The sequence below is a fragment of the Agelaius phoeniceus genome, chromosome 2 (assembly GCF_051311805.1).
Source record: "Agelaius phoeniceus isolate bAgePho1 chromosome 2, bAgePho1.hap1, whole genome shotgun sequence".
In the NCBI taxonomy this organism is placed as follows: Eukaryota; Metazoa; Chordata; class Aves; order Passeriformes; family Icteridae; genus Agelaius; species Agelaius phoeniceus.
This window is the reverse complement of record NC_135266.1, coordinates 68,262,746-68,406,924: the sequence shown is the minus strand read 5'-3', so window position 1 is coordinate 68,406,924 and position 144,179 is coordinate 68,262,746. Positions and strand designations below refer to the sequence as shown.

Below are 144,179 nucleotides of genomic sequence, written 5' to 3'. Positions count from 1 at the left end.
ATTCTAGAAAAGTACTCAAGACAGCTCACACAGCTTATAGCCCACACAAATTGTTAAACCCACAAAAAACCCCACAGAAACCCAAAATTTCCAGGACAGCATAGAGTGAGGCACCTGCCCCTTTCACTGGTAGGGCTGAGCCATTTTCAGTCACAAGTTGCAAGATTGCTTTGAAATTTATTGCTACATTTTATCTCATAAACACTGAAGTCACATAATTAGCAAAAAAAACAATAAAGGGTTTAATTTGTATGTCCTGGAAGGTCTTCCCAGTCAACCATAATATGTCAAGACCTCTGTCTAGAAATCTAGAAGAAACTTGGTTTATGTGGACAAGGAGGGAGATATGTTTTTTCAAGGTTTACTTATTTTTATTTTGTAATATCTGTAAACAGAGCGGCATTATTTTCCTCGTTCATTTAGTTCAAGTAATGGACATACAAACATCAGGTTGTAAAAACTCTGTCACCCCTAATAAATCACAGCCTGTGCTGGATAAGAATATAGTCCATCACCATCAGATTTAGCTGGATAGACACCCCTTGTCCACCGGACTCTGCTTCAACCTGCTGGAAGACCTAGGAGATGCCCAACCCTAACCAGTCTCTCACATTCTTTGCCTCTTTCCTTAGTTCCTTGATTTCTGATGCACACTGAACAGCACTTCCCACTGCTTTCGACAAAATGAAAGGGACTATGAATCACTCTCTTTTATATTCTACAAGCACAGAAGATTGTTTTAATTGTGACATCGGGGTTATACCTCTGTTGTTGCTTAAAGCTCCAAAATCTCAGAGCAGACTCCCATTTCTAAGCAGGGGAAATGAACTCCATTTACAAAATTAAGACCATTTTCCATATGCAGCTTTCATATAGAGAATAATTTTCTTACTGTAAAAACGACAAACAGAAAAAAAGCAGCATTAAAAAGGACTTGGAAATCCCTTGTTTACAGTATCGCTTGGTTGACACTTTAGTAAAAGTGACATTTAAATAATATTGGATAGTAAAATATAAGATAAAAATAAAGGGGACTTTTGGAACCTAGGAATTTTTTTTATAACATTAAGTTGCTTTGCAATGTTCATATCTTCATCTGCAGATATTATTCAAAGGAAATCACAGTTTAGCACCAGGAAAAATTTTAAATGGAGAAAGGAAAACCATAGTGCATGCTAGAAGAAGGATTGCTCCCCAGTGCAAATACAATTTTACCCAGACTTCTGTTTTACAGCAAAATGCAACCTTGCCAGGACTAGGAGAGCATTAGTGGGCCAAGAATTGTCAATTAGACCATTTGTTTGCTAGTCACAAACTCTGGCCTTCACAAAGAGGTTTTTCTTTTTATATTTATGGAAAGGACTGAAGTTTCTCAACACTCCGGCACTGTACAACGTTGTTTCAATTTTCTGGAAAAGAAAATTAGGAGAAGTGTCAAGTGCTATGATAGTGCTCCATCCTATACCTGAATATCTTCCCCATGTTCTACTGATAAAAAATTATGACAGACAACAGCCTTGTAGATCCAATTTAATTCTGGAAAGCTAGGATCCATTTTACTACTTTATCATAACTAACGTCTTTCAAATTATTACTTCATTGAGATCATTGTCTGTAAATAAATTTTACCCTGAAAATCATTCATCTACTTCCTGTGGTGACTTTGTGGATCTGAGATTGTAATTAGAAATTCAAAATTAGAATTGGCAATTGGTTCCAAGACTGAATGTTGATAAATTATTTTTGCACAGCTGTGAAGAAATTAAATCTACTCCAATACTTCAGCTGTATTGGCTTCATAGAGTTATCATAGGCAAAATGTAGTAAAAGCTTGCTTTTGCCATTAAAGGGAACAGATCTGCTTCTAAACACATTAAAGTGACAAATCTGATGAGTTAGTAAGTGACATTTTTGGATAGTTACTCTTCAGAATAGAGCCGTACTTCAAAGCATGTTGTGCTGCACCAGAACACATTCCACCAAAGGAGAAGATGGGGCCGCAATCACAGAGGAAAAGGAATGAGGGGGGCCAGCCAGTTTCAATGAGATGGTGGCCTTTGAGAGTGCAGAGCCCCTCAACTCAACAGCTTTTTTCTGCCCATTGTACTTTGTCCTAGCAGAAGAGCAAAACAAACCAGAGACTTGAACAAGGTGGGATTCAGCCCAGTCCAGTGTGGAACATGTGAGACTGGGGCACCCCAGCCTCTGCTAAAGCTGCAAGTTGAGCTGGAAGTCACTGCTTGCAAAGCATCTCTTTTTTGATGCCTCCTTTGGAAAAGGAAATGAAATCTTGAGAAACAGAAAAGAAGGACTTACAAACACTCTGAAATGGAGATACGATCACAAGAAATGCAATTGAAGAAAGAAAAAAAGAAAATTGAGAAATTTAGTGGCTCCAGAAAATGGACCGAGATTACATATGGTGCACTGCAAAGGGCCAAAACAGGCCAAAGCTAAGCTCACAGATGCTGCAAAAGCAGGGGAAAAAATCATGGAGGAAGACATAACTTTGAGGGGAAGATATGAGTGACATGGCATGGAATCTGGAAAAAAAAATCACCAAAGTAATAGCCATCAAAAGGCACGGGATGCCATGAAGTGCAGGGACATGGACCAAAGCTTGCCCAATTGATCCCCATTGAAATCACAAGATTTTGTTTCCTTCCAGGAAGGGAAGTGAAATCTTGCGAAACAGAAAAGAAAGACTTACAAACACTCTGGAAAGAAGATAGGATCAAATGAAATGCAACTGTAATCAGAAGATTTAATTTCCTCTCCCCAAAGGTAATGCGCTGGTTGTCTGGTAGGCAGACTTCTGGAACAGTTTTTCTATTTGGTTTGCCCAGCTCAGTCTTCATTGCACTCGATTTACTCAGTTCCATGCATAGTAAAATTCTTCCCTGTTGTCATGTGCGGTCATCAGCAGATCTTGCTAAGAAATCCTAGGCAGTGATATATTCTCCTTTTATCAGGGCAGAACCTATAATACCCAGAAGTATCAAGGAATATTGATTTACATGGGTTTGATGGATGGCATGTTTTCCTGAGTCAGCAAATTAGAATCTTAGTGCTGTGACTTTACAGCGAATGTGTCTAATTTAGTAAAAAATGCCCGTGTGTGAATGTTTGGGGTTGTACTACATCCCTCTCCCCACCCATCATCTTGCTTTATCTTGAGACTAATGTATTTTCAAGGAAATTTTGAAGAGAGATCCCCATTCCTATGCCACCCCTTGTGGTGGCATACAGTACTCTGGACCACTAATTTTCAAAGTATTACAGAGTCATTGACTAATTAGGGTTGGAATGAATCACTGGAGATCATCTAATCCAACTTCCTACTACAGCAGGTTCACCATGCAGAATGGCGTCTGGGCAGGGTTTGAATATCTCCAGAGAAGGATACTCCAACAACCCTTGTGAGAAATCTCTTCCAGTGCTCTGTCACCCTTGAGACTTCCTATGTCTTAATTTTTTTCCCCACAGGAGAATTTGCAAGTTGAATAGAATAAAGAATAAAATAGAGTTTAACATCTCAGAAGCAAACTATGCAGAAAATCACTAAGAGAAGAGATGAGCACAGTTTATATTTGGCAGTCATAAAGGTAAAAAAGGATGTTCAAGACAGAATTAACAGCAGATACCCATCGGGAAAAAATCCAGTTTGCTGTCTTCATGACACTAATCCTACTGCTCAGGACTGTAAATCTACATATGGCAAGCAATTTGTTTTTCTTAGACACTGCTTATTACATACCTGATATACCTACAAGAGAAAGAAGACTAATGTTTTGTGCTCTTGGGTGCTGTAGACAGATCAGAAATATATTTCATAAACTTCATCTGAAACAAATCACCTTCATAGCCTCTCTTGGGGCAAGATCAATTTGCACCAGCCAAGGATGTTGCAGGCTGCCTGCAATCTCTTCAGAACTGTTGCCTGGTGCTGGAGTGCCAGATTCTCATTCTCCCAAATGCCAAATTCTTATTTTGAAAAAAAAAACAATACTAACAAATTACAGAAGCTGTATGAGAACTAGCAGGCCTGATTTCCCATTATGCTGCTTCAGTCTGCTCTAACATGGAGGTGAATGAGACCATCAAAGCATGCTACAGTGCAGTGCAGGAGTGTTTATAAGCAGATTTACCAGGCAGGCTTGGTTTTATTTTTGAACAAACAGAAAAATCTAAGTAGGGAAAGCCAGTAGATTATGTGGATTTGAGTCATGCACGCTTCTTACTGCATATCATTAAACTTTATTCTTTAAAATGTATTCACACTCTAAAGACTCACAATCCATGTGATTGTGCTATCATGTAGGAAAAAAGCTAACTAAATACTACTTGAAAAAGGAGCATTAAGTAGCACAGTATCTTGTGGGCTAATTATACAGTGAGGTAAGAGCTGGAAGGGAAAATAAACAGGACTAATGAAACAACCAGATGATACTTTATAAGGACTTCAGCACACTTGTGTGAATGGAAAAATAATTTCTTGAAGAGTTCAGAAAAAAAGCACAATATAGTAACATAGGATCCACTCCAGAAAAATTACAGAAAGTACCTGAGATAGAGATTTCAATCTGAGAGAAAACTGAAAAATTATAGTGGTAAAATCAGGGGAACCATGACTTATTGATTTATTATCTGGCCTCCAATTAAATGTTTGCCATTGTACTAAACCAGTCACTGATGGTCTTGAAGAAATGTACACTCACATGGCAGCATATTTGTGGACACAGACATGGAATTTGCTTGTCTGTCCTAAGCCATGTTGTAGCTATTTACTCTAATTTTTGTCTTTTGTTTTTCTGTCATTCTATTTTCCTTCCATGATCTGAGCATAGAGACTGACCACCTCAGGGAACATTTCCTCTCATCCTTGAATGACTGTTTAAGTGTGATGATCAGTGACAAAGGGTCTGTTTGGAGGCCAGTAATGAACAATGTACCCCACTGGTCAATACTGGGCCCAGTTCTTCTTAAAACCTTCATTAATGACCTGGGTGATGAGGCAGAGTGTAGCCTCAGAAATTATGACAGCCTGATGACACAAAACTAGGAGCAGTGGCTGATATTCCAGATAGTCAGACTCACATCCAGAGGGATCTTGAACAGGCTGGAGAAATAGGTGGACAGAAATGACATGAAGTTCAACAAGGTGGAGTGCAAAGTTCTGCACCTGAGGAGAGAAAATCCCAAATGATATACACTGTGTGTCATTTGGCTGGAAAGCAGTTTTTTGGAAAAGGACCTGAATGGTTCTGGACTAGATGACCTCCAGAGGTGCTTTGCAAACTCAGCCATTCTGTGGTTCAATGGTTCTGGGATTCTGAATCTCCCAGTGATTTCCATGTTACTCCATAGAAGCACTGGTAGCCAGCTAAGGAGAAAGATGTGATCTAGCTGCTTAGGGGTATTTGAGATATGTCAGAGAATCCCTCCTGGTTTCCAGAGGCTGTAGAGAAGAAACTCTGCATACAGGTGTTAGATTTTATCTTCAAGTGTTAGTGATATATCTCAGGTTCACTACAACAATGGTCACCTAAATTTTTTTTATTAGAGGTGAATCAAGCCCTAAACTGAAGCAAGGTTAAATGAATGCCACTCTTCTTCAGAACCCTTGAACAGATAAGACTAGTAGAATGTTCAACAGGACAATTGCCATGGATATACACCTGCTGCCTTGCGACATGACTGAGCACATCCAAGATCCTTATGCATTTAGGAAGACACTGTACAAAGAATGGTGTTTAGTTCTAGATTCAATGCAATGTAGGTGTCTACTTGTAAGCCATGCATCTAAGCTCCCATCAGAGTGAATGGAAATCCAGCCACTACATTCAATAGTTTGGCATTATTGACTAGGAGCCTGCATTTGGGCAGCTGAGTAACTCTTGAGGCTCCACTGACTCATGAAGGTAGGAAATTATTTGTACAAATATTGCCTTGAGTTTGGGAACCACAGGCATGCTCAAAGTGGTGCATAACCAGTTAAGGAAGTATTGGAGGGTAATGAAACTCAAAGATGGAGAAAGGTCCTGACTCTCCTCAGTGTCTGACATGAAGCATTTGTTTCAAAAGGATACTTCAGTGAAACCTGCTACAGTCAGGAGTCCAAAGGTCTTTATCCTCAAGGAGTCACAGTGAGAACCAAGTCATAAGTCACTCCAGAAGAAACTACCTGTCAGCAGCAGAGGTAATGGCTGATAGAGAAAGCAGGTAACAGTAATTAACTCTGTCTCTCCACTCTGAGAAAGATGCTATACATAGTATATCTTCAAGCAAGGGTGATAAACTATTAAACTCTCATGAATATTCATGCTAATTTTTAGTTCTTCAGAAACATTTTGTGGGGATGAAGGACAGCGTGATGAGAACCTTCAGGCTTATGGGCTTGAAAATAAATGGGAAAATAAAATTAAAGTAATGAATTATAGCTACAGGTCTACTTAAAAAATGGCAATATGTAAGAATGCCTCCTTTGCTAAAATCACAGAGGCATAGAATGGGTTAGGTTGGAAGGGACCTTAAAGATCACATAGTCTCAAACCTCTGGTAAGGACAGGACACCTGCTACTTGACCAAGTTGTTCAAAGCCCTAACCACCATGGCCTTTAATACTTCTAGGGATGGGGCATCTCCAGCTTCTCTGGGCAACTTGTTCCAGTACCTCGTTACCCCCACCATACAGAATTTCTTCTGAATATCTAATCTAGAACCCCCTTCTGTACTTTGAGGAAATCAGGAGGATAAAAGAAAGAGCAGACATTCTAAAGCTTGCACTGTACTCCTGGAGACAACTTGCTCTTTTGCCTCATGAACATTCTGAGAACAAAGCAGCACATTATTGAAAAAGTGACAAACTCACTACCCACATCATAATCATGAAGTATAGTAATAGTCCCCAAAGTCTTCCCCCTAATGTTAAAATCAATAGATGTAAAGTAACAAGAAAATATGTGGCAGCATTTTGTCTGATCGTTGTAATGTATTGAGTGTGGGTGGTGGGGAGAGATAGTTTCTAACATGGAAATTATTTCACTGCAACCTACTTTAGATTGAGGGTTGCACTAGTCAAACCCATTGTTTTATGCTTTGCACTTATTTAGCCCATTCACAGTCACTTTCAAACACTCATTGGCAAAAACTTTGTGGATGTATCTCCTACTGATTCCTGGAGTGGCTACCTAGAACAGAGGCTAGTCAAATTTAAAATAATAAAATAGGTATTTATTAAAGGCCTTCAACAGGGCCTTTCACTGCACCTTGAGCAGTGCAAAAGCCTTGCAGAGTTTGGTCTATTTGCATATCAGAGGTTAATTGTCCTATTACAGCTTCAGGTGATGAAGCCACATTCCCACAGTTTACTTCCCCGAATTCACTTTTGTTTATACTTTTTGAGGCCTAAGGCTATGATGGTGACCTTGGTTGTCAGGCCTGGAAGGATTGTTTTTCTGACCAAAATGTGAAGAAAGCTTACTAACACTTTATATGGAGTTCAGAGTTATACACTAATGCAGTATGAGATCTGAAAAATATAAAAGCTAAAAACTTACGGCATCATTCCACATGCATTGTCCCATTGCAGGGTAGTAGCATATCAGAAACAAGAAAATTTTAGAATTTGGGACATTTTTAGCAAAGTTTTTTAAACCTTCATAGACTATGCTCATAGATAGTCACCAAGTTCTTTTTGCCTATACTCTCATTTGTTACCTAAGGATATTCTCCAAAGACTTTTTGCTTGTGATATTCTTGTATTGTCTGTTATACTTTACATGTTACTTATATTGTAGACTGTTTACTTTCAAGGTAAGATACAGTGATAGAAATTTATCATCCTGATCTCTTGTGTGTTCAATAATAGGTAGAATTTCCTGGAGTGGGTCTGCCTTTCCATCTATCTCTTATTTTCACTGTTATTGTTGTTTTTGTTGTTTTCTCCCCAAGGCTCCATGCTACAATGCAATAGGGCATTTATCCACTAGCAGAAAAAAAAATAGAAGAAAAAAGGGTTTCTAGCTTGTTTTCTCATCCATTTAATTATCCATTTTTCCATTTTATATGGCATCTTAATGACACAATTATGAGGTATGAAATACTAGTAGATAGATTTCTTTCACCCCAAGGGGAAAATGTCAGTGCCCTTATTAGAAGTTTATTCATGCATTCCTTCATATTCAGAATTATCCCACATAAACTTTTAGAATGTTTTTCTTAGCAAAACAATGTAAATAAATATTATTTCCTGAGGTCATTTATTAGCCAAGAGATAGAATGTCTAAGGACATACTGCTGGTAGTTAGGATAATGAAATATGAAATTCCATGTAGTTTTTAATTTTTCTACAATGCCTCTAGGTTAATTTGAATGCTCCAGGTTATGGACCTTGAATACTTGATCTTACACTATTTTATACCTTGGGAAGTATTTATGCAGTAGGCAGAATGGGCTGATATGTCATGTTGACTGCTTGTCATAATGACACCTCTCCAAACATCAAAGGTACATATTGAAGTTTTTTGGGCATGGGTTGTGAGATGAATAGCCTTCAGGACTCCTAGACTTTAAATTTGGCATTCATATTTAAATCTGTGCAAAATGAATGTCACACACATCACCAGGACAAAGTACACTATGAATTTTCACTTGAAGATATTTTTTGTACAATTAATCTGCTTTTTTTTTCCAATGACAATCAGAAACAATCAGTTAAGGAGGAAATAAAATCTCAAAATGTAGAAGACTTGAATTTTATTATATTACTTATTCCGTAAGCGCCAGAGCTTAAACCTTAATTACGCCCCACCTCCTTGCTCCTTTTTCTTATTATACATGACTTTTCCTGATTTGTTTATCTTCATTTTATTTAAGTGCCTGACTCATAACCTGAACACAAATTGAAGGATAAGACCTCATAAGTTTTTCCTTCTCTGTTACATATCAAAAGAGGAAAGAAGTAGAAGTAAAAAGAAAAGTCTTAAGAGGACTCAATGAATTTACCTCTACCCCAAGTTTGCATTCCTTTTTGCTTCCACATAACCTCACAAGACAGGCAGGTGGGCTCAGCCAGACAATAATTCAGTGTGGGATGCAGTCAACCTGATGTGACGCGAAGCACCTATATTAAGGTAATGGCCAACCATCCTCAGAGCCTCAGGGCTTGATATGGTTGTCCTCACGTGGATGTGGTTTCAAATGCCAGAGTCAGACAGGACATGTAAAGATTACAAGTAGATCTGACAGTGTGCTTACATGGTGGTGCATCCAGCCCCATGCTGGGCTGCACTGTGATCTCAGAAATGCTCATTAAGCCTTGGCCATGGTAAAGAGCGCCTGGGTTAAGCTCCTCTTGAGCTTAATTAGAAACACTGTCTTCTCCAAGAAATTTAAGCTGTCCAAGGAGCACAGGGGTTTTATTTTTTACAAACAGCCTTGGAAACTTGTTTCTTGACTGAACAACAACTTCAGTAGAACACTATTGGTTTGAACTTTCACAGGAAGTTACTCATCTGAGGTATGGCAAGGATGGAAAATTACAATTACTAAAGCCAACACTCTTGCAGCTCTATAAATAGGTCCTAAGTGAGGCCCTTTGAGCTTTTCTTGACCACAACAGGCTGTGACCAGGAATCCTACTCTGAGTGGGGCCTCAGAGCCAGGGACCTCTCAAGTTTGCCATATCTTGAAGAATTTCCAAATGACAATGATGGATCCTGGACTGAAACCCCCACTCCTCCAGGCTCAGCTCTTTGCCTGTTGAGAAGATGTGAAGGTATCCAGCTTCCCTGAATTCAAGGGGAATTTTTCACAGATATATACCTTGTACACACTCCTTAAGGTGTCTCTGTGTGTGCGAATGTGCTATAGCAAATGCACTATGAAATTTGCTGTCTTAGATTCTCAAGTACATTAGATTCCTAAGTCAGTTGGACCTATAAATGAGCTTGCATAAGCACTGTTGTGCTTATAGTAAATTCTATAAATTTTTTGTTAATTTTTTTAAGTTAAGTTGCTAATTAAGTGCTGCTAAGTTAAAGTGCAGTTGAAACCTTTAGGCCTAAACCTTTGACAAAGTCTGTGGCTAAATTTGGCAGGAGGGTCCATGCTGAACTTTTTATCCTTACCTGTCCTATCCTTATGCTTTTTCCATCCCTAGCCTCCACATAGATAATTTTAGGTTAAATTTAGTTCTAGCTTGATGGATTTTAGATCTTAGTCCAATTTCTCTGTGTGTGCTTTAAGCAACTAGTAAGTAGTAGAATGAACCTTGCCAACAAGCTTTGTTGTACTTTCATATTAAAAATGCTTTGGCCAATACCTTGGCTGGTCATTTAGTGAGCAAAGTAAACCACTTATTCATCATAGGAAAAATATGCCTTTGGGATAAGCAGCTGGAGACCAGATGAGTTCCCTGAAGCCATCTCAAATTGTTTCTCAGCTTTCAAATCTAGAAATAAGCCTTTCATGAAGTCTTTTTCTTCTCTGCTGCACAAGAGGTGGAATTTAGCTTCCTAATGCCTCTGCTTTAATAATTTTTTCTGCTCCAAAGCAACCTACATAACCTTTAGTTCCTGTGGAGGAACATGGATGTCCAATGGAGCCTTTGTCAAGCCTGAAAGTCCCAGGAAGATGTCTCATTTTCCACAAGGTATCTGAAGAGCCATTATAAACTCATGTTTAGGTATCCTAATGGTGCTTTAGGGCATCTAGTGAGACTGTACTCTTACCACAGGAAGTCTAAAACTAGGTGTTACAAGTCCCATGAACCCAGCTCTGTTGTCAAGAGGTAACCTCTCATCAATGTCATGTTCTTTTGAGATGCCTTTAAGCATCTGCACCAGCCTCTAGCAACTCTTCCAGGCGATCATCAGTCTCTCATTGGGTTCTGTGTTGTGATGGATGTCTTCAAGAAACCCTAAGGCATCTAAAATACTTCAGTGTAAGCAAGTGAATCAAATATCTTTCTCCAATATGACTGTGACAATGTGCCCACTATCTCAAATATATATGTCATGTGTATGTCGAACTAGAGACATAAGCCATGCTTAAAATGGCAGGATTTTCTTAGTTATGGCCATTAATAAAGGACTTGAATTATGGAGGGCAAAACTGAATGACAGCTGAAACATATATGCTTGTGAAACACTGGTGGCTTAACATCTTTTCTTGTTCTGAACTAGAACTGAAAAGACCTTATGAAATAGACTAAAATAAAAATAGTAAAATAGTGTAAAATAATACAGAATTTAAAAGATACTTTCATAAAAATGACCAGAAGGTTCTTTGAAACACTTTGAGTCTACTGAACTGTGTACCACTGGGGTTTTCTTGGGTGTTTTTCTTGGGGTTTCTGGTGTAGTTCAGAGTTCAGCTGCTTTCACTGTCATGGCTCCTCCTGGGATATGTAGCTGTAATGCTTTTTATCCCTGTCATGTTAACTTTTCAGACTACCTGACAGGTATTGTCGTTTATTTTTCATAGCATCTGCTGAACCTAGGATGCAAAGTTCTGCTTGAAAATGGTAACTTGCTCATGCATATTTTTTCTTCATTAAATATGTAAGTTAATATGTAGAGTAATACTTAAGAAAAAATCTCCAGTTCATAAAAATCCTGACAGGTATGCCATAAAGAAGTGAATGGGGAAGGAAAAGAACATTTTACATTTTAAAGTGACCCTCAGCAGCACACAATTAAATGTACATTTATTGACTGTAAATATAAGGGAAAAAAGAATGACTAGTTGAATACTCCACTAAAGAGTGTTCAACTAATTCTGTCATGGGTAATATTCATCTCTACATTGTCTTCATAGAGAGAAGTAAATAAACTCTTTGACTGCATCCTCACTTTTCTTAAATTCATGCAATGAAAAACATTTGCTTTTTATATCAGCATAATCAGTTGGCAATCACAGGATTTGGCAATCTTCTGGACCACTAGTTAGATGCCATGTCCAGCTCAGGTGAAACTCTATTTTCCATGGCCAGTATCAGTCACACAGATCTTGGAAGAAGTAGCTGAGTAAAAAGGAAAAAGAGGAATGTGACTCAAAGCACTGCATCTAAAAATTGACAATATCAAGCCTCTGTTTCCTTTCCTGAAAGCAGTTACAAATGCCTACTCCATTTTTCCCATTTCTCAGAATACTTCTTAGTTAGAGGAAGGATGTCATTCCTCTTGCCCAGCTAAGAACAGCTGGTTTAGGCTTTTCTAAGGTTAATGTGCTTCTGCGACATCTTAAAGAAGAGTAAAGACCATGTGTTCAAAAAACATGGAAAAACTTTAGGTAAGCGTAGCTCCACAAAAGTCAGAGTACAACAGCTGGCATGTCATCTTGAAGAATTCAAAATCAAATTTCCACTGTAACCCACCCTATTGACTTCTGTCTGACCAAGAAGGTAAAGTCCCACTGCAGATAATACATAGTTTTTCCAGGCAAAGATTTCTGCCCCTTCGAACTTCAAGTCAAGCTCTTTCACTAGTGAAAATCACAGTACAAGGTCTGCGTTACTATGACAAGTGAAGAAAAAAAATTGATAAAGATTTGTAATAACCTAAAAGAAATTTCATACATCACTGAAGACACAGAAAACTGAAAATAAAAGAGATTGGAGTTATATTTCTTTTTAATAATGTCAGTCAAAAATGTTCCAGTCAGTGGTCTGAACACCATGGATGAGGACAGATTTACCACTTCATTTCACTGAATAACAATTTCAAAGCCTAGCAAAATCTTGGTAAGAGGAGATGGTGAAGCCTAAACTTACTGTCAACAAATCACACTAGACAAATAATGCATTTTGATAAAATAGCTGCATGATCCTTGAACTGGAATATCTAAATAAGACAAAAGGTTTTAGAGGAAGGATAAAGGGAATTTGTAAAGAATCAGTGACACCAAATAGGCTCGTGTGCACTTTTGCTGTCACAAAAGAAAAGGGGCACAGCTGGGTGATACTTACAGCCTTGTAAGCTCTGTGTAATGGGCATAGTAGTAAACTCAGTTAGAATAGATGTGGGTAGACTTTCGACTTGAAAAAAGAAAAAGAATGTTATCAACTGTGACCTCACTAGATGCCCAAATGGTTGCTCAGAAATTAATCAGAGCACTGCTCAGATTGTAATATGGGCCTAACCTCTTTTTATTCAGGGCAAGGTTTTACAAGTAGCTTATGCAAAGGCATGAAGCTTATGTTACCACTGGAATGGGACCCTGTTTTCCATCACCCCTATACTTAATCATACCTGCCCCACACCACGCAGACATGAGTCCATCAGTTCTGTTCAGTTCCTTGATCATGTTCACCACCAGTCCTACCAAAATATGACCTTCTGTGTCATGGGTCTACCACTGGATCTCATGCACTGAACAGCTTTGTGATTGCTGATGGGAATAAAAGGGAGAATGTGGGAATGCAGAATCCTTACAGTGGTCTCAAACTGTGAAACTACACTTTATCTCAGAATTAATTTATCATCAACAATTGTATGCAGCAGCAACACAGAGATATTCCACATTTGTATTCCTAACATTATGCTGGATTTGATTGTTTTTCTTTCACTGAATACTCTTTCTGTTTACAGACTGAACAAAGAAAACTTGCAAAGAGGGAGATAACAAATATACAAATTGACAAAAGCATTTTATATTAGATTTCTGAACTTTAGAGATTTTATAAACATTTCCATAAAAAAGGGGAATGCCTAAGTATTTGTGAATTAGCAACACCATGGCAGAGCAGAATGAATGCAATTTTATTTCTTTGTGTTCATTTATTTCTCCATTCTTCTTATTTTTCACATTGTCTTTACTGTTTATATTACACAAACATGCTCTGTAGAAATGTGAATTGACTAACAAAAGTAGTTAGTGGCAATAGGAATGAAGTTTGACATCAGCTGCAGGCTACAAGAATAAATGAAAAAGAAGCATGGGAACACAAATAAAAAAAGAGAATTTAAGAAAGAATATGCTATGGACATTTTTGTATCCTTAATCAACATATTGTACAGACCTGATAAGGTAGAATGTCAAAAGCATGCTTAGTTCTGGATATCACTGGAAATGCTGCAACAAGAAATAGATACCTATGGAATTAAAAATACAGTATATAAAAAATAAATTACTTTATTATTGACATTTGGAGTTGTTCTCTCAAAACTGTTGCAGAGCTTGTACAGTATTTGTTGAGTGATTCTAACCTTAAATGGAATTCAGAGAGCCATTTGTACAGAAAAACGTATTGTGAGGTTCGGAATGCTATACCCTTCTTAAATGTAATTATAGTGTCAGATAGCACAATAAAGTCTTTCACTGTAGCAATGAGAACCAGAGCTTCTGTCTGTGAACAACAAAGGAATTTTAAAATTATCTTCCAATGGCACAAGATTGAATAATTTTTTATCAATATTTTAGTTATGTTTTTCATCTGCTTTGAATTCATAAAAATATAAATTTGAGAGTGTCTGAAGCCAGTAGAGCTACTCAATTGTGAGACTAGCTTGAGTTTTGTCACAACCCATTTTAACTTTCATTTCCTCAGTTCATTCATTTACCTTCAGTAATTTTCATTGGCTTGACAGGACTTAGGTCAACTGTGCTGGCTTTGATACAATAAAGTAATTGACTTTCAGATGTTCAAGGACATCTTGACCCACCAACACCTTCCACCTCTGGATGTGTATACACAGACATATGCATACAGGCAAGAGAGATGTAGCTGTGAAATGAAGCTGAGAGATCAATGAGGTTCACTTCAAAATTTCATAGACCTGATTATTCCCAACAGTCATGTAAGTACCTGGTGAGATTAAGTGTGAAAGTTCATCTCAAAGGTTAGCATCCTAAAAATAACCTTTGAAAGCTGAACAGTTGTAACAACAGAGAAAACTGTCCCTGGTGGTGCAAGAGCAGCAGGAGTGGTCTTTTTGAAAGCTAACGATAGCCCCACTGACCATGGCAGCCAGCTGCCTTGGGTCCTGGGCTTGGAGAGAGGGCAGCCCCAGAGGTGGCCACAGGCAGCAGCAGAACCACAGGTGCTAAAAAAATAAATTAAAATCTTCTTTGTTAATGTTCTTGCTTAAAAGTCAGTCTCTAAAAAGAGTTTGTTTAACATGAAAATAGTGAAAAACAGTCGTGGTACACCTGGACAAAGATAGCAGGCAGCAGGGTTTATTTTTTGAAATGAGAAGGAAATGCAGAGAACTGCATTAGACACTCTGTCAGAGAACTAGTCCTCAGGATAGCCCCAGGCACTGGCAGTAGAGCAAACAGCAATGGGTGAGGAATGTGGGGGTATGTGCTTTGAGGGAGCCATGCCTAGTAATGCTGACCCCCAGAGAGGCTAGTAAGACCAGGTGAAGAGAGGAGAAGAAGGAAAAAATGAAACCCAGAAATCCTTTCTATTGTTGTGAGAGAGCAAAGGAGTACAATGCTGCTGGAGGCACATCATGCATTATGCAAGTGACCACAGCTGCCCAGCTCCTCCAGAGCCCCGGAGTGGTTAGCACCAGTGCAACTAATGATGCCAAATGTATAATGAGTGGGTGAGGGACCAGGAGCAGGCTTAGTCACTGAGAGATCCAAACTACAACTGAGCTTTTCTACAGAAACAAAAGAGTAACCAGAGAAGGATCTCCATGCACACCAAAAGATACAAAGCTGCTTCTGGAACTCTCATCCAGGAGTTGCAGGGCACTGTTCCCTGCTGGATCTGAGCCCTGATGTGAGCTGAGCAGTGCTGGAGGATCCACAGAGGGCAAGGCATGGGAGTGGTGTAAGGGCAGTGGGGACTGGGTGCCCAGTGCATGGTGACATAAAGGAATGATATTTCTGAAGGGCAGTCATGGAGAATAGAGGAGGGCTCAGCCTGGTGCTGAAAATGTGTTTGAGGAGCTGCATTGATCTACATGGCCCTGTGCACTGCTCCAGTTCTTCATGTCTTCTCCTGCCCAGGCCCATGAATTCTCACCTGCAGTGAGCAGAAAGGCCTCAACATTAGCACGCTACTCCTCATCCTAATTCCCAAAACTTGATGGATTTTATTGTATTCCTGTGCTCCCCAAATCACTCTGGCAGGACAACAAGGCAGGACAACAAGTGTTTAATTCCACAAGCACTTGAAAGGCCTAACCTAACTGGTACTACAAAAAGTGATGCTTTTGACAGACAGAAGTCTGCTTTGATATCAGTAACAACAGAATCTTCCCAAGGTAAACAGTAATATGCTAGCAGACATTCACCTTATCTGCAACTGGTGATATAACTCAAGAATGATGCCTTCTATGTTATCTTCTTTTTCCATATAAATGCTGAAAATGCATTATGACAAACATGGTCTCTTTGCAAAAAAAAAAAAAGCTTTAGATTGAGAATTTTCTTTTCCACAGCTTTAAGGGCATGACAGTTTACCAACCAGTATGTAAGTGGGACAATTTGGGGAGAAAAGGTCACAGCAGCAACAGCAGCTCTGACATGGTCCAGTTTCTCCACTACTCATAGCTGCTCTGGAGTACTTCTCTGCTCCATTGTCCGTGTTAGCAGCCCCTCAAGCTTCCATGATGTAAAAAAAATCTGCAGATGACAGATTTTAAAACTAGCTATTTCAGACACAGAAGGAAAAAGAATTTTTTCAACTCTTCAAACTTAGATCTGATTTCTGTGGTGGTCGAAGTGGACTTGGTGCCTCAGAGCAAAGCAAACACATATGTTTGGGAAGGCTTTTAAACTACTTCACACCAAACCACCTTGTGTCACACAGAGAATATTTTTTCAGCCTTACAGACTTCTGATGTATGTAAAGTGCTGGCTTTCACGTGTGTCTTTGAGATGCAGTTGGTGGTGTGGTGCTACGTGTGACCTCAGACATCTGGACTAGCTGTCAGCCAGAACCATGAGAGTTTGCAGCACCATACTGAGGCACTTTCACATCAGATGGAGAGGAAAATATTCTCAGATATTGGCTCTCTCCCAAAACCAGTACTTCCCTTGGATCACACCTCATGCAAAGCTCTGTATGACTTGAAGAGAAAGATGGGTTATTGGCATATTTTGCACAGGCAGTCTGTTGGCTTTATTGTAAGTGACGACAGTTCCAGCCTGGAGGAGGCATGACTGCATGTTGCTTTGTGCATATATATACTACTTCCCCTGCTGTTTCAATTTGATTTTGTATTTTCTCATTGAAAAAGATAAGACAGATAAAAACTATCTGACTTCCATGGAAAAAAGCATATGCCAGTTGCAGGTATTCCTGAAAAATAAAAATATAAGTGTAAACATACAGTGAAAAAGAAATAGGGTTTTCATATATAGTAACAAATCAAATTACATTTGAAGGTAAAATCTATTTAATCCCTCTTCCATCCATAGTTGCTGCAAAAATAAGCCACAAATTGGTGCTAACACTGAACAACATCACTGAGACTGTTCTACAAAGCATCCTCATTAGAAATTTGCATCCAGATCCTGTAGGCTTTTGGAGGAATTGCTGCAGTATCAAGACATAGCTATCATTTGACTTTTCCTACAGTGGAGCTTGGCTGCAGCAGGGGAGGGCAGGGCCCACCTTGCTCCAGGGCCGGCCTGGTGGGAACCTGCAATGCTGCGACTGCCGAGGTCGCAAGCCACAAGTCACAAGTCTTTCCTGATCTTAAACACTGCTGGAAGTTTTAAATCAGTTTTATGCACTCTGGTGAAATTTGTAAGAGTTTTTACTCTTTAAGATGACTGAAAGGCAGAGTCCTGAGCAGTGTCCTAAGAGCAGTCCTGTAACTCAACAGATGTGAATTTCCATTGCCAGCAACACACCAGGAGCTGCACTCTGACTGCACAAGGCCCCCAGACTTGTCAGGGTTTGGCTGGCTTTGTCCTGGGCTGCCTGCAGCTTTGCTTTAACTTGCTTCAGCTGTTGCCAGCAGCTTCCTAATGAACACGTGGCTACTGTCTAATATGTTTTATTTTTGCTTAGCTTTTTAGAATCATCTGGTATCACCATAATTTTTACATGGATACTATTTAGGAAGCTGTTATTTTATGCAGAACAAAATATTTTTGACCCTAGAAAAATGATGTAAAGGAATGGTACAGTAGCAGGAGCCTTTGGCTAGAGGGACAGAGAGTGAAGGATTACAGGCATGGAAGTAACCTGCTGTAAACAAATCACCAGTGGTTAGTTGGAGAAATGCAGTCCTGAGGATTGGGTAAACTGGTTTTAGGGTTAACAAAGAAAACAAGGAAGAAGTATCCAGCCTAGATGAAATCTCATGTATATGAAATCACACATTTCCAATGGAAAAAAGGAGAAGTAGCACGTTTTGATATCAGATACCTAACAATAACTCCATGGGGTGAGCAAGAAGAAATCCCTAGTCCCGCCACCAGCATCATACTCTACTTGGCATAGGGCAGGGGTGCTGATGACCTGTGACACTGAAGCACTGAACATTTGTGTGCAGGGAGAAGGTAGAGGGAAAACACAGAAATGGGAAAAGGAGCAGCTGTTAGGAAGGGAATACAGCCTTTGTCCTACACCAAAGGAGATGGCTCTGAGGAACCATCTTGTGTCCCATAAGACTGAGAGTGACTTTACTCAGTGCAGAATAATTTACTACTGGAAGGCAAGGAAGACTAAATTAAGAAAAAGAGGAACATGGAGCATGAATGCAATAAAATACTTTTTACTTCCTGCTTAGGGACTATACAGTGATTTAGGCAGACAAATGCATCAGGGCCTTCAGAAGCAACCAACACAGCCAAGAGCCCCTAATCAACAGCATAACTGGCTCTAAAATAGCAATTTTAGAGACTGCAGTAGAAATCTAAGAGATTGCAGTAGAAAGGGATCTTTCCCACCTCAGGTGAATGCTCTGACTCCAGACAATTTGCTACTCTTGAAAAACTCTCTTTTGCTTTTCCTATTTTTTTTTGTGCACTTGTTTATGGCTTTTATTGGCTCAGTTTCATTCAGCATCACAAAAAAGAATCAGATTTCAAGACTTCAAAAAGTTTTGTTTTCCATCCTTGCTAAAATCCAGTGCCAAATTCAATTTTCTGACACAGGTTGACTAACTCACAGTGAGGAACAGAAGTAGAAATGTGATATGATATTGGGAGGAGTTAGTTATGATGGAAGAGTTATAATTTCTCTGTTCAGGGGATGTTTGAAGTGCATGTTAGAGGTACATTGAGACCACTATTAACAGCCTTTCTTCCCAACACAGTTTGCTCTGGAGTAGGGAACCCTCCCTGCAGAACCAGAAGCATAGTTTGCTGCCATTTGGGCTGATGACATGGCATAATTAGTTGGCAAATATGAAATAGCTTTTTCTCAGGTGGTGAGTTGCTCTGTCAGCCAGCTATGTATAGAAAGAGATGGTATCAAAGGTTCCTTGCTATTGACATAAACTCACTAGCCTAATTTTGCTGTTGTCAGAAGAGATAATGCCAATGACAATGTCAAATCTATTTTGACATATATTATAGTAGAGGCCTGATGATTAGTTTTTTTGCTGGCAGTATCACTTAGCAGACAGAAGAATACATGGGAAAATGACAACAACAGTCATCTCTGGCAAGAAAAGTAGCTTTAAAAATGTTCTTAAGGCAATGTACATTCAGAGGGATTATTCTATAAGGCAAACAATTTGCTTGCAAGCACGCTGCAATGATGGCTCTCACTGTGAAGAATAGCTTTGCTGTGTGCCCTTCTTTGGCAGTGTGAAAGGATGTATGAGGTCATGGATAATTACCACTAACCCCACTGGGTGTTCACTACCAGCAATTCCAGTGGCATCCGTGTGCACCCATGTGCACAGCCTGTAACGTAACACATAACAGAACAAAGAAAATCTCACTGGCTTTTTATAAGTCATTTACTTTGTGTGACAGATGTCCAAGGTTTAAATAAATGCACAGTGAAAACAGCTTGGATGACTTCATAAGAGGTTATGGGATGAGGCACTCTATTTCCTCTGATGCCAATGTAGATATTTAATATATTTCATAAAGAACTAAATGTTGGCATATTGTTGTCCAGTAGGGACATCAATTGCCAGTAACAAGTGCCTACAACCCAAGTATGCAGAGATAATGATGATTGACCAGACAGCTCCTGCTGTAATGAAGCTAAAAATAATTCATGTTGTCTTGGAGACAAATAGCAGAAATGTACTAAAAAAGGGTGAAAATAAGGGGAAAGTATCGAAGTACTGATAATCCATAGGGTGATACTAAAAGATCCACTAAGAATCCATGGGCTGGATTTCTCATGCACAGAAGCCATCACCTCAGTTTACCCGTGTTTTGGAATTCCAGATTCAGCACCCATGGGCACATCTGCATGGGGGAGCTCACAGCCCTAGCACAGTTTGTACAGGATAATACTGGCCTGAATGTTCAGAAAGCATGTTTGCACAGTCCCATGTCCAGCCTACAAAGCCATAATTTGCCTTTTCAGCAGGATGTGTTAGCTCAGGCACAGCACAGCACTCCATGACCAGCTCTGAGCACAGTCAAAGTTAGCTCAAATCTCTCTGCATGTACTCATTTAGACATATCCTCATAGTTCTCAAACACATTTTTGCTGTGTTTGCCAAATTCCCAGTGGCAACAGTTTTGACAGTCACAGTCAAAATGCAACTGTGTAATAATAAGTTTTCTTGTGGCATTTGCTCATAAAGTCCTGGGTAACTACACATAGATACCAAGAGACATTGTGAAGTGCTGCTTTAAGAATGGTGTGACTTTGGTAAAATCTTTCTGGGTGTTAATCAATAGAATCATATTCTGGGGGCCTACTACAGACACAAGAAGTATGTTTTCCAGTGTTCATTTTCTTTCTTGTGAAAGATTGGGAATTAATTTCCAAGACTCTCCAAACAGAGACCACATAAAGAAATTTAATGATTTTGTCTTAGAATAATTAAGAGGCCTGGTCAAGACAGGTTGATGTTTTCCCCACCATTAAATTCTCCGTTGCCAGAAAAAAAGGTAAAATCAATGGAAGATAAGCTGTAAGTGTAAGCCTAGTTTTTTGTATTTTTTATGTTTGTTTTCTGGTTTTTGTTAAATGAATGGAAAAAATTGTTGTCACAGTAAAAATAAGATGTTACATATGCACAGCTGTGGATAGCAGTGAATGCTTTACATGTCATAACTCTCATGCTAACTTGGACCTGAGAGTCTCCCCTTATAAATAAAACAAGCCATGATCTGTGCAATTAGCTGGAAACATTGTGTCAACCTGATCTTTCCTTCTGCTTCCTCAGTTGCTGCCCAATCCTTCATCAGGCAGTACTTGTTTATCTCATCTAGCTTTTGAAAACTGTCTTAGACTTATTTTGACTATTTCAATCTCATCAGTTAGCTCCACTCAAGAGCTTTTTGGATGAAGAAACAGTCACTGTGATTTTTTTTTATTTATGCTAAGTCCTGCAGAAGATTTCCCAATAAACCTATTAGACTGTTTCTGCCTTCCCCCCTGTCCATGTCATCCTGAGATGGCACAGGTGTGCACTGCCTCTAGAGTTGCAGCCACTTTGTACAAAAATGGCACCTGTTCCAGTGCTGGAAATGAGCAAATTGTTTCACATTTTTAGATCAAAACTAGAAAGAGAATAGGACAAACTCTGATGTCTATCACTGCTTTGTTATACAATTTTGTTTCTTGGGTTTGTAAATCAATGTTATGAGGCACTCTAGTAAAGTTCTACAAAGGGGTCATGCTGATACAGGTACTCTGATAAATAATGATGGGACCAGGCAAATTCTTCACACCTGAAAATTCCTCTTTTGCATCTGTTTTTTGTTTTGGACCACCCCAAGCCGGTCTCTAGAAATCAGTGCTCAGGTAAAGTAGGCAACTACTTCAGTGCAAGGGCTAATTCCAAAAGCCAGTATTGATGAGCCAGAATGAGATCTGGCTCACTCCATTCTGCACAGTTCTAATGATCCCAGAAGGATCTTCATTCTCACAAACCCACATTTCCATCTCAGTGCAGGCAACAAAAGCCTCAGGTTCCTTTTGATGGGCTGCAACAGGACATTTAGGTTATTTCTGAACCTAGGGCTGAGAAAAAAATACATGCAGTAATACTTATATCCCAGACCCCAGAGCAGTTTCTGTGTTACTTATGACAAAGTTCCATTCCAATTACCGTGGTTTAACTCTTCTCTGGGGTTCTGTTGTTATGCAGCATCCACATGGGTGACCTGTTCTAGGTCAGGCAAGCCTGAAATGGTATAGAGGGCCTCTCTACTCACCACAGAGTGATGAACCGTTCACTGGGGTGAATGTGACCCTTGTAGGATTTGCAAGCAGGGACTCAGGGCCATCTTTTGATGTCCTCCTCTACTGCTATTGATTTAATAAAGGAGGTCGAGAGCAACCCTTTACCTAAAGCAAGCAGCTCTTACTCCTGTTCGGAGCTATAAATCTGCCTTACTGCTGACATGAGTGATGTGCCCTTATCACCTCTAAACCCTGCACTCACAATTAATCTTTCCTATATTACAGCTGGCTCACTCAGTGAACCTCTCTTTTGGTTTTGGGAATGGCAAGATTGTTGTTTTAATCATAATGTACAAATGTGGAAGGAGGAAAATATGTTAGAAAAACTAGACAAAGACAGGAAGATTGGTAGAGAAAAACATGTACCAAACACTCAAGGATTTAGGACAGGAGGCAGCAGCATTTTTGGAGGCTGATGATGTTTTCTCTTTCATTAAAATTCTGACCCTATTCAGTGGTGTGTTTTTGTGTTTTCTCATCTAGATTGTGTCAGGTTATTTTTAATTGTGTAATTCTCCACCAGCTTGCAGATATAAAACTTTCATTTTTTATTAAGAAGTTCTTTTTAGTTGATCTTCTATAATAGAAAATGAAATTTCTATGTGAGCCAGCCACTAGAGAGTTGGAAAGAAGCAATATCTGGGTTAACAGACTGTTTTAAACCCATTCTCTCAGGACTTTTCTCTTTCCCTTCAGCATTTTCAGTCTGCCTGCCACTTCTTGCCTGCTTACTTTGTCAGTGTTCAGGCCAATTGTGATGTACTTGAAAAGGTAGGATGGATGCATGAAATAATGGCTTTTCATACCAAGCGAACATTCAAAATAATCTGACAATAACAGAAATGTGTTGGAGAACAGTGCCCAGGGCAGGACTGGAGGAATGGTGCTTGGATCAAGGCACACTGAACAGGACAAATAATGAGCACACTAGCAAACAACTAACTTTTATCTCATTAGTTACCCTTGAGGTAGCTGTATTGCTTTGATCTTAATTTTCAACAGCAATAGCAAAAATAAAGTGAAATATTTAATCTTTGAAGTGCAGTAGCCCCATATTTGCTCACATTTATTGGGCTCAAAAGTACACACCTAGCATGTACATGATTTGGACTCTCTCTATGCAGTCTGTGTGTGGCATAAAGGTCTAAGGACAATTTGCACAGCTGAAAAAAAAAAGGTTTTTAGAAGCAAAACTTTGTATGCACATTACATAAGAAAATTTTCATAGATTCTTCTCTGTGCTGAAACCTCCAGACTTCCATTTGCAAGCTTGCAAGCTTATGTTATAAAACACTCAGGACCTGAGTCAGTGCTGTGAACTGCCTTTGATATCACTAGCCTCTAATATTCCTCCCAGCAGGAATGCTAAAGTTCACTGCTAATAGCTTGGAGGTAGGCTGATGGTGCCCAAACTAAAGGAGTACAGAAAGAACATTTTATGTCTGAAAAGTGCTAACATGTCCAGTGAAAAAGAAATCTGCATTACAACACCCTCAGGGCTTTGAAATAGCACTTGTGACAACATTGCATTGTATTCTGATGTACCGTGGTCCAGCTCTTATCTGAAGAACAGGCATTTTGGATTCCACAGAGACAGAATGTGGTGCTTTGTAATAAAATAATGATAGGCTGAAGCCATAGAAGACTGTGCAAAGATCATCAGTTTCACTTAGAACTTTAGGCTAAATTATCATCCACAGCACAAATAACAAAAAAATCTCTTTAGCTCAATTATGTGGCTTAGTCTGGGAGACCAATAACTCCAATTCATAGTCCATATTTAACTGTCTTGTGATGGGTGCAGCAGTGTCCCTCTCTTGCACATCAAGATAATTTTGGAAAGCACTTGAGGATCCATGTGTCAGCGTTTTGGTGTTAAATCCATTAAACAGTAAATGTTAGATATTAGATTTAGTAAAATATTTCTATGCTTAAGGCACTGAAGAAGTGTAAGTTGCAAGAAAAAAGCATACCTGCTTTTTTTTTAGCAGAAAAAAGCAAATATTTTGATTTGTGGGTACAGAATATGATACTTCAATAGAATTTTTTTTAGTTATGATTCTTTTTTCCAAATTAATAGGCTGATCACATCAAACTCTCAGTGCTCAAGTGCTCAAGAAGAGTACTTCTTCCCCACATTAATCTAATCAAACTGGGTTCTTTCATTTCAGTATTATTCTGGCATTGAAAAATGCAACTGAGTTGACAAGACATTTTACTTGAAAACCAAAAACAGTAACATGAGAAGGCACAATCTCTTTGTAACCTAGTGGAGGTATCATGTGATAAAAATGCCATATTGAGAGCCTAGAAAATGGAAATTCTCTTTCAGAGGTTACATGTAACTTTGAGTAAATAATTTAGTGTATTACTTGACCATGAGAAATGATACCAGCCCAGTCTAACTTAGTATATCAGCTTTTTATATGTATTCCTGCTTACACCTGCTTATGTTGAAGAGAAAAGCACCTTTGTGGTGTTAGTCTGTCTGAGGTAACACAGTTTATTTGAATGCAAGCTGGAGTACATTCTTGCTTAAGAAGTGTCAGTGCAAGTCCCACACTGCATTCCTAGGGACCCATCAGTGCTGCTGCAAAAACAAAAGAGTCCTTGACAGTCTAGGTGAAGACACTAAATCTGGCCAGATAACTCAGATCCTAGCAGAGTCCTAAGGTATTTGTGCTACTCTTTCTGCTGCATGAAATGAAAAAAGTAACACTCACTGTGGAACCCCAGACTGAATTTGCAAGGGTGGAATTTGGGGAAACAAAGCTGATACTCTCATCTATCATGTTTGTGTTGATAATCATTGAGGAAATGTGGAACTACTCTTATGTGGTTGGAGTTCAGAGTAAACTAGCATTGCAAGTGTGAGTGAGGTGAACTGTGTAGACTCTTTTAAATGCTTTGATGTCCATACAAGCAAGGTGCAGCAAACACTCACAGTCGCCTCTGTTGCTGAACTCCAGCTCCTGTTGGGAAGATGTACTGAGCATTGCACAAAAGCCACAATGGAGGAACATGGCTGTGTTTGAGAGCAGACTGGGGAGATTTGGCAATGAAAACATCTTGTCTGGAAGACAGACACACTGCAAAATTCTGGCACGTGGGTCCAGGTGGGCAGCTCTTGCTGGACACCTTGGGAGCATGACGGACCCTCTTCTCCATTTTAAATAGAGACATACTTTGCCCTGAAGGAATGCATCACAGACAAGCTGATAAAATAATAATGACAGATTTTACTGTGATAAAGGATGGCCTGGCAAATTTTGTGCCATGAGTCCTTTCATACAGAAAGATAGCTCTTGCATTAATGCTTTGGAGTCATTAGGTAATGTAAAGGGATCAGGTTCCTGAGGTAAAGGCAAAAACATGGCTGAGATTGTGAACTTCACAGACAGCCTTCCACTGTCAGGTGTCCTGTTCTCTGAAAGTCATTGTCTATGGGCCAAAGCAGGCATAAGTAAATTAAAGTTCACTCATTAAGCCATAGCAATGTAGATAATGTCGTTACACCATGACAAAAACAGCTTCAGAGATTAATCCCAAGCCCTTTGGGTAAAGACACAGGAAGACCCAAATTCATTCACTCACTTCCACATTTTCATGCTGACGAGCATGTCAGAAACATGCAGTTTATTTCAACCCACAGAAATCTATCCATAAGGCATGTGCAGAAACACATCCCAACACAGTGACTAATCCTGCACCAACAGTAATGTTTTCTTAGTCACTTGGCGGCTTTGAAGATACATTTAGAACTGATTTGACAATTGAAAGCGAATATTTTAATGCTTTAAATCCACCTCTTCCTAGTTAGTTATTTGCAGACTCATGAAAATTTGCTTCCATACTGCAATTATTCCAAATGATTCACATTTTTTCCTTGCATGCATGTGTGGGATTATGGAGAGGTATAAAATACAATATTCGAAATCTGTAAGTGACGACTGATTATATAAGTAACATGGTTCTGTCTCATTTCCCTCACTCACTGAGTGTAACAGTTGACATTTGCACTGGAAGAAGCTGGTACAGGGCTGAACACCTCAGGGGAGAGTGGTGATTTAGGGATAGGTTGTAGCTAAAAGAAATAAGAGCTACTTTAAGCACTTATAAATGCATCATCTTCAAACTACATAAGACATCACTTAGTCAGGTTCCTAAAAAATCCACAACCTCCTACACTCTTTATTGGTATAAGTGCAGAGTTTGAACTTAATTTTGGCTCACACTACTCATACAAATGAATCATCTGTGGAAATGCTTGGTGCGCTGACAAAAAAAAATCAAAACTTGATACTTTTTTTTGCGTCCAGAAGGTTTGACAGATCTGATACTGGCCCCCATAATGGCATTTCTAAACTTCCCACTGCCACTCTTGAGACCATCAGTATGTCCTAGGCAACAGCAAAGGAGCCCTTAATCTAGTGGATAGCACAGGATAGGCATCTGCTGTGCTTTTTTAAGTGTTGCCATTTAAGCGGATTATTAGCATCAGCCTTTTGTAGGGACATAGCTGGAACTCAAAGGATGGGACTGCAGAAGGAATGACACAAAGCTGAACAGAAGCAAGGAGCCAAGCAGCAGCCCCAGCTGGCCTCATTGCCTCCTCCAGACAGTCCCTGGCTCTTGCACAGTGCTGCCAAGGGTTAAATCAAAGTTCATATAGACAGAACTTATATAATGTCCTCTCTGCCTCCATTCCCTTTTACAGATAGAGTGTTCTAATACACTCCATATATAATGTAAGTTTATCTCTCTTTATTTTGGCAGGATATTGCAACCTTTGAACTGAAATATCCACAGCCTGCTATCATAACAGAGCTTCTGACATATGAGTATAACCCAGCATGGCAGGCATCCCTGCAAATACTATTAAAAGTTTTATTGCTGAAAAGATGCAGCTATTCCCTACCTTATAACCTTTTAAGGGATCAGGGCTCCTGAATACCATGAGGAAAGAAACTGCCATGAGCATGTGAAGGCTGTTGAGGTTGTATTTTGAGGCTAAATCTCCTTGCTATATCCTAAGGAACAAGAGAAGGGGTGGGGATGTGGAATGGCTCTGGGTGAAATACATTGGTAGAATAATGGAGAGACACAAAATTAATAGCAGAACTGGTCACTGATGATGTTAAGGTAACATAGGATCTGTGCAATTCTTCATTGGAAGAGACACAAACTCATAAGAAGCAAAAACAAATCAGGAAGACAAGGTACTGCCTGGAAAGATCACCCAGGGGACTGTGAGACCCAAATATGAAGGTAAGGGATGGTTTCTGTTAAAATATGTTGTTACTGTGAGAAAAAGCTGATGGTAGCTTAACCAGTCATACAGGAGATAGAAAAAATAACATGTCCTGAGACCAGTGGATTTGATCAGCAACTACAACAAGACAGAGTCTAGGGCAAGATTTATAATTTATGCATGTTGCACCAATGAAGTATGCTTAGTATGTCTGCTAGCTAGTCTACTCACCTTGGGCACTCTATAGATCTTTAATATTTAAATTGAGTATTACAAGTATGTTTCTATTTATGAGGAGCCATGGTCTTGGTAGCATACATCACACCACATCATGGACACTCTTCTGGCAAAGATGCAGAAGACTGAACCTTGCGTCCTGATTTCCATGTTTATCCCTTAGCTGTGGTAGCAAATGTCTTAATAATTTCAAATGGACACAACATCTGGAAATAGGAGAAGGTGTGCTGCTAAGCAGTAAGACCAAGTGGGTTGCAAAGCATTGTGAGTTATATTGACAGGGAACAGGTTAGGAAGGCTCTGAACATGTTGATCAGCCATTCAGTGGCAGCCTTTGACTGTCTCAAGTACAGATTGCCTTGGGTCACACTGGCTCTCTGGGTCCTCACCAAAACTCTGCAGTTCAGTCACTCCTGTTCTGACTGTTCCAAAATCTCTTTTGCTGGTGCTGGTTTCTGGTTTCTGACTGATCTGAGTGGGTTTGGTCTCAGGAGGCAATTATCCTTTCAAAGCTGCCAGCAGCAGTTTTTATCTCTAGGTATTGCAGTTGTACACCCTTCTAAATGCATTATTTGTTTGTGATCCCAAACAACCTTCTAGAGCACAGTTGAGTATTCTTCTTCTGATACCTTATCTAAGTGGAGAACATAATTAAACTTGCATTGAGGATTACACACACCTTAGTTTATTTTCTAGGCTTTATTACATTATGTTTGGTTAGGCTTTTGATGATGTTTTGAATGATCTCTTTCAGTTACTGTCTTACAGCCACCCTGTGTTGCCTTCCTCTGGTTTCTTTTTCCCCCTGCATTGCTTTCCCCCAGGTCTCTTTGCTCTCCACTTCTCCTCTCTAGAAAGGTTTTAAAACAGATAAGTGTCCTCTGATCTCAAGCTATAGAAGTGGGACAATAAGCTTGTTAACCTAAGCCTGAACCAGGCAGGTAGGCACTTTGAGATTAATAGCCTACCCACTGTTCTCTGAAGGACTCTTGGTATTTGCCCTGGAGATATCTTATCTCTATCACTGAGCAAGCAGGAAATGAAACATAGATTCATAAAGTTTAAGCCCAGAAGGGACCATTAGAAGCACTATTCTCATCTTATATATATCAGAGGCCCTTTAATTTCACCCATTTATCCTTGTAGTGAGTTCAATAACTTCTGTTTGAGCAAAGGAAATGCTCCTCCTAAGAGATGCTCCAGATTTAAATTCATGCACTCAAACGAAAAAAAAAACCAAAACATCAAGCACATAAATGGAGACAGGTAGCACCAATACAGATGTCTCCCTCATTCTCTGAAAGAATGTCTGCTTCTGTTTTGATACAGACCTGACATGTTTTAGCATGTCTGTATGAGTCACTTTAAAATACACCCATCCCCAGCACAAGAGATCCTGGAAGTTATCACACATTTAGCCCACTGATTAGACACCATAATAACCTTTTCAGGTGGGTTGCACATTATAGTATATCAATACAAAAATAGCACAATGCCATATGCAGGACTGTAAATGTCGTTATTTGTCCCTCTAGATTGGCAAATGAGGGAGAGCTGCCCTGACAACTCAGTTTGTACCTCTCTTCTCAGTTTTTGCTCACATCTACTCTCTCTGTCTGAGACCTATTGACTGTAGGGGAATCTTACAGCATTGATGATGGAAGACAGTCCCACATTATTACAGTGAGAGTCCTATAAGCTTGTAGTCCTCTTTTATTTAGCTGTGGACAGTAGAGTAATTCTAGGTAGCGTCTAAGGAAAAGCTGAGGTCAGCAAGGAAGTCATTAAAATAGGTGCAAAAGGCTAATGTACTCTACGATGCTTTGCAGCAGGACAGAGAATATTCCAAATCATCTTAAAGCAAATTAACCAAATTGACTAGGAAAATGGATCCTATTGTCAAACATAGAACAATTAAATACAGCAACATCATTTGACACTTGTAATATGTGCTGAGACAAGGAAGACTTTTTATCTCTATGTATTGCAGTTGTACACCCTTCTGAATGCATGATTATACCAGCACTCCTTCGGGGTGTTTGCAGGCAGTCATTGAAAATGGGGAGGTTTTGAATGATAACATATTCCCTGGTGGTGTAGCATCTCAAAGAAAGAATGTAAATGTGGTTGTAACCGTCCATTTTCTAAAGACATCACAATATTTAAAGTTGACTTTAGTTCAAGAGGTTGAGAAAGGTTGTATTTACATATCACTATTCACTTGGTAGATTTTATACAACTGTTGGCATCTAAAAGTTATGAGCATGGATCTATCCATGTCAGATAATTTCAGGACCATGTTACTTAGATTTATTTTTTTGGTGGAGGCAATCTGCCTTATGTTCAATTACAGAACATTTCACTCTGGGGTATACTTGACAATAGAAGTCTAAAAGACCAGATCTGAGGAGATTTGGAGCAGTCAGTTTTCATCAGCTTCTGAGTTTGAAAAAGTGCCCATATGAAATCACTGTATAGTTTTTCACCCTCAGCATATTGTGTTCCTCTGCCTCTGGAAACCAAGACAAGTGTGCTATTTGTCCTGTGAAATCTCTTATTAATACCCAAATTGTCTTTTTACTATGCAAAATAAGCTATAAACCCACAATTTCATTAGTGAAAGTGGTAAAGACAATCTGAGCATGTGCCTACCCAGGGAGAGCCTTTTGCTGACAGATCATGATTTCATGATAATGCTGATATAACCAAAGTTTTACTTGGCCTGTACTAACGCAACTGTTAGAAGAGGATTCTGAAAAGGCTTTGAACTGATTTGTGGGAAAGGACTAGGGAAGAACACACCTAAAAATGTAAGGGATATGAGGTGACTATAAAAATGTGCACTTCCTTGAATTTAAAAAAGTTAAATTCTCTAAGTTCTCATTTAAAATTTGACCATATTTAAATTTTTAAAAAATTAATTATTAAATGTACAACATTTTACTGGAGTACATATGGATTGATTTCAGAACTATAGATTAGCACAAGGAAAGAATCTAAAGGATGTTGGACTAGGTTGACCCTGATAAACAGAGGTTTCTGGGATGTCTCTAATTTTAAGCACCCCATTGAAGATTAAATCAGGTGATAGTTTACAGTTCCTACTTTATGTTTTTTTTAGAGCAGTTCCTGCTGATAAGAATGTGTCCTAATCTAGCTCAGCAACCAGTCTATCAGTATTAATAACAATCAACGGACTAATTAATGCATGCCTGCTGTGTGTATTTCAACAATATAAATGTCTTGCTATGGAAAAGGTACAAGATAGTAAGGTAATTTTTATAAGTGGGCTCTCTGTCCTGGTTGTCATAGACAGCTGAAATATCTTTTGGTCTTAGTGTTCAGGAAGCATAATTATATTTTCAGTATTTTATACTGAATATAGCAATTAATAATGTTCAAATATGTAAATGAATTTTAAATTTATCTTCTTATATCTACTGTTTTTCTTCATTCTAGTATATAGTGATAACATGTACTTTTTGGAAGCAAGAAGCCTCATCCTTTTTATTTCTGCTAGATTTATGCTCCAATATGGCTCCAATAATACTGTTTTACACCATCACAGCTGAGAACAGAATTAGGTCCAGTGACAAAAGAAAAAAAATTGGAAACTAAATTTCAGTTTTGCAGCCATCATCATAGACAGTCCAGTAATTTAGAGAATCTCATCTTGTCCATGACAGCCTCTTTACTGCACAACAGAGAACCATTGAAACTTTCACCTCATTGCTGGTGTTTGCATGTGAGTGCAAATTCATATTTTCCTATAAATATGTAAGATTCAGTGGGATAATACCAGGTCTCAATTTGCCTTCCTATATATGCATTTTATTCTTATTGCTTATTTAGTATCATCATGTTTAACAATAAAGGTCATAACATCTTTGGCAACACTGTCTCTACTAGTCAAGTGTGAGAAGCCAGATTAGGTTTTGAAAAAATGTGTTTGTACAAAAACCAATCAAGTCATTGAAGTTGCTTCTTATTCTCCTGTAATATCCCCATGGTAGAATCCAATAAGCATTATGGAGTCAGCCGGACTGAAAAGAAAGCAAAGATTTTCTTATCAAGTATATCCGTACTTTGAGCCTTTTCTAGCTTTGGAAAATATTGCAATATCCTTTCCTTCACCAGCTGCATGATGTATGTTTACAGAAACTATTTAGCACTGCAGTAGTCCTTTGAAAATCTAAACTTTTAATAGATGTCATTTGCTGGGCTTACCAAGAGCAGTAAATGCTGTCTGTAATGATCTTCCCTGGCAAGGAAACTGCCTTAAGGGGCAATATGTGTGCTGTTTGCTACTATCCTTGTGCATATGCCTCCAGAGACACCCCAACAGCCTTCTGAAAGCAAGCAGATCAGCCAGCCCTTGCAGACAAGGTGCTTGTCACAAAACATTTTCTGCAGTGGCAGACTCTCCAAAGAAAGGGAGCTCTCTCTCCATACCACCTACACCCTGCAGCCCCTCTGTAGCAGTGATTTGCTCAGCACAGTCATCTGCATGATGGCCTCCATAGCCAAGCCCCAGCTCCTTTTCCAGAGACCTGGCTATGGTGCTGGGGGGCTGCAAAGCTGCAGGGAGCTGCAGGTAGCCCGCAGCAGCCAAACACAAAGACCTAGCAGGATGAGGATGACCCTTGCTGTGTGTAGTGCAGTGCCCTCAGCAGGTTCCTGAGGATGGACTGCAAATTGTCCCTTTAGTTTCTTTAGTGCTGAAGGTGCTAAGACAAACGTCCTTAGGCATTTCTAATATGTCTGAGGTATGGGGCTGTTGTTGTGAGGATGCTGGTCCTGAGTGAGTGGTCAGGAGCTTTGTACTGAGGATACCTGTTGCCACATTGGCTGCATCTGAGCTGTGGTGGGCCCACAGTCCTGCCTGCCTGCACCTTTTTGGCACCAGTTGCTCCATTATATTTTACCCCTTGGAGCAAACATGACACCCTGGGCAATATCACTGCTTCATTGGGGTTACATGGAGGCAGAGTTAGGGAGAACTTTTGCACAGCAGCTCTGGTGGCTGGGAAAGGTGAGTTGCCCCACTGAGTTGGAGTGAGTTGTCCCCACTGGTGACCTGGAGTGACTTGTGCAATGGGAACTGTGCTGCCAGCACTGAGCAGCTGCTGTCAAGTTCCCTGCTGTGATGCTGAGAAGAGTCAGTTCTCTACATGTAATTGATGATTTTGAAAAGTGACAGATATATTGATGCCCTGGTAGCCTACAACCTCTGAGGATGTTAATAGTTTACCTAATAATATCCTGAGCTGCTAAGACAGATGTAGTTGCTGCTGACAACAGGGAAAGAAATGGAGCCAATGATAAATGTAGTAACACTTCCACACATTGAACAAAGGCAGCTTCTATGCACTGCGCAACAGCATTTTTTGTCCTAAAGGATCTAATACATACTTTCTGTACTTTGTGTCATTTGCTGATGTTTTGCTGAAAAACTAGCCTCCTATTTCCAAGTTTCTAACAAATTGATAGCATTTAAATTAAAAAAAATACATTACCATGTATTTTACGTAGACTTTGTGGCAGATTTGCATTATGATGACTGGCTTGAGTGAATGATACTGTCTGAACTTGGATCCCACCTAGTCAGATTTTCTTCATCCTGTGATCAGTGTATCAGCATGACTGTGGTACCTGTGTGAGACTGATAATATCTGCATCACCTTATCTAATGTATATAGTGCCCCTGTGGCTCTGCGATGTTTGCTGTGATTTTGTTTCCTTGGAGAACTCTAAGAATGTGACTTTTTTTTTCCCAATAAGAGTCATTAATACTGGAGTGATTAATTAATAGTGTTCAGTGATGCTGCTTTGACTTCATTGATATGCTCCTTCATACCTCATTTTGTTCCATATTTGCTAACAGCGTTTGCAGTGTGCTCTCTTCCTGCCAGGCAGTAAACTGCACAACTGTCTGTTTCTGCTCGTTTACCTGCACTAGATCTAGAAAGATCTCTTTTATAATTACTTTTTTTTCCTATTAAATTAAATGGTGGTGTTAAAAGATTTCTAAGATGCCAAGTTCTGATGACAAAGAATTAGGTGCACATCTTACAGCCCTGGTTGCCACTGCATTTAAATGCAGTTTACGCATCTCTGCCTTGACAGCAGCGCAGCCCTGTGTAATGCCTGTCAGCTCAAAATCAATAGGCACCTTGTGGCTAACCTGAGAGCTTCCCAGGCACTGGAGCTACGCTCTGTCCATGCTAACTTGGAACCTCAGAGAAGCTGCTGGCACTGCACCAGTTATGCACAACAGGCTTTCAGCTGGAGCAATCATCCAGGGGTGAGGGAGCAGAAACACAGGGCCTGTTATTTGAACAGAAATCTTGCAGTTATGCTCTTCCTTCACTGTTTTTCTTTTAAACATGTGCATCTTGCATGCCAAGGTGAGGCCTGCCAGGAAAATACTCTTCTTTCCCTCTCACTGCACCCCACCGGAAGGGTCTGTAATGTGCTCTATGGGGCAACCTCTGGGAATATGGATCTCAGCCCTCGTCTTCTGAAGGAGATTGGAAATCCAGGTTGCCCTTTCCTGGGGCACTCCTTTAAAGTCATTGGTCTATCATAAAAACTGTCATAGGCACAGTTATCAGGCAGCCTTAAAAAGACAGGAGTACAGCCCACTTGAGAAGCTGTGTGGAAAGGCAAAATATTTTTAGCCTGGAACAGAAACCAAAGTTACAGAGATGGTGAGAAGCCTTCTTTCTGATCTCTCCAGGGGTTTTTCACTATCCCTATGATGTATGCAGGGATAGTTTTCAGGGACAGTATCTCTTTACAAACCTCTAGATGATCTAGACAGCTAAAGTGGGTTGTGTGGCCCATCCTTTGGAAAGCAGAGGTAGGTGGCTAAACCCTCAAGTTTCATGTATCGCTAAAAATCCCATTCAAAGTCAACCATCTTTCACAATTTTTTTCCCTACATTTGTTTCCCCATCACATCTAGAGCATTCTCTGCCAGGTGCAGAGGTATTAAGAGAGGTTAGCACTGTAGTGGATCCCACCATGTTTTTCTGGGACTTCTGTATAGGAGTCAATGGACAATAATTGTTCTGATAGCCACTTTGATCAAATTAATTCTATTTCAGGCCAAACTTTAGTTTTCATTTAATACCTCAGAAGATTCTAAATTCCTTAACACAGCCAGGCTCTCCACATTTTGAATTTTGTGGCTTGAGAGGCAATTTCACCATGTATTTTAAAGAATCTAAATATATTAACAGTAATTGAAACAATCTTATATTCTATAGTGATTCTCTCATTTGCCTAAAGTTTAAAAACTGCAAAAATTCCTTATTAAAAATTTTTTATAAGGCTTAGTACCATAAATGCTTCACTCATGCTAACAAGACAACCACCTACTCCATCTCAACAATAGATAAAAACAATACTCATTGCCATAAAAAACTTTACTTAAACAGATTTTAAAGCATGAGGGCAATTTTACCATTTTTTTGATTAAATTAGATAAAAGTATATTTCTAACAGAAATTTTATCCAACTTTCTGCATCTCCTGGTGAGTCTTGGAAGATTTTCAGAACTTTTTAAAACTTCAGTGATTGTCTGTGCAATTTGCACTTTTGATTCATTTATAAAGAAAATGTTGCAATCTTCTTGACACTCTGAGGAGACACAAGGAGGCCAGGTTGTGACTATATGATATTGTCTCATAAAATTGCCACCCACTAAGGATAGGATTCAGCTTTATACTCTTGAACTTAGAGTCTGGTTCAATGACTTTTAGCAGAGTCCTGTGGCTATCTGAGGTGCTCTTAGATGCAGCAGCTGTCTCCATCTGCAGTTCCAGTGGGCACAGTTCTCTGCCATAGCCTCCTGCCCTGTGTGAATCTTGGATGCACTAGGCTATTTCATATTGCAAAAGCCATGAGCTCTGTGTCTGAACTCCTGGTGCAGCTTAGTTACCAGTTGGTTTTTTTTTGTTGTTTTTTTTTTTGTCAAGTGAGTTCAAAAGATGGCATTAGACATGTAATCAAAAACCTTTACCTCTGGAAGTGAGATTTTCCATTTAGTCAACCAGAACTATTTTATAAAGAAATCTTACAGAATAACTACCCTCACTCAATGAATCAGGAGAGTGAAGCATGAAAAAGGATCTGGCTGTGGCAATTGTTTTTCAGGTCACTGACAGAGCTGGAAACCAAATCTTCCAAGTTTTAGTCTGGCATTAGCTCAGCTGAATTGTGCCTCTCTCCAAGCAGGCAGGTGTAAGGACTAACCTGAACAGCTCTATTAACCACCTGTCCTATCTACAAGACCAATCTGATATCAAGATAAAAAGCTTTCAATGACTTTCAACATCATTTGGTGTTCTCAGAAACCTTTGTTGTGCTTCTATGGTATGCTCTTCTTTTCTATGCTCTACGGTACCTGTTAACTTCGCTTCTTTAATTTGTTCCCTTAAGTTTTATTCCCACTCCCCACCAAGAAGATGCCAATTTCCAAAGACTAGATTTTGTAACCAGCTGTCAGCAGCTATGCTAAAAGTGTGAACTCCTCACAAGACATGTCATTTCATCCCTGAGGCTGGGATCTGCCTCTTCCCATGTTCCCTTCAGGTAAGGTGGTGTGGCCATACTGCTTGCCCTTCAAGGCCAGAACTGTGGAGTTGGTTCAGCTCACTACTTAAATCCCTAATGGCAACTCTTGTATGAAATCATCTCACCTAATTTTAGACATCTAAAAGGAAGCTGTTTTGTTGCAGGTCTGGTTATCAAGCCTCCTTGTGCAGTCAATGAATACAGACAGGAATTTCCAGAGGACAGTTAATTCCAAAGGTTGGAGTCCAGCAAATGTGTGATAAATAAGGCCCTCTGGAGGTGCCTGTCTCTTTCTGTAGGATAAAGACAGAACCTATCTTAGCAGAATAGACAAGATGCCTTATATTTAGATAGCTGTCATTAGGTGAGGTAAAAATCTACCTTTAATAGCTTCATACCCTGCTTTACTCATCTATTAACTGGGACTGATACAGCCATCAGTGGAATGGCAGGTGTCCACATTTATTATCTGCAGTTATGGGGAGATTGTTGAATGCATAAATCTGTGGAAGTATGAAGAACTCATTATGCACAACTGTGACAGATGGCAGAACTGCTTTGGGCACAGTTTACTGTAAATATTCTATCTATTATGTCTTGCTAGGAGGTGTAACTAGGCAATGAGGAGGTAGGAGGACTCTTTATATCACCCTGAGTACAGGACAGAGGGTTCAGTAGCTGGTTCCCCAAGGAAGAGGGACTGGTCTAGCCTTTCCCATGAGCAGGTGGATGGGCTTGGCTAGGAGCAGCTCCCAGAGTGCTGCGTGGGGCAGCAGAGGAGCTAGAGATACTCTCAGCAAGGGATGGCTGCAGTGGCACAACACATGGGCTCCCATGAGGAACAAAGGACTGGTTTGTAGAGCAGAATACAGGTCAAAAGCAAGGCCTCTGCCTCTCCTGGGGACTTACAGTAGCACTTTCCTGGGGATTTAGGGTAGCCCAGAAAGTTGCTGAAAATCATTAGACTAGAAAGCCAAATTAAAAGATGCCTCTTGGAAGGGCATGGTAGGAAGCAACATCTATCTTACTTTTGTTTTGGGTTTTTTTCACTCTGTAAATCTGACTTTTCATCCATTGTAGTCTTTAGATATCTTTCATTGTTCTTGCTCTAAAGAAAAAGAAAGGTAATTTCATACCTGCCTCATAGAGGGTCAGGCCACAACTACCTACTCTGCTCTTGTGCTATTCACACTCTCCACTGTGGATCCCTCCTACAACTGGGAACAGTAACTGATTCAGTTTTAGTGGAGATCCACATGAAATAAGTATTTAGTCCTTTGTGAGGGGCCTGGAGTCTTTCCATGAATTTGCAATTTGTTTGACAAATTTGCTTACAATTTGATTTTACAAACGTAAAGTTACATTTCAAAGAAACCAGAGTGCTGCTGAAATAAGGTGGCTACAGAGCTGAACAAGCTACAGAGGCAGCTACTGCAGAGTTAAGCATTTGCTGTAGATCAATACTGTCACTAACACAATAGAAATGCATGACTGATGGGCATGCAAGTGCCTTGAAGCTGATGGAACTGGAATGCCTTAGGCCAGCAGGGAATTTGGACCATCACCTGCAATTAATATGACTTACCTTGAAATAAGAGAGTATTTTCATAAATAAAAAGGTTCTTTGATGCCAAAATACAGGCAGGCAGAAGGCCACTTTTCCTCTTCTGTAATATCTAGCCCAAACCATTTTGACCTTGGCAAAAATGATAGAAAAATGACTATTTGTGAGGTTTTAGCAGCAGAAATAGACATCAGAGCAGTCGGAAATGTACTCCATGAAAAGGTTCACAGATATGCAGAGGGCCAGGACAGAGCACAAACTTAGTAGACAAGTATTTTTCAAATTTACTTGATCTGTGTCCTGATTTAGGGGATGATGTGCTGAAATGACAAAACTCTTTGACAGAGATTTTGGCAGATATTTTCACTCTGCTTTTGCGCTGTGTATTTATTTCCATGGAGTTTTTCAGCCAAAATTTTGTACAAAATTCTGTGTATCAAATGCAAGGAAAATGCACACAATCTGATTGTGTTGTGGTCAGTGAAAAATCACTGTAAGCCAGCAGGCATGTTTGTACAAAGGGTAAAGCAGTGGAGAATAGGCCTCACCATTGTACCAACCCTACCCTCTAAACTTCTTATAAACTTGAATTAAGTAGATTTGCACTGTTCTATCATTTAGATATTTCTAGTCAAAACATCTCATTCCTGCTCTTCTACCTGTACTGAATTCAGTGCCCTTTATCTCACAGAAATAGCCACCATTTGCCCCATAATACATGGAAACTCACTGCTCATACTTCTGTTGCAAATGTCAGTGTAATGTGCAGCACTACTTTACAGCTCCCATGAGCAATTGTACTGAGGCACACACTGGTGTTAAGAATTATTTGGGTGTTCATAAAAATTTCTTCTGTTGAGCTGATGTCCTCTCACACATGCAGCAATTAATGGTATTGTGAAAATTTAAAGTGTTGCTGTATTTCTTGCTCAATTTTTTTAATTATTAATTCTTACTGCAAGATTGTCAAATGGGGAAATTACTGTAAATTCAAATTATTTATCTAATAAAATAGCAGATATTTATCCCTAGGAATTACTTAAGAGAATTTCCATAAGAAACACTCTTAAGATCATGAGCACCAGGAGCAGACTACAGCTTGCATTACCAAATATTTGCTTTCTGAAGACAGCTAATAGGGCATTCATTTTTTCTTACCTATAAGCATCTGAACATTTGGAATTGATTTCTGACAATAATTTTTTCACTTAGAGGATCTTAAAATCTCTAAAGATTATTCTGAAAGTCAAGCTGAATATATGCACGGATTTAAAACATGTTAATTTATACAGATCAGAACCATTCAATTAAGCTCATGCTCAAAATGGTTTCCTCTTATAGGAGCTGCCTACCATCTGTTAAGTCAACTATTTCTATTGCCAATGATCTTAAGTTCATCATTTATGCTAGAGTGATTGAGATTTTTAATCATAAATATCATCTGTTCTTTTCCCTCCCTGTCTTCCCCCTCTCCACTCGGGTCCTGATATTTTGGGGGCTTTCTTAATCAGCAGTTTCTGAAAGCAAGACCACAGGAAGAAAGCAAACCCAGCCTGGGAAGGAGGAAGGGGGCACTTATTACTCTTGCCTGCTGGCTTACAGTGATTTTTCACTGACCACAGCACAATCAGATTGCGTGCATTTTCCTTGCATTTGATACACAGCCACAATTAGAAGGGATGGTGGCTACAGCTTTGGGTCATCTATTCACTGCCTTTCTGCATGTCAGTGTTTTTCACACAGGCAAAACCCCTTTAATTTTCATAAAAGGGTCAGGTCCCTGAGGAAGTGTAAAAGACATCTGAATCAGCAATATTTGCTTCAGTAACTCCCAGTTTCCTTATTAAGTTCCTTCTGGTCAATCTTTGTACCTGGGACTTTCATGTCCTGAGAGTAGCATATTGTTCCACACAAAAATCTATGTTTAAATGAAATTAAGAATAATTTCAAACAAACAAGGAAGAATGGATTTTAACACTGTCTTGCTAGGGCTTTCTGGAGATGTACAACAAACCAGAGAGACAAAATTTGCTGCTATCTTGTTTCATTTAACAAATAATTTGCTGTTTATGTATTTCTGGTACTTACACACACTTATAATATTTCTTTTTCTGGCTGATGTATTCCATGGGTAATTCCCTGTTCCCTGTCTTTGCAAACATGCTATTTTGCCAAGGCTCTGCCACTAGGAAGAAAGCACAGAAAGGAGAGCTGAGGACGGTCGCCTCCTTATCCCACCTTCTGCATAGATTCTGAACACGTACTTCATGCTCTGTAGCAGCATGGGACCCCAGAAATTTATCTTCAAATTCTTGCTGCTGATGCTGGAGTTCACTGGGTCTTATGTTCACCCTGAGAGTGCAGATGTGTTGGCTCTGTGATGCTCATAAAGTCTAGATGGTGCAGATTCCCCAGGAGCTGCAGAGGAGACAGTGAGCATCTGTCACCTGAGAGTCACTGTGCTTGCATGAACAGTATGAATGGCAAGAGCTCCTCACGGGTCACGCCACCCCCATCCTGTCTCACCCTGTAAAGTGCTTTTTGACCAAACACATCAACTCAGGCTTTGTATTCCCATAGAAGTTATTAGAGAATAGGAATTAATTAACTGTTGACTTTTAACCGTATGTTCCAGGGCTGTTCTATTTCTCTTTGCCTTTTTCACTGTGAGTAGATATCTGAGTATATGAGGGGTGGAGTGAAATTCAGCATAGAAGACAAAATGTTTTTATCAGCTGTGTAGCAGTGAGGGTGCTATTACTTTTGCACCACCAGCTGCTTACTACATGAATGATTTATGAAAGTGTGACTGTCTGACTTTGTATTAGGTTCTGCTATTTCAGCATTCCTATTAGCAGGGATATTAGCAAAAATTATCATTCTTCTGTGTTTGAATGAGAATTTAGAAGCTTATCTTATTCTTGTAAAGCAAACAACAACACAAACTCAAGTAGATTGCATTAAGAACAAGACACAGCGATGAACTGAATTCCCACAACTGCCACTGAAGCAATGGAATGAAGGCATTCTGCATTTCTTGGGACAGGGAAATCTAGTTCGCTCAGTGCTCTGATAAATTATAAATGCACCGTTGATTTTACAACTAGGTCTTGATGAAGAGTATATAGGGCTGGAACAATCACAGAGGAATCAGAGTGGACACTTAAATTTATTAATATTCAGTTGAGATGCAAATATGAACTCATATGGTATGATTTTCTAAGCCACTTGGAATCTGTTCCAAAGTGTGTTGCCATTTCCATGCCACATTACATTTCCAGGAAGAAACAGAGCCTTTTGATTGTACTGTACAATATCCCACAGTAACTTCTTCACTGTTACATAGGTTATTTACGTCAAATATGTATTGAAGCTCCAAAGATAGATTCAAGTTCACTAGCAATGGGATTCAAACTCTAAAGAACCAAGCGATAAGAAGAGATAAAGCTGCTGTTTTATCATGAAATGTGAATTCCCTTGGCTAAACCGTAAATGCCTTGTTACTTTGCTGTTCTGACACTAAGGAATTGAAGTGTAATTAAACCTGATTTGTTTTCCATTGCAAACTCTGCTATTTAATTTTATATCTAATTTGTTATCAAAGTTAACATCATCATAATAATATAACTTAAGTTCCATAGAGGGCAGGTCTTTAACCTAATCTTCCACAAAAAAACTAAAATAATTTCATGGTATGCCATTATGGCAAGGAAAGTGCATGTTATGATGTCCATGAGATAGATTTCAAAATAAACTGAAGAATTTTATCTTCATGAACAACCATATGCTACCATTACATGGATATTTTCTTTCCTCTAACTTTGAAAACTGGGCTCTGATTATTAGAAATGCCTTTATAAAGTCACTGGCAATCCACAGCTCCCTTGGAACTTGTGAGTGTGCTCGTTGCAGTAACAGCCATTCCATGTGACCATTGGGTGAATCTGCAGCAGTATTTGTTATTAAGAGGAAATGACAGCAATTGAGGATCATCTCCCCATAGCTCTTTAGGCCTCTAAGGCTAATATTGGCATTTCCAAATCTTCAGCCGAATTTCTGCTCTTCCTAAGGGTGATTAGGTTTCCCTCCCTGAGTGCCTCGAAAGCTGACTAAAGCAGCAAAGCTGTTTGGCTGCTGGCTAATAGCTCAGACGCCAAGTTCAAGCTGAGGCTCAGAACATTCCCAGAAGTGAAGTTATTAGGAAAATATAAATTTTCTACAGATGGGAAAATAGCTAGGTTTTGCAGCCTTCCCTCCTTGACCCTTTTGACTCCCATTTTGTATGGCTTGTGCTATGGATTGTACCTGTCCAGGGGCAGGGGAGAGTTGGTAAAATGTTCTCCAAGACTGTGGCTGAGAGGGGAGGCCAATGCCTGTGGTATTTTCTGGGTCCCCCATGGCAGGAAGGAAAGGTGAATCTGACCCCATGTTCTTAGAAGGCTAATTTATTATTTTATGATTTAGATTATATTAAAGAATGCTATACTAAACTATACTAAAGAATATAGAAAGGATACAGACAGAAGGCTAAAAGATACTAATGAAAAACTCGTGACTCTCTCCAGAGCCCTGATGCAGCTGGCTGTGATTGGCCATTAATTAAAAACAATTCACATGTTGGATAAACAATCCGCAACCACATTCGAAAGCAGCAAAACACAGAGAAGTGAATCAGATAATCATTGTTTTCCTTTTTCTCTGAAGCTTCTTAGCTTCCCAGGAGAGAAATCCTGGTGAAGGGAATTTTCCAGAAAATATGATGGTGACAAATGACATCCATCGGGGATGTGGCAGGAGGCACAGAGCTGTGTGTGTCTAACAGTGCATATCAGCAAGGCCGAGTCTGTGCCACAGGAGCGCCACAGGTGGAGTCACCCCCACGCCACTGGGCTGGTCTCGTCCTACTCCCCCCTACTGACATCCCTGAGGTTTGAGGAAGAGAGGAAATATGTTATATTTCTATCTAAATATCTATCCTACCTTTCTGTCTTATCTATCAAAAGCTTCATGCTGTAGCTATGTCCACCTGTTCTCGTTTGCTTTAGCCTCCCTGGATATTTTCAAGAAAGGACTGGACGTGGCACTTAGTGCTATGGTGTAGTTGACAGGGTGGAGATCAGGTAAAGGACATACTTGATGATCTTGGAGGTCTTTTCCAATTTAAATGATTCTGTATCATCACAATGGCCATGGAGAAAGTGTCATGAGTGCTTTGGCTGCCAGGGTTTGAGTTGTTGAAGAAAGTGATTTTATGTGTGACAAAAGTTACAGTGTTTTGGTTGAGGACAGTGAGCAGAAGACCCCTTTCAAAAAGCTGGCTCCACCATTTCCCTCACTTAGGCTGCTGATTTGTCTTTCCCTCTCCTTGGCATTTTGCTCCTGGCCAGGTGGCTCCCTGCAGCACTTAAAAGTGCATGGGCAGCCTGACAGCTTGGCTGGTGGCTCTGAGCACTGGGAGCCTGGGAAGTGCAAGGCACGGCAAAGCGGGAGCTGGGCAGGAGCTGGGAATAAAGCAGTATCCCCATGTCAAAATAAAAGAGAGCTATCTTGTTAAGCAAATAAAGAAAAACAGTATCCCTGTGCGCAACAAAGCAATTTCCCCATGTCAAAATAGCAGTCATCTGACTTGTTAATCTGGCAGCTCTATGAGTGGCCTTAAGTCCCAAAATACTGTATCCACACAGATTCTGCCCTGTAAAGTTACTGAGGTATGGCTTTATCTTGGTTGTTAGTTTTTTGGGTTTTTTTCTGTTTGCTTGGTTGATTTTTATGGTGTTTTTTTGTTTGTTCGTTTCTTTGTTTGTTTTGTTTTGGGTTTTTCTTGCTGTTTTTTGGTTTTTTTGTTTTTTTCCCATTATTATTGCCTAGTTTCAGAAGACAGCCATCAGTACAAGTCAATAAGGATTGTCTTCATTTGCAAGTTGACTTGTTGGAACTTAAAACTGTTGTTATTTATTGTTAAGAGAAAAAGAAGAATTTTTCCCCCATGTAGAATTTAGATGGAAAAATTGGTCAGCAGAGATGTATTTGTCTCTAGTGTAGGGAAGCAGCTTTATAATAGAAATATAGATTGGACTGTTATCACATTGATTTTGGTAAATATTGCTATCCTCTTCTCTGTGTGTGTGTGTGCAGGTTAATTAAAAAGTTCAGAGCCTTGCCTGTGAAAATTCATCTTTTTAAAATGTAGATTTGAATTTAGAAGCTTAATGAGATCTACAGAAAACTTAGAATGTTTTCTGTTCGAAGTCAGAAGGCAGAAGGAGTAATACTACAGTCTGTTTTCTGACCTTTTCTTGAGTAAATTGACTTTCTTGGATGTGCAAAGCAATTATTAACTCTATAGACAGTAATTACATCCATATGATATTTATTGCACACCAAAGGAAAAAAAAAAGAGATAATTAAAATTCCATACTCATAGTATTCAACGCAAGTATTCAACGCAAAAACAACACCAACATCGGTGCTGCTTGTGTTTCACTTCCAAAGCCCAGAGTAATGATATTCAGAGAACCAGCATCCTGCAGGATAAAGCTTTAGGAATCATTGCAGAGAGTTCCACCCCTCCAGCCCAGGGAGCAGCTGATGGCAGTAGCAGGGGTTCATTTTTATGGGGATAAGCAGAATACAGGATGGCAGAGTTTCCCACTGAGAAACCAGATAGCACTGGAGGAGCGGCCAATGCCAGGAGCCTTGAGCTCCACTCCGAGCTCTGGAGAGGAGTGTGCGCAGCTGTATCTGCCTTTCTCACACCTGTGTGATCACTTCTGTTCAGATACACCTCAGTCCTGCCTTCTGCATACCCCCTTCTCAGCCTCAATCCCTTTGTTCATAACATCTAAGTCTATTGGCTTGGGTTTCACACCCTAAAAGCAGATTTCCTGCATGGCTATTTTCAGCCTTCTAGTTTCTTTCCTCCACTGTACTTATCCATAAACCTATGACCATTCTCTATCTTTATTTTTGTCAGCCTCTTTTTCCCACTCTGCCTTCTAGTCATCCACACCCCAGAGAATCCTTGTCCTAATCTCTGTGTTGTGACTACTGCAAAAATTTCTGACATCACCAGTTCTACAGCTGTGACAGCTTTTCAAGGGCTACCTACTACTCCACAAAAATTAAACTCCCTACCAGCTTCTATACCATCTTCTTTTGGCATGAGAAAGAGGCATAAATTTTATGAAATAGGCTGGCTTACAGACCTCTCCTCTAGGAAGCAAGCTCAACTCCATTTTCAGATTGAAGCATACAGATATGCATGTTTTTATCACTTCAGCAATGTGATTCAAATATGATTTTGCTGGTTAGGAATGTGACACCATACCTGTCATATCTACTGTCTGGACCACTGGGCTGAGGCTTGATTCTTGTCTTTGCTGTCAAAATATATCTGCATTTGGCATTAAAAGTCATGCAAATAAAATACAGAAAGACTTCTTGAGAGTCAGGGATCCTTATTTTCCCTCTTGTAGAAATGGTTCAAGCCACTACACTATCAAATAAAACTCCTTTCTCTGTACACTTTGTCCAATGTACTTGGTACTTTTTCTCCATGGTCACAGAGGTGGTATCAGACTTTCACATGAAATGGAGTACTCAGATTTTGCAGCAAACCTGTGGACTAAGCCACCTGAGTGTCAATATTAGACCTTTACTGCAAATTTTTCTGGGACTAAGATAGTCTTACAAATCTCTTACAAATGGCTGAAAGATGACACCTCCAACCTTCCTAGCAATTTTTTTGTGCACAAATACACCGATGAGCAAGACAGAGAAGTTGTAATTACACTACAAAGTGCCTGACGCAGCACTTAGAAGTTTTAAGTTCCTCAGGATTGTCTTGTGACTTCCCTCGAGAATATTCCTGAGGGAGTTGGGAGCCATGAGAGTGCAACAAAGGATACAACAGTAAAACTGGGGTAGCACCCCGAGTCAACTTCCAAGAAACCTTTCTGACAATATTCATGAACCAGTGGTGGGTGAATGCCTGCATCAGTAGGAATATCTGAACTATAGCCGTGCAGGGGTGCTGCAGGGCTTCCCTCTTCTTCAGAGAAACATTCCACACTCAGCACCAGTACCCTGACCCAACTCTCACATCTTGGTACAAGCAGGCTATGTCTGTGCTGGGATTTCTCAGAGTAATTCCAGTGTCTGGAAACTGGTATTTCCAGAAGGAATTCTCTGTTTTTCTGCAGTGGTTGATCCTGGATACTTTCTCCTGTCCTTTCCATCATTAGGGTGTGGTTGCTCCACATGCATGGAGATGCATCCTTCATTAGTAAATTATACTGTCCATATGAAATACCTTATCATGGTATCAACAAAATTCTTGCCAGTAGTTATAAATACAGTTGCCACACTCCTTACTGGGAAGTTTTAGAGGTTTCAAAGCAGATCTCTTCTTCTGGAGATCATTGTAACTTCCTAACTGCTCTCAAGAAGATGAAGACAGAACTCCCATTGCCTTCAGCAAGCATTAATTTACCCTTTCTTGCTGCTCTTACAAGACAGACACTAAAGTTTCCAACAGGCAACCCTATGTCTCTCTGCCCTAGGAACAGTAGCAGTCACTCTGAAATTCCCTGCTCTTCATTGCTGCTAGACCTTGGACTCCTATGAAAATAAGCAAATATTACACCTGTAGAATATACCTACTGCTGGTGATCTGAATACTATGTTGGGATGCTTCTGTAAAAGCAAAAATAAAATTGATATTTTACTCTTCTAAATAGAAGTTTCCAAAGAAATGTATCTATTTCACAACAGAAAAAAAAAAAAGGTAAGTTTGTCTGAAAAAAATCTAAGAAAACAAGTATATATAGGCCATATATTCTTAATGGTCTAACAGATAAAAACTGCAGATTTTGAGATAGAATTTTTTTAGACGACACTAATTCTTTTATACTCATGCCAGTCAAACAGCCAGTTTGCCTTCTTATTGCAATTTATGTTGAAGGTTGTAATTTTTCATAATAATTTCCTTTGTGAAACAAGATTGCTGATATAAAACTTTTAGTTAAGCAGTGGCACTGGTTTCCCACTGGTTAACAAGACCTTTTGTATACACAAGGTCTCATGCATATTTCAATGGCAGGAATAGCAATTTTCTTGTTTAGCAGCTCCCAAATGTCATTTTGCTGCAGCACCTATGTTAGGAACGGATACACTTTCTGTTAGTGTCCAGGAGATTTTCCAATTAATTGAGTCGAAGCTGACAGGACTTGAATGAGTTATCGTCTGCTTTTGTGGCTTTTTAAAATTTGACTGCTTGATTTTTTTTAGCACTTCTGCTGGGTTGTTAGCATAACTTAGACTTTTTGCTAACTTAGCTAAAGTGACCTATACTGTTCCAGATTTATTTGCAGCGTTCACTTAATCTGATATCAATAGCAGCTTGATGCCACAATGTCATTGTATATCTGTTCCTACATATCTGCTCTAATCCCCATTTGAGCAATCAGACTCTTCTGTTTTAATGAGATGATAATTTTACTTAGGCAAAATCCTAAGACTGAATCAGTCTTTTCACTTCACCAAAAAACCCCCAACCTTATGTTTGGGTAGAAATAAATATAATCACTAATTATCATGGATAAATTATTAAATGCATCTTAATAAATTATTTTCAATTGTGAAGGAATAAGAACTTTTTGCCAGCTATTAATTACATTTTAAAAGAATGTCTGAATTTCCTAAAACAGAATCTGCCTTAGTGATGGATTTTACAGTTTCTTAAATGTTTGTAATGTGACCATGTGCTCTTCTGAAAGTAATAATTTTATATATTTGTAAAGATAATTGCTTTTATGAATTGATATTAAATGTTTCTCATTTTTCTACCCAACAGAGAAAGTATCTAAGCTGTTTCCTTTCTTACTCAGTTTATTTCTATCAATTATTTATTTCATGCCAGTTTTTCTAACCTAATCAATTTTCACACATTTTTTCCACAGTCAGGCTTGAAAAGTAGAGAAAATCCAGTTAGCTAAGGTTATGACTCCAGTTATACAGAATAAGGAAATCTGATATGCTGTGATTTATTTTATCAAATGCCTAGTGAATACTGAAGAAAATTCTCTGCATCTAATTTCTGTGCAACTTAAAAGTCAATCACATTGGGCATTTGATATTATTAATGCTTTTTGAATCCAGACCTTTCTTTTTTATCTGTTGCATACCAGGGAGAGGTTTTGTTTTCAATTGCCAAAACAAGAATCCCAGTTTTGTGTTCTGTAGTTTAACACAATGAGAAAAGGCTAAATAACCTGGATTGAGAATATTTGAGGATACCAGCTGAAGGCAGCAGCTCAACAGCCAGGTGCCAGGCACGACATCAACCTCAATGCCAAAATGCTATAGCTTTTCATTTGATGGGCTGAAATCCATGATGAAGGGCCAGGCTGCTCTGTCTGGGTAGTGCAGCTCCCTTGATGGATGCCAGGTATGTATGGCCGCAGTTTCCTCCCAGCGGAGATGATGGTTCCCAACCAGGATCCAGAAAACAGCTGAGTTTGTCTCATTCCATGTCCAGAGGAACCAGTTACCGGGGTTCTCAGATCACAGCAAGTATGCCTGGACATGACCACGCTCTCTAAAACACATTCAATTTCTTTGGGAGAAAGTGAAGGAGGATAAAATGGTGGGACCCCTTTCACATAATGCTGCAGTAACCAAAGTATCCTTTGGGGGCTTGGGATATCCATTCTCAGCAGACACTGCCACCACAGCTTTTCCTTGATTTTAGCCTGCAGGTAATTGCGGTTACCTATTCTCACCTTCAGAGAAGTCTCTAGCTTGACATCTTTGCATGTTAAAGCAAGTTGGGAAAGTAAGGTGATCATTTAATAGTTCTTAAGCTTTCAAGAAAACAACCTCCTTTCTTTGTTTCTCTTTTAGGGTGTCTGTCGTGAAAGATGCTTAGTAAGACCTACAGCTATATATCTGTGCAATGGTAACCTCAAATGTCAAGATAAGCTCTCCCAAATCTTGACTCAAATGTTTATTATAGCTGCAGTAGGTATCCTTTCTATAATTAGTACCTTCAGATAATATGATATTTCATTGTATAGACATTGCGCACAAGGAGATAATACAATTACAGAATGGTCTGAGTAGGAAGGGACCAGACCTTAATGATCCTCCAAACCCAATCCCCTTGCCATGGGCAGGAACACCTTCCACCAGATGTGCAGCGTTTGTTAGGGAGAGCATGTATTTGGGTAAGGTCACAGTCAGATATTCGTAGGTGAAAAGACAAGTAAAGAGTAAACAGGGTGACAATTTGTAGCTCTCAGAATTGCCTCCACAACTTCTTTTCTTGTGGTTTTTTCCCCCTTAGATCTGTAAAGACATTTTGCAGAGGTTTTTTTCTGTCTTTTACTGTTTTTACTAAAATGGGTTGTCTTGAAACCCCAAATGAAGAAGGTTCAGCAACAAGACAATTGATAGGCAGTAAACAACAGCAAAGGACTCAGTTTTCAAATATACGTGATTTTGAGGCATTTTTGTTAAACTGCTGTCACAGTTGGAATCTGGAGATAATCAATAAGTATTAGGCCTAATGTAATTTCTTTCCAATCATCATCCGGAAAATGCAACTGGAATAATGAGTATCTTATTGTTAGTGAAATTGAGCAGACACTGATATTTAAACAGAATAAAACTTCCATTTCACTCCCAACAATTCTTGCCTTCAATGTTGATTACCTGAATTTGTACTCTTACCCTGGATAACCAGTCCTACCATTTAACCAGAATAACCTGATGTACCTTACTTTTTCTATTTACTTCAGGATTGTTTTAAGTATTTTTACTCCTATTGACTTGGGGAAATGATTTGGGAATGTTAATAAAGCAGAAAAGTGCTGGGAATCTCACTGGGAAGCATAGAAAGACGTTTGAAATATCTTAGCCATCGGAGAAAAAATTTAATAGATGGTGTTTCATATTTTTATTGCAGTGATTATGGTTTTTTTATAGTTTTAAAATTTCTATATTCACACTCAATGCATTTCACAATTATTTTCATACTTAATCACATCAAATTTTGAAATTTTAGCTGAAATAAAAGGCATTCATCTACCCTTGAACACCTGTGATGAGAAATAGTCTTCTGCTAGATGTTTATAGTCTTCATATATTGAGTCTGTAGGTAACTTTCAATTGAATTAAGACAATGTTTAAATAGTGTGTTGAATTATGTGATGATTACTTGCCTATTTAAAACAAATATTACAACTGAGTTTTAAAAACTCTGTTTTCTGTTCTGATTTAATTCCTTACAGTACAAAGGAGCTGTCCAGATCTGTTAACATGTACTTGCACAGCAAAATAATTTGGTGAACTTTCTTACTCAATAAGCCCTTTATATTTTTATAGATTGTATAAACTAGGGTTTATGCAACTGTGAATACATGCAGGGAAATATAAATCACACACCACATTGCACATCATTATAGATTCGTCCCCTATCCAATAGGATGTATAGCAACTTTGAGCTGGCCCAGCCTGTGTTAGCCAAGACAGATAAAGACAAATCCTCCTTAAAGTAGGAATTCTGAAACTTTTAACAACCAAATCATTAACTGAAAGGTATGAGACGATACTGATGATGTCTGTCAGAGAAGATACAAAAAGGTGTGTCAGAACGTCTCTGCAATGTGCAGGTGTGTATATTTTATCCCTGAAGTTAAAAATCAAATGAGAGAAGCAAAAATACATTTTGGGGGAGCTTAATCCTGGGATGAAGTGCCCTGTAGAGCACTGGGAATGCTACTTATTGACCAAAGTGAAGCACAGGATAAAAATATTCAGTAACATTGGTTAGGGGATAACTCTCCTGATACATCAGTAAAATTTCATCTATTCATTGACCTCAGAGATGGTCTAAGGGGTTCTGAGGAAAGAGTTTAGAGGCACAGTAGATTTCTCTAAAAGGATGTATTTTTAAGGAAACATGAAAGATTTCAATAGCCTATAAATCTCAATCTCTAAGAATGATCTTTCAAACATATAAGTACCTTTCATCTATGCTACAGTGTATTTGTTAAAATCTCCATAATCAGAAAGACATTTATTCATACCAACAGAATGTACCCTGATTTTCCTTTTCAAAGTTAGCTCTCTTTAATGCCCCATTCCCAAAGGGCATGTCTTCAGTGCTCACTCTGCTTCAGCTTAATGAGGGCATCTTTTACAAATGGGAGCAGTAAATCTTCTCCCATCCCTGACTCACTGCCAATTTTTTTCCCCTTCAGGATTTTTCTTTTATTTTTATTTCAAGATGAGAGACTTTGAATAGAGTTTTCATTTCTGCCATAGCTGGGCCACTACTTAAGTGAGTAGCTTCAGGAAATACTCTCATTGTATTTATTATTCAAAATACTCAGAAACATGGCTCTGAACTACAGAAAAATTGTCAGGGTTGAATGACAAAGTATTGTTCATTCCTCCATAGCCAGCTAAGTACAAGCTGTCTCAATTTTGCCTCAAAATTGAGAGTTCAGAAGTTCAACAGGAATTCAAATGTAATTGAGTTCACGTTTCACTAGAGAAAGAGAGAATGAGTGATAAATGTTTACACTAAGCCACTGGATTAAAATATATGTGTTGTGGCTTCTATATCTCCTTACACTTATATCTGAATAAATTGAACTACTGTGCTTGGGCAAACCACTCAAGGGAGCGACCAGTGAAACAGGAACAGATGGGAGTTGGCTTAAATCAGTGAACCAGTGGTCCTTGAAAGGTGCAGGTGACTAAGCATCAGAGACTTGGAATCAGGATGTGCAGTTGGAAATGCTGCAAACTGATCCAAAATAAAACATTAGGGAGATGGATCATAGATGCTGGCAAAGGTGCTGCACGTTTCTCCTGGTGGTGTCTGATCTTTTTTAAATTTTTAGTTGGGTGATGAAATGACAGCTGCATATGTCTGTTAAGGTAAGACTAGTGAGAGATGCTTCTGCCTGAATTAAGGTGCAAAGGACACAATATGCAGAAGTCAACAATTTGGAATTTATTTAACAAAGAAAGTGAGGTAATAAGATAGAAAGAAACAGAAAAGAGAAGAGAGAGAGAGAGAGAGACAGCAAGCAGAGTACAGTCACCACCCATGGACACCACCCATGGATCCATCATAAACTCTTTTAATCGTCCATTGAAACAAAATCTAGAAGGATACCTTAGAAGGTCACTGACCACCTTTCCTAGCTCTGAAATAAGATCTAACACAGTTTCTGAGCTACTCCTGATATACACTTTAAATGGACCTGTTCTTCAAAATCTCCAGTTCCAGGAATTCCATAACCTTCAGAGATAATTAAATTAAAGAATTAAATTAGATAAAGTGTTCAATTATCTTGACATCAAAAAAGCATTTACAGTGTCTAATTTAAATATCTCATTATAAATTAGTCTGAATTCCTCTTGCTTTTTGATCACTCCAGTTGAGAACAGTTGATTACTGTTCAAACAGTCTCAAATTTCTTAACATGATTATACTGTCCTGTCTCAGTCCTCTCTTTTTTGGAATGGACATCGTCTTCAACTTTTACTGCAAATTTTTACACTACTTTTTTTGTTCATCAATTGGGGTTCCCTTCCAGATTATCCACAGATTTTTTTAATGCTGGTTTTCAAAATGGAATATGATGTTGTCATCAAATCTCTAGCATTTGTTCCAAGGAGTGTAATAGCTATAAAGTATATTAATAATTACTTGTGTGCTAATATTTAGCTATCAGTAAGTCTTGTGACAGTCTAAAATGACATTTTAGAATGAGACTTGTTTCTCTTGTGACAGCATCTCAACACTGACTCATTTCATGCAACCACCCCCCTGAGCCTTGCTTGCAGTGTTGTTAGCTGAACAGTAAATTATTTTTTTATCTCATTTCGCATTTGTGATTTTAATTTTTCTTTTATACCTGAGGAGCTTTTAGTTTGGTCTTATTAAATTTCATACATTGATTCAAGACTAGTGCTCTAATTTATAAAATTCATTCTCAGTTCTACTTCTGACCACTGAAGTGCATGCTCTACTTCTCAGTATTGTCATCTGCAGACTTCATGGGGCTACCCATTTAATCACCAAAATATTCAAGTTTTATATTGAATATTAGAGGAGAGCGACTTTTGCAGGGCCTCACTATTTGTCAGAACTTTCCATTTTTTGAAAGCAAATCCTTGAAAAAACCACTTCAACCATATTTTCCATATTTGTATATGAAAATGTAGGGACTGTGCCACAAGCTTTACTAAAGTCAAGATGTATGTATCATATCTTCTATTCCTACCCTATCCACTAGGCATTGGTACCCTACTGAGAAATGGAACTAGAGAGATGTGACTGCTCTTGACAAATCCACATTGATCTGCTTTTATTACTGTAGTATCCTTCAAGTGCTTATAATCAGATGTTTAGGAATTTGCTCCAGTACCTTCCCAGGCAGAAGGTTTCGGCTATCTGGCTCATAGCTACCTTTGCAAAGGCTGAAACCAGCTAGGTCTACTGGTGAGCACGTTAAAGAAAATTACATCACAGCTCTGGGTACAGCTCCAAAAGAGTAGCAACTCTATCATTTGGATTTTTGAACAAAACTTACATTTTTGGATAGAGTACCATACTACTATGGTCATGCTATTACTTTCCTGTGCTGTCAGTTCCTGCAAATGGTATCTACTTGTACATTGACTCTGAAAAATAAAAGTCATCTGAACAAGAGAAATGTTAGCATTCCAGAGGATGTGTTTGTATATGCAGTATTATTCACAGCTGGTTGGAATAGCAGTATAGTCAGTTTCTGCAGGCAGAAACTGAATGAAAAGAAAACAACTTCTTGACCTCAAGGGAAGTGGAGCAGAGATATATAACAGGTTTGATGAGATCACTCTCTTGGCAGAGAACTAGGTCATGTTCAGAAAACAGATATTCCCAAATTCCTTGTGAGTCACTTTTGATAGTCCCACAAGCTTTTGTTCTGTAGGTATCTGGATATTTCTATTTTTTATCCATTCTCCATACATAAAGTGAAAGGAGTAGAACTCCTGTTCTTACATATTTCATCTCTAAATAATTTGGTATAGAGATCTATATGGAATAGAGAATCTACTTTCTGATTCTATTTGTGCCATGTTTTATACGATGCAGCTCTGATACTAAGGACACTATCCACCCATAAAGTATAAAAATAATAATGTGAATGTCAATACTGAGCAAGGGGAAGGAAATTGTTTCTGCTCTCTTCAGACAATTGTGCTTCGAATACAGACTAGGCTACTTGAAGCATGCAGAGCTCCAACTAGAACTAAATTGTCTGAGGACTGCCAAGCATGATTACACTGTTGAAAACATTTATACAGAGGGAGATGCATAAGAGAAAAAATCAAAAGGATGTGAGAACAGTGTGAGAAAATGCTATGCCATTCCATACAGAGGACAGTGGGCAAACAAGGAAGAGACAGAAGAAACTGAACCTAAGCAGGTAAATCATGCTATTAAGAAGGTTAGTGCTATGTTCTGGTCTCTGCTTCAGTAATATTATTTCTTGTTTCCTAGAAAAGAGTTATTTACTGCTGGATCCAGTTTTGAGTGGCAGACCCAGCAGGTCTGAGGAGCAAATGTGGACAACTTGTCTTGAGTGTGTCACTGCCAGGAGCCCCAGACACAGCCTGGGTGGCATCAGGATTTGCTCTCAGAGATGTAGCAGCCATCATGCTGAAAGGGAGGCTGAAGCCCATGGGGAAGGAAAAAAAGCACTGAGTTACATTTCCTATTATTTTCTGTCTAGCTCTCAGAAAAAAAACATCTGAACCAATAGCAGACATCCCCAGACTGGCAGAATGGCAGCCAGAGGACATTTCAAATGACACTCAGGCAACTGAATAGAGCTCTATGTTTCTCTCAATGATAATGAGAGCAAAATGATGAGTTTTAAGAGTCCATATTGGTGTGTCAAAAATCTGAGTAGAAACTGAAATGCTGTCTGAGAGGTGCTGAACCATGAAGCTTCCAAAGGCACTCACTCTTGTCACTGTAGGCAGGGGAGATTCATACCCTCTCCTCTTCAGTCACCCCTCAGACAAGAGAGGTAGAAAACAACACTGCTATTGGTGGAGCTACAAACTGGAAATAAATGTCCTGAAGAAATTATGTTACTTCCCAAACTGGGAGGGATTTTAAACAAAGCTGTCTGACACTGGTGCCATACTTTGGTGTGCACACCTGTGGGCCAGGAAAGCACCCTTGATCCTGCATATCCCAAGCTACTCCTCTGGGTGAACTCACCAGGATGCCAATTCTCCCATTACTTGTGATAGTCAGAAAAAAAAAAAAAACCTCACCAAAAAAACCAGTTAATGCTCTCTTTTAACAAAATATCCAACACAGGTGCTCAAGCACTGGGACTAAAAAAGAAGCCAGACTGGAAAGGTTGTGACTGAATTCACTTGATGTAAATTACCATATGAAAAAAACAAAGAAAGAAGAAATCACAGCTATACATATTCATCAAAGCTTTCTTCCCCAGATTTCAGACTGAGTCAAATCTAGGCATTATTAGGAGACAGTTATATACACAGTTAGGTATTAGGAAGCTTCTTTGGACTTAATATTTTATCCCTTGATACAGGACAAATGTTTGCTCTCATTTGTCTCAACTCAGGGCCCCAGGTCACTCTAAATTTAGCCAACCTATTGCCAATCTTCAGAGTAAATACTACACACATTTATATGAATATTTGTCTGAATTGCCAGAAAGTTCTGTGATCTGATAGTATAATTTAATTTTTTTAAATTGCAAATGGCATATTCATTATACAAAAAAGTTGTAGAGGAGTAAGGCAACAATATCTGTTGTGACACAACTGTGTCTACAGTAACATGCAACAAATGTCTTAGATAAAAAACCAAACAGATTATGAGACGTAAGCTGGAATCTGGATTTTGAAGCACTATTACTACCACACATTAAATGGCCTGAAAAAGTGATGAGACAGAATTTGGTAGAAATTAAGCCTTGTAAAGAAACAAAGGAGAATAGTAAAATATACCTGAATTCAAGCAAAATGAAATTGATTTTCTGTCAGACCTCCAGACCCTTCACCAGCTCTGTTGCCCTTCTCTGGACACACTCCAGCACCTCAATGTCCTTCTTGTAGTGAGGGGTCCAAAACTGAACACAGGACTCAAGGTGTGGCCTCACCAGTGCTGAGTACAGGGGACAATCACTGCCCTGGTCCTGCTGGCCACAATATTGCTGATTAAAAAAAATTACATGTTTTATAGTCAGCATATTTCATAGGAAACTCATTTTCATTACAAAACCATGTTGGATATTTAGCAAGATTTAAATTAAAAAAAATAATTAGAAGTGAATATAAACTACAAGAATAATGACAGTTGAAACAAAGCAGTTTTTCTTTTCATATACAGGTACAAAAACGCATGCTATGTATTTGAGAGAGGAGAAGAGATACAGCAAACATTACCAAGTGAAGACTTGACAAACTTTTGGGGAAGGAGACTATTGTATTGTTTGTTGATTTTTAAGATAAAATCCATCAGTGCTAGAGACAAAATATGAGAAGAAAAGATGATATGATCTGGTATTCCATTTCTGTATTCCTGTTAGCAGATTAATATGATCATTTTCGACAATATGCCTCTTGATCTTACCTAAAAATAGATGGTGACTGACTAACAGTCACTTGAATCAACTTTTAGAATGATCTGACTAAAAAACCCTGATCTCTATATCTCTGGGATAAGTGTGCATTTAAACATTTATTATATATGCTTGTGTGATATCTATTTATTAAACATACACCCTCCTTACCAGCAATTCAAAGTAAGAGATTCAAAAGTGGCAGACTGGTTATAATTGAGATGTACTGGAAGCCTTTTTTTTTTTGTCACAAAGCACTTCCCACTCTGGCATTACCACTCTTCTAATATGTTAGATGCAGTTCACTCAAAATGAGAGTTTAGTAATGTATTTTTCTGCTAGAAATAAAACAGCTTTGAGATGTTTCTCACAAAATAATGGCTTTTGAGATGAATGTTTTTTATATAAGTAAGATTTTAGAGTGCTTGCCTAGAATCAGTAGCAAATGTGAAGATTTAATTGGGATTAGTGATGTTTTATCTCACAGAAATCCATTAAGTCTTGTTTGAAGCAAGAAATTCATAAATTCTTAGAGGTAAAATTGCATTATGTATTTTTTGCTGTAAGTTCTTCCTTAATCAAAAAGTGATATTATTCCCAGTATCCTTAAACTAAGCAATTTCCTTCATATTTTATTACTGTATGTGCTACCATTCTTTCATTTAGCCTCAACATGGCTTGCGAATCATGGAAATAATATTATCTTCATTTTTCATAAGGAGAATTTTTCATAAATGGAATTGAATCATAGAGAAAATAAGTGGTTTGTCCAATCTGGCACTGGAAGGTCATAGAAGGATCAAGGATCAATGTTGAACTTTCTGCTGGTAAGATCAGAGTATGCTGCAAATCCAGGAAAATGTGAACATTAGCAGTTAAATGAGAGATATGAAATTACAAAGGCAAATGTTACAGAGCAGCATACTTCAGATCTTGCATTTAATACTGTCTTTTTACAAGTGGGTGTTTCCACTTAGAACCATGGGAAGCAAACTCTACGGGGCAGCTGTTTAAGTTATGGGTGCATATACTCTCTGTACCTACTGTGCTTGAGTTTGACTCTTGCTACCATGAGGTCTTGGCTTGGCTGAAAGGAATTGTAGCTTCTCTCTTGGCCCTGTATCTACTGCCCTCTGCCTTTGCTTTTTGTTTGTTTAGTAGTCTAAAGAGTGGACCAGTTCACACCAAAATTTAGATGGTCAAGGGTGGCTGAGTAAAACCTTGCTGAGTTGAACGGGGAAGTTCAAATCTCACAGAGTTACTCTGCTTGCTTTCAACCAGCTTGAGCAGTCATGTGTGGTTTGGACAAGTCATGGGTGAGTTTTTTCAGAACTGTAACAACTGCAGACTAATTTTCATGTCTTTCTTTTTTGGTAAAAACCAATAATTAGGTCATTTGGTCTGACTGATCTCCCTCTTACTGTACACAAGCTATAAAACTGCCCTGCCCCATTATGTGGCTACACTGGTCCTTGTAGATAATCAAGTCTGAAAGTCTAAGGTTGGGAATGTAACCTTGACTTTGCAAGTGGATATAGTAGATAAAAGATATAGACATTCCAGCTTATGTGATACAGAAACAAATTACAATGTTTCTTGTCTACTCACAATCATAGATCTACCCAAGAAATACAAAAGCTACTTAGATCTCTCCCCTCAAAAACAAAATAAAATTAATTAATGAAATGGTCAAATACCATAGTCTGTTTCACGGTACATTCCTAGTGATTCTTTTTACTAATTGTTTGTGGAAATCTGTGGAAGCTCCTCCACTCTAGAACGCAAATTCCTTTGTGTCTTTCTCGCATCCTTGCAAAATATAACCACAGAAGGCAATAATCCTGGTCCTAGGGCTTTTACCCTTCGCATCACACACTTCTGGCTAACATGTTTTCTTAGGAAGTGCAAGATCTAGATACAAGTTTACAATCTGACCCTGACTCTCTTCTTAGATTAGTCCAGCTGAAGGCAAATTCTGTAGAGACACCCTTTGTCCTCCTCTTATGGCTGATCGTACAGCCAACCCCATGGTGCTTATGAAGCACAAATGGACAGGCCAGGCCATGGCTCTAAAGCATCTTGCTGTGGCACTTGTAAATTGCCAGTTTAGTTTTCTCCCAGGGCTGTTTTTGCGTGTTGCATCTGGTAAAAGCCAGCAAGGACACTAGAAGTGAAGGCTGCAAATTTTTCTGTGTGTTCTGCCCAGACACCCACATGGTTTCTCACAGAGCGTGGCTGCTCCCACCTGTGTTTCTGGATCCTGCTGGGGCTTTGGTCAGTGTTGTGTGCCTGTCCACTCATGCACACATGCAAATGCTCATAGCCAGAAGTGGAACAGGAGGCACCCTGGGCCTTGCAGGACCTTACAGGAACCAATCAATCACTTCAGCTGCCTGCAGAGGCCAGGTAAGGCTGAGCAGTCACTCAAACACAGCTATCCAAAGTCTTGCCCTGGTTATATGCAGTATCTACAAGGGTCTATGCCATTCTAATTTTTATCCCACCAATACCTCAGTGCTCACAAGGGAATATTTACATGAAAAGCCCTTCAAATATAAGTAAAAAGCCCTCAGATTTGGGCAGCTTCTCTGTTGATTGCTCAGCAACATTTCAGCATCTCACAGGTGCTAAATGACTTTGTAGTCATGATCAGAATGCCTGGCCTTTATTTCATTGCTTCATTATGTTACCTAGAACATTCACTACTGATAGAATGAAAAGAAGCTGGTTCTTAAATTTTTTTCACAAGATCATGCTAATAATAAATGTACCTATCACAGTTACCAATTCATTTTCCAGGTTGTCAGTACTACAATAATTTTTATGGACGTGACCATTTAAAATATGAAATTTTTACTAATTGATTCAATATCAGTTGTTCTTAACTTCGTCTCTCTTTTAATTTGATTGGCAATACTGTACTTTATGATAAGCTAAGCATTAAGCATAATTTTACACCAAGTCTCAGCTTAGAAATGTCCTTCTTTAAATGCACATTTGTTTGCTCATTCTTTGTAGGAATACCAAAAACTCTGCAGGTTTATTCCATCAAATTGAAATTATGAAAGTAATTCAGTATGTTATTATTCCAGACTATGTTTCAAACAGGGTTTTTTCTAGGAATAGAGACATGGGAGGCTGTTGGTTGGATTTTATTCAGTCAGGGAGTGTGGCTAACCAGAAAATCAAATCTCTTTAATAGCACTTTCTAAATATTCCTCTCTGTGTGACATAACATGACCCACAAACCTAAATATGCTCCAAGTCATACCCTATAAATTAAAGAGACTCCAGTAATAAGGTTAAATGAATCCAGTTTGCTTGAAACTGAGAAATGTCAGCCACATTTCTACAGGGCATAAGAGCTGTTTGGCTTATTCCTTTAGAAGCAAACTTAAAAAAAAAAAAAATACCCAACAAAACCAACAACAACTACAACAACAAAAAAAACCACCTCAAGGCAAATAGCAGCACTATTAGATGTGCTAGATATTCCAGCCACCTTGGAAGAAACATGCAACTCATGCTTTATTGCTGCCCAGGCTGCTGCAAGTGAACAAGCTGACAAATCCTGTCTTTTCAAGCCGCTTATGGTCTAAATATATGTATTAGATCTAGAGCTAAAGGCACAGTGAAACTCCAGCCCTTTGCCTCAGATCCTTTGAAGATAGAACATGGTCAACCTGGAAATTGAAACTCTTCTTTCCTAAGTGCAGTCTTCTCCTAGGGCTCTGGGGGGCACCTGCATGGGCTTGCTTGTATACAAACACAGAATGAGATAAGAAACACATTTTGTCTCTGCTGGCTGAAGAAATTACCACCACTGCTTTTCCTCTGGAGTCCTTTGCTCACTGAGATCTGCTGAAATGTTGTGCACATGAGGACCCTCTGAGTCATCTCTGTCCAATTGAGGTGGTTGATTCAAGTAGTTCAGATTTGATAAAGTGTCCTCATTTTGATAGGAATGATTTCATGAAGGGCTCTGAGGAAACAGTAGCTGACAGCAGGAGTTACCAACAAACAGATGAGACAGTTGCAGACCAAGGGAAAAGGTGATTTCTTTAGATCAGTCAGCCAGAAATGGGCATAACCAAACACTAACATTGCAGAACTAATCAAATCTGAAGTGCCACATTACTAAGTTGAGGGGTTCTCACCTCCCCAGGCCCAGGCAGCTGTCAGGCTCACAGTTCAACAGGGATAACTGCCAAGTTCAGACATGGCCAAAATGCAGCTCATCATTTGTCACTGTCATCCTTGCCATCACAGCAGTCTGTACTCTGGTTAAATGCAGCCTACCTTCTGATTGATCATAACAGTGGGGGAAAAAACCCCAAACTCAAACAGTTTGAAAACGAATACAGGAAATTTAATAACTCCATGTCTCATGTGGAAAAGGAAAGAGAACTGTATTAATTTGAACTTAGTCTTCACACAACAAGGTTTGTTGGTACTGATAATTCAAAACATAAGTGGATTGGTCCTAGAAAAGGAATTAGAATGAAATCCTTGTCATCATTCAAAACAGGGCATAGAGGAAGGTTTGAAAGTACATTTAATTTTTCAAAATTCCTGCATTATATAGTAAAATTAATGTGTAATCCTCTTAAAGACTGTGTTTTAAATTAACAAATTATGTTATATTTGAAGAAGTGATAAATAGATTACAGTTCTACTGACAGAGAAAATTATAACATGCAGCTCTTTGATAGTCCCTTTCAGTGCAGCAGAGGGATGGGGACCTGCCCACACAGGAACAAGCTGAATCCCACAAGAAAAAGCAGCCACAGGATGCAGCTCTTCTCTGACTTGGCCTTTTGTGGTTGCCTGGGGCTGCTTCAGGAGGCTGCTCACAGAAAAATGAGTTGGGTTCCCACTCTAAATTGTCCCTGGGAGAAATCTTCCTCTGGTCTACAGAAGGAGCCTGAAAAGATTAGATCCTCACAGTTAAATACAGGCTTCATCTACAAACTTCCTAATGTCCTTTTTTTTTTTGACTACTGCTCATGCCTTACTGTCCAGTGTGCTCAAAGACATTCACAAATCTCCCTGCACTTCCAGAGATGCAGATATCTCAAAAGAGTTGTGATGTATTGCACATTTAGAAAAGGAAACACTCACATCTTGGGAGGTCTCTTCTACACAGAGATCTAAATGTGTGTATTAAACAAAGAAAAGCCACAATGGGCTGCAATTATTCTGTTGATATCCATCTGAACTATTACTGGCACAATGCTTTTCTCCCTTCTTCTTAGATGAAACTCCAGTTGCAGAGCAGATGGGAACAGAAAGCTCTATAATTTGACCCCCAGTACCAATTTGCTAAAGAAAGAAAATAACCAAACAACACTTACTGACCACCTGCTTTATTCTGTGGTTGAAATTTAGTGGACTATTTAGTGGACTAGAATGAAGTCCAGAAGAAAGGAGAGGAGTCAGGAAAATAAGGGACATCTACCCCAGTTTATATTTTTGGCTTTCTTCTGCTTTTAATTTTATTATTAAAAGAAAAATGTTTCCAGTGGTACAAACGCCACTGAGCTCTTTGAACACAGAATAATCAGAAATATGAAGTGTGACACTTCCTAAAATCAAAGAAAGAAATTTGATTCTCTTTCATATGACATCTTTCTTCACCTCCCATTTGTCTTTCTTCCTGTATTCTTCTCCACCTTCAGGAGTTCCCTTTTAATGAAAGGGCAGAATATTTCAGAAGGGTTATAGGCTGTCATGTCATTATCTGTGAGTCCAAAAGCTTGACATTCTCTCTTGAGAATGAGTTACAAAGCACTTGCAGAGCTGAACATGCATCTGAAACCAATTTGAAGGTTCCAGAATGTTTTGCTTTGATGCCACCATTTACGTCCTGTATTTCATTATGCTGTTGTAGCCCTTCACTTTCATAATTCCCATAGGCATCAGCAAACAAGATTTAAATTGAAATGTATTTGCCTAAACAGGTATTTTCTATCTCAATTTACTTGTGACAAATTTAATGAAATCATATGAACAACATGCACTTGTATACCAATTAGCTTTCAGAAACTGCCTGCTTATGTTCAAAAATTTAGGCAATAGACTTCTTAGGTCTCAAAATATCTGGACAATTTGTGATATCATTAGCTATCCACATATTCGAATTACAGGACTGCTTTCTGTTTCTTTGCTTCTCTGCATTACTGCTCAGACAGAGAATGTCAGAAAAGCCAGGAAATGGAATTCATGTCCTGCTGCCTGGAAGAAACTGTAGGAGAAACACAGAGTGCCACATGTAGTATTTGTACCATATACTGACGTATGCAAAAAAATGGCCATGTCCTCTGCCTGCAATAAAATCAAATTATTGTCAATTTAAGAATATCCTTTTGGCATGACCTTTGTGCTTGAAAGTAAAACAAAGAACAGGGTGGAGGAAAGAAATTAAGCTAGATGGAAAGGTATGTTTTCTAGGTAACCAAATATGGTATGGTAGCAAATAATTTCCAGAAACATTTAAGCATAGGCTATTCTTCATGTATAGGACACTTCCTGATATCTTGAAAAATATCCTCCTAACACAGAGGAGGAATTTTTCAGAGTAAGACAAGGAGATGGCTGTGCTAGGGTAAAGAAGGACATGATCAGTCTGAATAACACAAAGATCCAAGGCAAAGTCAGTTTTTAAATACATCATGGTGCACATCCTGTTCAAAATTAGCTCAGTAGAGTGCTGTAATAAAATGCACTTCTTATTCATTTGACTTTTTCTCATCAGTGCTGTTAAAATTCTTATCTGACAAACCTTTTTTCCCTGACCTATTCTCTTAACTCTTAAACTAATGAACATTACAAATTCTAGATTTCTTCTTTTTGGTAGTGTATATTTAATAGATTTTTTTGTTTACAAGGCAAAGGTATAGACAGAATCATGAGTTATTCATGAAAAAAAAAATAGAGAAAAGGCCTGTAATATCAGGGATTTTAAGAATTTTATATATTCATACAGTGATCCTGAGACTGTGAATAGTTTCCTGAGATTGTGCTCTTCAAGCAGAAGAGAAAATCTAAAAGTGAAAGGTCAGGATACAAATTAATTTTGCTGCAAATTTTCCATTATATGACACATATTTAGTGTTCAAGAAGGAAAATACATGTTATAAATTGCTTACTTTTAATATAGAGCATTTTTCCAAGAACAACCCACCAAACAATCCCTCTTCAAAACACTTTCCCTTTCTCTGCAATCTAGGGTATTTTTTATGAATACCCTAGATTGCAGAGAAAAGTATTTTTTAGAATACTTTTTCTTGCTCACTGTAATAGGAGTGTCTCTATGTGATCAGCTGACAACAGTAATCTTTTCTTGATAATTCTGTACTCTAATTATTGGTTCATCATATGTCTGGGAAAATAGGAATTAATAGAAAACTGATGTGGAAATCACACATTCTGTAAACTGAAACCTGTGCAATAGTTTCTACTTCCATTTATAATAATATAAACCAGACTCAGCCCTCTCACTTTAGAAGAGTATCACAAATTTATTGTGGGGGAGCCCAGCATTCAGCCCCACGGTTTTAAAAATAAATGGGTTCCATTTGTGTGATGTAATGGCCAGAATCTTCCAATGTTCAGGGGACTTGAGAGTTAACAGCCTGAAGCAAAATCAGTAAGGCTTAGATCAGAAAGGCAATGTGTTTTGGCCTATGGAAATAATAAAGCACACATGCTGGAAGGGATCCCAGGGACTGCACATACTCTGCCCTTGTTAATTTTTCACGGCATTTTGCATAAAAAGGTACAAATACATCTCGCTGTGTGAGAACTGTTTGTGCATGTGGAAATGGCACTTCAGCCTGGAAGCCTTTTTAAGCCTTCACTTTTCTTTAATTCAAAAGTACTGCTCACTGGATTTGAGAACAGCACGTTACACAACCTCTGTGCCCAGCCTGTGGATTACGGCAGCAATCTCTCCCCAGACAGTCTCTGCCAAAGCAGAGCTTGGGCTGCAGATTTCAGAAGAGGTGTGCTTGCACATTGTGGGATGCTTTCAGACTGTTCAGGCAGTTTCTCCATTCGGTTATGTGAGAGGTAGCAAAGGGGAATTGTCATCAATACTTAGGCAGCACCATGCACTTGCTGATATTCATTCAGGTTCTCAGAAAGGGATTTCTCTGACCACATATAGACATTTGTTTCATAGATGACTTAGTGTGAAATGGTGAGTTAGACCCTCTCTGGTCCAGGGACACAACCAGCACTTCTAGGGTGCTAGGAGATGCCAAACCCAGCAGCTTGATAGAGGCAAGGCTGCTGCAGCTCCATGTCCCACCATCCAGCCAGAAGAAAGTCTTTGTATGTGCACTCAATACATGTGCTTAAATTCATGGGAAGCCACATAAATCAGCAGGGACAGAAACCATAAAACCCATGCAACACAAAAAGCACCACTGCCCTGATCTTTTTCCCTCAGCAAACATCCAGATCATGGTGACTCCAGAAGCAAGGACCTCAGATTATTCCAGTCCACTTTGACTCTCCTGTACACTTCTTGCCTCAGTATTTAGCTATCAGCACTCTTCTTGTACTCTCAGGCAAGTCTCCACTGCTGTTCCCTAGTGCCTACACACACTGACATTCACACCCACACACACAAAGCGCACCCTGTCCTCCCCCACTGCTGACATCACAGGAATTTGGCCCCCACATGTGACTTTTTGTCCCTCTTTCAGCCCCCACATGTGACTTTTTGTCCCTCTTTCAGTTGCTGGCACTCAGACCTCCATACACACATGCACGTGGACCAGAAGAAATAGTTAGAGATGGAGTTAAATGAGAAAACAGGACATATAGTTGTGATCAGACAAAATTTGTACTTGTGACAGGGCAAGTGTACCAGTCAGCAACCTCTATACACATGACCTACACATTTATTTCCTTATTCATTCTATTGTACCACTCTCATACCTCCCCAAACCATGCTGATCCCTTTCTTTCCCCACTTTTCTTCCCTAAGTATCCTTCATAACCAAAGTTTGTACAAATGCAAGATAGTTTTCCCTTGCACCCCACGGTGTCTCCCAGATCCTTGCAGGGAGTAACCCTCCTCAGTGTATAAAGGTGATAGAGAAAGCACCTCCTATTATCCCACTGATTAGTGTCATGTCTGGAAAATCTGGCTGATGCTTTGAGACAGTCCTGGAATGAGCCAGATCTGGGTGCTTCATTTTCTCTGTTCAGGTTACTGAGGCTCCTCTGCCTGTCATTGTTCCAGTGTGCTCCATTGTGTTTGGGAACAAGCCTTTTCACACATAGATCCAAAACTTTTTCAAAATTGATGGTAATATCTGAAAAAGATCAATTGAATGATGACACAAGAGTTCCCTTTCTCCCATTGGATGTCTATGTAAGTTAGGTAGTCGTGTGAACATCTATGTTTATTTAACATACTAGGCCTGGGTGTTAAATATAGTGAACCATACTTAGTAGAGAAGAGGACAAATATTTTCCTTTTTACACCAGTGTAGATCCTCCTTCTCTAAGACTTCACTTTATCACCATAAGCCATCCCATGCTTGCTTGAAGGCAGTTTACATTCATGTGTCCATCCCATGTGTTCTCAGAGACCCAGCACAGTAAATAATCTTCACTAGATTAGGATTCCTTCCATATCAGAAGGGGTTTCAGCACTTAATGAACATGAAGAACTCCAGCCTTCAGGCAATTCTCATCAAGATGGACTAGCTGAATAAAGGAAAGGATTGTTATTAATTCTGCTATATTTGTAGAGGCAAGGCTCTATTATTCTGTACTGCTGGTTTAGGTTAATCAGCTTAAATACAACCTGAAAAATTGTAGTAAATACATAATTAGGAAGATCACAAATGTATAAATCTATCAAAATAACACAGAATTTATCAGAAATATTTCAAAGCCACCCCTTTTTACAGGCAGCACTATTTTTATTAGAATTTTACAAAGCATAGCTGATGGACATTTTGGCAAATAAAATTCCCACTATGACTTTAAAAGAATATTCTGTGTTTAATCTTTCCAGATGTAGATGAATATAGATGATTACAAAGAACATGATTTATAAACATGGGTGAATATTTTAAGGAGAAAAATGTATTCTTCTAAGGACTAATTGTCATGCAAGTATTACCAGAAAGCAGGAAAGCCTCCTGCTACACATCAATCTATATTTCATGGAACATGGAGCAAGTCAATGCATACATACATCTGCCTCCATAATATGCCAATTAAAAAAATAACCCACAACCAACCAAACAAAAAAAATCTCTTGAAGGCAGAACTTTCTTAAGAGAAATCAAGATCTATTTTACCAAAACTAAGGAATTCCCACTAATTTCTCATGTCAGCCAACCCTTATCCAGGAGAACCGAGATCTTCTCAATACTTAAGAAGAAAAAAAAATGTAATTTGATTTGCTGTACTTTAACAATGATGGAAGGAGTTTCACGTATACCAGTACAGGTGAAAGGAAGTAAGCCTGATTATTTTACAGGCATTGGAATTGATGAGAGCTCATCTGAACAGTCCAAAAGAGATCAAGGACCATGTTAATAATTAAGTAACATTGATATTGATGGGTTTCAGCACTGAAGCTCATTTTCTGACCCTCTTTCACTTACCAGTACAGAGGAAGCTTTCTCTCCATGCTTCAGAATTGCCTAAAACAGAATTCCAGCCACTGTCTGCCTTACTCTTTTCATCTTTCCTCTCTGAAATAAACCTTTCACATGGCTGTGGTTTGTAAGTTACAGGGTCACCTTTGACCCACTAATTACAGAAGATCCCAACACAGAACTCAAGGAGCACTTCTACTTGTTATGCTCATCTTGAGGGCAAACCCACTGGGAAATGATGAGGAAGCAGTGACAGTACTGAATAACCTGAAAGAACGGAATGTTATGAAGACAGGAAGTACCATTTTAACTTTAAATTGTAGGATGACACTGAAACAGTTCAGATTAGATGTGAACCCCCTTCTACTACAGATAAAACACCTCTTAGAAGAGCTATCCTAAGATAAGGCATAATTTCCTTCCTCAAAAATCCTGAAACCCTGTCCCATCCATCCTGAGAGAAGAGCAACAGAAACAGTTCTCAGACAAGCAAGAAAGAACAAATTATGTCTTCCTAGTATGAAACAGTTTTCTAGGCAGTTCATTGTTGGACAATTTCCAAATGTCACAGATTAATTGGATGGGAAAACTTCCCTTGACATCCATGACAACAGGAGCATTGAATGACAAACAGAAGGGCAGGTAAATCTAGAAAGAATATTATATCATGTCTTGCTGTGATGGAAAGAGCATTGGCATCCACCACCTGGTCTGGTTTTAGATTTAAAACAATAGTTTTAAAATGTGGATTTAAATGAAAATGTAACTAAAGTATTACATAAAAAATAAACCAACTTCCTTTCTCTCGAAGTCCAAAAGCTATTTACAGTACTTTTTGTTCTGGTACTGAATAGTGTTTTCCAGAGGGAGAACCACACCCACATCAATAACTGGATAACCATATTTTAGTAGCCTAGAGATTTTTAATGTGGGCCAAATTTTGTGGGTTTAGTGAAGCTGTAGGAATGGAAGCAGAACTTAGTGTAGTTGCAAGGATCCAGCTGGTCTGGAAAGTTTGATTACTGTGATAATTTCAATATGGTCAAAATGGCATTTACTCGAAGAGAATGCTAGCACTTTCCTAGGAATTGCCAATTCTAGTTCACCAGTGTGACCTCATGCCCTCAGGTCCATCCATCCAGCAGAGACATTAGACCTCCCACAGATGAACACACACTGGATAGTTACTTCAATCAGTCAGCCTAGCAGATTCCCATTTGGGAATGCAACTTTTGGTTCACCATCTGAAAGTTTTGGTAAGACAGTAGAAAAAGCACTTTATGTGAAAGGAAGATACCTAAAAATTATTCCTGAATCACAATCTCCATGGATTAAAAAAGAAGCATACAGCAAAACTCTGTATGAGAGGAGGAAATATAATCTTCTGAAGAGCTTCCTTGAGTTTTTCCTTCTTTTTATGCATATTATATGATTCCTGTATATCACAGGGGACCATCACAGGAACATTTCTTACTTTCAATGTCATGTTCAAAGAGTTATTTCAATTGTATACTAGTAAGGATGGTGATGTAAGGCACTGAGATTTCAGATTTGAAAATAAGGCTGAAAATAACAACATTGAGGATGTAAGAAATAGAACTTAAGTTATCTAAGGAAAAATGATACCAGATACAGTTTCATTGGAAGTGCAGGCTCTAGAAAAGAGGTATAAATGATTTGAACTTCATGTGTGTAAGAGCAGGTCTTGGCTCTAACCAGGACAGGAGAAGACTGTGATTGTTCTTTGTCTTTATGCAGTATATTACTAGCAGAGTCTGAAAAACTCCCATTGTCACAATATTTGAGAAAAGCTTAAAAGCTGTTTTAATTTATTAAAGATGCCATCCTATGTCTTTCTTTTTGATCAGTATGCACAAATTGATGAATTTTCTTTCAATTATTTTCTTTCCTTTTCTCTTTTGATGAGATTAGCTGTCAGGTTGTTTAAATTTTTAGCTGTTTTTTTTTCTTTTGTTTAGTTTTTTTACATTTGTACCTGTAAAAGAGAGTTAGAGGAGATGGTCTGTCCAGCCTAGAGTAAATAAATCTTTTCATTGCCTTCCCATCTTCATGTATAGAACCCCTTCTGAAATGAATAGAGGGAAAGTGTTGAGATTCATACATTACTAATATCTGCAATTAAAAAGTCACTAATATCTGCAACTAAAAAGTCATCAGTTAAACAGATTTGTTAAACTGTTTAGAAATCCTGGAGATGATGACCATTTTCTGTTAACAAAAAAGTGAGCAATCAGTTTTGTCAGGACCTTCTGTTCAGAAAATGCGCCAGTCTTTCACATAAATAGTTTTGTGACAGACCGTTGAGGTCTGCTTTAAAACGTCAGCCATCTAGAGGTTACTAGGTTAATTCTTTTCTTTTGAGAGACAATAAAGCTGTCCTGGTATGTATTATATCTGTAAACCTGGCCAATACAGGACTTTTGAAATCCTTATTTGCCTCTTTCTAGGACTGTGGGACAGAGTACCCTTGATTACAGTTAGAAAGTTTTCAGAGAATCACTTACATGGTTAAGCACATGAGCTGGGCTACTACTTTTTTAAAAACAGTAAGTCTGTGCAAGATCAGATTCAATCTTTACAATTTTTGCTTATCAGGGCACAATGCTGGCAATGGAGAAATTCCAAAGGTGCATAAGTGCAACAAAAATAGGATCTGGTTTAACTCATGTGGCTGAGAGCAGGAGGCACTGGTGCTGTATTTACAGACTGGGCAGGTCCTATGCTGTCACTTGAGTCATGTAACCTGCTAGGAGGAAGTGCTAAATGGTGGACAATACACCACTCACACTATTCACTGGTAAAAGAAGTCTGTATGTGAGGAAAATAATATCTTACGTAATTTGTGACAAACAGTTTTTATTTAAATCATTAACATTCCCTGAGCTGACAGAAGAGATGAGTGAAATAGGCCAGGACAACCATGTATGCATTTCTGCCTTCAGATGAATTGATTTTGTGTGGCTGCATAAAATTCACTTGTCTCAAAAAGCAAAAGTAATGGTAGGCTGCTGAATCCTTCTTATGAAATCCAGATCTATAGAGTATAAACAGACATTAATTAAAGGGGTTTGATATGGTTAGATATATGCAATAAGAATGTGATGTATGCTGTTTGAACATATCCATCAGGACAGAGAGGTTCTGGTCCTAAATTAGTTGTCTATTTAATTGTTTAAAAATTGTGGCTAAAAAGGAGTAGATACTGTGGATCGGGTACTAGTTCCCAAATTATTCTTTGCTGGCATTTCTATTTTCCTCTAATTTGCATTTTAAAATTTCTCAAGTTAGAATATACTGAATTTCTATACTTCTAAACTTGCAAATTAGTAAATGCTCAGGAAAGCTCTTAGTCCAACTGTATAACACTATATCCTCCACTCCTCATGATATTGGAGTTGCTGTATTTACAGTATTTGTATGTTCACTTGAAACATTTGAGGGTGAGGGAATATTTGCATGGCGATTCAGCCACACTACTATCACCACAGGTGCTTCCCAGTCCCCTAATCTACATATGCTCTCTTCCACATCCAGAGCTACATGAGACTGATGTGCAGTAATGCGCTCACTTTGCCAGATATAAGAAGAGCTGGGGAAAACTTGGCAAATTATTTGGTTTAAGAGCCAGGACTCCAAATTATTCCTTGTAAGAAGATAACACTCAGCAGTGGTATTTCATAACTGGTTATATCACACATTATCTATACAGAAGCTTTCTATTTTTTGGCACTGGCAGATTCAAAATTGGTCACAATATGAATGAAATTGCTAGGAAAATATGTCATTCAAACCCTGAGCAAAAATGTGGAATATATAAAATTTTCTTAAGAAAGAATCCTTGATGTTTCATCTTTGTATACTAATCAACAAGAAGAGAGATATAATCCATGAAACAGAGAGCTGATAACAAGCTTGAAGTGATGTCCAGGTGTTATAAAAACAAATTACTGATGGTAGAATTACCTTGGGATTTTGTTTAGGGCTTGACAATTCTCTCAGACCTAGGGGGAGGTTAAAAAACCTTGGGAAGAAGGATGCTCACTGACAGTCTGCACAAATAATACAGAATTTATGGACCACAAGGACATTTGGCAGAACTCCCAAGATAAGGAAGAAACTAACAAAGCCCTCTCAGCAGTTGTGCTGAAATCATCCCCCAGAAGATAAAAGATAATTCCATCAAGGCACATCACTGACCACCCAAGGAACTTAACAACTCAAAAGAAGAGAATTTCTGATTATGCAGACCAATTAGCATGAGAATCAAGAGAATCATTAACAAACAGAAGATAGAATACTAATTAATAAGAGAACTAGGTAGCTTGTAGCCAATGAACAATAATTCTTTGTTTGCTAAAATTAATAACTAGCAAAAACTTTTGGTAGTTGCTGTGCTTGGTTTGTGGAATACCAACCGGCACCCAGACTGCCCAACTCTGAAATAAGTAATCAATGCCTTTCTCAAATGTGTAATTGTTGGTTTTTTGTACTCTGGGTAACAAATTGGACTTTTATAAACAAAAATCTACTTAGGGCACTGTAAGACCTAACTTGAAAGCACCTGGTTTCCACTGTGATGTCTAAACCCCTGCTTTAGGTAAATGGATTCTTCTTATAACCAGAGAAAAGAATTGGTGACTCACACTGTGACTCCCCAAATCAATCACTCTGAATTGCATAAGATCATGGGGAGAGGGACAGAGGGAAAAGGTTGAACCTCACTCAACAACCTCAGAACATATTTTTTATTCCCCGGGTGTTTAACAACCCAAGAGTCTCTCATGCAAACTCATACCCTTTCTTTTTCTTTCTCCTAAAATAAATGACTGTTCAGGCAGAGGAGAAAATGGGCAGGCCTTGCTGGAGGACAGATCACCATGTATACTCATCTAACAGCTTCACTGAAACACCACTTAAAGCAGTCCTCAGAGACAGCTGTGATTGATAGACATGTTGTCTATTCAAGATTGTGCTAACTCAGTTGGAAGGGTGGAACAATATGCACAGTCCCACAAAAAAAAGAAAAGTGTATTCCTCCAAAAGAGGGTGAATCAAGGTGAAACATGAACAATCAAATTGCGAGCCAGAAGCAGTCTGAAATGTTGCTTTGATCAGTGTATCAAGGGGAGTCAGAAGCATCACAGCCTAGGTTTTAGACATGGAGAAATGGCAGAGCTTTGTCATGGACATGGGTGTGGTATTTTCTGAGTTCCCCAGATGGAGGAGGAATTGATGAATCTGACTCCATGTTCTTAGAGGGCTAATTTATTATTTCATGATATTATATTATATTACATTAAAGAATGCTATACTAAACTATACTAAAGAATAGAGAAAGGATACTTAGAGAAGGCTTAACAAGATACTAACTAAAAACTCGTGACTGACTCCTCAGAGTCTGACACAGCCTGACAGTGATTGGTCATTAAGTAAAAACAATTCACATGTTGGATAATCAATCTCCAAACCACATTCCAAAGCAGCAAAACACAGGAGAAGCAAATGAGATAATATTATTTTTCTTTTTCTCTGAGGCTTCTCAGCTTCCCAGGAGAAGAAATCCTGGCAAAGGGATTTTTCCAGAAAATATGATGGTGACATACCAGTGTGCTATAATCTTGCTAGATAAATTGTTTGGGCTACACCTTGGTAACAGAAAAAAAGGCTGATTTTGATACCAAAATGGACCTACAGCAATGTTTTGCAAAACAAGGTTAGGGGTGCAGTTTTCAGACAGCTGGTAAGCTGCCATCAAGATTAAAATGCCTGCACTGCATATCTAATAACAGTGGACAACAACAGCCAGACAGGACATTTTTATAAAATAGCTTGACAGTATGTGAGAGACAGAGTTAATTTTGCCTGTTTTCCCTCAGGAAAAATCTATCCTGCAAGAACAGGTTGAAAAGTCCTCCGTGTAAAATTCCCCGGTGATAACCACTGGCTGGTGGTTATGGTATGTTCTGGAAGACATGAATTTGGACAGCATTCAGAAGTAGAAGTATCCTCCACTGTTTATGAGAGTGCTGCATCCAGCTGGGAGGAATGCATCACCTCCTCTTCCCCAGGGGTTTCCAGAGAAAGCCCTTTCCACCACTGTGTCTTGTAAGGATTACAATTCTGCATGCACCAACACATTGCCTGGGTTAGGTGTACACTGCTGCATTGAAAAGAGGGTTATGTGAAAGGGTGATGTCAGACACTGACCATCTGTTGTGCTCAGTTCCTGTTGCTGATTTGAGCTGCTTAAACCATCTCTTTCCATGAGAGGGAGGCTTGCTGTAATGTATCCCCCACTCAGCAGCACAGACATGAGCCAGTCCCCCACTATTTCCTCTCCACCTGACCCCTTCCTGTTTAGCACCACTACACAATGAACCCAAGGGGACAGAAGACAAACAGTGTCTCTAGTGTCTATGGAGAAATTAATCTGCTTTAGCTTAGGAAACCACAAGTCAAAGTCTGTGTACTTTTCCTGGTATGGCTTTACAGTTGGTAGAGAAACAAATACCCATGGAGGTGACACAACTCATCCCAGGTTTCATATGTGCACTGTCAGCTCCCATTTTACTCCCAGATTCTGAAATCCAGATTATCTACATTGGATACCTGCCTTTGAGGGCCTGATGACGAACAGCAAGTGTTTTCAGCAGGATGATCCTGCCTGAACAGGCAGCATGGCCTACTGCACCCAAGGTCATCCTAGAACCACAACATGGCAGGCCTCACGTCCTGATGTTGCTCAGACACCCTGGACCTCAGTATTGTCACACAACACAATCACATGGCAAAACAAGCCCCTGATTATTTTAGCTGCTTTAAGTTGAATCCCACCCATCAGAGCATAATTTATGGGCCACCATGAAAGACCTAGAAAAGGCCAGGCCAAAGCTGGCTGTGGGCAATTTTCATGAAAAGTCAACGATGATGTGCACATCACACCTGGTTTGGGGTTCTCTCCCTAAGGTGGTGACAGAAACAGTGCAAATCTGTGCTAAAATGTGTGTCCTAAGCATCACCCTCTTGAGGGCCTGTTTCTTTGTACACAGAGTATCTAGGGTGATGTGTTCAGATTCAGAGATGTAACTTTTACATCATTACAGATGAACCTTGAAAAGATTTTTCAGGACAAGAACATTAAAAGGGCTCAGGAGAAGATAATTTCCAACATAATAAACAAACACATTAATCCTTATCAAGTGCCACAACATTTCTACCCATACTGCCCATGCATTACTTACTATATTAAGGAAGGCTCCTCTGCTGAAGAGCACAACATAACAAAATTGCTCTGAAAAAGCAGTTAATATTTATTATGCTTGTGACACCATGAGAGTTTGAACGACTGATTTGACAGCTACAGTTGATGGGAATAGACTTAGAAGCCATTAAAGATTTGATAGCACAAAATAGGGCCTTCCATTCATCACCTAGTTCTGCCTAACAAAGAAGATACAATACTTGATGTATCTCTACTCTATGAAAAGCCCAGGCTGCAAGCGTACTTTTGAGCCCTAAATCATCTTACACAGTTAGTGTTATAGAGTATAGAGGAAACCTGCATTAACATGGGATGGCCATAAATTGATATGTTTCTTTCCATGGCTGGACACACCAGGTCTGACCCAACTGTAAACAATCACCTGCCCTTGTGGCCTCATCATAGAGCTACTTTCCAGTGGACAAATTAACCTTGGGCCCTTTGTAAAAAAAACCTGACATTATATGATCTAAGAGCAAATATGGGTTTAAGAGAGTGGGATTTATTACTAATCAGGACATAGGTAGTCTGCCATTGCCTTGAACCCTGGTTGTGTGGAACTGTAGAACTGTGTCAGGCACATCTAAGCATATACAGATTACAGATTGCATAGATAACCATACTCCCAGATTTTATCCAGTCTGGACACTCTGGTTTTGTTTCACTTTCTCAAAACAATGGCTTTAGAAATCATAAAAATTCCATGGGGATTTGTATGCAGACTGAATGCTGCAGTTTGATTTGTAATATTTGCAAATGAACCAGTCCCTTCAGGCTCATGATTAGATTTGTCTTACAAGAACTCACTGCACCATCACCTAAACATTACTTTTATCTCTGGTTGATAAAACAAACATTTTCTGCATCTTCAGAACAGACTGAGTCAAACAATCTCAAGATTTTTTACAAAACTATGGGAAAAAAGCTAATAATGATTTCTTGTTCCAGAGAAAGAGCAGATCCCCTCCACATGATTAGATGCTGTTTGAATCTTTAAGCTTTTGGGAATCAAAGGCCAGGTTCAGTTGGAAAACTTGAGAGCATTTGATTTGAGACAGGAATGTTTTACCAAACTGTAAAATATGTAGAGAACACAGTTGTGTTCTCTAAACAGTCACGTAAAAGGCTTTGGTTTGCAAATCATAAAAAATAATGTACAAAGTTATCCAATAAAATTTTTGTAGTCCCTTACCCTGCCAGTGCTGGATAGGAGATAGTGAGCCAGCAGCCACCTGTGCAGTGATTTTTATTTTTTAGATATGAAGAGGTTCTCTTAGTAGAACTTCCTGGCTAACATAGATTTAGCTTGTTCTCCTTTCTTCTTTACTACAGATATTATAACTTTCTATCTCTGTCACTTAGATCTGCTCTTCACTTTCTAATTCATGCAAGGTCACAAGGGATACATTAGCTGTAAATTTCTGTTAAATCTAAGGAGAAAATCTTTGTTCAGTTTTTTTTCAACTACATCGCTTTCTCTACTCAGTTCTTGGAACCAATTAAAATCAAAAGGTTTTCTGGTAGAAACCAGACAAGAAGGACAGAATTAGCCAACTCTTATATAAACAGTGGTGCTGAAACCAAGTCTTTCCTCAGTCCTCAGTTTGCTGTGCTTTATCAGGGTTCATAAGCAATATTTGAAAGCAAAACCAATCCAGATTATAAAATTAATGTGAACTAAAAATCAGATAATTCTGGTAGCATTTGGCATATCATGACCTCTTCAGCACTCGCATCACACCAGTTCCAGAGAAATGAGATGTAAAAATACCTATATGTGCCCATTTTCAGCAATGCATATCAGGAACCATATGTCCAAGTAAGCTGTTGAAAGAACAACTCCAATTATCCTATTTACAGATCAGGAAGAGAATGTAAAAAACATTGGAAAGAAATCATGGTGAACTAATTAATTAATAATTAGAGTGAAAAATTATAAAGAGCTTCTATACTTGAAAATTGACCGAGCTTTACAAATAAAAACAACGAGGCAAAATGGAATCAGCAGCTGGAATAATAAGCAGAATAAAGGAAACTAACACTATAAAATGCAGAAATAATAATGTGCTTGAGATCTGTTGAAATTACCTCAATTTCTCCCTCAAGCCAGCAGTTATTTTTGTCTTAGTGGGAATAGTATAAGTTTGGCAGGTCTACATCCAACCCACAGTACCATAGCCAGGAGAAAAAACCATCACTGAAAACCTTAACACAAAAGGAGCAGCTGCCTAAAAAAATAAATCACTGCCAAAATACTCAGACAACCTATTCAAACACAAGCAAAGGAGGTAAATACTAGCAATTGCTAAACAAACAAAATGAAGCAATTGATGCTCAGATCTTGTGGTGCAAGGTAATAACAGCCCATGTACATACTCACCCTAGTGTTCCTCTTTCTGAGGGGTAGAGATTGACAGGGGGATTTCTCTGGTTTCAAAAGTTCTTGCAGTGACACTTGCACAAAATTAAAAGATGGACAAGACATTTTCTAGTTTCAGAAATTCAGGAGAGACCAAGAGGGACATGACTTACAAGCAGAAACAAAAAAAGCCAGGGGGGGAAATCTCAATCTCTTCATCTGTGGAGATGAGAAATCTGGATGGCATATGACCAAGGTTTGTAAAGCCATGAAACCAGTGGACAAGATCATTTAGAACTCTTATTCACCAAACTGTGCAAACTTTGAATTACAGACAGGTTTTTAAACCAGTAGGAGCTTGATTTAAAACATCTGAGAGAAAGTGACTCTCTCCAGAGCGTAGTGAGCCTCTGCAAATTACAGCATAAGAGTTTGTGGATGCAGATGATATCAGCAGGTTCAGAAAAGTATTAGACAACTCATACACAATGGGTCCATAAAGAGATACTACAGGCAGAAGTCATATAGCTCTAATATTTAGAAAGTCATACTCTTTCTAATATATAGTTTCTGACATGCCAGCTGGGTTTGTGAGGAGTACAAGGAGAAGAGACAGACAAAAATGGTGGGGCTTGTCTGCAATGTTGAAACAGCATCTCCTGTCATCTCTCAATGGAGACGGAGAACAGGGAGCTGGATAGAACCATGGTCTGACCCAGACAGGCATTTATTCTGTTCTTATGTTCTTCAGTGTGCTGTGAATATGCATACTGTGCTAGGAAATTCATATTCTGTTGACTTCAACTATTTCATTACAAATGATCAAAAAAAAAAAAAAGTCTAGTCTAACAATGATCCCACTAGGTCAGAATTTGAATTCTCTTCCAATGCATGAATTAGAGCTTGAATATAGATATAGCTCATCAAAAAGTGAAGAAAGAAAAAAAGAAAACAGGAAATTATTCTGCTATATTAACATGTTTAATTCTTTATGCAAGCTTTTGTTAGTAGACCTCATACAACTGCTACAGTAAAAGGATACAGTTGTTTATGACATTATATAGAGTCTAGAGGTGGAAAATGACCAGGTAGGAATATGATTATCTAGTATTCAATTTGTGTGTGACATTCAGAAAGCGGCAGGAAGTAAATAAGGATAATTCCATCATTATCGCATAGTGCTCACACTTTAATGCTTTTATAATGTACAGTAGTCTTTCTGGGCCTTTCCACAGTAATTGCTGGGTTGACTCAGAGTGCCATCAATATTCTGCAACTGCATTATACTGCATAATGCTAATGGTATTACAGAATGATAGCAGGCAAATAATTACAACATGAAGCAAAGGAAAAACAAGGAAGTGACCCAAGGAAGCACTGGGAAGACTGTATGGTTTGACATACATATGAGATGGGAAGGGAGATGGAAGCACTGCCTAGTTAATATTGTCATCTGTATGGTTTCAGCTGATGGATTAAAAAAGCTATTGCACCCAATCTGTTGCCACCAGAAGACTTGACTCAGTGTGTGTGTAAACATATACCTCTCCTGAGCATGTGAGGAAAACCACTGAAAGTCAGGCTACTGTCCACTTCAATAAGAAGTCACTTTCATGGAATTCTAGATAATGGCCTGTGACATTGACATTTCTGGAAGTTGAAAAAGAGTATGCATCCTCAAATTTCAGACACAAAGCTGAAATTGTCTTGATTTCACAAGGACTACATAGTGTTTCATGGTAGAAACAACCAGTATTACATACTTCATAGAGACTTTTCTGGAGGATGTTGACTGCAACCTGGACAAATGCAGAGAAAAATAAAATTGTTTCATAACTGGGTGGGTTAGCTGAAACTTGAAAAAAAACTTCATGCCTGAAATCAAATGTTCCCTTCACCCAGCAGCACAAAGGAAGAAGCAGAAAATGTCTATTCTCTTATAATCTCTTTTCCTTACAATTAATTACAATTATTACAGCCAAAACATGTCTTAGGACCTTTCTCCTTTACATTCTTTTCTCCAGGCTGAACTACACCAGCATTTCAGCCTCTATTGCTTGTCAGACTCTCCAGTCCCTCAATCATGTTAATGGCCCTTCACTGGGCTCCCTCTAGTAAATCCATCTTGCTCTTGTTCTGTAGAGCCCAGAACTGGACACAGCACTGCAGATATGTCTTTGACAGTCCTGAGTAGAGGTGAGGAATCACCTCCCTTGGCCAGCTGGCAATGCAATGTGAGAGGGGGCTTGACCATTCCTGCAACAGAGCATTGCATTTTTATCCAGCAGAGCTGACTGAACCACTGAATCCTTTCCTGCAAAGCTGGTCTCCAGTGGTTCAGCAACCAGTGGGTACTGGTGCACAGGCTTATTGTTCCCCTTGCAGGAGCAGGACCTCCTAGGAGAAGGAATTACAAGTAACCTCACCCCTGATGAGGCACAGCTGTGTTAATTACCCAACAACAACCTCGCCCCTGATGAGGCCCAGCTGTATCCAATGAGGATGAGTGTGATACAAGGGTGTGTTGGCTAGTCAAGGGAGGATCCTGTGGAAGGGGAACTGCAGGCATGGTTCAGAAGGACTGATGGATGGGCTAAATGGGAGAGGGAATTGCTTTTGTGAAGGATTTGCTGAGAAGTCAGTCTGGGTCTGCAGTCAGAGTCTGCAAGGGAAGCCTACAGTTGAGTTGGCTGTAGCTGGAGTCAGTGAGTAGTTGGAGTCAGGATGGCTGAGTTGTGAAAGAGAATAAACTTGGACCCTTCTCATGCTGACAAACAAGAGTATGTGTCTCAGCTCATTTCTATCTCAAATGCAAGGTCTGCTGCAACAGGACTTGAAATTTTTTTTTGCTGAACTTGATGAGATTCCTGTTGGCCTGTTTCTCCAGAATGTTAAGGTCTTGCTGAAGGCTAGCACAAGCTTCTGGTGTATTAGCCACTGCTCTCAATTTTACATCCTTCCCAAACTTCCTAAGAGTGTCCCATTATTTCAGGTCGAAGAATTTGTTAATGTGTAGTGGATGTAGTTAACCCTTGAGATCCTCCATGAGTGACTGAGCTCCAAGCAGACTTTGTGCAGCTGATCACAGCCCTCTGAGCCCAGCAGCTCAGCCAACTTTCAGCCCACCTTTCTGTCCACGTAATTCCCCTTCATCAGCTCTTCAATGAGGATGTGATGAGAAACTCCATCAAAAGCCTTATGAAAATCAAGGTAAAAAACATCCAACCTAGTTTTCTCATGCCAGAAAGTATGAAATTTACCAACTATCATTCTCCTTTTGCAAATCCATGCTGACCTCTCCCAATCACCTTTTTGTACTTTGCGTTTGGAAATGGCTTTCAGAATTATTTGCTCCATCATCTTCACAGAGGTTGAAGTGAGGCTGGCCAGCCAGGCAGTTTCCCAAACTGTCCCTTCTTGCCCTTCTTGAAGAGCATAGTGAAGTTTACTTTCTTCCAGGCCTCCAAAAATTTGTGACATCACAGCCTTTCAAGAATGATCAGTGGTTTATATATAACGATACACAGTGTTTTTATCTCACTCTCAAGGCAATGTGGTGGGACCCATGGTTTCTCTTTTCCCATGCAATTTAACCTAATTTATTTCTTTCTGCAGTACAATAGGGAGTAAAAGTTTAAAGAGCTGAAATTCTTTCAGATTTCAGACTCAAAGAAAAGTGGTGTGGCCAAAAACCTGCCTTTAGTTTGGTTTTTCCCAGTAATATCTATTGATCTTATATCAGCTGTTTCCTTTCCATACAAATTTTCTTGCTTCAGTTACATTCTGCCATTGCAGAATACCATCACTGCAAAAGGAGTTCAGCATTTTTTTTTCTACAGGAGTTATTTGTAGGAAATAGTAAAGAATTATTCTGAATGTACGGAAAGTAATTAATTTATGATCTTATCAGAAATACTGGTGTGAGGCTGCTTTCCTTTCCTAAAATTCTGCTAAACTTTTGAGTTCCTGAAACTGTTATGCACAGGTCTATACACAGCTGGAACTTTATATAGCTACACCACTAACAAAAGTGATACTGTGCATCAGAAAAGCTATGCAGAAGTACTTGTTAAGAACAAAGAGTCTTCTTTTGCACTGAATATTCTTGCTTCATGTGTTCTATGAATATACTTTAAAACACTATGTTGCTAGGCAATTTTTAACACCTCTTTTTACCACTTCATGGTGATGCTCTTGTGTTTTCTTATTAAATTTCTTCCTCCCTCCAGGATTCTCATGAACTATATGCTCCTAAAATTATTTCTAAAATGACTAACTTGATGTAAGAGAGGGAACTTGCCACTTCTGTAAAATGATAGGCCTTTCTGTTCCTTAAATCATGTTCCATGTCTGCCTTTCTGCTAACAGTAGTCTCCAGTGTAAGTATAGGTGCTGGGTGTTCTCTGCTTTTAAAAGTTATGGTTAACTGCAGCCAGTCTCACTCTGGAAGAGAAACAGACATCTAAGTCATGCTACTGTTAGCAATTAAGAACAAACAACTGCAAAAATGTGATTTAATGGAAGAACAGTACTTGCATGTGAATTGAGAGTTTGGTTCTTAATAGAAGACACTAATCCACAGACACACTCCTTAAAAACAGCTAAGATGAACAGTTACAATAATGATTTTAGTTAAACTATACTTCTTACATTTCTGCAGGGGGATTTCCAAAAAATCCCTGGATCTCATAGCATGACCAATTCCTCCCTTGCTCTGTGTGGTGGGCTGACCCTGGCTGGATGGCAGGCACTCACCAAAGCTGCTCTCTCACTCTCCTCCACAACTGGGCAGGGCACAGAAAATACACCAAAAGTCTCATGAGTTGGGGAAAAGACCAGAAGAGATCACTCACCAAATACCATTATAGGCAAAACAAGGAATTTAGGGAAATTGATTTTGATTGTTAACAAATTCAATTAGAGCAAGATAATGAGAAGTAAACCAAATTTTGAAAACATCTTCCCCACAGGAGCAGATATCCAGCCTGCAGCCCATGGTAAAACTCCATGCTGGAACAACTGTCCGACCAGGCATGAGAGAAGTCCAGGTCCTGGAAAAGACCTGTGGACCCATGGGGAGAGGAACCTACCCCAGTGTGGGTTTTCTGGCAGGACTTGTGACCCCACTGTAGCAGTCTGCTCCTGAGGAACTGCACCCTGTGAAGGGCCCCATGCTGGAGCAGCTCATGCAGAACTGAAGCCCATGGGAAGGACTCACTTTGGAGAAGTTCCTGGAGGGCTGTCTCCCATGCTGGAGCAGGGAAAGGAATACTTTCCCTAAGGAGGAACTGAAACATGTGATGAACTGACCGCAACTCCCATTTTGCATCTCCTTGCAATGCTGCAGGAGATGATGTACAGATCAGGAAGGAGTGAGAGGAAGGTGTTTTTAAGGTTTGTTTTACTTCTAATTGTCCTGATCTAATTTTGATAGATGTGTGAGGAAGCCTTGAAAGGGGTAGTCCACATACACCCTGTTTATACATTTGTTTCTGGGGAGAAGCAATAAAGAGTGAGTTTTGATCTATGTTGGATGTGAACTCTGAACAGCTTGTGCCAGAGAGGAAAGGTGGGAGATTTTGTCTTCTCTTCCCTGCAGCAGGCCTGTGCTCTTGTCACTCAAAGATGAATAAAATGATATGTTGGTTACAGCATGACAGTCCTGGCTGATAGCAGAACCTGTTGCAGTGTTCCAAATAGTGGCATGGCTTGGTATCTGAGGAAAAGAAGAGAGAAAACATTTATACATTTCTTATACTTTCTGTATTTAGAACACTGAGCATTTTGTGCACTTTAGAGAGGCAGTTGAATTCTGATGAGTTCTCTAAGATGTTTTTTGTGGGTAGCCCTTTATACTTAAATGAAATCTGTAAATTCAGATAATTTCCAACATGGCTAGAAACCAACCCAGGCAGATAACCTGACATTACCCCAAAAGACCTCTAATGAGGTCTCATCTGGTATAGACTGTACAGAAATATTTTTCCAAAAGAAGAAGATGGAGCCACACTTGTGATGAACCTGGGGAAAAAAATCAATTATAAAATGGTAATCATTTTGTGATAAGAAATAAAGTAAATTATGAGTTACTACTATTCACCTAAGGTATATTTTTAGTAAAAATTTCAAATATATTGTGCAATAGGGTGCTATCATTCTGATAGGAGTGTATTCACACAATGGCTACATTTGAATGGAAAATGGGAATTTAAAAATGAAATGTTAATAGAATATTGGAAGGAACCTTTAAAGGTATTCTAGTCCAAACCAACTGCCATGAGCAGGGACATCTTACACTATTTAAGTTGCTCAAAGTTACAACCAACCTGGCCTTGAGCGCTCCCAAGGCTGGGACACCCACAACTTTTCTGGACAACCTATTCTAGAGTATCTCACCAGCCCCATTATAAATTATTTCTTATGTCAAATCTAAATCTACACTCTTTCTGTTTAAAATCATTACCCCTTGTTCTATCAAGAAGTCCATATTTTTGTCTCTTGCCTCACCTAGATAATTGGAATTGGATCCCAGACTGTGTTGAGCTAGATCACAGCTCAGAAGACTAGAGAGTTTTTCCCCACAGAACTCTCTTCTCTGTCTGATGGTACCTGAGAGAAAGAGAAGGGCAAAGGTGCCAAATAATAGTGAGGACAATACAAAAAACAATGCAGTTAGGGAGTTCTCTCTTTTTCATCGGACCCTCTGTAACATCTGAAGCTAAATAACACTGCTTTTTTTTGCTAGAACATTTGGAGAAGGAAGTAGGGTGACACACTTATACCTCTGCAGTCTGGCCAAAGATTTGAAGATGTGATTTCCAGTCCTGGGGACACCAACCAACCATACGGGTCAGACCTCCCAAGAAACAGAATGGGAGAAGATCGAATATTTAATTTAGTCTCTAAGTCATCTTGTGTGTGGTGGCTTTCGTTCTCTTTTTTCATAAAGCACACATTGGAAAAGTGCCTTTAGAAGCTTCCTGGAAGTAAACATAAAACCATTGTTATTTCAGCCAGTACACTGTTCTAAATTGTTTTGAAGACTTTTTTTCTTTTTTTTTTTTTTTGACTATGTTTAATTTAGCATTATGTCTGTCTTCAACTGTGTTTAATTCCACCCTTCAATAAAGAAGGGTGGAATTAAACACAGTTGTCGATAGCATGCAAAAGCAGTGAGATGTACAGCAGGACTATTAAAGCAACATGTCTGCAAGTGTCAGACAGCAAAGTTTCTTCTGATAGACCAGGGGATTTGTCCACCAGTGATGGGTGTCTTAGCAGGGGCCTTTTGGCAAAGATTTATGCAGGGTGGGTTTCACCTCACACAGCTTCTGACTGCTGCAATGTTCATGTCTGTCTTAGTCTCCTGCAGTTAACAGATTCTTTCATGATCTACTGAAAGTGAAATATGCCACAAAAGTGCTTGTGAGGTTTTTATTTCGCTGGTCAGTCAAAACAATCCAGATGGCTGGCAAAAGTGTAAAGGCAAATGGCAGAGTCAGCAAAGTTGGTCACTAACAGGCCATTGCTTCAAAGCTTTCAGTCAGTGGTCTGGGATATTAAAGCAAAAGCAAGTTTTTCACTCAAACTCTTTCAAAGCAAGATTAACAGATGTACTTACTAAACCAGGAAAGAGACAGCAAAAATTGTGTACATTCAGTGTAAAAGTAGGCGTCTTAATCTTACTTTATGGATAAAATATCATAAATTCCCCTTTTGACACTTTGTCTTGGTATATCTATATATCCCACAACTCCAGTGCTCATTTTTCGGCATTCAACCTTTCACATCCAACACAAAAATCATTTTAACACCAAATTCAGCACTATGAATTCCATTAATGGAATAAAGCACCTGAAAGTTCCCAATTCCCTTTGTAGATCTAACCTTTGAAATCTTTGTAGACTGGTTCAAGAAAGAGGAATTCAGCCTGAAGCAGATGCAGGGAAGACCTGTTTTGGCAATCAGAGGAGTAGAGAGTATATTTTGTGGGAAAATTTAATGCTCAGATAGTTTAACAAAACAAAGGTGATAGAGAGGTGATGCCATTGATTTTTATAAATACATCAGAGTGAAGGTGGAGTTATTTAATCTGAAAGAAGTGCTGTTGCAAGCCCCAAAAGACACAGACTGCCCAAGGAATACATTAAAATTGGATATGGGAAGAAAGGTTTTATTTGCTGACACAGTGAAGTCCTGAAAGAGCCATCCAGCAAGGCTAATGAGGAAGAATGGGAAGCATATAATTTTAAATGAGTTCCAACCAGCCAAAGGATGGAGTCTGCTGGTGCGCCTGAATTACTTGTGACAACAAGAGACTGGAATTAGTTTCCTGGTTGGTGGAATATGCTATCAGTTTTGTTATATTCTCAACTGCAGATATGTGGAGTTTTAGTTCATGTTTTGCTGGAGTTAACCTGCAGCTTTAGCAACGTATTCTAGATATGGAAGGAGGTTAGAGGTGCAATTTTATTGGCACTGATAACATCAGATGTCCATGGCAGTCTTTTGCTATTTTCTCTGAATCCCTAGCTACTCTGTGCCTGTGCCACGGTGTGTTCCAGCTCAGGCAACCTGGTTTAAGGCAGAGCAGCAGTTCCAGCTGCATCATTAAAAGATAGAGATCTGAAAGGGATGAAAACTATCTCAGGCATGCCCTACCACACACATACATTTGATACAGCAAAAACTCGTGTGCTCTCTGAGCAAGAAGCAACTCTGAGCCAGGAGCCAGTTTTACAAAACAGAGCTGCTGAAGAGCAAATCAAGTGCTAAGAAATGTCCTCTTTGGTTCTGGTTCAGACAGGCTGGGATGTGTTGTCTGGTCCAGATGTGTCCTGAAGGAGTAAGAGCAGAGCATTGCCCTCCCTTCTTTTCATCTCAGCTCCCCAGAGTGAGGAAGAAAGGACGTGTCCCTACTATAGCTCCAGGAGTTTTGAGCTACCCTGATAAAGAAAAATAACCAAGTTTTCCCTACTTTTCCTTACTTTCTGTGTGGCCAAATTCTGTTTTCTACTTCTTCTGTGAATTTTAATGTCTAATTGGATCTAATATGACCTTAATAGTTTTTCAAGTATCAGAGATTCTCTTCTGTAGCTCAATGAACAGGAAAAAGAGTACTAACATCAATGAGTGCTCTTTTCTGTAGTTCCAAGATGTAAATGAAAAATAATAACTGCAAGCTATGTATTGTGAGCATCTTGTTGTTTTTGCTGGGAGTTTTTGGCATTATTGTTTCCTGACTGCTATGGAAAATGAGATTTGCATGCTAAGAACAGCCTTCAAAGCACTCTTCTTCCATTGGAAGAAGGACAGGACTCCTAGAGGAAGGCCTCTTCCAATCTCTGTGAATTATCCCAGGAGCCCAGAGCTGTGCTTTATAATCCACTTACTACTCCCAGTTATGTTATCTCAATAGAGGATCAAATGCAAAGCTCTTCCTACAATTCTGGCCCTACAGAAACCAACCAGTTATACCAATGGCCTCAAGAGAGTCAAGATTCAAAATCTCCGTTAGATCTGAATTCCACTACTGCACCCTGGCCTCCATTCCAGTACATAAACCATAGCAGTTCTCAAAATTATCATCCTGCAGCACTTAAACCTGGCACTTTTCGTGAGGTGGTAACCAAGCTCAGTATAATGCAATTATGCGGGGCAAACCAGGGCAAACTAGCTAAGCCAAATGCAAAAGTCTCTCTCCCTAAAAAACCCAAATCAGTTTCAGTAGAACAAAGGCTTTTGGTCAAGCTGCTCTCACAGAAGAGGGCTGGTGGCACATTGTTAATTTTACTGATGATAAATGTGCTTTTTATGTTCAAGATCATAAGCAACATACATTTAACAGCCTGACATACTCAGAAGAAAACAAATTTTCTTTCTGCACAGCAGATGGAAATTATAGATGTAAGAGCTGGGAAAAAAAACAATAATATCCACAAATCTTTTATTTTATCAATCTATTTCAGTCTGTACAATTAGAAAAGTTATCAGTGACATCACAACTCATGATACATACCCACTGAAGTGTTCCCTCTGGGAAGATCAGTATGTCTAACTCGTTGTAAGAGTAAGAAATGTGCATCATTTAAACTACATTACACTCCCAGGTGATGAGTGGGGTTATCTGGAATCTGTGCAATTATACTGCATATGGAGCTGATCACAGACCCCAGGGAGTGCTAGGATTTACACAGCCTTCTCTGAATTATCTAAAAAGGAGATCACTGTGATGATTTTCATGAGGTTGATTATTCTCATGATCCATACCAAACAGATGAGGATTTTTTTTTTTCATGGATACACCAGGATTAGTATACCTCAAGCAGACAGTAGGAAATGCCAGGGGAAGTATATGTTGGTAGCTCTTTCTTCTCCATTTCCTGTGACACCTATCTCAGGGAAGAAGAACAAATGCCTCTGTGACATCAGGTTAGATTCATCCCATCATAGCCTATACCTGAGTTTGTCAAGCCAACGGTTTTTACAACAAGCAGAAAAAAACTGGAAATTTCAGGCAGAAGTAATTTGATTTCCTTTAGGCCTCTACTTTTAAGAAATGTCATGCTTTAGTATCTGTTTCTCTCATCACTTAAAACAAGTAGCTCAATAGAGAAACTCAGGTGTAGACATCTGTGTTTTGCCAGATGAATTACACCCTGTGATTTAGTTTAAAACTACCTCTTGACCTCAGGTTTGGGTTGTTTTTTTTGTTTGTTTTTTTCATGAATCAGAGTGGGACTATATTGTGGTCATTCTGTGCACAAACAGGAACTGATTTGGCAGAAGGGGGCCTGGGCTTTTGCCTTCTCACTGACTTTCAACAGTGTGAGCATGATGCTGATGCAGCACGACTTACATAAAACCTGTCTCATTCCTACCTTATCCAGATTTCCCCTACATTAGAGCCTAATGATTATTAAGCATTCTTGAGAAATGAGACATATGGCTTCTAGACCTATTTCATTCAGAGGAGGGAACCCTAAACTCAGGGTTGTTTTGTCCTGGAAGAAAAATGTTACCAAAACATTGGGAACTCTCCTTCTTTCCTGTTTAAGTTGGGCATATATCCAGGAGTGAGAACATGCAGATTCATAAGAAGAAAAAATAAAGTGGAGAGCTTGGGTCAAGTCTGCGTCTTCAAGTAATCCTCTTCAGTACTCATTGGAAAAAGCTAATTATGATAAGACAGAGATTTACATCAAGTTCATGACTATCTCCAAAATAAGGTAAGGTTTTGTTTTTCTAATTTATTCTGTTGCTTTTTTTAGAAATTAATCCATATCTATTAACACAGTAAAATTAGGTAAGAAACTCTGTTTCCTGAAAGATAACACCACTGCTGCAGGGAATAATGCTTCCAGCATTCCAGTTTACCAAGGGTTTCACTATAGAAACATGGCATAATCACCCCTTTCAAGAGCTATAGTTCCAATTATAATGCTAAACATATAATGGTTCCCTTGCCTTTTAACTAGTAGTGCAGGTAAAAAAATAAACCTGCTGTACTGCCTTGGCCAATGAGTTTTCTTCTCTTCCTCTGTAGTTATTGCTGTTTATTTTTCTACGTGTTCTTCAATCATCCATTTTATGATCTTCTTTAACCACTAAAAATGGATTAATGACCAATTTCAATTAAAAAGACCTCTAAAAATAAACTTTAACACTGCTAGGAGGACAACAAGCTCAGTGTAGGATCTAACCAAGCATTCAGTCTCCAGTAGTGAGGAATAGCAGATGTTTTTGCATGCAAACAGAGCAAGCATGTTGTGATATTGATCAAATACTTTGGAGCCTGTAGCTGACAGGTTCTTGAGCCAAAGTTCTTATGTTTGATTATGACTGGGAAGATAAAGGAGGAGTTAATGAGAACCAAGCCTCTAGTCAACTGCAATGGTGAGTTTGTTTCTGAAATTCTATGTTTTAAAGAAAAAATGGAAGGAAAAAGATCTAACTTGTCTTACACTTCTAAAGGACTTTGTAAAAACATATTGCTTCTCTTCCCACTCCCTGGCCCTTCTCTGGCATCTGGATTCCTAAACATACGATTCCCAAAATTTTGGGTCCAGCAGTCAGCACTGCATAACTTTCACTTAAAGTGCACTGATACAACTCTTCATGGGGGGCAGTGTCCCCCTGTGCTTGAGAAGTGACATCTGGCAGTAGTAAGTTGATGTCTTCTATACCAATCGGAAATATGTCTGTTGGACCAATACAGAAAGATCCTGAAGAGTGGTGGGGTGTCCCTCTGGTACCTGGGTTTACCCTTTGGGGCTCAGAGACACTGAGTTGCTCATGGGTTCACACTTGATGCCACAATTTTTCTCAGTTCTGATGACTTTTGGTCTCTGCATTTTTCAGGATTTTTCTTTCCCTCTAAATAGTGACCACACCAAATAATCCTGTTTTCAGTTACAGAGTTTTTTATCTGTTAACTTGAACAGAGAGCCTGAGCTTTCTCATGCAATTACAAAATACAGTATCCATTTACAGGTATTCTCACTTATAAACCAATAGCCTTCTAGCCTCCTTGGGATGGCAAGTGTCAAGTTTTAATGTGTGTCCAGGTACCTCCTCCACAGCTATGCCTCCCTTGCATCTACAAACCTGATGCTTGACCCCTCTGCATGTGAAACAGACATTTTTCTTCTCCACACTTCCCAGTATAGCCACTGCAAGGATTATAGACTGGATGCATCTTTTCTTCAGAGTGGCAAGGACACTGTACCTTCTAGGAATGTATTTCAAGTTGCAGAAACATGGAATCAGTTAGGTTGGAAATGACCTCTGAGATCATCAAGTCCAACCTGTGACTGAACACCACCACGTCAAGTAAACCATGGCACTGAGTGCCACATCCAACGTTTTCTTAGATGTCTGCAGGGATGGTGACCCCACCACCTCCCTGGGCAATCCGTTCCAATGTCTAATTGCCCTTTCTGTGAAGAATGTCCAGTCTAAACCTCTCGTGGCATAGCTTAACCCTATGTCCTCTCATCCTGTCACTTGTTCCCTGGCAGAAGAGATGACCTGGCAAAAGAGATGGCCTGGCTGCACCCCCTTTTAGGCAGTTGTAGGATGATAAAGTCTCCCCAGAGCCTCCTTTTCTCGAGGCTAAACACCCTCAGCTCCTCATCAGTCTTGCACTCCAAATTCTTTCCCAGCTGTTGCCCTTCTCTGGACATACTCCAGCCCCTCAATGTCCTTCTTGTAGTGAGGGGCCCAGGACTGAACACAGGATTCGAGGTGAGGCCTCACCAGTGCCGAGTAGAGGGGTACAATCACTGCCCTGGTCCTGCTGGCCACACTACTGCTGACACAGGCCAGGATGCCATTGGCCTTCTTGGCCACCTGGGCACAGCTGGCTCATGTTCAGCTGCCACTGACCAGCATTCCCAGGTCCTTTTCCACTGGGCAGCTTTCCAGACACTGCCCTCAGTCTGTAGCACTGCCTGGGGTTGCTGTGACCCAAGGGCAGGATGTGGCACTTGGCCTTGTGGAATCTCATACCCCTGGTCTCATTCCATATAGTGTAGTCATGGCTCCACAGTATGAGGTTGCTAAAACACTTGCCATGGTTTTATTTAGGGGCTTTAAACAAAATTTTCTGCAAAACTCAGGCTGATGTGAGCGGCCACCTTGGAGAGGTTTGGACTGATAGTTAATGAAATGCCAGGTAATTTGGAAATGCAGAAATATAACAAGGAATACTGAAATGCATTAACAATTTGAGCCTCTCAGATCCACTCATTGCTACCTACCCGTGGCACCTTTCACAATTCCTTCTCTTCTATAGTCAAGTTCTGCATTGACAGGTCTGAATTTACATTCTTTGTTCATGATGTGGATGTTGCCAAAGGTCCTTGCTGCTGAGACAGCTACATGCTCAATTTATTGTCACAAATGTTGACTGATCCTGTTAAATTTGTGTATATGTGTGAATTTGTCATTTAAACGAGATATTCCCTAGGGATTTATAATATTTATAATGTCACTAGCATTATCTTGAATCTAATTTGCATATTTTCTGTTTATCAAGATTTATTTTTTATAGAGACAAACACTGAAACAACATAAACCTTTTGTAAGCAGTAATTAGGGACTGGAAATTGTTTCCAGAAGAGTCTGGTTATTGGACTCCACCTGGGCAGTCTATTTGTGATTTGTTTCAATTTGCAAATTTTTACAATAAGGAAAAGGGTTTCCTCTCTTGGTGATTGTTTTGAAAATTACCTTTTAAAAAATTCAGTTTTAAACACAACCTTCTCCAGGAGCTTTCTGAAGTGGAGAGCAGTGCTCTCTCTCCTCTGCTGGGAACAGCCTATTTCAAAACCGAACAGAGAAACACAGAACTCTTTGAAAGCAAATTCTCTGGAGCCCACTTCAGTTCCAGTGGTAAAGCCCAGCCATCGGCATTTTGGTTGCTGAAGGGAGGGAATCTAGAGTTAAATCCACCTGTTTACTACCCAGATAATGCAGCAGCAATAGCTGCTAGCAGGAACCTGTTTGAAGAAACGGGTGCAGAAATAGCAGAAAATATGAAAGTAAATAGGGATATAAGAAAAATGTTGTGATTGCCAGTAGAGTATAAGGATTTCAGAAGTGAAATATGAGTTATATGCAAGACATACTGATTATGTGGGGAGAACAGCCAAGCTAGAGCTGCAATGCTTGCAATTGGAAACCTTTGTCCCTGATACCCACCATCACTACTTTCTGGCATTCATCCATCTGTACATGTCAATTCTTTCCCATATGGACTCTGCTACTGGCTCCATGGTGGATGGGACAAGGAAGGGAAAAGTGCAATCCTGACCTTTGTATCTGGTCCCTGGGGCAGCAGCAGCAGGATTTTGTGTTCATTTACTTCCAGCTGATGCTCCTGCACAGAGTTCTTCTCCCGTTACTCCTTGCTGGAGCCTTGGTTACATCTACATTATAATTTATTATCTGGTGCTATTTAGACCATACTGCTGGCCTGAATCCCCCTGCATTTTCCCTAGATCTGTCTCTCTGCAGCAACTTGCTTTGAAGTTACGTGAACTATAGCTGTGTGAGCCGCACCTCCCATTGGAACAGATGTTTTAAGGCCTTACCATGAAACAATTCATGGTCCCCTGCCAGCCAGGTGGCACCAGTGCAAAGGTAGATGGGAGGCACAGAGAGACCACTGGGTCACATCCTACCTGTTCCCAGAGTACCCTGACCATGTGTAGGCACATTGCTGTGTCTGACACACAAGATGTACTGACAGGTTGCTTCCCCAGGCAGACCCTCTGTTTCATAATAGGCCTAGAACAAGTGTTTTTTTCAGAATAGAATGTATGTGGATTTGACACAAAGCATGTTGTAAAAATGTGGTTCAGAGTCTAGGAAGTGGTTTTGACACACAGAAGGAGTTTAAGGCACATAAATGCTGAGATGAGAGCCGCCTGTCTCAAGAGATGGAGGTGGAAAGGTATAAGGACTCTTTGCAAAGAGTGTAGGAATCCCCCAAAACGGCTGTGAGCAGTTTTCATGCTTTTTAAAAAAGAGCCTGTAATTGCTGAAATAGAGGAGTGGCAATAATTTGCAGTTCAGCAGGGAACTCTTAGGTGCTGTGGTGTTTTGCTGGAGTGGTTAATGAGAAGATAGACTAGGAAGTTACCACTGTGACAAATCTCTGTTAATTAGGACAAGGAAACCAACAAACAGAAGAGATGTTTACAAGAGAAACAGGAGGCACAAAGATCTGTTCGGCTCTTTATAGGGTGCTATCTCAGATTTAATGGAACACCTAAAGCTGGTTAAATCAAAGTGTTACATTTCAGGACAGAATTTAGAGTGAAACATTTTCCCAAATGCTGGGTCTGTGGCAAGTGACACATTTTATCTCTGTCCAACAGCTCTTTGCTGACCCAAGTGATCATTTCAGTGTGATGAGCTGCAGTATCTCACCAGGAAGGAAGCTGAGGGTGCCCACCTACACCGTGTGAATGATGTTTGAAACCAGGGACACTCTCAACATGTCTGCCTCCAGCTGAAAACTTTATATTGTTTGCAAGGCTGGCTTTTGCTCCCCTGCTGTCTTCTGACCTCCATCTTGATTAAAATTCTGCAGTGAAGGTGGACAGTAACAGAGGAGCCTTAAATGTTAAGAAAATAAGCCAAACAAAAACATTGCAACCATCCTCTGAAAGACATATTTTCAGTTCTGAGGTCTAAAGAAAATAGATCTCAGAATAGTGTATGGGAGATTTTGGTCATGTAGGAGAAGATGGTAGATTTGTTGGGAATTACCACTGCACTGAAACATGCCTCTATTGCCTAATGAGGGACAGTACACAGCTCCCTGAGCTCCTGGAGGTGATTGCAGTAAGTTCACATGGTACATTATTAGCCCAACATTGTGCCTGAGACAGTCTTTAATGCTGAGGAGGACAGATAAGCCCTAGGAAATACCACACCCTGACCCTATCTGCTTTACAATTTGACATTAAGGGTCTTTTATCCTACTCCCAGTGCCTTTGATTCTTTGATTCTTAGTTTGTTACAGACAGACTAAGTTCAGGTCTCCCTGCATGTGACAAAGCAGTCACAACTTGGGACAATTTGGAAAGAAGGACTCAGCCTTCCTGCAAAGTTTGATCTTGCTGAAGGAACTGCCAAGCACTGAATGTTGCAGCTGCAGAGTAGATCATGATCACACTCCAGCAGCTGGGACACTATAATATTCAGAAATATTCAGTGAACAGCACACTAGAAAAAGACTGGATGTGGCACACACTGCCATGGTTTAGTTGATGAGGAGGTGTTAGGTCATAGGTCGGACTTGGTAATCTCAAAGGTCTTTTCCAATCTAGTTCATTCTGTGATTCTGTGATTAGTCTTAACAGTTGGCAAAGAGTTAACTTTAGCTCTGGTAAATCTGAGGAGGTTTTAGTGAACTTCAGTGGAGACAGGAATCACCATGTGATACATAAAAATTAGGAACAGTCTTCAGATCTTCACAAAAGTCAGTGTGGTGGTTTTCAGGTGACCCAGAAGGAGACTACACTGCTCTTGCAGCATAGCAAACTGGCATGGGATTAAGCACACCCTGCCCCATGTTTTCAGCTTCCTGTTCATTGAATGTGGGCTCAAAGTCACCTTAAATGTGTACTGACACTGCTCACCTCTCAAAGGGTTTTTGGCTCAAGTTGTGGCATTGTCCAACTGGAGACCATTTCAAAAGAGCCCTGTTTAAAGTCTAATCCTGAACCAATTTACCACATCCAACTCCCTGTAACCTCCACCAAGCCCTTCTGCCCATCTGCAATGACAATGTCAGGCAGACAAAAAAGACTCATATTGTCTCCTGGAAGGGCTGTGGCACAGCCATCTGGAGAGCAGCAGGGGCTTGTAGGCAGAATTCAAATGGGATTGCATTTAGGCTACTGGAAAAGACACTGTGGATACACAGTGCTGGATTTCAGCTTCAAACCTCTCCAAGGAAGCATCTGTTATAGGATGGACAAATGCAGTCCAAAAAAGTGAGGTGTGGATATCTTCCAGACTACTGGACCATGGTAAATTCAGCTCAGTCTGTGATCACATTCATCCCTGACAAGTTGCCAGCTGTATTTGGCTGCAGTTGACCAGTCCCAAGTGGCACATGGACCGAGTTGTGGGTGAGCCTGAGGTTACATTCTGGCTTATGCTGTGGTTTAGGAATGGCTTTCCTCAGTTTAGTGAACCTGAGCTGCTGCTCTATCCCTTTACCCCCTATGATTGAAAGCAGAAAAGGCAAAGATCATGGGTTGAGATAAGAGCAATTTACTGGAAACAGCAATGATAAGAAAAAGAACGGTATTAGCAACAATATTAATGACAAAAGTGTACAAAAGAGAGTGTGATTTATATGCAAAATGCTCACCAAGCTTGAAGCAATAGTGGACAGTTTCCCTTTGTTTGACCAGAAGCAGCACCATTCTTTCCAGAAGCAAGACCTCCCTGTCCCTCACCCCTGGCAATGATGTGAAGTGGTGCTGAATAATAGTGGGGTCTTGGCCATATCCCTTCCTGCTGAAACAAGGACAGCTTGAACCTGCAGGTAGCTCAGGGTGCAAGTCTTACTGACTGTGCAGAACAAGGTAGCCCAGGTGTAAAGAGGCTGATACCTGTTTTCATATATTTCTGGGTCATCAGCCATTGCTGGATTTCTTGGTCTGCTTTAATAGATGAGGATGTTCGATGTTCTGCTAGGAAAGTCATTGGATTTTTATTAAATTTACAGGTATAAACAAAATCTAGATTATACATGTTTAGAAGAATTTAGAAGAATTTCAGAGAATCACGGGATGTTAGAGGTTGGAAAGGACTTTAAAGATCATCCAGTCCAAGTGTCCTCCCTACTGCATTGGGCAGGGACACCTCCCACTCACCAAGGTCTCTCATGGCCTTATCCAGACTGGCCTTGGACACTGCCAGGGTTGGGGCATCCACAGTCTTCCTGAACAACCTGTTCCACTGTCTCAGCATACTACAGTAAAGAATTTTGTCCTAATATCTAATCTATATTTCCCCTTTCTCACTTTGTACCCATTGCTCCTCATCCTCTCTCTAGTGTTTTATGAAAAGTCCCTTGCTAGGTTTCCTGTAGGCCCCCTTCAGATACTGGAAGGTTGCTATGAGGTCTCCATACAACCTCCTCTTCTCCAGGTAGAACAGCCCCAAATTCCTCAGTCAGTCTTCATACAAGAGGTGCCCCAGGCCTCTTATCAACTTTGTGACCGTCCTCTGGACTTGCTTCAATAGTTCCATGTCGTTCTTATGTTGAGAATGCTAGAACTGTACACAGTACATTTCAGAAATGGATCCTTCTGAGCAGTTGTCATTGCCCATTTCAGGTCACCTTGAGCTTTTGGGATCCTAAAAATTGTACACCACTCTTTAAAAAGCAGAAACAGAAGCCATTACAGCAATGCTTTTCAAGATGAATTTGAAAAGTGTCAGTAGTCTTCTGTTTGAAACAGTTTCTTTTTCTAGGATGTAATTTTATTAATTAATATCCAGCTTTAAAAATCTGAAGCAGAGGCAGAAGGATGCAGTCTCTTTCAGATTATCATCAGTAAAGTACTTTCCTTCAGAGTTGCCAGATAGGGAGGAACACTTATATGTCATTATTGCTATTGTCTGATGATACTTCACATTAGAAACCCAAGAGTATTTCAAACCTCATCAGCTCAACCAAAACTCTGGTACGTTGATTTTAATGTGCTCGAATACTTGAATGGTGTAAAAAAGAATAACAGCTGTCATTACTGATTTTTGCTTTGGTGTTTGATGATTTAAATGCATTGAAATAAAGACCCTGATAGAGAGTTTCAGTTACATTTTTAATGTCATTTGAATAATTCTTCATTCAAGCATATGCAGTCTCTTGTTTAACTGAGCAGCAGTAACAATATTCATTGCATGTACTTATAACTATATGAAGTACTGGAGACCTTTAACAGATTTGATGTTGCTGGGTACTAAATGTGCAAGGAGGTGGCCAAAGTTCAGCACCACTGAGGGGCTGTCTCCATGAAAAGTATGGGCTGACAGCAAATTAGGAAACTGGCCTCTTTGGAAGACTTTGAAGAAAGGTTGCCAAAAAATGGAACCTGCATAGAATAGAATAGAATAGAATAGAATAGAATAGAATAGAATAGAACAGAATGGAATATTTTAGTTGTAAGAGACATGCAGTGATCATCCAGTCCAACTGCCTGACCACTTCAGGGCTGAGCACAAGTTAAAGCATGTTGTTAAGGGCATTGTCCAAATGCCTCTTAATCACTGACAGGCTTGGGGCACCAGCCACCTCGCTAGGAAGCCTGTCCCAGTGTCTCACTACCCTCTTGGTAAAATAATGCTTCCAAATGTCATGTCTAAACCTTCTCTGGCACAGCTTTTAACCACTCCCATGTATCCCATTACTAGATACCAGGGAGAAGAGCTCAACCCCTCCCTCTTCACAGCCCCTCCTCAGGGAACTGCAGAGAGAACTGGGTTTGCCCCTCAACCTCCTTTTCCTCCAGACTAGACAAACCTGGAGTTCTTAGCTTCTCCCTACAGGACATTCCTTCCAGCCCTTTCACCAGCTTTGTTTCTCTCTCTGGACACATTCAAGGACCTTCACACCTTTCTTAAATTGTGCAACACAGAACTGTGTTCAGTGCTGCAGGGGAGACTGCACCAACACTAAATACAGTGGGATTCAACTGGCTGGGTATGCTGTGTTTAGACTCATGGAATCATTGAAGGTAGGAAAAGACCTTTAAAATCATCAAATCTAACTGTAAACCCAGCTCTGACAAGTCCACCACTAAACCATGTCCCTATGCTCCGTGTCTACATGTTTGACACACCTCAGGATGCAGTTTTCCCTCCTGGATGCCAGGGTACTCATCTGACCCATACTGAGCCTGCTGCCAATCTGCAACCCCAGATTCTTGTCTGTAGGGCTGCTTTCCAGCCACTCCTCTCTCACTTTCCACTTCTTCCTGGTCTTACTTCATCCCAAATGCAAAATCTAGTGTTGGTGACTGTAGGAAATGCACACATGGGTCAATGACTCTAGAAAGGTAGGGATTGTGTTAGACATGTGCTGACTGGCTTCTAGACACCTTAGGCGGGATTTATCTTGCCTTACATTTTGGATGTCTACAATGTAAATCAATATATTGATATGCTGATATTGATTGCTGGTCATCCTACACTGTGTTGTTAATCAATTACATAAGCCTTTCTGTGACAGGTGATTCATCTCACCTATCTTATAAATGTAAGTAAGAATGAAAAGAAACATTTTCTGAAAGTGTTCATTCATCCTATTAATGATAAAAGCATGGATCAAAACTTGGTCTTATAAATACCACCTTTGACTCAAGGAAAGTTTCAGGTGCCTCATGTGGCTAGGAAGATATCTTTGGATTGATCTTCAGAATTTAAGCACTTCCAGTTAATGTATTTTTCATTTCTTGCACCAAAGGATTATCTGGATCTTGTCCTCTCACTTTATTTGTTTGTACAGCCACAGGAGAGAGACATAAGCAAAACCTTTGGAGATGATCTGGTTTCTAGTCTGTTCCACATGAGCATATCTATGTGTTTAGGCCAATGGCCAAGTCACAAGTGACTCCCCATGTAGAAATGTATCCTGAGCTTCTTGCAAACCTTAGCCTCCCCAAGAGTTCATTTCCATTCACACGTCTGTCATCTTTTCCCTGGACCATTTGACTGCACATGTCATTCACAACCTTTAGGGGTTGGGGATGTAACACATTCATTGTCACTCCCATACATGCCTGGCATATCTTCTACAAGTGATCATCCAGGTTTAGTCATCTTCTTTGCCTTCCATAGCCACTACCAACTATGAAACCTCTTCTCTGTAAGAATATCTATGATTTCTTTCATCTTCTGAGTAAATCAAAAAGACCCATTGTGTGAAACAGTTTAAAACACCTCCCTGTTGGACTGATACTATAGTTCCCAATGTACATCTTAAAATATCTTGAGCTCTGGGCTTAAATGAGATGCTTTTTATGATCAGTGATCTGTGGTGAAAATGAGACACCTGAAGAGAGCAATTAAGATCTAACATAGGTAGAACTGCTCTTTCCAGGTATTTCACTCTTTTCATCTGCATTTTTCAGAGCTGACCAAAAAAAAAAAAACAAAGTCCCACTTGAGCTAGGGAAGAATCTAGGTCTTATCCAATATTAATGGAAAGACAGTGATCAGTCTGATCAGTCTGTGTGTCCTGGGATAAATAAATTCCTATCTCTGGAAGCTGACAGCATCATACTATAAAAAGTGCATAGAACAAGTTCAGAGCTGCCCTAATCTCAGAGATGAATAATTGAACACTGGAATATTTTGGCTATAAGTATATTTAAATACTGAAATCTAGGTTTAAGCAAAAAACATTCAAATGAATGTTAACCCTACTTCCTTCTCTGCTCTTCCCCCTTCAGCAATTTGAAGCCCTGATTTGGAGAGAGAGAAAGAGAGAAAGAGAGAAATAAAGAACAAATGAATTCTGTGAAATGCATTTTGTGGGGAAAAATACCAGATGCAAAGAGAAATTAGTTTCAATGTGTATAAACCAGAGCACTAGCATTCAGCTGGCTGAAAAATCTGCTAGTGAAATGCCAACCTTTTGATAGGATTTCTTTTTTTCTTTGGTTCAGCAGATTCCTTTTTCATTACTATAAGAAATATTGTAGAGTGAGCAAAGCTCTGGATAAAGTATATCAACAGCTTCAGCTGTTGAAAGAGCATTCATGTGTATGATACAAAGGATGACGGGAAATGTCTTTTACTACAACAATTGTTACCTCTGACCCTCTCTTGCTTGTCTTCCAGAAGATGAACCTGATACATGGTAGAGTTTACAGCAAGAAATCTATTGACTTTGAAGTGCTGGAATGTTGCCATTGAAGAAAGGAAGAAAACAAAGCAAAGCAAAACAGGCTTACTCTTGACATTAAAGCCAAACATAACTGAAATCACAAAACTCCAGCAGCTGTCTGTTGTTTCAGGATATGTTTCCTGCATTATGACCATGACATTTTGCAGGAAATACATTTCAACATCCTCAAAGATAAAACTTTAGTATCACATCCAGGAATTAAATTGTAAAGGCTTTGAGCTAAAGTGGGAGAATTGAGTCTTAAAAGGAAAAAAAAAAAGTCTGTGATTACAAGTAAATGAACAAGCTCTAAAAGGCAGAAACTGAATTAATTTTCTCCTTGTAAGCTCTATACTGCCTGTGCAATGCATTAGATTTTACTTTAGCCAGTATGTAATGTGAGATTAAGAGGAAAATACATATCAATGAAGAGGTTTTACCTTAATATCCAGTAGAGCAGTACAAATAGTAGAAAGCCACAGTGCTATTAGAGACACAATCATCGGTGGCAGCTGCTAAGACATGGGGTGCATGAGATCTCAGATGTACATTTCTGTGAGGGCAGGAGGAGGAATCTGACTCTGAGAGAAAGTGGTGCACAGTCATCTACAGAAGACAAATACAATAATAAGCTCTTTAGTTTGGTAGAAAAGGAGTATCAATCACTGATGTTTTTGCATGTCTCCAAAAATATCAACTTAGTAATTTTATCACACATGAACAGAAAATCAGCTAAGGTATTGATGCAAAACTTAGGTATTTGTGCTCTAATGGCGCACAGTAAAGGGAAATCTTTTTCTTCCTATTTTTCATGATGTTAATAAACTGGTGATTTAGAGTTCTATTTAGAGACACATATCCTATCCAGTATAGGCATGAGCATAACCTGAGGGAGTTTGTCTTCCTTTCCTCTCTAATTGGGTTTTGTTTTGGTTTTTTGCCCTGGTCCTAAATTAGATTGTTAAGTCTTCAAAGCAGGGACCCTGAACTCAATTATCCTCTCATTTTTCTCAGTCAAAGTCACTAAAGCTTCACTAGCAATAAACTTGCAAAAGTAGATGAGGAATCATACTTGCCTCATTATATGTCTCCAAAGACATCTAAATTACACAGGCGTGTGAGGCAGCCATCTGAGAAAGTTCACCACATATTACATAGATTGTGCCACCTTCCCCATTGTCATTTCTATCATTATTACATGACTAGAGAATTTTCATCTTTTGCTATTCTTGCACCGGAAATGAGAAGTTCTTCTGCAGCTCTGGTAAGGTTTCTCCCACTTTCAAAGATAAAGCAGAGTGACATAGTGCTTTATTATGGCCAGTTAAAATTTTGGAGAAGGTACTTCTCATTCCAAGCAGGTTGGCCTCCCCTCTATCCTAAAATAGCAAACAGACTTAGGTTCTCACGTTCAAAATGTAGATTTTCCTCACAGGGGAATCAGACTGATCCGTATGTCAAACAAGGCTATAAATCCCAGCCAAAGGGAAGACCTCTCCAGAGGTGCACAATGATGTACTTGACCTAACTTTCAAGAAGGGATTAGTTCACAGCTCTCCTTTCTGGATTTCTTTATTGTTAGTTTAGAGGTACTCCTATATCTAAGCCTTCATCATCTTCCTCTAGCAAAACCTCTTCCCTGTGCACAGTGTGGAGGACCTGCCACCTCACTGCCATTTCTGGATGCAGTCACAGTGGTTACTGGGATTTGGAAAGTATTCTCAGTCCCTAAGGAGCTGGGGAGAGCATTCTGCTTTGATGAGGACATAAACCATGGGATAAAAAACACAGCAGAAACCTTTGTTCAAGCCATTTTCAGGTCAATGTGACAATATGTGTATCAGACAAAATAGAAGAGCCAGAGAAGTCAGTATCAAAAGCGCTTCCGAAAATCTGTAGAAAAAGCAACTGTTTCACTGAGTCAAAGGTCATACAGAGTAAGGTAATACTTATTTGGCTGGCTTTACTTTATTACCATGCAAAATTGCCTTTAATTATACGCGCATGTATAAAAATTGATACAGAGAAAAACTCATGATTCTGATATTCTATTCCTAAATGGCATAGGTTACCATTACAATTATCTTTTGCTACCTTTGTAATTTATTAGCCATTTTATACATTTAACCTTTATATAATATGTGATGTAATGCTTTATAATGACCTCATTTGTTTAAAAGGTGCTGCAATACTTTAAATAGAAGTTGTTTTCATATAATTTGTCTTAAAATGAGAACTACTTCTGTCCAAGAATAATAACCAAGTTCAAGCACTGTCAGACTGAAACACAGTGAATCAAAACCAGTTAAAATGCAATTTTGCCTCTATCTGACAGTCATCCTGCAATGTTTATGGATTTTATTGTTGCAATAAAATTTGATGGGGAGAAAGGAATTGACTGATTTTCTTTGTTCCACCTATTACCCTACAGTGAGTTTTGAAAGATATATTCACATAGGAAAAATAATTAAACCAAATGTACTCTTAATGACATGAAGAAAATAAGATTAATATAATATTTTGTGTCTAATTTTGTGTCATAAGGGGACCGTTTTTGCTTTTTTAGGTTAAAGATGTCCCTTCAACATTCTAATCTAAAACTGAATTATGCACATGTCTTGCAAAAATTAGATGAATTTCAAGGAAGCAGTTAATGTCAAACACACTTGTTCTGCCTTTCTCTTGACAAAGTAATGAGACTGACAGCCTACTTTGGGTTTTTGCTTCAGTGCTATTATGTGTTTTCAGGTGAAAACTAGATCTGTAACACTGCTTCATTTTGTATTTTTTTAAATTATTATTTATCTGTACTTTAAAGAAAATAATAAAATAAAGAAATACCACTTTGCTCCAAGTGCACAAATCATGCCTGTATGATACTCCCTGATTGGTTCAGAGAATATTTGGTTATGCTCAAGTTCCTCTATGGACACCTTCTACCAGAAGGTCTTGATACTGTTGATTAGAGTGATTGATGGTTTTGATGGGTTGATTATTCCATTTAGATAGTTGAGATCAATTAACTTCAGCTGAGTTTTTGAACAGTGCTTCTTTGTTCATTTAGTAAAATGCTGGCTTCTCTTAATATAGACTTTTTTGAAAATATGTTTTTTTCTAAGTCAGAAATCTCAGGTGCTGACTGGAGGTTGGCTGAGTGTAGCTCTGGGAGCAGAAGCCTAGCACTGAATGCACAGACCAGACCTGAGAACTCATGGTGGATTGTCACTGGCCTACAGACACATACCCCCACAGACACTCACTCTCCTCCCTGGCAGGAGATAATCACAGAAAGGTGAGGAGGCTCATGCATTAAGATATAGGGAAGCAAAAGCTATCCCCAAAAGAAAAACAAAGAAATAATTTATGCACTATTTCCTCTCAGCAGGCAGCTGCCCAGTCACTTAATAAATAAAGTCACAATAAATTAATAAATAAAGTCACAATAAAGCAGGGCTTCATCACCTCTAATGGTTCCTCAGAAGGCTAATGCCACAACCATGGACAATCCTCTTCCTCCTCCTTTCCCTGAACTTTTATTGCTGAGCAGAACACCACGGAATATCCTTTTCCTCATTACAGGTCAGCTGTCCTGCCTGTGCCCCCTCCCACTTTCTAGCCCTCTCTCAGTGGAGAGCTCCAGCTTGTAGAGTTGTTTTTGCTCTCTACCCCTGCATGTTCGAACTTGGACAAATCACTTCTCAGAGCCTCAGTCTACTCAGGCTTAATATAGGAGGAAAATTTCCCCCGCAAGACATCAAGAATCACCACTCTGAAAGAGCTTTCAAAGACATTGACAAAAAGAGCAGCAGAAGCTTCAAATACCATAGTAGCATTTTTAACATTTGTATTTCAATTCTGTCCTCTCCAGATGCGTTTTAGAATTTGGCTTAGATTTATGTGCACTGAATTTTAGGGTTTCATTAAATTTAGTCCTCTTTCTCTAATCCCTATGTTATGTCCTTTCTCTAATCCCTATTATGTTTTCTGTGTACCTCAGCTTTGGTGGAGCCATGCAACCAGGAGGGTTGCAGAAGGGAATACAAGTCCTACTCCTCTCCGACCAGGATCTCGTGATCTTCTGTTTTAATACACAGCAATGAAACACAAAATGAACACCATGTTTCAGTGGTCCTGCTGGCCCAAAGGCTTCATATGCCTCATATCTGACTGCTGGACAGCCTTCTCCAGGGGGTTGGCCCCAGCTGCCCATTCCTTTGGAATTAAGGCTTTGGCATCAGTGGCTGCCTTGTGACTCAGTGCCGGCTGTCGGGCTGTTGTGCAGTGGAGTGCATACAAGGGGTGGTGCAAGATACAGTGAGGAGGATATTCCTGTAGGGGGTTGTCCTTATGTACATCTGGAGTGCTGTCCTGGAGGTCAGGCATTATCTGAGGCTTACACCTTTTAAATTAACCTCACGCCTCTCTGCAGATACTTCCTGTCAAAAGGCCAGAGCAGTAACAGCCAATAACATACTCATAAAAGTCACCATTAAAAAAATGAAAGTGCAATAGGAGACTCCCCAGTAGATTTTTGTGTTGTTATTTACTGTTTAAGGACCATATGTCTTTACTCTTTACAGTAGCTAATAATGAGCTGCCACCAAATGTAAATTCAACTTTTCACCTGTTTCTCTTCCATGTGGCACAGCAATGACTCAGGCTGCACATGAGCAGTTTCATAAAACCACTTTTTTGATAATTTCTAGTCCTGATCCCTTTTTAAAGAGTAGGAGTTTCAGTACATTGCTATTACCCACTAATTTCATGGTCCATGGTCAAACATAAGGCTGTAATTCAATTGTGGATTTTTTTCTGATACTGAAAACAGCAAGAGCCATCTGATTTATATTCTCAGTGTTCACAAGGACTATGTATTGTTATTTATAATATAAGTAATTTATAATATGTGCTATTTATAATATAGTCATTAAGTTATTTAAAATCCATTATTCTGGAAAAGAAATCTTAATCCCTAAAATGTATAAAGGAAGGGATTACAATGCCAGAGACCTCAAAAGGAAGTGTTACTGAAGAAAAAAATTATCCCAGTGTGTTCACTTCCTGAGGAACAATCACTTGTAGACAAGACAGTGTCTTGTCTACAGCCTGCATGTACAGATCAATTTTTTGTATTTATTATAAAATACATTTTCCGCATAATAATACATGGGAATTAATTGACAAAGTAATAAGGATATCCTATATCTACTTATCTTTGTTCTGGCAATATCTATTTCATGTTATGTTCAGATGAACAAGAAAGTACAGTCATAATTGCAGGAGGAAAAGCTTTTGAAAGATGTGAAATCAATATCTGTCCTGAAATTTGTACCAGAAGAGAAATATTTTGCAGAGCGATTAAACTTACAACTCACTGGGAGCCACACTGTCATAACACTTGATCTTACAAGAAGCTGAACATTTTCTGTCTGCTCCAGCAGACCACTCATGTGTGGATGACAGATAAAGTCTCATGGTTAGCACTGGCACTACTCTCTTACATTTAAACTGGCCCTTAAACACTTCAGTTTTTGAACCAGTATGCACAGAAAGTTAAAAGAACAAACCTTTAACAAAAATTTATGAACAGTCCAGAACCAAATTCTGCAGTCCTGAAGGTCAAAGTCTAGCTCATTCAGAGTCTGTGACTCATGCTGCATAAGGCACACATATTTAAATTATCATTATCTCACAGTCTTTATCCAGGGAAAATGTCCATTAGTCTATGTATTGAAACAGATGTATTAATTCTACCCATCCGGTCCTGGACTCTCCATAATAACTTGATGCTCTTCCTTTACCTAGCCAGCCTCTGCACCTCACACTTTTAGGCTGGCCCTGTGTGTCACTGACAAAGAAGTGGTTTTGCTGCCCTCATCAGATGTAGCAGGATCTGTGTGCTTTGAGTGAGTAAGGAAGGACAAGAGGAACCTGAGGTGCTCAGGCACGGGGCTTTCCTCTTTACCTTAGTTCAATAGTTTATGTCTCAGAGACTCCAACACTGTTGGCTGCTTTAAAAGCAGCAAAGACAGAAATAAGTCAAAAAGATTGTGTTGGGTCTGATAGATTTACTGTCTGTCTGCCCTGGGGTCTGTTGCCTGTTGGAAAACAGGTATTCAAGGATGTGAGAGTGTGCTCCCACTGATGTGGGGCAGCCTCACTCCACCGCTAAGAGAGGTGAAATTCGTTAATGCCTGCCCATTGAAATAATGAAAATAGATATTGTTCAGCTAAATTAGTGTGTCTTTATAGGAGGGAAGTCTGGTCAATGAAAACAACAGACAATAAGATCTAACATCAGCAGAGATCTTTTTGTGTTTCCCTTCAAAAGCACAATAAGACAAGAAGGGACAACTTTGCCCAAACTCCATGGAAGGTAAGAATATGAGATCCTGATGACTTCTCTTGGCTTTCTAGTCTTTAGTGGATATTCTATAAAATATTTGAGCTCTACAATCTTCTATATCAGAACCAGTGCTTTGAATTCTTTTCTGCTTCTCTCTGACCTAGGAATTTCATTGTCCAAGCAAAAGCAAGTTTGCTAATACAAACTAAATTTCATCCACTGTCCTGGCAAACTTTGCTTCCAAAAGAACAGTGCATGTAAAACCTATTGAATACTTGACACTATTAATTTTTTGTCTTCTGACTACCTTGCTCATTCACCATCCTATATGTGCAACAAAGCCATAAGGATTAAGGACGTAAGAATAATTACATTTTCCATTTTACTGCCAAACTAAAACCTGGAAAAAAATCCCCTCACCAAATTAAAAACAATAAAACCCTAGGTATTAAATTTAGAGTAGAATGATTCATTCTTGGATGTTTGACAGATTAAAAAAAACAAGACAGGGACTACAGCAAAATAAGAGGAGTGAGGAGATGGAGAAGGTATCTGGATAGTTCATGCCTGATGTCAGTAAGCTTGATTACTTCTCAGAGCTTCCACTAGTGCTCAACGTTTTCTGCTTCAGTGTGTCTGAAATCCATCTGGCCAAAGCTGTCCTTAGCTAGGAGTGCTCTCATCCAGCCTTGCTGAGAGAGTGTGAGAAATTACTTTCCCTGAAGGAGCTGTAAAATGAATGAAGCAGGTATTGGCCTCCATGGGAACTTTTCTTAGGGACATTCAAATGGGTTCGAACCTGTTGAAGGCAAAAGTCCACCCTTGTGAGGTGAGCACCAATCCAGAACAGCCAAAGTAAGTCTGGAAAGATGGGAAGGACAAGATATTAGAACATCTCACTGTTTCTCCTCTGGCAACATCCATACTCAGAAACCAAAGAGGATATGGACCACTGGACCACTGTATAGCCACAATGCCAGGTGGCACCAGACAGTTCACATGGATATTCGCATGGTATTCCCTGCTATAACAAAATACACTGGTTGAAACACTCTGCAATAGAGAAGGGAGTGTGCAGATGAGCAGGATGCAAGTGCCTGAGCACCTGGGCATAACCCACATATGCCATTCTGCCAACGCCTCCATCAGGAGCCTGCAAGTTGCCATTGGTTCAGCACATGTTCCATTCTGTCTGACAGGAACTTGGAATACCTTAAAACACGGCAGCTAGGATACTGTAAACGTGAAAGAAAGAAGGGACATTGATTCACCATTGTCAGCCTGTGTGACTTCACACCAAGTAGAAAGGGATCACTTTTACCTTGATAACATTGCCAAGCCAGCCTGTTGTGTCTTTGCTTCTATTTAGTGTCTGAAATTAAGAAATTTGGAAAATGCATGTAGGAGATTTTAGAAAATTTAATAATGAGCTGCTTTGACATCCCAATCCTTATTGCTGTTTTCACTGTGATCAAAACAGCAAATTCAAGTGAAATTTATCATAACTGCATGTTTCAATGCTGTTGCATTTGCCTATTTTTGTCCTTTTTTCCCTCCCAAATATAAGGCTGACTAAAAAAAAAAAAAAAAAAAGAAGAATTGGATAACATCTAGTCATTTCATCTGCACTGCATAGTTCACCAGTGAGCTGGTGCCCATTTTTTGAGAGTCCAGGCATAACTCTTCAAGGAAAGGAGTTGAACCACACCTAGGTCTTGCCCCAGAGTGGAGTCAGTACAGAATCAGGATGCTCATTTGCATCCAAGGGTCCAAGACTGTACAAATCTATTTATTTGGTGTCCTGCAGCCCAACATGATGGGGACATTAAAGGTTTGGAGCACAGTCCCTCCCTCCTAGGCATTTGGATGGCCATGCTCAAGGCCAGGTCACCTATGAATGGTGCTGTACAGCAAGAGCTGTAAGAGCCTCAGAGGAGGCTCTCCTCCTTCTTTTGGGAGCTGCTTTGTAGCTGAAGTTTTTGTTCTTGGTCCCCACCTGAGGTGAACTTCAGCTGCTTTGCAGCCTTAAGTGTGCTCCATCTTGTGCCTCACTGATATTTACTCTGATTCTGAGCTTCTGCATTGATTTCTCACTTCACCTCAGACTTGTCTCATCACCACAGATTTTCAGGGTGAATGCTGCTCTGTGTATGATGCTGGCTGCTCTTACAGACCTGTTCTGCACTCCTGGCTCAGAAGAAGTAGGACAGCCCTGGATGGTGTCAGTACAGGCTCTACCTGCCTTGCTGAGAATATCAGCTCCCACTTCCTCACCTGCAGGGTGATGGATCCTCATCTCTGCCTGGAAAGCAGAGATTTTCAGCCTTTCTTTGATTTCCTACTTGCTGTTTCAAATGCAGCAGATTATCTCAAGATGCCTGGAAGTTTATATTTGAGTTCGATTGCCTTCATAAAATGAGTAATATCGAGTCAGCTTCCTGATGATGGCTGTCCACATCTCAATTGGCATTTCATCTACTCAGCGTTATCAGGGATATTCTCAGAACCAAAATGCAAATGTGGCTGATGATATGAAATTAATGGAATTACATCTGCCTACATGGAAGCAGACCCTCTGACCTTGAGTACTTAATTTCATAGATGTGACATGGGGCATAAAGGCTCAACACTGGAAACTCATCTATTCATTCCATTGTGCCTCTTACAGGGAAAAAGGGAAGACTTTCTGCCTCTCAGTCTGTCACCAATTGTCACACAGAGAATTATGTCTTAAAAGAAAACAGAGGAAAGAATGAATTAATGAATAAATAATCAGTGGAAGTTTTTGACAAAGTTAACACAGAGATAAAGCTCATGCCTCTGTGTATTAGCAGGACACCTCAGGGTTTCTGAGGAATGGAGGTGCTATTATGGACCCCTTGTTTGTGGAGAGTTCCTTTATAATCTATAAATAGAAATTTAAGAGTAACCTTAAGCAGGAAAATTCATCAGGCCAGAGGGTTGAATTTACTATCCAATGTCCTTGCCTTGGTTTTAATCCATGGTTTAAACTGTTTCTAAACTTTTTACCGCTAATGCTCTTCTCTCAGGATGCAAAATTAAAGACCTTTCCCAGTTTCTGGTCATCTGTTGAGCAGAACAGGAGGTGACACCCTCACCCTAAACTATAAGGTCTTTGAAGCAGAAGACAGCACTCTCTTTTTTCTTTGTTAAGCAGGTGGGAATCTGAGGTCCTACACCATTGTTATGTAAATTAAAAATAATGTTAAATTACAGAACTCACTCCTTACCCCTCCAGAATTAAATCTCTGTCCACCTTCACAATATGTGGCGAATGCATAATTTTGTTTAAAAATTTCCCTTTTGATAGAGGAAATAATTTTTCAGTAAAGCTGAGGTTAATAATAAGATAGAACAATAGGTAAATTGAAATATCTTTAAGGCAAACTTAAGGAAAGGTAAGCATGTCTTAAAGTTAATTCAGTACTCACAGTGCAGATAAAGAGAAAAGTGAATTCTAAATATATTTTTCTTTTTAGTGGTTAGACTTTTTAGATAGAAACCAAAAATCTCTCCCTATTATAATTTTTTTGAAATAGTGAAATGCAAGTAAAAGAATGTTAGGTTAGCAAATCACACCAATATACCAGGATTAAGGTTTTTGTTCTGTTTCCTATGGACTGTCATTTTCCTCAGGAAATCATCCAGAAAGGTCTATTTCATACAGAAAATAAAATTTTAGAAACTATGCAGAGTTCCAGCTTAACTATATTTAGTGCAGCCATATAAAAGCCAAAACCTCACATTCACAACAAGAAGGCCCAGAGAAAGGTTAAGTCCAGAGGAAGCCTGAAGTTTATAAATTTGCTTAAGCTGCTTTTGCCACTGTTGATCTAAATCAGAGACACCCACCTCTAGGGTCCTATACTTGGCTCAGATGGACTTGTGTGGGAATAAAGACACTTTGTCTGCAGCTCAGGTGATGTAAACTTCTTTAATCAGGGATGTGTTGCTAGGATCATGGGAATTTGAGAACTATAGCATCATGTCCATATTGGATATACTCTAATATTTTATTATTAACATATATGTATGTACACTTGAAGGGAGATAAAATAACAGTTCACATGCTGAGGAGAGTGTAAGCAAAATTTCTGTCACTAACTGTGATTTGAGTCTTTGTTTTGCAGAGTTTTAGGGCAAGAGACAAGATGCAACCTTTACAGGAAAACACTTGCATGTACATTTAGGTTCCAGTGTTGCTAGCAGCTGTTAAGCAAGTATTTAAAACCTAAGCATGGTCAAGAGCTTTAGTAAGTATCAATTGTGAAATAGAGGCTTTAGGGATGGTAAAAACAGTGGGAAGCCCAAGGGTAAAATAAGATATTTATAGAAAAATCTCCAGTGGGGGATAAATTCTTACCCTCTTTCTCATGTTAAATAGCAATTTATTCTACCCACTTCTTGACTACTTCCTGTGAGCTTTAAGAATTGGTCCCAATGACCTAACATGTCTGCAGTCCAAGTCAGGGTTTTCCAGGAGACATCTTGTAAGATCCAAAAACTTAAGTTTAAAGCAATCTTTTAATATAAGGAGATATTAAATTCATGTTACAAGGAATCTTAGTTCTACTTGTCATTCCTTAGTTGCATGAAAAATACAATTAGCTTTTAGATTTTTTACAAAAACTGATTGTTGCAAAATTTCTTTTAAATAAAAACTTTCACTTTTTCCCTAATAAAACAGGACAGTTTCCATTTCCTGATTTCAAACTAAACTAATTTTTTTAAAACATCCAGCCTGCCATTAAATAAAGGGTATGTATATTAAATGTGGGCGTTTGATAATCAGAGTTATAGAAAGTGTAAAAGCTGTGCTTTTTCATCTTAGGCATTTACACCTCTTGATTTTTATTTTTCAGCATGTAGGGAAAGAGTGCAGTCAAAAACATATTGTTTGGTCTAAAACTTGCACTTCAAGTAATTTTTTATTTCAATAATTTTTAGATTTGTCATAATGAAAGCAACGCAAAAATGAAAACAGCAGAAATAGCAACTTGAATAAGTTGTTAATGGCTGCTTTCCTTTTTTCCCTCCAAATCCTCCATTTGTTATGTCATAATAATGATTACTTTCAAGGGCTGTCGTTTGACAGTCCCACACGGTGTAGGAGGGGTGAATGAAAGCTGCTTCTTCTGCCTTCAAGCTGAAGCACACAGCACACTTGCACAAAAGACAAGTGCTGAGAGGATGCTATATATCATTATCTCAGTCATTGCCTAATGTTGCTCTCACTTGTTCTTAAATTTGCTTTTATTTTTCAGAGGGGGATAATAAAATAAGCCTCTATTGCCTTCTAACCCCATTGAGTCATATTTTTTGCTTTTAAATATTTGTTTCATTTTGACCTGCACTTCAATAAACACGAGGCTTGAAAAATTATTAAGTAGATAAGGCAAAGATAAAAAAAATAAATCTCTTATTAGTCTGGACTTCTTGTCCCCTCAACAGCCCACAAAAATCCATGGACATTATTATCACAGGTAGGATTTAAATCTCAGTTACATTCTTGGGGCCTGACTGCCACTAGCACTGCCTTACAGCAATTTACACAGATGACTTTCTGATCCCTTGCTGACAGGCTAATGGAGTCCATGAAATTCTCTGCAGTGGTTCAGTTGTACTGAATTGCACCTGAAAATACAGTATGTGAATTGATTTAAGCATCAATGTCCAGTCTTTCAGCAGCATCTTGCGCACACATTTAATTTTATGCACATGGTTTAATTTGAAGCAAAAGCCATGATTTAATTTGGAGCAAAACTAAGTGCCTTAATTTGTTTTCCTACCATTTATAATGATAGTTTTCCTGTTAAGTGAGCCACTCCATTACTTATTAATGCTCTTAAAACATTATCTGTTACTATTTTTAAAAGCTTCAGTTTACACTTACAAAAACCATGGTCTTGGTCCAGCTCCCACAGAAGTCCCCATATCTGCACTGCCATTATTTTTGTAGGCAAGTGCTGAGATTTTACCAGCTGGATTCACTGTGTGTCAGCACACCCAGCTGTGCTCACACTGCAGCCCAAAAAGCACCTTTATACCAGCCCTGGCACATCCACCCTGCAGCTTGCTCACTGCCTACCCTGCTCCCTGCGTGGAGTACGGTGCTATCAGCAGTGCGGGACTTCAGTATTCCTACAGCTCTTGTTCCTAACCTGACATGCAGTAGTAGCAAAGATTGGAATGGGGGGTAAAGGAGGGTGGTAAATAGGTCATCTGGGTGTGAATTGAGCCTCTGCTTCTTGCAGCTCAGGATTTTACAGATGGCACAGTTTCTCAGGCTTTCACCTGATCAGCAACCCAGAGTATCCTTATCTTGCACCTGTTGATGCTCTCTTGCATTAGAGCAGATCCAGCTGGAGCACCATTTCTTTGAATGGGTGCTGGAAGGATGCATCCATTCCTCAACAATCTAGGTTAGAACCCACTGTGACAGCACCATATCTGGCTGAAAGCATGATATTAACTCCAATGGACTAAAAATCCTTTCTGTACACAGGGCTACTGTCACAAACTGTGAAGAGCTGATTGTTTTTCTACTTCAACAGTGTGGTTCCTCCCAGCAATGGAGTTTTCTATCACAGGAAGATGCAGTGTTGAAGCAGGACTTTGGATTTCCAAGTCAAGAAAGAAGTGTCAGAACACTATGGAACCACAAAATGGGAATCTTGGATAACAACTTTGGAAGAGCAAGGTTATCAATTACCAACAACCATCATGAATATAACTCTATATGTTCAGCACAGGATGCATCACGACAGATAGGTTTTTTTATTCTCCTTAACTTCTTAATAAGTATGTCCTCTATGCAGAGTTCATCCCACCCTATATTCCTATTCTGAGAGGAGCCCCAGTCCAGAGGCACACAGTGGATATCAGCCACTTCCACACAGAGGTTAGCTGAGTGTTTTCAGGCCTTTGCATACAGCAGTATTCCTGTGGTCCTGCTCCGACCCTGTCTGGATCTCTGGACACCACAGATAGGGGAATCTATGGGAGAAATGTGATGCCTAAAGAGATGTGGACTTCCTGTGTTTCTGTTTTTTCTGTCCCTGAACCTTTACCTCTGCTTTGGAGAGCCTGAAGCGGGCACCCAGACTCACAGCTGCTGTCCTACCACACAGCTATATACCACACAGCTATATACCACAGCTATATACCACAGCTGCTGTCCTGACTCTGATGGCATTAATGCGAAGTAACAAATACAGGGGATAAGTTGCTTTCTTCAGACTTTTTCAGACTAGCAGGTGATAGTGATAATCAGTTACTCTAATGACTTGGAATCACTGATCACTGCCATTTAAAACAGATGGATAAATCTACAAGTCTGTCTCTGTGATAATGCAGGAGAACTAGAAAAAATTCAAGTAAAGGAGACATGGATGACTACATGACTGCAATGGGTGTAAAGCAAAATAGATTTCCAAAATGGAAAAGAGAAGACTGAGGTGGGACATAATATCTCAAAAGAACATAATGAAACTACCAATATAAAATACTAGTATAAAATATATGTTTTTAAAATTATGTAGAAATGGCAAATAAAGACTGATTATTCTCTATTTCTCACAGTAATAGAGCTATGCAGTACTAAAGGAAACTGTCAGGTAACAGGCTGAAAACAAGACCGAGAAACTAAGCTCTTCAGTATTACTACAGTGTCTTATTTGCCTTTGTTGACACTTAAAAATTGGGTGAGAGATCATGTGTAAGAAAATCAGCTTTAACAGTCTCATATTCTCACAGGGATGGGCAGCTGAAAATGATGTTGAGAAGGAATGTGTGAGACATCTTCTGAAGATTTGGTGTGAAAACCAGCTGAGGTATTTTTTGCTATTAGTTAATATAAGCTGTCTTAATTTTCAGGGAATCAGTATTTTCTGTTCTTCATGTGCTGTGAGCCATGGCATCTAAATCATTACTCCCCCAAAAAGTACTTCATTAAATAATATTGATAATACCTACAAAAAGGAGTTAGAAAAGTCACTCTCTGGTGTACAAACAAGCTGTACACTGGATGCTGTAAAAGCATGTGCAAGAGGGAAGGAAGCCTCTTGGCCTGCTCCCAGTACTCCCAGAAAATTGCGGGCATCCCGTTCAGCTTGCTGGATGCCCAGCTGACAAGGGATGAAACCTCTGTCACAGAGGGTTGAATCTTCACTCACTAACAAAAGTTACTGAAAACAGAGCACTAAAGACATTTAAGGCTAAAATGTTATGTCTGATAAGCTCTGGAAAATCATGTGACAATAAAGGCCAGAAATTCTGAATTATTTTTAACTAGGACAGCACAGGGTCTTTTTATATACAGAATAACATAATACTGTGAAATGTCATATCCTTATTATTATTAATCTGGTATTTATGTCAGCACAAATTAATCAACAGAAAATAGCAATATAAAAACACTATTTTCATGCTTATTACTCTTCAGTATGTCATAACAGGAATGTAATTGGAGAGAGTACATAATAATAAAATTATGTGAACGTATCCAGTAAAATAATCTCTTTTTTACTTTGGGGACTGTAAACAGCTCTCAAAATAAAATTGCCAAGCTTGTGGAAGAAAGTGAAAAATTTATAACAACTAGAGCTAAGTGGAATATTCCAGTTGCCTTACGCAGCTGGAACTTGGTGTCTTGCTGTCAGAAATCCATAACAGAGTAACAGCCTCATAATCCACCTATCAGACTTGTACTATACATTGTAATATACATATATATATATATATATACATATATATATATATAGCCTTTATGTATGGTGGTAGTTGGAGAGAGTTCAGTCATGGGAAATCATCCCACTCCCTTCCACTAACTACAGAGATGGGTCCAGGAGTTATGGGTAGTAAGTGATAAAGACGACGGTGATTGTTTCCGACATCCTAAAGACAGAAGGAAAGGACATAGACTGTACTCAGGAATGAAGAATAATAAATCAGTTTCAGTATCTGGAATGAAGGTAGTGATAGCATGACAATGGCAGAGGTTATCACATTAAAACGAAATAGAAAATGAAGAGGTATATGCTAAAATATTCATATGTATGTCAATAAATACAAAGAAGCTGTTGTGGAAGCTGTATTTGGTTAAGAGAAGAGACAGCAGCAAAGTATTGTCAGCAGGAGAGGATAAAGCTCCTTTCCTTTGCTTGAATTTGACATATTTTTATCTTTCAATGACAGGTGGAATAAGTCTTTATTATACAGAGGTGAAGACACTGAAGATAAAAGTGTGCCCTGTTTCACAATTAATAAATTTACTGGCTTCAGTGGAATCAGATTTTACCCAAGGTCATCTAAATGTATGAGATGGTCTCAAATCAGGGATCATTTCTTGGCTCTTTTTTATTCTTTTTTTTTAACTCATGGTGCTGCAGCTAAATGGATTTGAAGTTTAGTAGACAAAACACAAGGAAACTTAAATTAAGTTAGATTTTAATGCAAAGTATGGGAGCCCTGTAAACCTTATAACCAAAGCATGTTCTGTCTCTGCCCTAGATGAACACAGAGGGGACCTTTTTCCCCTTGGATTACAGAGGATAAAACTAGCTGAATACCACATCTTTCATCTGCTATCATTAAATGTGTAGCATGTTGTTTGAAGAACCTTGTTTATGAGAAACAAAAGAAATGCCATATGAAATGGATCTTTTCACAGTCAGGCTATTTTTTTTACCTGCAATGACTTCAAGAAGCTTTAAAGATCTTGAAAGAGAATTGATTTTGGATTTTTTGGGTTTGAACTGTTGGAGGGTTTTACACCTACTAAAGGACTTATAGGAAGCAAGTTGCCTGATCCTAATGTTCTCATGACTACTGTCACAGACAAATCCAAGACAAAAGGTTTGTATTGTAAGCAATGGAGTACATGTTACTTCAAAAGTTCAGACTGTTCTTCATTTTTCATGGAGAAGCATTAAGCTTTTACAGGCATAAAATATCAGATAGCAGACAGCGCTTAAAGACATCATTCATCCCAGTAACCTTTAATTTGACCTTTGGTAATTAGCCACTCTTTTTTCTCAGTCCAGAGAAACTGAGGCTATTATTTAACAAAGTTAGAGACTTTAGAACAAGTTTAAGAGTCCTTGCTTCAGAATGCAGTTTGGAAATATCTAGCTAGTATGGGCTTTTCATATAGTATCATTAATGTGTAACTGACAGTAAAATATTTGCTTTTGTTAACAACCAATTATAATTCTTCTGTGTAGGATTTAGCATTAGTGAATACATCTGCATCTTGGGATTGTGGTCCCCTAATATTTTTGGTTTAAGTTCAATTTTTTAAAAAATTCATATCCATCTGGAAGCTTTCTTGCTGAAAACTCAAATACTCTTGCAGTGCTGAAGCTCTCTAGAAGAAGTGTAATTATTTTATCTTTTACTATTAGCGCATCAATTTTTCCAGTTCTTCATTTCAGTTTCTTTCATTTGAGACTTTTATGCTGATCAAGGCTGCTGGCAAAACTGTGGGAGACTTGCACTGAAATTCCAAGTGTGGATTCGGTAAGAAAAACTGAGCACTAAGACAGTTCACAGTCCTTGGAAGCTAAAGGTATCTTTCCAGTCTTCAAGAGGCCTTTAGAACAAGATTCAAATATATATAGCATTTCTGTTTCCTTAAAAAACTGGGATATCACTCTGAGACTAGAGGAGTAGACGTAAGCCACAGCAAGCTGCTGTGATTTCATTGATGCTGAAGCTGTTTCTATCAAAGAAACAGCTTTCGCACTTTCCACAATGCTTGGTGTCATGGCACAAATGTAAGTATTTTGGCTTTGTTGTCTAAAGGTTATCTCCTTGTTCTTTTTTTACATATCTATATTTCCTAATTTCTTTGTAGCAAATGCCTATGTATAAAGTAAGTGAAGAAAAGATCAGGACTGAAAAAGGGGGAGGTTTCATGTAGGGATTTTTTCCCCTGAATTCAAGAGAAGGATTTAAAATGTGTAAGTAAAAACATTCTGGGGCAGAAACAAGGCAAAAAATACTGAGAAAAAATGTATTTCACTCATGAAGGAACATTCAGACAGCAGTGAGGAAACAAGAAATGGTGACATATCACCATCATTATCACATCTCCCACAAATGTTAAGTTTTATATATTTTTCTGTGGAAAAAAAAAGAAGAAAAAGGGAGCAAACAAAAGCATTATTGGAGTTCATTCAAAAAATCAGTGTAGAGCAAGTCCATTAAAACTGCCATACCTGAAACATCATGAATGGAGTTCAAGCTGTACCAAGCCTTTTGCAAACCTTTCACAAAATTAAACAGACTTACGCAAATTATACTTCAAACACATTATTGATCCTCCTTAACAACACTGTTAATCAACTAACACAAATTAAACTCACTGAAAAGTCTTAATAAAGCAGACTGCTATTAAAGAAGTACAAAAGAAATTTCAGCTAAAACTCTAGAAGAGCATGCCAGTCAATAATACAATTGTTCCATTGCAATCATTAACACTGGCTAACAAGTAACTAAAAATTCATGTCATAGAATCATTGAATATCTCACAATATCTCATGTTGGAGGAGAACCATAAGGATCATCAAGTCAAAATCCAAATATATATATATATATATATATATATATATATATAATCTGTACATTCAGTAAAATAAATAATGTCCTGATGTTACAATGACTCAATCCATTTCCATTTCAAAGGCACTTCACACATCTGAATTTCACTGATTTATTCTGGTGCATTTGATTCCCTTTGAGACTGCTTGGATTCAGCCTTCAGTTACAAACACAATTGCTAAAATTGCATCAATATCAACATCCTCCTCCACTGGCATCCTCCCTGCACTATTCCCACATCAGGGACAAAAAAACACACGTCTTTGTGAAGGATCCATCAAAGATGCCACTTCAGGTTCGATTGGGTGTTCATTTTATTTAGATAATGGAGAAGAGAGTCAAAGTTTGTTTGATGTAATGTAGAATGGATTTGCTTAAAAGTGCCTAAAGCTATAAAAAAAGTACTAATATCAAGATATCTACAGAAGTGGTAAATGTATTCATTTTGAAAATAATTGTTATATTATTTATGTTTAGACTGAAATATTTAACTATTTAAAGACCATCAGGATTTTAAAACTCTACCTGTAATCCTTTATTATTCCGTAGTTTTTAATTGTGAAAATATCTACTTATTTTTATCCAACTAACTTGTTATTCACTAAAAAAATTCTTTGTAGCCCACTTTTTTGGGGCTATCCATCCTATTGTAGTGCTCCCAGAGCTGTGACCAAATCTGGCTTCAGTGGCAGTTTGGGGAAATGGTTGGGAATTCTACCAGGAGTGCTGAAATATCAATGTGTACCAATCAGTCCTCAGGATGAGAAAAACAGCTTCTTCCTCAGAAGAAACAGACCCAACTTTTGGTCCCTTCTCCAGGCTTCTGAGAAAAAATATCCAATTTTTTGAATGTCACTGCTTGATGGTGTGTCCTTTAATAGCAGCTTGCTCTAGATCAACTTGCGATATAAATATGAAAGCACTGCGTGAGAACACAACTGCATTTCCTTTTGATTAACCAGAACACACTGTGCAGTGTTCAGCTGGCTCTGTGTCAGCTGCATGAAGACAGATACCTGGTGTACTATGGGGCAAAGTTAACCCTTCAAAAATTTTACAGGAAATTCAACTGGTAGAGTGAATTTGCACTAAGTCAGCTCTATACATCATGTGAAGGCAGCATCTCAGACCTGGTATTTTTTACCCTTAAATGGAATTATTTTATTAAAAAGACACACTCTCAGTGGCCTCTGGAATAGTCTGATGTTGGGAAACAAACATTTTTTTTACATCTGCCTAACACACAGACTAGCACTGAGAACATCCCAGATAAAACTTGTTCCATAAAAGAAGAGAGCTGTTTTGTACACATATACCTTGGGAATCTTTTTGTTGTGCAATGTGCTATAATATTATGTAGGCATCCATGAAATTCCCTATACCAAAACCACACATATCTGAGATTTCCCATTTGTAGACAAGTTAAAGTGTGAATTTAAGCATATAAGCACCAGTTAGGGCTGGAACCTCTATGATTCACTAGCAAGCACTGAGGACATTTTGAAGGGTGGTAGAAACAGGCAATGGAAAAGCTAAAAAGAGTCAATATTTTAAATTTAGGAAAAACTATATGTAGGTGGTTTTCTAAGTGTTAATGAGTTATCGTTGGCTAGGATACACTAGGATATGTTGGCTAGGATGCATTTATTGTAACAGAAGGAGCTTGGAGAAGAGGAGATAGTTAACCCAAAAAAGGGACTTGGGTATTTCTGGCTCCTGTGGCTCAGAATACAGACACATACAAACTAACAAGTTGTGTTAATGGAGGTGCAGGGATGGATACATCCTTTTGTACATCAAATAAAACTTTTTTTTCTGCTTATTGTGGTCTGGAAATGATTGCAAAATTTATCTGCAAAGCATTCAGATTTGGGGCTCTTTAAAATCTGTGTATTTATTTTCAATGCTTATAATGAATTGGTTTTACAGTCAATACAGAAAAAAAAAGTTGTTATTCCTAGAGAAAGTAAATGCTGGCAAAGCTAGGGTTTCATCAGATATTTTCCTTCACATTCACATTTTGTCCTGTGTGGTTATTCATTTAGGATTCCCAGGCTTTTTTATTCTTTGTGTAATCCTTTATGGGAGCTTTTATCTACAGGTTTTGAATTTATTATCTTAGGCTGCACAAAAGGGTCATAAGATAACCTCCTTCCCTACCCTTCTGTTGCAGTTGACAGTGACTTTAAACATTCCAATAATGGAAAAGATCAGATCTAGGAGCCAACTCCTAGCTTTTTTAAAGTATATACTAGTACTGTAACAACCCAGAGCTGGGAATGGAAGAGGAAAAGAGAATAGCTGGTGGAGAGGGGAGGGAGGAGAGAGCATGGAGGAAAACAGGCAGAAACATTCTTTTAATATAGTACTACACTTTGGTACATCAACCAAAGTCTACAATGAAAAAAGGAAAATTCAAAGTGACTCTTAGATATGAAGCTATTTCAGTCCAAAGAGTGCCTTGGAAGGCATTCCAACATTTCTCCTGCTGATGGTGACTAAGGCAGGACTAGCTCTAAGCTGCCCTGCAGCTATGTTTGTCCTGTATCATATGCTCCAGGGTCACCCGTGTCACAAAGAGCACGTGTCTCAGCCAAACTGTGCACCCTGTTCTATAACTTACTGCACACATTTTTTATTTCTCTCTCTGCAAAGGAGAGAGATGGTTATGGAAGAAGAAAATTGTTCAGCAGCGGTGAAGGTCAGAAGCTGAACAGATTTGTTTAACAAACCGTCTCAGTACCATCTCTTTAATCCTCTGAGAGAGGAATAGAGCAGAAGTGCTGGTAAAGTTCAGTCTACTTCATTATTAATTTGCCTTTTTTCTTCTCTATTAACTCATATACTATAACACTTTCAATTTCTAAGCAACAGCCTGGGGCAAAGCCAGGGCCTGGCCTTAAGCAAGAAACATTTGCTTGTCTTACAGGGGCTCTCCAGCATGGTGAGGCCATTGAGCCTCCAGCTGAAAAGAAAAATTGCACCTTCCTGCTCACCTTCAACCCTGCCTCCCCAACAAACCTTATGGGAAATGCAGCACAGCATTATTACCTGCAGCATTAAATCCATTTCCCATTTCACACTTGGGAGCTGCTTACAGTGTTTACATAGACATGTGTTTGCAGGTGGATGCACATCAACATCTCCCCGACTCTGGAGACGAGTAGCACGGCTTTAGCATAATTCAGTATAATCTGCAGATTTTTTGCAAGTGCAACTGGTCATGCAAGGCACAACACCTGCTGGTACCTACCCTGAGCAAAGTCTGAGTATAACTCTTGGGATATAACCAAGACTAACCATGAAAACCTTTTGGGTGACAGGATTGCAGGTGTTAAAATTGTTCTTCAATCCACTGGGCAGACCTATGTACATGTTAACCCTCTAAGGATTCCATGCATACAGTTTATACATAAATCTAACCTGAGAAATCAGTAAAATGCCTCCAATAAAGTGTAGAGCAAAACTGACAGCAAAGTTGGAGAAACATTGTTATAAATAGTTAACAGCAAAATAACACATTGGTTGGGTCTGTCTAGTACAACTGCCAGCACATGTCAGCTAAGAATATCTGAAACTGCAGTAAAATGCTTTGTTCTGATGAATGTCATAATGGAGGCCTGGCAGAAGATAAGGCAGCAGAAGTTCCTGGGTGTTCATGGTGTTTTTTGGTATGGTTATTTGGTGAGGTGCTTGGTTTGAGGCAGTAAGGGCTCCTGATGTAGGCCAACCAAGCAACTTCTGGGGATAAGACTTCTGCTCCACTAATTTCTGATGTGTTTCTGGGGAAGTCTTCCCAAGTCTTCCCAAGTCTTCCCAAGTCTTCCACTGCAGCTGGCTGGTCTATCTACCTGCAAGCTCTGTCTCAAGCCTGAGGACACTCCCACAGGTGACTTTTCGTAGCTTCTCTTAGTTTCAAGGCACTTACAATAGGTTTTCTCTTGTGAAGAATCCCATGCACCATTGTAAAGGAAGGAAAAAACCCACCTTTAATGGCATACTATTTAGCTATCTTCTGGGGAACAGAAACCCTTGCTACAACTAGAGTCATAGACTGTGGAAGGTGAAAAGGAAAGCTCTTATCCCCCCAGCAATTCATTTGCAACTCAGAGACAGGCAGGCACATTAAGGTGGGAACCTAGTGTGTCCCTCACCACACTGAACTAGGCACTTAGGTGATGTGTGACATGTGGTACTCACTGTCCAAATCCTTCTCCTCAGCTCATGCACCTTGTGAGGGCTCAATCATTAAAAAAATTTCAGGGACAAATATACATTGCATGAAAAATGGGTTTGTGTCGCTGACAATCCCCTAATGATGGCTGTTCACTCTAGCCATGGATGGATATCAGACTCAGGAAGTCCTGTCCTCTGCCTGCAGGGTAAAAAACTTAGCCACCATGTTAGCACTGGTACACAAAGTATCTTGCAGCACACCTACATAAAATCTTTCCAGAGTTAATATAAATTATGATTACCCTTCCAGAATAAACTGCTTCTACCTTTTTCCCTGGCATATTGTAAATTCTACAAACCAAAGACCACGCTACAGGCTAAAATGGATTCATAAGCTGAAATCCCACATTTTTGTCAAGAAGCCTGGGATAAATTCTTAGAACCGTACTCCTGTTTATACGAATGGATTAAATTCAGATTATTATTATTATTATTATTATTATTATTCAATGTTTCTACTCAATTTCTGCTATTTCTGTTGTTCTCTGATTTCTAACCAGTCATCACACCTATAGGTGATTTCAAATATTTTCAAGAAGTTAAATGTCACCCTATTGTCCTTATTAATCTTATTTCTCATTAGTACATTGGCTGCAGTCATGTAGGACTGATGGAAAAGTTAAAAAGCATAAATCTTTCTGGAACTAATCTCAGAATAAAAAGTCTTTCCTGAAGGCTGTTGGAAGCTGGGTTTTATGCCTTGTTAGAAAAGATGCAGTGGCCTTTTGACCCAAAAAGCCTCTCATTAAAACTCAGACATTAGTGAACTCTCTTGATCAGGATTGATTTCTATTTCATTGTGGTGTGATTAATGTATGAAAAAAAGAAGCAGTATTTGAGCAAACGAGGCAAGGGCTATCCATTTATGGGCAATAATATCTGCTCAATCAAGAGACCTCACAGAACAGCTTTTTGTTCTGATTAAGATATATACCCAATTAAAGGTTTCAAACCAGTTTCCACTCAAATCAAAGGGAGCTTTCTCCACCAACATCGGTGGGTGTTGATTAGGCCTGCAGAGGGGATGTTTCTTCATATATGAAAGTTTTCCCAGATCATTCTGTTTTTCTTGAAGTAACTTACTTGTTCAAACAGGAGGACCCTGAGACAATACACTTCCTGAAACATTTCTGAGGAAGGAAATTTGCAAAAACACAGAGGTTGGGAGTTATTTCTAATTACTTCTGCAAAAGATCCATTTATTTAAGTCTGAACTTAGTTGTGAATCACACATAAGGTTTATAGACATGAGGTGTATGCTTAAGCATCCATTGAATAATCAGAAGATTGGCTCTTATTAATGTTTGAAAGTGCATTTAAATAAATAAATAATGTGGGCTGATAAACTTTTCTTTGGCTGTTTGGGTTTTTTGGATCTGTTTTGGTTTGGAATTTTTTTTCCTCCAAGTACTGGTGAAATGATGTACCACTAATGAAATACCATACTAAAATACCCCTTGTTAATGTCTGTAAGAATGCTTGAAAAATAGTTAATTTTGAGGAATTTTGGAAGAGTTTTGGAAGAGCAGTAAAGCAATTTATCTGAACGGATTTATTAGAAAATAAAGCTAGTACCAATAGCTCTTTGGTACTGCAGAGCCTGCATCTGCAACATATTTACAGGTGTCACAATGAATTGGGATTGCTTTTACAATTAACTAGCACTGTGGCCTTCTAAAATGAACTTTTTTGGACATGAATGTGTCTATAAAATATTTAAGTTAAATGGATGAAGTGAAATTCAAATAATTTCAATCATTAACAAACATAACACATAAATATTCAAAAGTACTAATCATAGTAAGAGTTGTTCACTTAGAATCAAGATCTGTTGCAAGATTGTAAATAGAGTGCAGACAGTGTAAGACTAAGGACTGGGTATAACTTTAAAAATTATTTCAACTTATAAGATTTACCAGAGGTGAGTCTTTCTGCTTAGTTGGCTTAATTCTGGCGTATAGACCCATCCTCTTCAAAAATATGCAAGTCTGTCAATATTTAAAGGTGTCTTTTTTTATTTTATTAAAGGAGTGTTTAAATTATAAAGCGTTAAAGGAAAAAACTTCGGCATTTAAGAAACAAACTAGCTAGGGGACTAGAAAACCTATAAGATTAAAGGAAATCAGCTTTTCCCAGGTTACAAGTGATAAGAAAAGAGGAAATTACTCTGGATTGTTCCAGAAGAGGGTTGGCTTGAATATAAGGAAGACTTCATTTGCTGAAATTGTTGTCAAGCGTTGGAGCAGGCTACCCAGCGAGGTGGTGGAGTGTTTATGTACCTTGGTGAGGTGTTTAGAGATATGCAGATGTGGTGGTTAGGAATATGGTTAAGTGGTGGACTTGGCAGTGCTATGTTAACAGTTGGCAATGATGATCTTAAAGGTCTTTTCCAACCTAAATTATTTTATGATTATTTTATTTTGGCCAGAACACTATACATGCTGCGAGTACATCCATTGCCACACCTACACTATGTGTCTCCAACAAGTTTCAAGGTCCCAGGAGGGATTGCAAGGAATGAAGAATCTATTAGGACCAGGTAGACCTGTACATACATAAAGAGGGGACAATTATGGCAATTTTCAGATTTAAAGTGAAGAACTACTGGCATTTAGAGACTTTTGGTGTAAAGCAGTTTATGAGTGAGAGAATTTGAGGCTTTGATTTTGGACTTTGGATATAAAGTCCAGTTAAATACTTTTCTGGATCTGGCCTGTAATTGCTAATGCCACATCTCTCCGTGTATGGTTTTTTCTCTAACTGATCTTTTCTTAATTCAGACCATACCCAGTTTCTGAGTGAGTATTAATTGGCGTGTTAATGTATCCCACCATTGTGCATGCTCATGCTTTTGAATGGAGAATTAATTTGAACACTGAATATCTTAAAAGAATGCCAAAAAAATCTTGCATAATTCCAGCTTGAAGAGAATTAGTGGGCTACGGTGAAAAGAAATATTCCGGGCATCTCAGTTTTGATCCCCTTGGCTAAGCCCTGTTTTCTTTTAATAATTTCTTAAAAAATGTAAACCTTTCACTTGTCTGACAGAATACTCCGAAATTGCTAGACACCTTTAGTTAAATATAGCACATTTGCATTTCTACAATATTCATGCTTATTTTACTAATTCTGTCCACCCAATATTCCTATCAGAATGAATCCTAAAGTTGAAAGCCCCATTCCAGTTGCATGTATTGTTAGAATGCCTATGGACATATCAGCTCAGCATTTTTAGTGGACAATGCTGCACTAAGAGAAAACCAGAAAGTGATCCCCATGTAAAAGACTGCTGTCTAGGTAAAACAGGAAAACAACCAAAGTCGTACAACAGTTTAATTCAGACAAATCAGCACAAAAAGAGTAACATTTTTTTCTTGTTTCTAGAAATGTAGAATTGTTCCCTAGTCTTCTGTCACTCTTTCTGAGTGTGTCCTTTAAAATATTAGCTCTCATTATCCTTACCTGCCTGAAGTAAATATTTTCAATCCTCTGTTCTCACCTCAGAAAGAAGCAGCCAAACAGTGACCAAGTGTTATTGTCATCCAGTTGGAAAATTGAGATGAATAACTTTCTTGAGCTCTTTTTTTTCAGTATTTTAAAATTTTGTATTAAAGTAAAAGAACAAACAAAATGCTCTTGTGTCTAGGTCTGCCTGGTTTGCTTCAAGTTAGGCTAAGCTGCAGTTGTCTGAGTTAAAAGAGGAAAATAGATGCAACTGACCTATTCTGAGCAAGAGTAACTTCATCTCTGTTAACTTCCCAAAATATCTGTCATCTCCTCAGGGGTCTGAGTCAGCAGCTCAATCATAGAATAGAATTACAGAGTCATTAAAGCTGGAAAACACTTCCAAGATTATCAAGTCAAACCTGAAACTGACTTCCACCATGCCCACTATACCATATTGCAAAGTGTCACATCTACGATTTCAGGGAAGAAATTTTTCCTAATATCCAACCTGAACCCCACCTGGCTCAACTTCAGGCCATTTCTCCTGTGGTATTGCTTGGTCAATCCCCATCTTACTGCAACCTTCTTTTGTGTAATTGTAGAAAGCGATAAGGTCTGCCCTGAGCTTCCTCTTCTCCAGGCCAAAAATTTCCAGCTCCATCAGCCACTCTTCATAGGACTTATGCTCACAAATGTCCCATATTGATGTAGGGTCTGTGTGTAAATTCTTCTTCTGAATAAAGCTTCACCATCAATCAGTCAAAGGCTCACCTGACTTAGGGGCTGTTTATATTGCTTGTTCAGGTCAGAGGTTGGTGTAGTGACCCTTCTGATTGCCAGCTGTTTTTTATATTCAGACACATTTTGGGTACAAGGCAGTAGCAGCTGGATCTTGCAGAAGAAGTGCTGTTTGCTGCCACCTACGCAGGGAAATTTTTTCTTGTGTTGTGGAGTCACTTACAGTCTATTACTGTCCAAAGGGGTGAATTGGAACCACCCATGTCAGCAAGTAATTACATTTTGAGTTCCTCTGCTTGCCTTTGCTTTAGAAGAAATGAAGATTAGGGGCCTCAATGTGGAAGTGGTGAACAGCAGAAATACCTGTCAGCTGGTGGAAGTTGTGAGCTGAATCTATTCACTGCCTGTGGCATTTCAGCCCACCACCAGAGTGCCCTAAAATGCTGTGGTGATTTGCCCCAACTTCATATGCATCAGGCAATAACCAGGTTTTGGTAGAACTTTGGAGACAAAGGTAAATATCTAAATCCAAGTTTAGCAAGCAAGAATTGTACTTTGGCTTTGTGGTCCTCAAAACGTCCTCCCAGTTAGTGTACAGCCAGTCCTTCAGTGGGTACAGTATCTCTGGGCTTAAACTGAAACAATTGGTCCTACTGCTCACAAAAAGTCTCCTTGTCAAGCTGGATGCAAAAGTGAATGCAAATGAAATACTGTCCCTTGCAAGAGATGAAAGAAAAAGAATCAGAGAAAGTGACCATGACAGTACCCTCAGGCAAGGAAGAAAAGAGGGAGCCCAGCATGGAAGAACAAAAGAGGAAATAGAGCTGATGAGTGGAGAGAAGCCTTAGTTTTCACATTTCCAAGGATTTAAATAGTTATTCTCCTTTCCCTAATAATAATCTCTAAGGTTATTCTCTTATGTCAGTCTAAAAGCTCCTGATGTTCAGACAGAAAACCACTCCAGACTCAACTGTTACATGACATTTTGAGTACTCTATGACATATATATCACATGCATCATTCATCTTGATTTTGCCAGCATCTTATTTACTGTTCTTGCCTCCTTCTTATTTGAACAGGACGTCACTGTTTTATTTGCCATCTGTGAGCTCCATATGGTCATAGCTAATGAAAGCAAGTAGTCTAAAAAAGATGACACCATTAAATAACCTTTGTTTGATTAAATACACAGTCTACTTCTTTTAGACTAGACTTGCCGTCTCTAAATGTCAAGATAGATAGTCTTGTATTTTCTGTAGACCACAGTGTTTGGGATAGCTGAAAAAATATTTGCTGTCATGTTACAACTGCAGTAAAATTTCCTAAAACTCTCCAAAATTGAAGTTCTTCTGAATCTTTCTCACTCAGATAACACACAGTCATATTAGCAGCTTTTCCTGAATCTCCAGTTCCATCAAAAAGAAAAAGGAGGCTAAAATAGGCCATCAAATTTTTGTCCTCTCATCTTAGACACTTGGGCCCCTGAATCCACAGGGCTTATCTCTGATGCCCTGATAAATGTGATCTCATTTATGAATCCATTCACCTTGTTGGGAAGAACAGCCTGGGAATCCCCTGGTGTGCTCTCAAGGACCACAAACACCATGGAGTTTCTGAGCACTTCAGAAGACTGAGCAACAGCAATATCATCTGCATCAGCCTCTCACTTGTCTGTCTCATCAGTGTCCTTTGCACTCAGTAGCCAATAAAACATTCAAATCTGTAGCAATGGGGCCTGTCAGACCCACAGTCTCTGCCTTTCCCAGGGGCAGTCTCAGTGACCAGTGTAGCAGCTGCAGTGTCCCAGCGGAATTCTCTGAGGAATGTACTTTTTCTGAAAACTCATGAGAGAAGAGGCCAGGATTTACACCTGATATTTTACACTCTAGGGATATAATTAAGGCTGACTTACATCTGTGAAACCCCATTAAGGCTCTGGCAGCCAGAGTCAGGACCTTTTAAGCCTGTGGGTTTCCAAGTTTGATTTTTATAAATGAAGTTGAAATGGATGCCAGCTTTATGTGGCTACAGAACTGCTACTGTACACATGAATAGGGATATTAATGATTAGTTGAAATCCCTATGGTGTTGTATGAGGTTTTAAATATTGTTTTAAAATGCATTAAATGAAAATAATTAAATAATGTCTTGCTTTTACAGTGCAACTAAAAGAGCTATGTAATTAGAATGAGGAGTAATATACAATATTTAATTGTGGCCCTGGTGTTCTTTATAATGAAGTTTGAGTAATTAGTGGCATGATGACTGAGTACTTATTACTTAGTATGAGGTTTGTGTTCCATTACACAAAACATCAATTACTGTTTCCCCATGACAGCTGTTATGGCAGTGTCTCTTTTTCTCTTTTCCTGTGACTCTGTTTGCAGATTTCTAGAGTTACCCCAAATTTTGTTTAAGCTTTTCACTGTCTGTCTTGGTTGTTTTGCAAGTAGGGCCAAACTCCATTGTCATCTATATAATATAGCATGAATGACTACCAAAAAAGAGGGTTTTTCTTATGATAAAACTCTTTGTATTGAAAGGCATGCTGCAAAAATATCTGGTTTAACAATTTTTATAGCATAACTGTCCATCTATGAAGTTTTTGTGTCTATTTATTTCAGAATTTAAAGGGCCTTCTTGTATAATCTGGGAAGCTCTTGTGCAAACTTCTATTGATATGTTCTTTCCATGCTTTTCTCTGCTCTTCAAGAATTGAGCCCATGGGAAAACATCACCTGAGATAATCAGGTCTGATCTTCTCAAAGGTTTTGAACTGCAAAAGTGAGTGTTAGTTAGGTGTTTAATTAAGAGCCAATACTGGGGAAATGCTTCTCCTATCCCATTTTTGTTCGCAAATATCTGTTTTTCCCCTCAACATGAACTCAATTTTCTCCTATATCCATGATCAGTCTGAATTCTATTACAAAGAAAGCAGGTTATTCATGAATATCTAGGTTTTGTGACTGTCTGACATCATGGTCCTTTGTTTTCTGGCTGGGGAAAAGGCAGAGAGGCTTTCTTCTTCTGATATATTTCCCTATTTTAGGCATGTTAGGGAACAGGCCAGAGTAGTATTAGTAACTGAAAAGCTGGCATTCTAATGGTAATGGGATGGTATTAATTACCTCTTTAAAGGTTGAGCACTACTGAGCATTTCCTGACTACATCCCAGACAGCTGTTCTTTGTTCAAGGCCTGCTAGCACCCAGACCTTGAGGACTGATGTAGTATCCAGGGTGGGAAATGAGAGCTTCTTAGCAAAATCAACGTGTAAGGTCACAGCACCTCCTAGCTAGCCAGCCTCTCCATGGCATCCCACAGATCCTGCTGTCAGTTTTCTGTCAGGCTCTTTAGTGGTCAGGCTGAGATCCACAGGCATTCCCTTACGTCACACACTAGTAAAAGATGGACTACAATTATATGAATGACAAAAAAAGCCTTTCTCAGCTGCCACAAGCAATGACCTGCCGTGATACCTTGTAAGTTGCAATGGCACATTTTCCACTTCAGTCACTGGGGGTCATATTGTGAGTAGAGGGGATGACAAAGGCAATAGTGGTCTGGACTGGACTGACCATGGCTGGGAACCCAGTGGTGTGCTAAACACAACCAACAACAAAAAGGCTTTTATAAGATGAACAGACTTTACTGTCTCACATCATAGCAACCTCTTTCTAATAGCCAAAAAGGACAAGAGGGGATGAGTTTTTTATATGGGCACAAACTGACTAAATATGGGAAATTGTTCTGCCCTGTGTCTTTTTTTTTTTCTTTGGCTAAAGAAGCAGAAGAAAACTGATTAACATAAGAAGTATAGTGGCACTTAGATAACACACTTGGCCTGAACTCCACGGTTTGGTTTTTTTAAATATTCTTCATTTTGTTCTTTTTGTTTGCATGTTTTTGTTGTACATTTAAGGAACAGTGAGAGATAACCTTCTTATACAAGAAGTCATTTTCATGAGAAAATTGAGACATGTAAATATTACCAGTTTGAGGCATAAAATCAATCCTGAAAAGATGCTGATTTGCACTTGCTAGTTTGTTTGAGCTGGGCAAATAAGTAAAGAACCTTCTTTGACAAACAGTGTTGCTTGTGCTCAGATTGACTCACACAGTCAATTTCATTGACTTCAGGCTAACTTTGCTGAATGCCATCAGTTCTTATTGATTTAAAATGGGTTTAAAATATATGGAATACATTGTATGTAAAATGAAGGCAGAATAGACCCAGGGAGAACATTGGATGTGAAATGAAAAAGGGAAGTATTAAAAAGAGGAAAAGGGAATAAAGTATAGGGCAAGTTTAATTGCACCCAAGTTGGGTCACATAAAGGCTTGGTGTGTAGCCTGTATTAATTGTACAGATCTTCTCCACAGTCATGAAGAGGAAGTGACAACTCCACAGAGACATTAATTTCAGAAATCTCGGAAAATTATTTCAGAAACGAATGAATCACCCTTCAGGGCATCTGTGTCCCTCCTCAGAGTTTAAAGGGAGGATAGGGAATGGTAGGGAAATTTTATCTGTGAAATAAAGGCATTAATTTGAAAAAAAAATTCAGCCATGGAGGAGAGGAGAGCATACCACTATCCTAAAGACAAACCAATTACAAATTGGGACGATTTCTTGTTTTCTCTTAGATGCTTTATTGAACTTTAAGGTATAGAAGATTCAAAAGGCTTTTTCATAGAGTAAGACTATTGAGTTCTGTCTCTAGCTTCACTCATTTTTAATCAAATGAACCTAAGTGTTTTAAAGTACCTGAATGCCCATATACAGAAAATAAACCAGATGTTATGTGTCAGAAGCATCTTACATGCAATCATAAACATTTGCATTATCACCACTTGATCCACAGTGGATGCATCCCATAAGACCGGTAAGTCCTTCAGTGTGGGCTATAATCACAGAAAAGATGAAGCATCTAAATGAGAATTTTGATCCCACATAATCCTACTTTACAGTCTTCAAATCTCCACCCCATTGTGGACATATTTTCTGTTTGATTTCTAACAGCTTGCTCTGCAGGCATTACTCTGCAGAATTACTCCCCTCTGAAACATCAAGCTCGTCACTCATTATTACCAAGAGACAATTATTACCAAGAGACACCTATAAATAGATGCTGTGAAGCTGTCTGACCACTTGCTAATTAGGTGCTCCCATATCTAACTTTCAAGTGTCTGGACACCAGCCTGGTATCAAAGACTCTGAGGTGGAGGCTTAAGAGGCATTCATTCAGTAAGGAGACACATTTAACTAACCCCTAGGGAAGGAAGTTAGATTGGGAGTAGGGAAGGGGGTGACTGGACAGAATAACAGTCAAGGAGGCCAGAGACAGGAAGCAGGGGAAAGCAAAGCGTTCTGCCTGAGATTTGTGATCATAAGGTCACACAGGGAAGAAGTGGGCTCAGAAGGGGAAGAAAACCCTGCATCTGCTTTGACCCAGACACCTGCACTTAAGCTCTCTGGTCCTCACCAGTGGGGGACTCCCAATGAGGACAGCATGTCTTCCCTTGGAGCTTCCTCCAACAGCTCTCTACTGACTGTGTAGCTACCATTGCTCACTTATTTTAAGGTATGTTCAAGTGCCACCTGAGCATCTCGGCCTTGTTGCTTCCAGCACCTGAGCTCTTGATTGGCAGGAGGTGGGAGCCTGTTTCTGTTCCCTTGTCAGATTGAGGAGTTTAAACTTTGGTTTCTCATCCCCAGTGCCCTAGGAAGATACTTATAGCTTAGAATGAGTGCAGGAATCCTTTTCCCCTTCTGTTCAAGTTTCAACATTGCCCGGGGGAAAATAAATCAATAATTCTATAATCAGAAACCGAGAGAACAAATACAGTCAGCTGAAAAAGGACAGTTATCTGCCTTGGAACAGTGTGCTTTTTATGACTAGGAAAAAAACCCAAAAAAACCCAAACTCATACACCTTTCAGCAATATATTGAAACAGTTGGTGACTGTCTCACACAGTTCCTGCCTGGGTGAATGTCCTTATTCCCAGCTGGGGAATCAAGAGTTTTCTTCTGCTTCTTTCCTTTTGTGCCTTGAATTTCTAAAATGAACTCTTAACAGCCCAGTAATCTCTACCTCACACTAGAAGAAAGATTAAAATATATATGAATATTTTCTCAGACATGGCTTCTTTTTCAACTCAGAAATCTCATCTGTGAGTGGTTCAAGAAACTGATGTTTGTTCCAGATGTCTAGCAGTGTGCTGCTCCTGCTCTCCAGGAACAGTACAGCCCTCCAGCAACAGCAGCATGAGTGCTCAGTGGGGAACGCTGGACCTGTGTAACAGCAGAAAATGTTGGACTGCACTCTGGGATGGGAACACATCAGATCCAATGTGTTTTTCAGAGGCACTGGGTTTATAGCTCACATGTCAGATATTCTGGCCATGTGCACCAAGTACAAGGCCACCTGGAATAATTTAACTTACTGAGCACTTCCTAAATGTCAAAATGCTCTGCACTGATCCTTGACACCCAGCCCTTACTCCATGCCAGAACAAGGTGTGAGAGTTTATTTTGGTTTCCCATATCAAGGTACAAAATTCTTCCCATGAGGCAAATGGGCACAGACCACAGACCTGTCTGCCACAACATTGCAAAGCATTGTACTGTGTAATCTCTATGCAACTTAGTCCTCTGCAAGATTTTATCCCAGCTGTCAGTTTCTGTTTGCTAAATAGTGATATTCTCCACCTGTTGCTTGCATTAATAACTGTGCTGTATGAATGTAAAATTTTATTCTTATCTAATGATATTTTGCAATAATTTTAGTCTGATATGTGACAAAGGCTTCAGTCACTGGTGACTGAGCCTCACGATGCTTTTAGTTGCCCCTGAATAGCAGCATTTACTTTACTACATTTGTCTGTGATAGTCAGGATTGGTTTCCCAGAAAATACAGCTTTTCTGTTCCACACGAATTCTGGGAATAGAACCATGAAGCTGTGCCATCACTAACAGTGATAAAAAAAATGGAAAAGCAAAATTTTCTGGTCACTTAAGGGTATTTTATCAGATTCCCAGATTCCCAACTTCAATTTTTTTTTTTTTTTTTGGTTTTGAGAAGTTTGTAACTTCAGAAGGAATCTTACTATGTGTAAATTTCCTTCTTGCTGGTTCATCAGCATCAAAGATGCTGACACTTTCTCCGACTTGACACATTCTCCATCTACCTCTTCTACAAATGCCAGTAAGATGAATGTAGCAATGTTTTTTTCACTTGCACGGAGGACAGCAGCTTGAGGACAAGAGGGTATGAGTGGTGACTCTGCAGTCATGATGTCTGCTACTTCCCCAAGCCATATTTAACCAAGCTGATTCCTCACATCCACCGTATTAGGTTGTTATGTTTGAACTGGTCTCCAAACATGCATATCAGTCTGGCTTCTAAACTCTGTTAAGACCCTCTTCAGAAGTCACTGAAGTATGAAAGTATACTTTTTAAAGAAAGGAACTTAAAAAGATCAATATTTGAAAATGCTGTGCCATATCTGTCATATCCACATAGACACCTTGTTTATCCTACAGAATCTAAAATGTCATGAGACCAAACATTCAGTTGCCATGATTGCTCACCATGTGCGCAGGTTGGTTTCCTGAGATAACTGCCCTTCATATCAAGCACAAGCAGATAGACAACCCCAACAGTCCAATCAGTCAGTCTGCTCCAGAAATACTTTATTGGAAAATGAGCATCCCTTAGAGGGCCTCTGCTTCTTTCCACAGTCTGGAAAGAGAACATATCATAGACAGGGCAGACGTTCCTGATGCCTGTCTTAGGAAAAATGAATTCCATTTCAAGTCTTAGGTCGGGCCCATGACTATTTGGGTTAAAACCTTGTTTGTGTGCAATGCAACAGAAATAATAACATCTGGGTTATCTCACTCTCAGAACTTCACCACATATCTTATCCTGAAAGTTCTATGTAGATTCTGCTCCTACATGCACTTGGCCAAATAGAAATACAATTAGTGAGAACAGTGTAAATCTCCAAAAGTATTTAAATTCCTAATTAATGCAACCTGTACAATGCAATACAGAGGTTTATTTGCAGAACAGTCCATTTCATGGCTTCTTACTTAATGGAAGTGAAACAAAACAGTTTTCAATAATTTACTAGATAATAAAATTGTTTCAAAACTCCATTTGGGGACTGCAAATGGAAAACTTTTCTTTGTTTAATATGTGGATGGTATTAACATTTTGGTAGACACCTCACCGAGGTGATTAGAGGAAAATCCAGGCCCAGGTTGTGCCCTGAGCCAGAGAGGGGGCTTTCTATTCCAAGATTACCTCAGATTAGGCAAAACACTAAGACACTGCTGATATCTCTAGCTTACTTCTTCTCGAGCTTTAATACTCATCCACCTTACTATAATCAATTAGTTCCATTTCATTCACAGTATTATAGGCAAAGAGAAAGTATTAATGGGATGGTGTAGTTAAGATCAGGGGGGGTTTTTTGTGTAAAATAAAGTTGTTTTTCACAGTGAGATTATACCTTTATAAAGGGTTTATGCTCCTGAAGCAGATACAGAAAAGGAATGGTATACTTTTGAGATTAAGAAAAGTGAAACTAACCAAAAATCTACCCAGAGAAAAAGATAATGATGGTTTGAATAAAAGTATCAAAAATCAGCTCTATCAAGGAAACCCTGATGTTATAAAACTACTCATGTAGAGGTTTGGTTTGGCACTTTTGCATAGAACTGAGAATGTTGTCTATAAAGGTCTTTGCAAAGATCATTTTAGAAGTTAAGGAACTGATGGGCAGTTTGTAGAACATTCAGCTAAACATAGACTTGAAAGGAAGGTCAGTAGGTTCTGACCTTCTCTGTGCTTCCTTGGCCATGTTTTCCTTTTTTTCCTTTTCCTTATTATAAGAGAAAGTACATAACATTTCCCCAGCCTTTTGAATTGGTGCGATCTAAAGCTTAATAAATACATCTGTGACAGTTGCACTCATTTCAATTGTTTACAGTCAATCTTTACTAGGCATTTTCTGAGGCATCCTTCCCCATGTCTTGCTGTCAAAGATGCTACCACATTCAGAAATTTTATTTAGCACCAATTAATTTGCTTTCAGAAATGAAATCACACTTATTTTAACTTGTAAAAAATGCAGACATATGAAGATTCAGTTTAGGTCGTTCTGAGATTTGAGATAAATACAGATGAATGCAAAGATCAGTGTTACAGAAATGTAACAAGTAACCTTTGGTGAGCTCTGCTGCGGTGTCTGTCACGATGCATAGTCCTGGGCAATTACAATAGTGAAATAAAACATTTTACCTTAAACTTCCCTGTGAGAATTTAAAGTAAGTGATCTCCCTGCATGTCAAGACCTGACACATAAGGTGCTGGGGATGTGTTGGATTCTGCTTAGAAGAGCACATCCTCTTATCCCCCTGACTAGACCAAGTTCATGACCACAGCTGGAAATCTCAGCCAGGCACTTTCACTGCCACGGTACTTCTTTGGTTCATTACTTTGTATAAAACTACCAAGCAATACTAATTAGGCTAAAAAAAAAAAAAAAAAAAAAGAGAGAGAGAGAGAGAAAGATTGAAAGATTAAGGAAAGATTAGGCGGGTGCACTGCATCTTGCAACATCATGATCAGTTAACTGTGAAATTACTGCTTATCACCACTATACATTTTCTATTACCCTATGGACCTTTTCAAATTCAGCGTGTTGCTGACAGAAAAATAAAATTTTTTAAACTGCAGGGTAAAGCCAAAGTTAGCAAATGTATGGATTTCAAAGTAGAAAACAAAATAACCCTATCAGAATTTAGTTATATTTTAATGTTTTAGGAAAAAGTACTTATTTCAAGGTAGTTATTGGTAAAGATGGACATTTGAATAATTAGAAATTTGCATTAAGACATCCAGGCATTCTAAACTTTGCCCTATATGCATGTGTTAAGAAAGCCTAAGAAGAGTGTCTTATCAACGCTAGTAAACAATTCCTCCTGCACCATGTGCAGCTTGGTCAGACTCCAAATCCTGTCCCAAAGAGTCTATTTTCCACTGGATACAAAAGGATTATATTTCTCCTTTAAGGGATACATTCTGCACATGATTAATTGCCACCGGTATGTGATATTGATCTAGTCAGAAAACTGTATTTTAGAACCAAGAAATTAGAAATTTAATTTACATAAATTCCAGTAATTCATTAAAACAAAGATCCAGGGGTTCATGTATTTTTTGCTAGCACATTAGTCAGGATAAAACTGTGATAATTGATAACAACACAGATGACATACACACATACACAACTTGTTGACTTGTGCAGCACAAGTAAGCCAATATTTCAGCACAGCAAAATATCTTAAGTGCAGGAAGCGAAGTAGTTATTTGGCAGTAAACATTTCAGAGAAATGAGATAGCTAAATTTGAAAAACACAAAATTATTTAGTTTTAAAAAGCCATCTTATTTTAATAGCAGTGATTGTAATAGCACATTTAGTTTATATAGTACTTAATTTTTGAAGTATTTTTAGTTGTGCCAGTTATATGAACTATAAAGATGTCATGATATTTCATTATAGGAATTAGCATATCAATACTGAAAAATAAAAGATAAAACAGCATCTCAAAATTTTTTCGTAAAATATCTTCCAATTCCCTCAAACAAGTTTATTGAACTATATCTTAGAGCCTGGATCTTATAATGAAAGGTAGCAGTCTACAGGTGAGAAGAAGGATGTTCAGAAACAGCATCTCTAACAACAGAATATCAATTTAAGAATGGAATGTTGTCCTTGTCTATTACTGGTCTTCATTTTTGATCTGATTTAACTCTTTCCAAAGTTGATGAATAGATTTCCAATTACTCCAGTGTGAACTGGATTAGTAATTGTGTTCCTCATTAAATGTGCAAACTAAAACAGTTATTGTTATTAGCCTAAACCAAAAGAATATTAAACAGTGGCCTCAGTCTCAGATGAAATTAAATGATCAGAATCTCTCAATAACATCTGTGATAGTTGATAATATAAACATATATTATATAGGCTATCCAGAGCATGAAAGTTTAGTAGAGTTCTCTTGAGACTGAACTGCACAATGACATCCAAGTTCAGCAGTGTTGGACACTTCTGGGATGGGAGATCCCAAAAAGGGGATTAGGCAACATGGACAGAGGTGGAGGCTAAGTGGACACTAAAGTCTACCTGGTCAGGAGGCTTTCCTCCACAATAAAACTGATTTCCTTTTCATAAAAAGAATTGTGGCATGTAAGATGACAGATATCAGAGGCATGTAAGCTTCTAACCAAATACCAGAGCTTGGTGGTTTTAGTCAGGATTTCCAAGCTTGCTCTGCTAAGTCCCCAGACTGTCTCAGCAGGGTAGCAGACACATATCTGAGATTGGAAGCATGAGTCACTGCTGATCTCTGGTATAGCTCACAGGTGGGAATAGGCCCATGGGGTTTTACCTTGTCTTTTACTGATCAAATGGGCTTTTTCCTGGCATTAAGATTAATTGTGGAATGTACAAACTTCGGGGGTTGGAGGAACGTGTCAAGGGGCCATGTGCTCTTTAAATGTGAATATTAAATCGGAAAAATATTCTTTTGAGAAAGGTAAACAATGAGAGGTACTTTAAGCAATATAAAGGGTATGAGACAACATCAGCACTCTTAAAAGTGACCATGTTTTTATTTCTTTTGACATTTGTACACGTTCACTCATCCGAAATGGCAGACAGAACAAAAGCACTGCAAGCCAGTATCTAGTGCCTGTTACCAAGCTACAACTCCACTGAAGACTTGCCAGCTTGTATGAAGGGCTTAAGTGTTTGAGTGGGATTGTGTGATTTTGTTTACTATAGCCTTGGGAGGTCAGCAGTGGAATGACTTTGGATCAACAACTGGAAGATGAATTTAGCTACTATTTTCTTACAATATCACTGTCCTCCTGATGGGTGTCAAGGAAAGAAAAGCAGGTAGTACCTCAGTACTTAGGCCAGGTACAAATCTAAGGTCTTAGTTAATGCATCCATTATCCCATTATCAAATGGTTTTCTCAACTATGAAGGATAATGTTACTACAGAACATTAGTTTGGTTGTAAAAGAAAAAGTTTACATAAATGTAGGAGACAATGGAGAAAATAGCATTGATAAATTTCTTCCAAATCATTAATATAATTGTACCATTTATGTACTCAAGATTTTTTTGTTTGTTTGTTTTAGTAATCAATAATTTTTGTAGATGCTAAAATAACTTCTGAGCTGAGGTATATATTCTGCAATACTGGCAAATATTTCACATTATGTGTTTGCACTTTCTGTGGTGGACTGTGTGATATTGTTCTTAACTTCTTTCAATTATTTAGTTGCTACAGAAAACAATATTTAAAGTAGTATGCATATAAAAATAGTTCCAGAATGGCTTCAGGAACATCTCTGATGCAAATTTCTTCTCTATTGCTTTGTGCAAGCAGTCATTGTAATTCTATTTTCTGCATATGAGCTCAATTATTGCAAGTTTGCAACTAAACCCATATAAAAACTTATAAATACCAAAGTAGTAATTGCATGGTTTTATTTTCAAAAATACTAAGTATGTTTTATTGCAGTGAAAATAATGTCAATTCCACACCTACTATAAAAAATGGATGAACCTGTGCACACTTTGAGTTACTTCAGAATTTAAAGGTGTGTCTGTAAAATGGGCAATAGAAAATGTGAATTCATACTAAATTTAGACAATAGCTCCAGAAGAATACTCTTTATCCTGCCCACCTCTCAGAAAGAGGCTAGGGCAGGGTTACTCCTAAAATTTTAAAACAAAAAGCAAAGAGTCTAATTGGGACAGGATAATTAGTGTCAGATGGAAAATGTGACAGAGAAACTAGCACTAGTAAAAAAATTGAGAAAATTACTTTAATATTTTGAGCATATACCTTGAAGACTTAAAGACAGTGGATAAACCCATATTGACTTAAGAATTTAATTATGTCCAAGAGTTATGGGTAAATCCTGAGTTTCTCGCAAGGACTGGAACTTTTCCAGGACAAGGACATGCTTACAGCTGAGCTGATTTCTTCTTCTTTTGTGTGACAGTAATGCCTCTATATGAAGGAATTAATTTTCATGGAGCTCTTTCCCAATTTTCCACAGAAATCTTAGGATGTCTTTCCCCTCTCCTCTCCCATATCATACGTTTCTGCTAAAAACCTCAAGAAAAATATCAGGATAATGTAAATGTGAAGCAGTATTTTTATGATGTCTCAAAAATGAAAAATCAATTAAAAAAAAAAGTTCCTTCGCATCTTATCTTGTAAGCTTTTGATAGTACCAAGACTATATAGTGCAAGTTAAGGTAAAACAGCCCAATATGTTCCAGATCCAATCTAGGCCACATTTGTACTAGTAAATATAACTAGCCTGGGCCTGTTTCCTAGGTCTGACATCAAGTGATGTGATGTGACGTAAGCTGTAAAAGCCAGAGAATATTTTCATATCCTGTTTTCAGAGACAGAGGAAATTGAGCAGCTGATGAATAGAAATGTATTAGGTTGACTCACTGCTTTTCTTTCTTAATATAGCTAGCTACTCACTTAACATGTATCATAGAGCCACAAAATTATGGAATCATTTGGATTCCAAGATACTTTTAAGGATGATCAAGTTCAACCCCCCTCCGGGCCATGGGCAGGGACACCTCCCACTAGACCAATTTGCACAAAGCCCCAGCCTTGAACACTTCCAGGGACGAAGTATCCACACTTTCTTAGGGAAAGCTGTTTCAGTGCCTCACTGCCCTCACAGTAAAGAATTTCTTCTGCTCTCACTCATTGCCCAGCCTATATCCATATTTAGGATTGCCCCTAACCAAGCATAGGACTTTGCACTTGGCCCTGCTGAACTTAATCCCTCTGAATGGCACCCCATGCTCCAGAGGACCTGCCAGCCGCACCACTCAGCTTGGTGTCATTCAAAAACTTGCTGAGAGTACATTCAATCCCACTATCCAGGGCCCTAGTGAAGATGTTAGACAATACTCATCACAATACGGACCCCAAGGGACACAGTACCTGACATATTTTCCAATTTTACCAAATCATCTCTTAGCAGAGTAGAAGAATTACAAGTGGAATGGAAAGTGCTGAATGCAATAAACCTACACAGCAGGACGGCTATGTTTTTATTTTCTACTTTCCCCCCAGTATTTTTCTAATAACATTCTATTTCTTTTTCAATGCTACTAAGCATTGAGATAGGAGTATAATTTTTTGCTTCTGTTTATTGGATTTTATTTAGCATTTTATCACACTGTGATTCATTATCTTTAGCCTTTTCTGCAACCTTTGTTAGTCAATTCTCCTCTTGACATGTGTTTTAAAAACTTACTAATATCAGCAAACTGTCACCTAATTATTTTCTCTTGTTTACAGATCATCTGTGAATACACTGAACAGTTTCTGTGGGGATCTCTGTTTCCAGTGGGGAATGGCAACTCAGTTTTTCCCTGTACTGTGAAAAGCATTTATTACTGCTCTGGCTTCCTGTATTTAATCACATTAGAATGTTCCTTTTAATTCATGTGAGTTATTTCTGTAACAGTACTTGGTGAGTTCTTGACAAAGGAAATTGTGTAGTCTGTTACCTTTTGTTATCAGAACTTTTAGGTTGCCATCTTATTTCTGCCTTGAGTGTTTTCTGGGTCTTTCTAACATCTTAAGTAATATGAATTTTCTGTGAATATCCTGTTTATGTTGTCTGTTTAATGCATTTTGTACATCATGTAAACACACTTTACCCTGTGGGTCTCCCCTGTATCATCTTTTTAAATGAGAAATCCCATCCTGTCATGCTTATGTGGTCTTCTTTTGGACATTAAATAGTAAGGTAGAAGACGGGGTGACAGAGAGCTCACCAGGACTACAAAAATCCTGGATCTAAGTACTGTAAAAAGAGATTTTTAGTAAAAAAATATTATGTGCTGTGGAAGGGCAAGCCACAAGCTGCATCCCTTCCTGCATGCCCTGACTTGTTGCTCTACAGATCAGCCAGTGATGTCTAAAAAATTTAGTCTCAGCATCTACCTCTGTTGTGACATGTACCTTTTCAACAAGAGACTGCAAACCTCCCCTGCTCTTCTTCTGTTTCTTGGCCTTTCAATTTGATGATTGCTCTGACCAGGTCACATAAAATCGTTGTCATCCTAATTGCATAGTACTAGATGTTTCCTATTTAAAATGAAAATTTCAAACATCTAGGAGGGTTTCAACATTTCCTGAAGCATTGAAATTTTTTACTTGATTAGACTATTTCCATATTAGCAAATACACTACATTTTATGTGCTATTTGCCATATAGTTTCTGCTTATTTGTTACTGTGTCTCTAATTATCTTCCTCCCATTAAGTTTTTTTTTGCACATTTATAGCAGAATATGCGAGTTTTAAACACGTGGTTTTCCTCTTCTTATTTCTGGGCTTTTTATATTTCCCACACAAAATTTTATTTTTCAGTGCCATATTTAACTGGGAACTCATTTACTGAGAATTTTCCCTCATCATTACTGTCCTCTCCTTTACATGAGGGCACACAATTCATCAACTCGAACAGTATTGTCCATCTGCCTCTGCTGGCTTCCTGTCCTCCCACCAAGACCATTTGTTTAACTTTTATGGTTTTTTTTTAAATTTTTCACCTTTTTTACCTTGTTCTATAGGAAGGAAGGAAGGAAGGAAGGAAGGAAGGAAGGAAGGAAGGAAGGAAGGAAGGAAGGAAGGAAGGAAGGAAGGAAGGAAGGAAGGAAAACTTCTGTTCCAGAAGTTTTCACAATTTCTAAGATCCTAAAAGCCTTCTCCAGTGTTTATCCTGATGTCTCAGCAGGAAGGTTCTGCATTTCCCTTCCTTTCTTTTCAACAGTATGAGTATTACTAGCCTGGAGTTGGGATGGCTTAGCAGTGCCTTTAGAGATACTGTGGAATAAATTTTTTTTCTCTCTGGAGGACCTACCTCTGGACCCCAGAACCTGCCCAGGAGATTTTCTCAGCAGGAATTACTGCAATGTGACAGGAGAGAACCGAATAAAGCTAATGCAGCCTTAGACCATGAAAGGTTGATGATACAGAATCATCCTGGGGAGAAGAGCAAGTTTTTCATCCTTTAGTAAGCTCGTGCCAAGGGTGCAGATGGGCTTGTTTGTGATACATGAAGAGAGTTGAATGCACTACCAAGACTCATGGCTTCTGCAATGTGGGTCTCTTCAGAGTGCACACTTTTAGAAGGTGGAATAAACCCAGAGTAATTCTCTAATGTAAGTGAAAAACTGAAGGCCGAGTACTGCAAGGTAAACAGCGAAATAAAGTGTTTTCAATCAGCATGTCTGAGTGGAATTTTAACAAATATTTTTGCAGTTCTGAAGGGGAAACACTTTCCAGTTTAGCAAAGGATCTGAACGAAGTGAACAACTGTGGCAAAACAGCATGTGAACACAGTAGATTCTGCCAAAAGAGAAATCCTTGAGGGTAAAGGAGGATGAAGGTGAACTCTCAGAGTTTTTATTGGATTAGTTCCAGTATAGTGCTGCATGTTGAAATGAACAGCAGTGAGGCTTGAAACAATTTCTAGTCAGGAATCTGGATTTTTTTTTTTCTGAAGTCCACAATGCAACAGATTAGGGATTGCTATTATGTCATGTTCATTAGCTGCATTTTGCTAAAATACCCCTTGGGCTCTATAATAATTGCAAACTTAAGAAACTTTATTCTACTTAAATTCTTTTAACTTAACTGCCTTTGACCAAATACATAAAAACTCCATTATTTTATTCCCTCATTGGAGCCTGGAATCCTCAACAAGTTAACAAGAATCGATTGATGACATTACGACAAGCGAGTCAGAACAAAATGTCAAAAAATGTAAATGAAAGACACAAGCAGAGACTGATGTGGAGACGTGGAGAAATGTGTTGCTCCACACATTTGTGGAGAAATGTGTTACTTTTGGAGGCTCTGAAGGCTGGTGATGAACTGAGATACCCAGGTTCTTTGGAATTGCCACCATTTCCTCATTCCTGTTACAATGCCAGCTATCTGCAAACCACTGCAAAACTGACTTAACCTCAATGTGAGCCAGAACTAGAAATCCAATTCAGTGTTTTAAATCAATGAGGAAGCCTTGCCAGAAGTCTTTAGCACTAAGCCTCATTTCTTTGTCAAGAGGAAATCCAAGTCCAAAGAATTACATGAGTAAAATAAAAAATAGTGCTGACCAGTCTGACAGCAGATGTATATATCTGTTATATAAAACAAATTTAAAAGTTGTAGCAGCTCAGATAAATATAAAATAGCATTTTTGATAGAAGAATATAATGAGGAATATTTTAATTTAATGGCTATACTAAGAAAGGAAAGTCATGAGTCAACCTAAAGCTTTTCCATTCATCAACTTCTCAATTTCCTCTTTCTCTGAAAACAGGATATGAAAATATTGTCTTTCTTTTGCAGCTTACATCACATAAGAAGTTGGACTATTTGGAAAATATGTTTTAACAGAAATCCCAGTTTCTTTATCAAATTTCTATGGTATTTCTTTTTATCATTAAAAAACATAGACTAAGACTGATGGGTCTCTGCCTATTAAAGAGCTACCATAAAGGGTAAAAAATGAAGAAGCTTTGTAGGATATGAATGAAAATCTTCAAAGAAGGCTACAGGTACATCACTATTTTTCAAATAATCACCCCATGATAGCTCTATCCTTGACCTTCTTGAAGCCCTCCTGAGCAAGAAAATTTAAACCACTGCACAATGTCTTAATGCAAGCTTGAAAAAAACAATGTCCAGTTCAGCACACAGAACCCCAAATAGAGTTCTTCAGCACTGAGTGCTCTGAACCCAATCTACTGTTACCTAAGGAAGCATTATGCACAGGAAAGCATGGATTATGGGGTTCAGTGTATTTAAACTGCTCCAAGACAGTGTGTGATAATCTCCAAAGAGATCTGTTGAGGAAAAATGCTGGGAATGTGCTATGTTTGCTCTTTTATGACAGGTACAGAAAGCCTGTAATGTTTCTTTTTATAAAAAATACAAAGGACGGTGTTAGTAGAGGGGTAATTATACTTGGACAAATATTTAGCTGTATTATGGAAAGCAGCTTAACAAGCTATTTGTGATCTCCTCAAAACTAGGACAGTTTCCAGGCAGAACTTCATCTTTATTTCAACCTCAAGAACAGTTAGCATATTCCAGGAGAGGGAGCTGTCTCCTGACACCGCTGATAGGGAGCAAACATCTCACAGAGCAGGAAAATAGTGACTTGATAAGAAAAAGAATATGCTAATACAAGTGTATGCCCATGATTTGTGTAAGTGCACTGGTCAATCATCTAGAGAATAATACTGCAGTTGTAGAACATATGAGACTGAAACCCTTTGTTGCTGCTGTGTAAGTTTCTATCCCCACTGTCTAATCTCAGTCATTAACAACTTTCAGGAGTTGTTATCCATCAG

General features: G+C 39.0%; 1 long non-coding RNA gene across 1 annotated transcript; it reads right to left on the bottom strand.

Annotated features, from left to right (window-relative positions):
• Window positions 1-81,988: 81,988 nt before the first annotated feature.
• Window positions 81,989-125,141, bottom strand: LOC143693472 (uncharacterized). Its single transcript, XR_013181173.1, has 4 exons — window positions 124,956-125,141; window positions 99,730-99,895; window positions 83,377-83,478; window positions 81,989-82,585 (listed from the first exon to the last, which is right to left on the bottom strand). It is a non-coding gene; the product is annotated as an uncharacterized LOC143693472 (long non-coding RNA).
• Window positions 125,142-144,179: the final 19,038 nt, after the last annotated feature.